The sequence below is a fragment of the Musca vetustissima genome, unplaced genomic scaffold (genome assembly GCF_032173495.1).
Source record: "Musca vetustissima isolate MV318-11 ecotype Yass unplaced genomic scaffold, APGP_CSIRO_Mvet_v1 utg2303, whole genome shotgun sequence".
NCBI lineage: Eukaryota > Metazoa > Arthropoda > Insecta > Diptera > Muscidae > Musca > Musca vetustissima.
In genome coordinates this window covers 241,287-363,800 of record NW_026881770.1, presented here as the reverse complement: position 1 = coordinate 363,800, position 122,514 = coordinate 241,287, and the positions used below count along the sequence as shown (strand labels likewise).

Sequence of the window (122,514 nt, the reverse complement as noted above, 5' to 3'; positions counted from 1 at the left end):
TGAACTGCTACTCACCCTCTCTTCCTCAAACATCGACGTGACGCTCATTCAGGAACCTTACCTGTACAAAGGCAAGGTGACTGGACTGGGCGACACAACATACACGCTTTTGTCTACCTCCAATGGAGAGAAGGTGAGAACGTGTATTCTTGCTAAAAAAGGAGTTAAATTTAATGCTTCTTTCTAATTTCAGCAATGGAGATATGACGACAGCAAGACTAGACAGAGGTACCACGAAGCCACTGATAGTCTCTGCCGTCTATCTTCCCTATGAGGCTCCTGACCCACCCGGTACTGTGGTATGCCGCCTATTGGAGGAGATGGGCAGAGTTGGTGATATCATCATCGGATGTGACGCCAACGCACATCACTTCCATTGGGGAAGCAGCAACACAAATACAAGAGGTGAGTCCATTTTCGAGTTTATACTTAGCTATAATCTTAGAATTTGCAATAGAGGCAATACACCAACTTTTGTTAATAGGGTGAGAGGTGAAGTCATCGACATAACCCTCACAAATATGGACGACTCTGGGGTCGTAAACTGGGAGGTGTCTGAGAAATGTTCCTTTTCGGATCATAGACTCATATCCTTCCAGATTCCTACCTCGAGAGCTAAACATAAACCCTATGGGAATCCTCGGAAGACGAACTGGGACAAATTCAAAGCTAAAACAGCAGTCTCTTTTCGGGATCGTAATGATCTCAAAACGACTGAGGATGTTGAATTAGGTGTGAAAAATGTCACGGCCACTCTTCTAAAGAGCTATGAGGCTTCTTGTCCTCTAACATACCCTGGGAAGAAATCTCAGCCGGTATGGTGGTCACAAGACCTTGCAACCTTGCGGAAGGCTGCAAGGAATGCTTATAATAGAGCTAGTAAGACAAAGCTCAGTACAGATTGGGATGTTTATAAAAGACAATTCAATAGGTACAAAGGCGAAATCAAGAAAGCTAAACGTGAGTCTTGGGTCTGCTATAGTGAGTCTATCGAAGTAGTCAACGAAGCGGTCAGATTCCGCAGAGTACTATCTAAGGATCCAAAATCCATAGGAAGTATTAAGCGAAGTGATGGTACGTGGACAAACTCTGGTAGTGAGACTCTCGATCTTCTATCATCAACCCACTTTCCTGGTTGTAAGGACTATAGGGAAGATGCGCAGTGTGTGCATCAGCCTACAGTTCGGACGAGGGAAGAGGAGAAGATGATAGAAGACACTATAAGATACCCAAAACTGATATGGGCGATAAACAGTTTTCAACCCTATAAATCTCCTGGTCCAGATGGTATAATACCGGCCATGCTGCAACACGCAGATGAACGAGTAATATCATTTTTGCAGGACATTTTTAGGGCTTGTTTACTTCTGTCGTACATACCAAGTCTATGGAAAGAGGTTACCGTGACCTTTATCCCGAAAGCCGAGAAGCCGAGTCATACGTTACCTAAAGACTATAGACCGATTAGCCTTTCTTCCTTTCTATTTAAAACTTTAGAAAGGTTACTGACTCAGAAATTAGAAATACCATCGACCGTAATAAACTTAGTAAATCCCAGCATGCCTACATCAAAGGCAGATCAGTGGATACAGCTCTGCATGAGGTGTTTGGATGTATCGAGAAGAATATGGAGTCCTCTGGCTACACGTTGGCAGCATTCCTCGATATCGAAGGAGCTTTCAACAATGTGAAGCTAGAGGCAATCCATTCTGCTCTTGTAGACATAGGTATCCCCTCACTCCTTACGGAATGGATTGATAGAATGCTGGAAAGCAGAATTATCAACTCATCCTTATTAGAGAGTTCCGTGAGGAAATCTGTCAACAGAAGCACACCTCAGGGAGGAGTACTTTCCCCCCTTTTGTGGCTTCTGGTGATAAATGAGATACTTATGAAATTCAATCATCTCAGGATAAAGGTTGTAGCCTATGCCGATGATATATTCTTGTTGGTTGGGGGTAAGTTTATAACGACAATATCAGACATCCTGGAGGGTGCGCTTTCAACCCTGTCAAATTGGGCTTGCACCAAAGGTCTTGGTGTAAACCCCACTAAAACCGAATTGGTGCTCTTCACTAGGAAATACAAAATTCCTAGTTTCCGCCTGCCATCACTTGGTGGAGTGACTTTAACCCTTTCTGATGAAGCTAAATATCTCGGTACTGTCCTAGACCGCAAGTTACTGTGGAATAGGAATGTCGAGGAACGCTCCAAGAAGGGATTGCTGGCACTCTATTCATGCAAGAACTCCATAGGCAAGAGTTGGGGATTGAGACCCGGAATTATACACTGGCTGTATACGACGATCGTCTTACCCATACTTATTATGGATGTCTTGTCTGGTGGCAGGGGGTGAATAAAAAGAATCTGCTGGCAAAACTGAGCCTAGTACAGCGATCGGCTTCGATTCTGATCACCGGAGCACTAAGAAGCACACCACAGGCAGCCTTGAATGCAATCTTGAATCTCCAACCTTTGGATATTCTGATCAAATTCCAGGCGGCCAGGTGTGCCCTGAGACTCCGGGAAACAGATGCCTTGAAATCGCTGAACTATGGTCATGCCAGCATCCTAAACATAACGCCAGGTTATGGCCTTTTTAGGGGGGATAGTCATATCAGTGATTATATTCCCCCTCATAGGGATTTTAATGACATAAAAGTTGAATTTCCTAGCAGGGAATCCTGGACTAGTGGCTCCCTACCTCTACCAGGTTTGTCAATCTTCACAGACGGGTCCAAGATGGAGGAAGGCACTGGCGCAGGCGTCTACTGCAGGGAATTAGGTATACAGAACTCATATAAACTCAACAATGATTGTAGCGTCTTTCAAGCAGAGATTCTTGCAATCACGAAAGCGGCCGAGATAGTAAAAGCACTTAATACCGACATTACGGGACCGGTGACTATCTACGTAGATAGTCAGGCGGCCCTGAAAGCAGTGAAGTCGCATACTATAAACTTGAAAGCAGTTCATGATTGTAAGACCGCTCTGAATGATATACGACAGATAGTTGGGCTATGCTGGGTTCCAGGACATAATGATATTGAGGGGAATGAAATAGCCGACGAGCTTGCTCGAGGGGGCTCACAGTCGTCCAGTCTTCTGATTGAGAGATCTGTGAAACCCCCTATTAGCTATTTCATTGGCAGAATCCGCGCGTTCCATTGCGAGGTAGTCGGCAACAGATGGCTGAGGGAACCTGCTTGCAGAATCTCTAAATCTATCTGGCCAGAATTCTCTCGTAAAAGAACGTCTTCGCTGCTGGATCACAGCAAGAGGGAGATCAAAATCGTTGTGGGGATCATTACTGGTCACTGCAAAGTTAGATCTCTCACTTCTAAGTGGGACGCCAGTGGAGAGGATTACTGTCGTCTATGTGAGGACGAAGAAGAAGTGGAAACAATTGAGCACATCCTCTGCAAATGTCCATCGCTAATCAGCAGAAGACATAAACAGTTTGGATGCTATGAAATTGATAATCTAGTCTTCTTCTCCAAATTAGGGAGAACCAAATTCTAGGCTTTGTCAAAAAATTGACTTGGCTAAAATAATGTCTCTTCCGCTTCCCCTTTCTCACTATTTCTCTCTCTCTACTCTTCCACTATTTTTTCTTCTTCTCTTTATAGGTATACCTATACATAAAGGATGATCACAATGGACATAGTTTCCGAGTGGACGGCTGTTATAACAGCAGAACATCCCTAACCTAACCTAAAGCAGACTAATTCTGTAATACCATGATCCAATAAACTGGTCGTGTCAGAAGCAATCGTTATCGACAATTTTGGAGTAAAATCCCCCATATTGTCAAATATTTTGTTTACGTTTTCACACAATTTAGTTAAAATCGAAAGCATTTTGACAGCTCGGGTGAAATCATCTGGCCTTATCGGACGACCTTATTATTGGATCATGTGTCATACAACAACATGCGAGAAGTTAGTGACATCGCTAACTTTTAATAATCGAAATCACAGGGTGACACAGAACAGTAAAATTCCACATTTAGTAATATTGGTCTGTTCCCGTACTGCAAGAATCTACTACTTTTTACTACGATAACAAATTTTCCTTTATGATATCGAAAAAAATTGTAAAATCGAATAGATTCTTGCAATACGCAAACAGACCAATTTTATCAAATGTGCTGGCAAACAAATCTAGCCAAAAACATTAGTTACAGAACCTACAAATTTAACAAGGTTTGCAATTTTTTACTAGAAAGCCGTTCTCAGGAACTTGTAAAAATTTCCGCCAAAGTTAAGAGAACATAAAACAAAATGGCTTTCCCTTTGCAGACTCGTGGTCTGTTCCAGCATTTTTTTAATAGTAATCTAGTAAAAGAGGAAACATTTCAAAATTGCTCTCAGAGTACAAAATAATTTAAAAAGTTCGGGAACGCAAATCTAGTAAATATGCCAAAATTAGATGGCAATACTTCAAAATCAACATAACAGCCAATGATAAGTAGGCATTCCTGTTTACCATTTTTATTCGACCAAATTTCTCGAGTAAAAAGTTTACAAAGAGAACGCCATTTTGTTTTGTGCTCTCTTAAATTTGAGTCAATGTTTTACCAGTTTTGTGGGTTGAGGAACGGTTTTCGAGTAAAAAGTTGCAAAACATGTAAAATGAGTAGAATCTTTTAGGTTCTGGAACGGAACTTCGTTCTTGGTATTGGAAAGAATTCTTATCAAGGTGTATTTAATAAGGTTAAGTGACAATCATATGGTTTCAAACTTTTTTCTTTATTGTTTGTAAAGTAAATTGTCAAAACATTTTCAATATTACATTTCGATTTCAAAAATGGTCTTTAAATTTAGGCTTTTTTAGTACTAAAAATTCAAGAAAACTGCATTCATAGAGGGGAACGAAAAGGAAACTTAGGCTCAGTTATAACCCCGTTCACCGATTGGTTCACATATTTTATGTTATGTGTGGAAATCTGTCCAGAAATCCCTGCTACTCATAAAATCGAGGAGATTATGTTAGCCTATATTGGAATTTATGTCCTTCAATTTTCTTTAAGAAGGCAAGATTTGAAGCCACTCCATAGAAAAAATAGATTGTAATCCACAATATAAACAACATCACAAGGAGCCATGGGCTAATTGTGGGAAACTTAAAATTAATCGCGACCAGGTCTTAAACTCTATTTTTCACTGACCTAAAACCGCCAATAAACCAAGAATACACAAATTCATTAATTAGTCCTCAAGGAATAGTTCTTCTCAAATATAGATTAATAATTGTTTTTGTTTATTTTTGTCAAAAACTTATTGTCAGAATGACAATTTAATTTCTATAACAACAATGTTGTTTTTGTAAAATATTTGTTGTTGTATCTGATGCATACACCTTGATTCTTATCATATTTTCAAGCCCATATTTGGTCTGTTCCAGTACTTTTTTAGTAAAATCTAAAAAAGTAAAAGGGAAACATTTCAAAATTGTTCTCAGAGTACTAAATAATTTGAAAAGTTCGGGAACGCAAATCTAGTAAATATGCAAAAATTAGATGGCAATACTTCAAAATCAATATAACAGACAATCAGAAGTAGGCATTCCTGTTTACCATTTTTACTCGGCCAAATTTCTCGAGTAAACAGTTTACAAAGAGATCGCCATTTTGTTTTGTGCTCTCTTAAATTTGATTCAATGTTTTACCAGTTTTGTGGGTTCAGGAACGGGTTTCGAGTAAAAAGTTGCAAAACTTGTAAAATGAAAAATACTTGAATAAAATTGTAAAAATATGTCAAATAAACAAATCAACCTGTTGAATATGTTTATATGTAAATATGACACTATAAGACATTACACTAGCCTCTGTTAATTTCGTCATTTAATCCTACCTCTTGTTATTATACCACTTTCTTTTCGAAATCGAAATCAAAATCATACATTTCTTATTACCAATGTTGTGAAAATCGTCTTTACACAAATGAATTTTGGTAAAGCAAAGAAAATCTGGAAGCATAATTGTATGTTGGCTATGCCTAAATGTGGACCAATATAGTTCATTTTTAAATACGACCTTTCTGTTCTGTATCTTGATAACCTCCGAAGGTATAACAACATATGTACATACGGAAATGGCTCAATCGTCATAAAATGCCATACTTTTTAGAATAGATATTAAAAATTTCGTGTTCCAGCTCCCCATCTCAATTCCCTCCGTAAATAGCGTGATTACAACACACGGATGGAAGCATATCGCTAAAACGAATTAGAATTTTGCCCTGATGAAGAATATATACACATTTTAGGGTCGAAAATATATATTTCGATGAGTTAATATATATTTCGATGAGATTAATATACTACCGATATTATGGTGGAGGGCATAAAAACTGAAGTTTGTTGCCAATACATTTACATAATTAATGTTATGAATGGGGGTGCTTTTTATTCAAAAGATTTTAGACATATATTTGTTCTAAAACAGTTTGTTGCAATCGATTGTTGATGAGACTACTTATAAAATCTAGCTTGGGCCATAATATGAGCTATATATACATACCTAGTTCATGCGCTCCTTGGAATGAATTTTCCAATTGCACTAGTCTGTGCCGAGACTAGAGAACTATTCAGGTTAACTATATCGTTAGCTAAAATGCAAAAAGGCGTAACTAACAAAAGCATAATTGTGTAGGAGAAGCAGTACTTTTTTAGTAAAATCTAAAAAAGTAAAAGGGAAACATTTCAAAATTGTTCTCAGAGTACTAAATAATTTGAAAAGTTCGGGAACGCAAATCTAGTAAATATGCAAATTAGATGGCAATACTTCAAAATCAATATAACAGACAATCAGAAGTAGGCATTCCTGTTTACCATTTTTACTCGGCCAAATTTCTCGAGTAAACAGTTTACAAAGAGATCGCCATTTTGTTTTGTGCTCTCTTAAATTTGATTCAATGTTTTACCAGTTTTGTGGGTTCAGGAACGGGTTTCGAGTAAAAAGTTGCAAAACTTGTAAAATGAAAAATACTTGAATAAAATTGTAAAAATATGTCAAATAAACAAATCAACCTGTTGAATATGTTTATATGTAAATATGACACTATAAGACATTACACTAGCCTCTGTTAATTTCGTCATTTAATCCTACCTCTTGTTATTATACCACTTTCTTTTCGAAATCAAAATCATACATTTCTTATTACCAATGTTGTGAAAATCGTCTTTACACAAATGAATTTTGGTAAAGCAAAGAAAATCTGGAAGCATAATTGTATGTTGGCTATGCCTAAATGTGGACCAATATAGTTCATTTTTAAATACGACCTTTCTGTTCTGTATCTTGATAACCTCCGAAGGTATAACAACATATGTACATACGGAAATGGCTCAATCGTCATAAAATGCCATACTTTTTAAAATAGATATTAAAAATTTCGTGTTCCAGCTCCCCATCTCAATTCCCTAAATAAATAGCGTGATTACAACACACGGATGGAAGCATATCGCTAAAACGAATTAGAATTTTGCCCTGATGAAGAATATATACACATTTTAGGGTCGAAAATATATATTTCGATGAGATTAATATACTACCGATATTATGGTGGAGGGCATAAAAACTGAAGTTTGTTGCCAATACATTTACATAATTAATGTTATGAGTGGGGGTGCTTTTTATTCAAAAGATTTTAGACATATATTTGTTCTAAAACAGTTTGTTGCAATCGATTGTTGATGAGACTACTTATAAAATCTAGCTTGGGCCATAATATGAGCTATATATACATACCTAGTTCATGCGCTCCTTGGAATGAATTTTCCAATTGCACTAGTCTGTGCCGAGACTAGAGAACTATTCAGGTTAACTATATCGTTAGCTAAAATGCAAAAAGGCGTAACTAACAAAAGCATAATTGTGTAGGAGAAGCAAAAAACAGTTTTAAATGAAAACTATAAACATGTCATGTGAAATGAAAAAGTATGCCCGGCAGGGTGATATTGCATATGACGAATAATAGACTATAATTTTTTAACAAATTTAGTTATTTAGTTTAATGGCAGTCATAACAATTAAGTAAAAACGTGAATGTTTTGTTAGTTACGCCTTTTTGCATTTATCAAATAAACCCACTTGTAGTTATGTCTTTTTGTTTTTTGTCAATAGAAGCTCCTTTTTTGACCGCAGACGTGTAAAACTTTGTCAACACATGTAGTTTATTGGCATTCACAATATTCATTCAAAAAGTCAATTTTCAATTTTTTGTTAGTTACGCCTTTTTGCATTTTAGCTGACGATATGCAAGTTCCAGAACTTGCAAGAATGTACAATTTTTTTACTACGATAACAATTTAATAGTCAAAATTAGTCGATTCTTGCAGTACAGGAACATATCCTATTATTATTTATATTTTAGCTATGCGAAACATTTTAGACGATCACTTGTATAGTCTACATTTGCTAACTTTATTTATTGTTGCATAGTGTTAAAATGGTTTCATGGAATTTATCGATCATATCTTGATTATCTTTATATCCAACTATCTCCTTTGCGGATTCTTTATTCAACCATTTTAGCTCAGTATGTTCCTCCGAAAGAACAGGTTCTTTCGACACATCTTTCAGTTCTGCTAGCCAATAAATTACTGTTTTTGGCTTCCCTCTCACTTCATAATTTAAGGTAATTGGATTATCCTTGTAGATAATAAGGTCGTCCTCAGAATACCTAAAATCATTTAAATGTATTTTTCAATTAACAAACTCGTTTGTTAGACATACCCGGCTTCTTCTTTAGTTTCTCTGACAGCGGTAGTGTAGTCATCTTCGCCTGGATCTACATGTCCCTTTGGAGAACTCCAGTGGAAATCGCCATATGATGCTTTTAGTAGTAGGTATTCGATTTCATCACGTAATCTACGAAAGATTACGAATCCGGCAGCCCTTTTAGCCATTTTCTATTGTGCTGCTGTTTAATTCAATTACTCCGGTATTTACCTTATCACAGCCACAACTAGTGTTGACATTCAAAATAATCATGCCTCAACACTGACACAGCATGTGATTGAAAACATAAAATGTACTAATTTAAGATAACAATTGAAAACGTTCATATAATATGTTATTTTGTTAAAATGTTGAAAAAAATAAAGTTGATATGCTTATATAAAACATCGAAAAGTCATCAAAAGCTGTATTGGTTCTTCGGTTCCCATTCGTTGAAATTGAATGAAAAGTGTAGTTCACCCTCAATTAACCACTAACCATTAGACCACACTTTTTGATATTTCTGGATAGACCATATTGGTAAGAAATAAACCGCAATAAGCAATTCCCATCACTACTAAAAGTAAATTCCAAACAGCTGATTTTGTTTACATACATACAATGGTGCTCCTATAGTTATATTCACTGCAAACTGACAACATTAGTTGATAAGAAAGGGACCGGACGCTGGGTATTATGATAAGCCAAACCCAAAAGTCGGTGAAATAAATGATTAATATAATAAAAAAAAATCGAAAGCTCGAATTGAAATAAAAATATACATGATGTAGCTTTTCAGTAACAAAGTGAAAGAGAAAATACAAAGGAGTTATTCGATTATAATACATATAGCGTACAAGGAAAATGTTCCTCCACTTGAATGTCAGTAAATGGAGAAGGCTTTTAATTATTCTGATTATAATAGCCTTTCTGTTGGCGGCATGTCAAATCCTGCAGGGTGAAAATGGAAAGTCCCACTGGGAGTTAAACAAGTCTTCAACTGAAGTTCCATTGATTGTATGGTGGACACCATTAGTGGATGGTGGTTATGAATCAAGGCGGGTTTGTGACCTTAGTAATTTCTGCAGATTTACTACAAAGAGGGACAAGTTGGAAGATGCCAGTGTAAGTATATTTAATGTGAAACCTAAAATTGAGTGTATTTGAAAGAAGTTACATATACATACATGCCTTATGTCCTAGGCCATTTTATTCTACGGATCAAATGTCAAAATCGATGATTTTCCATTGCCTCGCCACCCCCATCATATATGGGCTTTAATCCATGAAGAGTCTCCACGAAATGTACCATTTATGCCATATAATGATTGGCTACAGCATTTTAACTTCACATCAACCTTCAGTCGAAATAGTAACATGCCATTGACCACGTATTATTTGACTGATGTGGAAAACTTGACTAGTCCCACATACACGATCCCTATAGGAGAAAAATCACGACATAAAGAAAACGCTTTAGTATTATTTATTCAATCAGATTGCGATACCATGTCTGGACGTGATGACTACGTGAAGGAATTAATGAATTACATTAAAGTCGACTCACTTGGAAACTGCCTCAAGAATCGGAATTTGCCGGAAAGGTATATAATGGATTGAACATTTTAACGTTGTAATATATGATGTAACAATTTCTAAAAGCTTACAGAAAATACAGGGAGACTATTTAAACAATTTGTATGCTCCAGAGTTATTAAAATTCATGGCTCGTTATAAATTTGTAATATCGTACGAAAATGGAGTTTGCGATGACTATATAACAGAAAAGTTTTGGAGACCTCTTATTGCTGGATCTATACCCATTTATTACGGATCACCTTCTATAAAGGTATTTAGTTTAACGTATATTACTTTTAGAGTATAAACAAAGCATATATACATTTCAGGATTGGTCTCCGAACGAAAATTCATTTATTGATGTGAGAGATTTCAAAAGTCCTGAATCGTTGGCTATATATCTCAAAGAATTAGATGCAAATGACAGAGCTTACAATTCGTATTTAAATCATAAATACAATATGCTGCAGCCTATTACAAACAAGCGTCTTCTACATGACCTAAAAACCCGCAAAACGGCAATGCATAACGGAGATTTGTTTCAAAGTTTTGAATGTGCTGTTTGTTCTTACGTTTACAATCTAAAGAATAAGAAGGAAAATCGAATGGCATCTGAAAGGCATTACCAATGTGCTCACGAACCAGTCTACCCGTCAATGTATGCGAAGGTATCAAACTATGATGATTGGTACTCCATTATGAATATTGGCAAATGTAAAGCACATATATTGGATACACTATTTAAGCGAAATAAAAATTTTACGAGCGCAGAATTTAGGAAAATATTAAATAAAAAAGTCTCGATTGGCGAATGTTAATAATGACCATCAGCGTAAATTCTACATTGTGTTCCCAAATTGATCTCCAACTACGCAAACATATCTTATTGCAATGTTGAATTCGAATCATGAATAAAACTTCATTAAAATATATACTGAATTTTATTTTGTACTAATATCCTTTGTTGATAATTTTTAAGTTGTATGTATAATAAAACTACATATAATAGTAATATTACTCTCATATTTTTGACTACGAAAAGGATCTTCTATTAGTCGAAATTGTTTTCGATTTTAAAATAGCGTCAAATGTACAATAAACAATATTAGATATAAAAAATATTACAATATGAAACATTGAGTTTTTAAATTTCGTTGATTCTTAACTAATTTTATATGTCTATAAGTAAATCAAATGTACGATTCTACATAAACTAAATATGGTGTTCCCGTCCTCTAAAAGTAGTAATGCTTTTCAAATGTATAAAGGGAAAATCGAAAACAATTTCTATTAGTTCAAGATTTTTGCAGGTTCATGAATAAAACGATAAATATTTATAATATTTTATATTTATTTTACATACATACATTTTTCTGTAAAATATGAAAAACATGATGTCATCTATTTTCATTTCCCAAATGTGGTCGCCTTAATAATAGGTATGTTCGATAACTCAAAATTATGACAAGTTGTACAAATAGCAACTGGATGTTGTTCGATATCTTAAAAGTTCAGTAAATGAGTGCAAGTTGAGTGAGATATTTTGGCAGTTGTGTACTAAGAATTTGAAAATTCTTATTGGTAAAATTTAAAAATTTCTAGGATAATATTTACTTGAAAATCTCCTTTAAACTCTTGAAATACTCCAAATGTTCTGTAAAAAGACGATACATATCGTCAGCTAAAATGCAAAAAGGCGTAACTAACAAAAAATTGAAAATTGACTTTTTGAATGAATATTGTGAATGCCAATAAACTACATCTGTTGACAAAGTTTTACACGTCTGCGGTCAAAAATGAAGCTTCTATTGACAAAAAAACAAAAAGACGTAACTACAAGTGGTTTTATTTGATAAATGCAAAAAGGCGTAACTAACAAAAAATTCACGTTTTTACTTAATTGTTATGACCGCCATTAAACTAAATAACTAAATTTGTTAAAAAATTATAGTCTATTATTCGTCATATGCAATATCACCCTGCCGGGCATACTTTTTCATTTCACATGACATGTTTATAGTTTTCATTCAAAACTGTTTTTTGCTTCTCCTACACAATTATGCTTTTGTTAGTTACGCCTTTTTGCATTTTAGCTAACGATATAAATTAATACTGAATTGAATATTGACAAAATATTAATATTTTCGTTTTTACGTCGAACATAATTTTGTATGTATGTATAGGTTTCAAAATATGATTTGACAAAAAACTTTATACTCACCTGTGCTTACTGGGCCTTATAGTACGTTTACATTTAACCGGATTTCGTTAACCCAGTGGGTTTCAATTGTCAATTCCTTTGCATATATGTCAAATAAATCTTCATAAAGTGGGTTAACCCGGTAAAAAGTTCTAATGTATATGCCGTTTTATATAGGCCTTGTTTATGTGGAATATGAATTTATAAAAATTATCTAAATGTTGGCTAAATAGTCCAGTATTTTTTAGCTGAAAAACACAGGGTGGTGTAAGTATTACATGACAGTGTCTTTTGTATAGCAAAACTAAATATGTTCATATCTTTTAAAGTTGTGTTGTTTAAGTATCATTAAAATTATATTCAGTAAATTCTCAGCGTAGATCTATCAAACTAGCTTTCGCTCCCTTTTACTGAGATTTTATAGTAAACAGACAACATCCAACAATAGGTGTCCAGTAACATTTACTCAGTAAATTCTAGTTCAGAGAGAAAACCGTTTTTACTCTCTTTTGCGATAATACTGAGAAAAGTAAACAGACAACATTTAGTAAGATTCAGTAAATAAACAGCTGATTCAAGAAAACATTTGTATTTGCGCCAAAATGAATAAACTAACAATGGACGGACTCAATTATTTGTATTGCATTTAATATTAAAAATAATCTGAACAATCAAAGAAAAATTGATTTGGTATGTTCCCAGGGAACATTTAAGCTTCCTGCATCAATACATTACCCTCTTTCTGGAACCGCCCTAAAAATACAAAGAATTAGTTCCTAATTTAATGGAACTTTGCATTACATACGAATTTTCTTCCATTTTCTGTAATTTTTATACAACATAATTTCAAATTGAACTTTGTAAATTAAAAATGTTTCTATTAACTTTTGTGTTTGGTCACAGCTGATCCAAAAATTGCTGAGTTACAATACACGAGTTGTCAAAAGACCTGACATTCCATTTTTCGTGTTTTTGGTAAAATGTTAAAAATATGTCAAATAAACAGAATGACTTGTTCATTTGTTTTCATTTATTCTGACATTAGCTCTGTCTGTTTACTCGATATTTGGTAACAATTGTTACCAAATGTTACTAAATGTTCTCTGTTTACCCAAAAATCCAGTAAAAGAGAGTCAAGTGAGAGAGCAAGTTTGACAGTTGAACAACAACAAACTTACTGGAGTTTACTGAAAGAATTTTATGCAGTAAGATTTTGCAAACTCAGCCAATTTCGGATCAAGTGTTTTATGACCAAACACAAAAATTATGCAAAACATTTTTTAATTTGCAAAATCCAATTTCAAGTTAAGTTCTATAAAAATTACAGAAAATGAAAGAAAATTTGTAAGTAATGCAAAGTTTCATTAAATTAGAAAGTAATTCCTTATATATATTTAGGCAAGTTCCAGATAGATGGCAATGTATTGATGCAGAAATCTTAAATATTCCCGGGAACATACCAAATCAAATAAAATGTTTTCTTGAATCAGCTGTTTATTTGCTAAATCTTACTAAATGTTGTCTGTTTACTTTTTTCACTATTATCGCAAAAGAGAGTAAAAACGGCTTACTCTCTGAACTAGAACTTACTGAATAAATGTTACTGGAAAAGTAACCAGACACACCTATTATTGTCCATAAGGTAGAGGTGTATTTTATCCTTCTGCAAAAGCCACCCTTCCTTGTATAATTGTACCATGGGTTAACCTATGTTCATCTTATATAATTATGCGATAGTGGTAAACAAATCTTAAACGTCATGCACATTGGAACTTTTTCTGGGTTAACCTTCTGTATGAGGATTCATTTGACATATATGCAATGGATTTTTCAATTTAAATTAACTGGGTTCACAACGTAAATATACTATTAGCAAAATATATGCATTTTATTCCCATATATATGCCACTAAAATGTTTTTTTTCGATCTTCTAAGAATCGAAATTATTTTCAATTTTTTCGTTATAAATTTGAAAATCTGATGAATTTTAATTCGAGAACAGAGCTTTTTATGTGAACATAATTTTACACAGCAAATATAACTTTCGTCACACTGTAAACATTGTGTTATGTATTTATAATGTAAACAAAATCATATGTTTTTACCATATGGTCTGCTACACATGTTTTTCATATTGTCATATTGTTTAGTTAATAGGCGAATAGCATGCAGTGAAGTTTATTATATAAAACTAAAATTTGAAAAAGTTAAATAAAATGTTTACCAAATGTCTGAAGACGGTGATAAAATGGAGACCATTGAGTCAGTACTATTTTCCTTTAAATGATACGAGCCGAACATATGCAGCATTTAGCGCAAAGGACTTGCTCTATGAGACATCCGATGAAGCCGGAACACTTCTAACGAAATTTGCAAAGCATGTTGCAATAGAAAGACACAATATAAGTGAACTTGTCCCAAACAAAGTTCGTTACGCGGACTTTTTTCCAGTTAGCGACCTGAAGTACTTCCACAGGGAACTGGCAAATACTCCAGCAGATCAATTGGCGTCCGTAATTGTGTACGCATCATCATATCGCTCAAATGCTGATCCCTCAAAATTTGCTCTTGTGTTAAACGAGCTTGACCGATATGCCGTGGAGAAATTATACGACATGAATGTGGATACAATACTGAGGACATTATACTCGTTTCTGTTTTTAATTCCGAACTGGATGACTAGATTGGATTTCTATTCCGAAGCCATGAAGAAGTTATATGATTTGTTATTGCAGGATGGTTGTAAATTTAAAGAATTGTTTGTTCAAGTTAGCTTCTACTTTGGCCTGTCGAAAAAGAATTCAAAAAATAACCTACAGAAGCAGTGGAAAACATTTCTCGATCTACACTTGGACACATTTTTAGATGACTTTAGTGCTCTGGATTTGGCTTTGGTAGCTAGCGCTGCGTATAAAACGTCGACGAAAATAGAAAGTGAAAAGTTTAACCAACGTCTTCTCAAAGAGATTCTAGGTACTTGTACTGTAGAGGGTGGCAATGATGCTCTCTTAATTACTTTAATAAAATCCCTGCGTTTTCAAAGGATAAACTCAAGCAAGGTGTGCGAACATCTTTCCCAGTTCTGTACAAATTCTCAAAAACTAAGCCAGTTTCAAACTCGTGGTCAAATACATATTTTTGCTCTGTTAGCCGACAACCTTTGGGACAACCAGAATTGTTTGCAAGCCTTAGTTATGGAGTTCATAGCTAAATTGCAAGAAATACGTAATGATGATTACGTTAACCGTATAAGAGGAAAAGATATAGCTACTTTTCTTTGGTGTTGCTTCCAGTTAAAATGCCACATGAGTCCGGATCAACTTCACATAATTGAAGATGTGCTTCTGCAGAAGGTGTATAATAATGAATTCAAATATTTCCCGGATCAACTCGTTGAATCATGTCTATCATTATGGAGTTTAGGATTAAAATCTAAAGAGCTTTTGCACAATGCGATTAAAATTAAGGCCGAGTCGTCACCCAAACGACAACAACCTAAAGTAGACAGTCGTCTTACCGTTTTGTTATCGGCAGCGCAAATTGAAGAACCCTCGTGGTGTACACATTTAACCCAAGGTTTTAGATCATTTAACCTTGAAGCGCGAGTTCCAGATTATCTATTAAATTCCAATATTCCATACAGAAAAATAATTTCCCAATTGATGGAAGGAAGCTCAGTGGCGTCTGCCACAATTGTTTGTCCCATTAATGGTATTAATATTCCTGGCATACTAGTTAAGATTTCTTCGCCTTCAAAAGATGCTTATGTATTTGTCGAAATTACGTCCAAATCTCAGATGCTACGATTTAGTCAGCAACCTGTTGGGATACTAAGACTTAAAGTTCAACTTCTTCAGGCTATGGGATATAATGTTAAAGTCGTAAGTATCTCTGTATTTTAATTTTCCTTGTTATTATTTTTGATAAATATATATCTCTATTTTAGTTGTCCACTGAAGATTTGGCGGGACCATTGAATTTTGCTGAAGTTTTACAAATAGAAAATCACGAAGAACCTAACAAAAATAGTATTAAGGCATAATCGTTAATAAACAAGTAGTATTGTACCTGATATAACATGTGTCGAATATTAAATCATATACCAACTTTCAGCTTTTTATCTAAAATTCACATTCGTATTATAAATCAAGATTTAGTAATAGAAATATTTTCATTCTCTATAGTGTTATTATTTAAGCAGTGAGCAAAGCAGGATCGAAAGAACCGATCTTAAATCCTGTTTAAAAACTACACTCGTATTGCTGTTAAGTGGTAGGAAATCCTCGTTGAGCAGATTACAATGAGATATGCGGCATCTAACTTTTTTCGTGTTCCAAAATGTGGAATACTACGATTATCGTTGTACTCCGGTACAATAACACAAAATACTCTCTTAATGTTTGTGTATCGCAACACAAGCGCTAAAATATTTTAGTGTTTGTGTTCCTAGAAATGTACATATTTATATGAATTCTACCAAAATACGTCGAATTTTACCAAAATACCACAAAGAACACAAGTGTTTAGGAATTATCTTGGATAACAAGTTAAATTTTGGATCCCATATTGACAGCATACATCTTATATCTACCTTTGCATGTTAGGGCGAAAATTGTCTGTTCACTGATGATGCCACATGTGTTATATGTATTGGAAGTTATATCTGGAACTTCGGAATATAGTTTTCATAAGTTACGGCACATTATAAATATTAAATGAATTTTAAACTATCAGGTTTTTAATAATGAATTTAATACAGTAAATAGACCCAGGAGGCTTTTTTATTAGGAATAAAATAAATAAATGAAATGAAAATATTAAATTTTGAATGAGAATATAAAATATTTGACAAGTTTTTCAATGACTAAGATAAGGCTTATTCCAAGGTTTATTCATAAGGTTAACCGAATTCATGCCGTAGTCTTCTCTTGTTGCCAACTTTTTAATCGCGAAATACAAAGCATAACAGGATAAAAATTCCAAAAACGAATATTTTGTTTCGAACACAAATATTTTTTATTTATTCTTCAAACAATAAATTTGACAGTCAATGAAGACTTTGAATTCGCCTCCTTGTTAACCTTATGAATAAACCTTTGTTTATTCCAAGGCCTGTATAACAGCCTTACCTAAAATTCAACTATCTCGTTCGACGTTTTTCACCACAAAAGCTGTGTTCCCAAACCTGCAATATAGTACTATATTGTACTAGTTTTGCAATTTTTGCTAGAAAAGCGTTTCCTTACATCAAAAAGTAGGAAAAAATGAAGTTAAATTTAAGAGAGTTAAAACCAAAATGGCGTTCTCTTCTCCTATTTTCTGCAAGACCAATTTGGCCTAGCACGAAAAAGTAAATGTAGTAAGTTATGAATTTGACATTTGATTGCCAGAGATATACAGTCCGAAATAAAGCATATGAAAGTTAGCGCTTCAACAAAAAGGACACAAAAAAACAAATAAGAAATTTAAAAATGGACACACAGATTTTTTATTCTCTTTTGAAGGGTAGCGAAGATGAATGGCTGGCAGAAGATTCAGATGAAGATACTATAGAATGAAGACTTGGGTTGGGTTGGTTAATCGTACTTACCAATGTGGTCGAAAATATCTTGGGATTAAGTCAAGTTTTGGGGGGCTCCACTTGGATCGCTTTTACATTTTTACAGAAAGTAGTCCTCGGTGAACTGATTACAGAGATATATATTTTATAGTGAGAAATGCATACTTCCCGCGATATGGGCCTTGAAAGTTCGGAGAGTATGTTGTTTTAATCAGCCGTATTATTTTAAAGGTTATGGTTTGTGCTATGTAACTAGATGAAGAATATATTACATAACCATGTATGCGCCTGTCCATATGTGAAAGTCTTATTCTTAAGTTCTCTTAAAAAGTACCCGATATAACCTTTTAATGATACCCATATTGCCTTGGTGGCAATAGAAAAAGTGTTGTATTAAAGAAAATATGTTCCGAAATATCAAGGCCAATATCTCGGGAAGTATGCACAAGAAGGGCTACTTACGGTAATCATTCCAAAATGATCCGAGTGGAGCCCCTGAACTTGACTTGTTCCATATCTTGTTGTTCAAGTTTGCTAAAACATTCCAATCAAAATATCTACCAATTTCAATAGCATTAACATTATGAGAGCGTCCAGCCATGTAAGCCTTTCCGGATATTCGATAATGTTTTCCTCTAAATTATACAAATAAAAAATAAACAATAAATATTTATATTATCAAAATCACGCAATGGACGCCGTTTAATTTTTTTTTGTGCATTAGGTTTCTGTCCTTAACAAATTAAATTTTTGATTTTGGCGTTTCTTTGTGTTTTAACTATTTTTCGTTCCTTTACTCTTTGCGCAAATCTTGTATGTGAGAGTAATTTTTGATAGAGAGTAAGAACGGGAACGAACCTAAATGTAGAACACATGTATTTAGTCCCAATTTAGATTAGGCGAATTTACTTGTGGCAAGATATTGACTGTAGGAGAGAGGGGCAAGGGGAATAGAAATGGAAAAAAATTGCTCGTACCGACAATTTTCTGGCAATTCGTTTTGTGTATTTCGTATTTCTTGACATTTTATATTTATTTAAATGTGAAAAAAATTATTGACATCAAATGAAAAAAGAAATATTTTTGAAACCGAATTGCCTTGTATAGACGCATGAAACAAGTTCAAAAGGGAACGATAATAATTGCCGCAAGTAAACTCGCCTAATATAAATCAGGACTTATATGAATGTTACCGAAATACGTCGAACGTACAAAATTTCAAGTTGTACAATTTCAACTTTGACAGAGCGTATTTTTCATTTTTTTCTTTTGTTGAAAACAAAAACAAAACATTCTGGAAATTTGAAATTTCGAATGGAAACTAAAAATATGTGTATTAATTTAATAAATTTTCAATTTTTTTTGCGGTTTGTATTATTTGCTTGAAGATATGGACTCGACGTATTTGGGTAATACGGCCGTACACAACATTTTACCATAGTGGGGAAGTTGAATATTTTTGTACGCCCCGTCGGATTTTAGGTAACGTTGTAAGGTCGGCCAGTAAGCACAGGTGAGTATAAAGTTTGATTCCAAATCATATTTTGAAACCTATACATACACAAGGCCTATATAAGGTCAATTTTTTTTGCGGAGGCGAAAACTAATTGTTTCGCCTTTAAATAAAAATCACGGCAAAAAATTGACGTTAAACTTAAGTTTTCTCTATGAATTCGCTTACTGGCCGACCTTATATAGGCCTTGGTTTATTTCATTAAATTATTTTGTGGGGAAGTTTGGACAGTGTTTAAAACAAAAAGATAATTTTTCAGCTTTTGAAAATAGGATTTTTTTTATTTAAAAAAATATGTTTCTGTAAGAGTGTCATAAAAGTTTTAAATTAAAGAGTAATTTTCAAAGCATCTATAAACGCTAAATACAAAACAAGAAAATATATATAAAACGTGGACAATGTTGGCGGTGGTGTGAGTTTTCTATTTAATATATGTATAATATTCATTAATACATTTGTGTAGTGATCTAACATTTTGACTATCAGCCTTATTCTGGATATTCGATGGGAGATATCTCGCATGTACAAAAATTTTCGCTTTCACATTCTCGCCTTATTCTGAATGAATAGGGAGACGCAAAAAATGCGAGATGCGGATTCGAGTTTTCGAAAATGGTGGTTGAAAAAAAGATTCGTGTTGCAATATTATAATTTAAGTTGTAATGTATGTTGCCATATTGTAATTTAAGTTGCAATGTATGTTGTCCCATTGTAATTTAATTGTGTAATATTTTTCAAAATTTTATTTATTGATTATTCTATTAAAAATTGTTACTTGTTATTGTTGTTGTTGTTTAAACTTTATAACAACACAAATGTGAAATATCAAGAATTAGCTGTATAAATGCTTTGTAATTAAAAGAAAATTAATTGAAGTTTGAAAATATGGCAACCTACAATATGACATGTGAAACAGCTGTTCATTGTTTTGATGCATTTTGGTACAACAACTACATACAATAGATTACAAATAAAAGAACATTTTTTTATGATGGCAAAAACACAGGCACATAATTGTGTGCCTTTTTATTTAATTTCGATATTTTATCTCTCCAAATTCTTAAAGTGGCCTGTTATGCTCCTACTCCTTTATTTCTTCCTTCAAATAATGCTAAGTGTGGTTTTATATTTGTCGGGATCGGGATCGGTTTTGAGAGTTTCTCTCTCTTGAGAGAGTAATTAGAGTTGCGCTATTTTTAATTTTGTAACAAGCGTACTTTTTGTTCACAAAATGTACGAATTGACGTAAACGTGAATACATTTACGCTTAAATTATAACATATAAAAGAAAGTCTCAATAAAAATACTTACTTACTTACTTATAACATATATTATTTATGCAAATAACTGGTATAAATATTGGCCAATATTTCTCGATAATTATCATTTGAAGTAGAATTTTAGGTACCTTTTCGTACATTTTTGTTCCTACCTTTGGTAATGTTTTCCAACACAATTCACAATTTACCACTGAGAGAGAGAGAAACTCTCAACACCGATCCCGATCCCGACAAATATAAAACCACACCAACGATAATTTTGAAAAAAATATTTTTTGTAGTTTTTTTGTGTTGTTTCATAATCTTTATCTAAGTTTTCCACTGTTAAGCGGCTCATTAGGCAAATTTGGTTTTTCTATATTTTTTTTCTTGACAGACAGATCCTCACCCAAAATGTCTGTTTTTCGACTCCAAAATGCATCAAACTCGACTTAAATATTCATTATTACCTTTAGACATTCCTTGGCAATATTTGGTTCAGCATGCATCATTATCAATAGGATTTCCAAAGGCATTTTATTTGCTGTTTTCCAGATAAATATTTGCTAACTATCATTTATAATATTCTAAATCGTCATAGAATAAGTATTGTGTTAATATTTTTCATAAAAATATTTATTACTTATGTTTTTGTAGTCAACTCACTTTAAATTTATTAGCGAAAAATTTCGCACAAAATTTCATCTCATTCTCCTACTCCCTGTAATCCAGAATACCTAATTTTTCCCCAAAGCGGATTTTTTCGCTTTCGAACTTCATTCAGAATAAGGCGAAAGCGAGAATGCGAAAAAATTCACACAAAAATAAGACGAAGGGGAAGACCGAGTAAATTCACGTGGAATTGACATCCAGAATAAGGCTGTATAACTAACAAATTGTGTTTGTCCGATCTTTTGATACCACCCAGCATTTTGATGATTGGGAGAAATCATCTAAAGGAGTCTTCTATGACCTCTTTTGTTGATCAAAAACAGATTAATGTCCTGCCCAAAATTAAAATCGACTTGAATTGATATATAATAACAATTAAAAACTGTTTTGTTAAATGTACAAGAACAAAATACACCAAAATCAGACAGATCAGCAAACTTTAAAAAGTTGACAATGACAAAATACACAGAAATCATAAGCAGATCACCAAACTTTTGAAATGTGACGGCTGTGAGTGTTGTTTGGAAATAATGTGTCTAACGGGACAGTTTTTGTTATTGTTCATGCAAATGAATTTGGTCAGTATAAGTTCAATCATTATAATCATTTTTATGTACGATTGAATATTTTATTAATAAATAGATTTTAGATGCACATATTAATTAATTAAATACTAATCAACTGTGAAGAAAAAATTACAAAATAAACGGGCTCGCGTACGACTAATACTACAACTGAAAAAATACGTGAAAACGACCCACGTACGTTAAAAAACTCAACGAAATTAGTTTAAAATACATCTTACAGAATAATATTTATGACATCAAAAAATCGTATTTTCTAAGGTTGACTTTTTGCCTTAAAAGCTGTCCAAATTACCTATAGCACATGGCATGTAATTATAAATTTAACCACTTGTTTTAGAGCCACACAAAAAGACACTAATGTTTGTATCCACGAAATATCTTTAATTGTGAAAATTATAAAAAGTCAACATAAGATAATTACAATACAATAAAAGTGCCAAACTGATTTTATCGTTCTAACGTCCATCTAGCAAATACAACCTTGCTTTTGCACCAAGAAAATAGGTTCGTTCGTACTCAATAATTTGTACGAATTTGTACAAATTATTACAAAATGTTGTTCGTTTACCCAAATATCCAGTAAAAGAGAGTGAATTGAGAGAGCAGATTTGACAGTTGTGTTACTGAGTATTTGCAAATCCTTACAAGGAAAATTTACTCAGTAAGAATTTTCTTGTACCATCAGCCGATATTTAATCAGCTGTTTTGTTATGTTTTGTAAACAAACAAAAAATTGTTCTCAAGAAAATTGATTGTTTTGTGAATTTTATTTTGATTTTGTATCATTAAATAGTTAAAACTTACCGGTCACAACCCTTTTAAATGTTTGTGGGGAACAAACAACATCAATTTTCCGCGTGTCATCCATTTTTCTAATAAAAATGCTGTTTACTTTTTGCAGTTTTCTCTCTTGAGAAGGAAAAATTCGTATTTACTCTCTGCAAATTCTTACTGAGTAAATATTACTGGGAAAGTAAACGAACGAATCTAATATTGACTTCTCCTTAAAGTATGCTACAAAATACGTTACAATTCAAAAATATGGCAGCTGATGTAAAATTGAGGTCGATGTGCAGTGTTTCCAACCATGTGAAATATTATATGGAAAAATTTGACAGATAATCGAGACAAAATCTAAGGTTTTTTTTTGATACATCACCTTATTATTGCATCATGATTTCGCTGAAGGAAATGTAGGGTGTCGTAAATCCATACAATTTAATCTGCACCATTGAAAAAGGCTATTTAAATCATTTTGGAGTAAATTAGCTTGTTTCTCAAAGCTATGGGTAACGAATAACTTCACATCATCTGCATACATTAACAATTTAGAATGTTATCATCAAACAAACAAATCGTTTATAAACACGTTAATCGATTTTGAGAGACATTCTACAAACAAAACTAGCTGTGATCTATTTTGTTATTAAGATGATATCAATTTGACTAAGTTTATACTGAAACCCATTTTATCTAATTTACATAATAAGGTTAACCCTATCAAAATCTAAAATCTGTATAAATGGTATCAGTTTAATTTCGCTGAACAAATCCCTTTATTACAATTGAAGTAAACTCTATAAGATTTGTTATAGTTAAATGACCGCTACCAAAGCCATGTTGATATGGACTTAAAATGGATTGAATTTTGTGTGAAGTAATTAATTTTTCAACAAATTTTGGGATATCACTTAATTTTGCAATTCCCCTGTAGTTTGTGACGCTTGATAGTCTACCAGACTTGTCTAACGGTACTATAAAAGATTTCTTCCATGTAGTAGGAAGATAACCAACATTTAAGGAATAATTAAATAGCAACGTAAGAGGCGTTGCCAAAGTCTTAGAACAATATTTGAGAATTATGCTAGATATACCATCTGGATCTGGAAGATTAATTGGTTTTAGAGTATGTAAATTTTAAGATAAAATCCTGACTTTGTAAAAAAGGCGTATATATTTTATCTATTTTGTATAGCTCATAATGATATGAACTTATATTTGGACAAACTGTATATGAATAAGTAGAGGCGAAAAAATTTGCAAAACATTCTGCTATTTCAGACTTTTTACAAACTCCTTGTTGTTACATTTCAAAATTGTGGGTTTTGAGGAGACTTTTCTTTTTAAGTTAACAAACTCATAAAATGAATTCGGATTAGTTTAAAAATTATTTTTGATCTTGTTGAGGTAATTATTATACAACCTACGGGACTCTATGGTATATTTGGACCTAGCAACAGAATAATTAGCGTAGTCTATAGATGAGCCTGACTTCTTATATTTTCGAAAAAAGTTTATTTTTTTAAATTTGTTATGCTTGATAACTCACGCGAAATCCATGGATATCTGTCTGAATTTCTAATTCTTACAGTTGGAACAAATTCTGAAATAAACTTATTTCACAATTTTATTAATATTGAGAATGAAAAAAAAAAATAAATTACTTTTTTAATTCTATTTGAAATAAAATTATTCATATGTATAGAAAAATATGCACCCATTTTTAGTCAAACTGTGAACTGATTTTAATTTAGTAATTTAGTTTTTTTTTATATGCTGAATTCTTTTGTTTAATAAAATATTTTTCTTTGAAACATGCTTTTGATTTAAACAATTACGTTAAGAGAATATATTCATATAAGAAAGATATCTCATATGCGTATGTACGTTTATAAGAAACAACATTCTTATATCCAATAATTCCATATAAGAAAAAATCGCATATAAGAACGAAATCTCCTACTTTTTTGAGTTTCTTATATCCGATATCAACTGTAAATTCAAAATGCTATATACAGACGCTTTCTTAATTGTGGAATTATGGCTCATGGTTATATATAATGTTGGATGATAATTATCTTCCGGAGTACATATAGCAGGAATTCGAATTAATTAAAAAAATTGTGTAAAATTTACAAACACTAGATCAAGGATTCTATCATTACAATCATGGTATAATAATAGAAGGTAACAGCAAGTGTTGTTGTACAACAAACGATACAACAACCACATGCAAATTTGTTTTTGTAAGTTATACTAGTGTCAACGTCATTTGACAGAAAAATGTAAAGAAACAAATAAATTATATTTATTTTGAAAATTAAATATTTTCGAATCCTCAAAATAAAAATTGAAAAACATGAATGAAAATGTATCAAATTTATATTTCTATCGCTTCCACATCTTTTCTATAATTGAGCCATTGCCATATATATGTGTAACACATATGAAAATGCTGGGAATAGCGATTTATTCCTTGAAGAAAGATTTGCTTCCTCAAACTTTCCCAGCAGGCAGATTGAGTAAATTGAATACAAGAGCACATTTAATAAAGAACAATTTCAAATTGTATGCGTTCCCAATTTTCCTGTTGGGTGATTTTTAAAAACATAATTTGTCAAATTCATATTGACACTAGTATTACGTTGGAATCAAATCAGCTGGGATTTGCTGTTACCTTTTATAATTGTACCATGCATTACAATTTAAAATATTATTTTTTGAATGAGATTAATTTCACAAAATCGATTAACAATAGGTTTGTCCGATAGCTTACTGAGTAAAAATTACTCAGTAATTTAAGTTGAGAGAGTTTGTTCTCTCATGTGAAAATATTGAAGAAAGTTATCGAAGAACATTCAGTAAAATCCAGTAAGAATTGAAATGTATGTGTTACGATTAGAAGTTTTAAGGAATTGCATGCAAAATAACAATTTTTAATAAATGCGTTTATATATTTCAATCTATTTGTAACAATTTGTACAAATTGTTACAAATTATTGCGATATCAACAAACCTAATATCAAATGTATATTGGTTTACATTTGCTTCAGATGTCAACGACGTTAAACATTCTGAATCTGGCAATGAGAGCCATTTTACAGATGGCATATTAAAATCACCAAGAACTAAAATTCTATCGGAATCATTCATAATAGTTCCGTTCCAGAACCTAAAAGAATCTACTCATTTTACATGTTTTCCAACTTTTTACTCGGATACCGTTCCTCAACCCATAAAACTGGTAAAACATTGACTCAAATTTAAGAGAGCACAAAACAAAATAGCGTTCTCTTTCAAAACTTTTTACTCGAGAAATTTGGTCAAGTAAAAATGGTAAACAGGAATGCCTACTTCTGATTGGCTGTTATGTTGATTTTGAAGTATTGCCATCTAATTTTGGCATATTTACTAGATTTGCGTTCCCGAACTTTTCAAATTATTTTGTACTCTGAGAGCAATTTTGAAATGTTTCCCTTTAACTATATTTACTATTAAAAAAGTACTGGAACAGATCAAATATTAGTAATTGAGTTTAGTGCTGCTAAATGCTGATTATAATTATCAAGATGTGATGAGGGAGGTATATATGAGCATGTAACGAATAATTTAAATTTTCCCAATTCAATTGATATGCAGATAAATTCTATGTCAGAAAAACAATTTAATTCAATAAAATTAGTGGAAAATTTGGTATCAACTGCAATAAGGACGCCGCCACCTTTTTCACCAGTACAATCTTTTCTAAATATTTGATATTTTGAACACATGATTTCACTATTTAATACAGACGTTTTAAAACGCAATAATGCTAATATTAAAAACCAATGTTATCAGTAAATAAACCAGTTAATTTAGTGTTTAACCCCCTTACATTCTGATAGCAAAAGGTAAATAGGTTATTTAGTTTTCTGATACTGGTTTAGATCTCTGTGGTAAATTAGCTAAATGAGCTGATCTTTCTAGAAATTCGTTAACAAACCCTCTAGCAGGCCATACGGACAGACCATTGTAATAATTTTCTAATTCAAATATTTGTAAAAAAATATAAAATTAAAAAGTAGCTGGAATTCGTAATCCTACACTACACTAATTAGCACAGATGAATCTAATGAAAATACCCGAAGCAGAATAGGTTTTTGTTTGTTTCCGTACAGATTAGTGGGTGTTAAAATAGTAGCTAAGATGATGTTTAACAGCCATCAATTGCTACATTGATTAACTGCGATCCATATCGAGCTAGCTTGTCAGTTACTTCATTTCTTTTAATGTCTCTGTGACCTGGAACACAAAAAGTCTAACAAAATATTGTACATCACGCGAGTTTACAATCTGGACGACTCTAGAGTTTATAGCCCATGACCTGATTGCTGGCAAGATTATCGATAGAAAGACTACATATCTGGCTCTGGTATGAACTAGGATTATTGACTTCGCTCGAAAATTAGAAAAATTGCGGATCTAGAAAATTTTTTTTTTTTTTGGAAAATTTCGCATTTCCGATAAATCCCCGTTTAGATTTATCCCAGTTAATACTTTTGCTATGTAGGCCCCAATTAACGTGTCAAAATTTAGAACCGATTAGATTAAGTTTTTCCCGTTAATAATATGTGCCATTTGACTATCGACACATAGTCACCGGTACAGAGTCACCAGCATACAGTTTGTTGGTTATCGTGACTGACTAAAATCTCTCCCTGAAAAACGCTACAGTTTTCATTTAGTTTGTATATGTTCTTCATTGAACGTTTTTCAAAGAATCGTAAAGCCAGTGTACGATATGCGGTGACAGTCCTCTTCCTATTGAACGCTTTGTACGCTCCTCTACGTTCCTTTTCAACGATAAAAAATGGTCTAGGATGGCGTTTTCGGTTATATCTAGAAAAGCTTGTCGAATTCAAATTGCGGTCCCTTCGATCCTTCATTGGCATTGGAAGGTCATGCATTAGTGTTGCAAACTATTTCAGAACAGTTACCGTCGGTTGGAGTTCATTCTGACTTGAGTTCACAATTTCTTAATTTTCGATTGGCAATTCTCGTTCCGTTGATCTGTTATTGAGAACAACTCGTTATCCCCAAATTTTGTTAGGTGGTTGTCTTCTGATTTTGTGCGGAGCTTTACATGCTCAAAACTCTGCTATTGATGTAACTGAAGTAGACAGTAGGAGGGTATCCTCCACCAGTGCTGCCAAGCACTGTTTGGACTCGTCTAGCACCAAAAAAATTGATCTAGCACTTTTTTAGCATTTTTTAATTTCTTAGGGAAATTTTGGTTTCAATCCAAAAAAAATCCCGTTTTTCGATTCCATATTGACGCATTGAATTTTCGCTATGTTTCACGCGATGAATTTGATTTTCAATGCTATCCAGCATGTGCCGGGCATTCCAAATTTCTTAAAAAATGGTCGGGTACTCAATGTGGTGACTATGATATTGTCTGTTGTAAGATTGTTTATTTGAGAAAATGAAAAACCAAATTAAGTTGTACATTTTATAAGAGCGATGTAAAAATAATGAACATGAATTATGTTGGAACTTTCTGAAAACAAGTTTTTTATTCAGCGGGAATCCCGAATGCCAAGTTATAACCACTTTAGATTATCAAACCCCATTATATTGGGATTGTGCCAGAATAAGGACCAATATAGAAAAATTCCGGCAAACATATTTTTTATATTAAAGCCGCTGTTGGGATTGGGATTATAAACCCTTAAAAGTTCGCAAATGGGACGAACATTTAAAATTGTCTTCATATTTGTACGCAATGTGAAATTATTTATATTTAGTAGGAAGATTTCAAACCCCATCAAAACAAAAAATTGAAAAAGTTTAGTCAATTCGCTTGCGTGTCCGACGTCCCCAAAATGTTGAATCATGGGAAGGATACCGCTCTCTGGGGGCTACCCCTAAATATGGACCCATATTAAGAATTTTTGATAAGGAGATTTTTTACTCAACAAAATTTAAACAATCAAATCAAAACCAATGCAATTGATGAGGGCTACCCTTAAAACTTGACCAATATTGATAAGTTCTAGTAAGTAGAACACAATATACAGCAATTTAAGTTGAAAAATGTGTCTAAAAGCTTAAAAAATGTATTGGGGTATGGTGTACCCAAAAAGGACCGATATATTCCATTTCCAATATCAAATCTCATAGGAGTAGTACCAACGTATGTGCAAAATTCCAAAGCTCTGTCTTCAATATTGCGACCTCAATCGGACGGACATGGCTAAATCGACAACGAATAGCCTTTCAGAATAAATGCAGTTTCTGATTAATATTTAATTATTAAATATTAACAATATTGTTGTAGAAATTTTTAGCAATTTTTAGCATTTTTTTCAACAAAATCTAGCATTTTTCCGGTCCACTCCATCTGGTACCTCCCACAGAGGGGCTAGGCCTAAATGCGGTTTATAGTTCATATATAGTTCATTATCGAACCTTACGTTCTAGTTTTTTATCTCGAAATCCTCCGCAGGTGAAATGATTGCAACAGAGTCTTATAGTACGTTTACATTGAACCGGATTTCGTTAACCCACTGGGTTTCAATTGTCAATTCCTTTGCATATGTGTCAAATAAATCCTCATAAAGTAGGTTAACCCGGTAAACAGTTCTAATGTATATGCCGTTTTAGAACCAAACCCAAAACGCGGAACAAATTAGATAACTATTTTAATATATAATATAATAATATTTCAGCACCCTATCCCAATTCCTTCAGAAGATAGCGTGATTACAACAGACGGACGGACATGGCTAGATCGTCTTAGAATTTTACCCTAATCAGGAATATATACTTTATAGGGTCAAAAAGGAATATTTCGATGAGTTACAAACGGAATGACAAAATTAATATACCCTCCATACTATATTGTTGAGATTATGGGAACTAGAGCAGACTCCCAAAAAAGGGTAGATATATTGTAACGTTAAACTGGCGACGATATGTCTGTGCCCAACAATATGCGTGCTGTCTGTCCGAATGACAGGTTGATACTCATTGATGCTTAAGGGGACCCCCCCATTCTCGGTGTCAAAAATTTTTTTGATTTAATTCGAATCTACTCTAATTCTAGAATGTCTCTACAAAATTTCAAGTGAAAATCTCAAGAACTCTTAAAGATATAGCCGATTTATTGTGTTAGCCTCAAGTGACGGCTAAAGGGCTTCTCAAACTTTGAACGCGTTTTTCTCAAAACGAATGGCGGGCACGATAACTCAAAAACTAATAATCCAATCGGTTTCAAATTTTGACACGTTTCTCTGGGAGTGTGTAGCTCTCGTATGAACTAGGATAAAGCTAATCGGTGAAGATCTTCCTTATTTTTTAACTTAGTTTGTGGTAAAAAATAGGCGATTTTCCATAAAATTTTTTTCAAAGTTCCGCCATTTTGTTAATAATCCTAGTTCATACGAGAGCCAGACATGTCCTCTTTCTAAAACAGTTGGAATTTTCGGATTCCGATGTTCCAGTGAGGAGTTATCATGCCCGCCATCGAAAATATGGACTTTTCTTTGAACCCAAAAAACAACAACAAAACAACAACAACAAATTTTGGTAAATTATTTTTCTTCCTTTTTAAATCTTCAAATACATATGTGCCAAGTTACAAACCTTAACAAGCATTGGTATTCATTTACCAGCCCATTTAAAATCTTAAAAATAAAAAAATCGAGAATTGGGGGGGGGGGGGGGGTGTTCCCTTAAAGGAGGCGGCAAAACAGGTGACAAATAATTATTCCTTAAAACAACAAAACCGATAACCCAAGGATGCAATAGACCGTAGCGCATACATTTCAACGAATAATTGAAGACCAAAACAGAATCCAATTAAAATTATTTTTTTATACATATCTAAATTAAACATCCTTTCGTGTTATTTGCCACACTATCCCGTCATAAACCTTGAAAACAGGGATTACAACAAGATTTAGTTATTTCATCCTCAGCCTTCGTCTTTAATTCGGATGCGGGGGTAGTTTATATCAGTGTTGAATCCTTAGATAGAAAAATGTTTGCCCATTAAAATCAATATCACTGCTCTCTTGGAGCTTTGTGGAGCAGTTTAGCTTCAGATTTTTTGTAAACTATAGTTCGGGAAAGATATATATTAAATTTAATAAAAGTTATTGTGTGACATATTCCACAATAGTTCTTGGTTGGTTAAAGAAAATCCCGTCTACTTGGACAACGTTTGTTGCTAACAGTGTTTGTCGAATCCAGGAAAACATTGGCAATAATAATTTGTATCATGTGAAAACTGAGGATAATTCCGCTGGTTTAGGTAGCCGAGATATATCTCCGGCAGAATTGTCTGCCTCCCGCCTATGGAACAGTCGTTTTGACGCAAGGTCATGTTTTGATTGGTGTTCCTTTGCTTTTCAGAGGAAGGGCTTTTGAACGCTGATGACGGTACGGAGACTGTAGAAATTAGTTCTATTTTGTTCTAGAAATTTTTAACACTTTTTTAATTTTTTTAGCATTCTCTAGCCTTTTTTCAACAAAATCTAGCAACAAAGTTTTGGCAACACTGCCCTCCACCATAGATATACTGACATGTACTTGAAATGAATAATATAGGGAAAATACCAAACAGCGGACTCATACCTACATTTCTACAAACCGATTATGTAAACCATGATATATCGGGGAATATCGGTCCACTCCATCTGGTACCTCCCACAGAGGGGCTAGGCCTAAATGCGGTTTATAGTTCATATATAGTTCATTATCGAACATGGTTCTATATTTTCTTGAAAAATAAAAAAATTAAAATATTTTCAAGTTAATTTGTAAATAAATTTATACATTACTGCATTGAGAAAAGAAATCTTTCAGAGTTTTATGAAGAAATATTATTATAAATATATTTATAACCCCATACTGTGAAAAACGTGACATTCCATAAATTTTTCGCGATATTTTCCTTTTATAATAAAATTGTACAAATATATCAAACTCGCCTATGCCGACTATGTCGTTAGCGGGTCTTTCCAAATAAATTTTATTTTATAGTTAAAATAAATAAACATACAATAGAACATAATATAGATGTGTATGCATTTCTAAGTATGCACCATGGTATGCACTAACACACTTAAAAATTATTTAATAATAGGTTCGTTCGTTTACTCAATAATTTGTACGAATTTGTACAAATTATTACAAAATGTTGTTCGTTTACCCAAAACTCCAGTAAAAGAGAGTGAATTGAGAGAGCAGATTTGACAGTTGTGTTACTGAGTATTTGCAAATTCTTACAAGGAAAATTTACTCAGTAAGAATTTTCTTGTACCATCAGCTGATATTTAATCAGCTGTTTTGCTGTATTTTGTAAACAAACAACAAAATTGTCTTCAACCAAATTTATTGTTTTGTGAATTTTATATTGATTTTGTATTATTAAACATTAAAATTGATGAAGAAAACGCAAGTATTGGTAAACAACATACATTTTCCGCTTGTTATCCATTTTTCTAATAAAAATGCTGTTTTTTAGTTTGCGCCAATACAAATTGGCAAAATTGTTTTAATCAGCTGTGTCGAAACAATCTTTTTACTGGATGTTGTTCGTTTACTTTTTGCAGTTTTCTCTCTTGAGAAGGAAAAATTCGTATTTACTCTCTGCAAATTCTTACTGAGTAAATATTACTGGGAAAGTAAACGAACGAACCTAATATCGATACTTTTGGTTTCAGTATAAATCAGAAAACGTCGAATAATGATAGGCCAGGTCCCATACATTATTTTTTTTTTTAAAGAAAAGAAAAAATAAATAAATCAGAATTCAGTTTACTGAAAGAATTTTATGCAGTAAGATTTTGCAAACTCAGCATTTTTGATCAGCTGTTTTATGACCAAACACAAAAATTCTTAAAAACATTTTTTTTTTAATTTGCAAAGTTCAATTTGAAGTTAAGTTGCATAAAAATTACAGAAAATGGAAGAAAATTCCTAAGTAATGCAAAGTTTCATTAAATTAGAAACTAATTCCTTATCAGGGATGGTCCGTATGACGAACTTTTATGTTTTCGAAAATGTATGTCATTTACGTCAAAAAGGTGTAAACGTCGAAAACGTCATATACCTGTATAAAATGTAGAAAACGTCATTTATTCGAATATTATTACCATATACCGTTATTTTCAAAAATACATATTATTTTTACATATATCTGTCTGTTCCTTACTAGAACTAATACAAAATTCTAAACTTTTTGGAGAAATTTTTTTGAAATTTTAAGTGGATTTCAGTAAAGCATACGTAATTTCCAAATTCATTAATGGAAATAGGTATTTTGTCAAAAACCTAATGGTTTCGGGTGGGTTTACGACGTTTCTGACGTATGTAATATACGTCGAAAATGTATGTCATTTACGTCACTGTTTCTGACGGACCATCTCTGTTCCTTATATATTTTTAACAGCAAGTTCCAGATAGAGGGCAATGTATTGATGCAGGGGCTTAAGTTGAGTTTAGGGGCTCATCTCCGATTTTTCTGAAATTTACCACAGGTAGATCTCGTCTCCCTGATCACGAAAATATATGACATTCATGGGGGAAACCCATATTTCCCGAGATATGGACCTCTGAAGTTCCGGAATTCATATGCTCATAACTTGGACATTTGTAGGCCGACAATGGTAATATTGACGGATATTTAGAGAAACATGTTTATTTAAAAGAAAATTTCGATCGCATTTTCTATCTGTCCATAGGAGAAAGTCTTAAATCCCCGGCCGAAGGCCGGCTATATAAGAAAAACTTTGATATAAAGGAAATTTTAATCGCGTAGCCAATTTTTCACCTGTCCATAGCAGAAAGTCTTCAATCCCCGGCCGAAGGCCGGCTATTTAGAAAAAAAAAAAATAGTTTAAAAACATTGTTGATGCGTTAGCCGAATTTTCCGCCTGTCCATAGGAGAAAGTCTTAAATCCCCGGCCGAAGGCCGGCTATATAAGAAAAACGTTGATATAAAGGAAATTTTAATCGCGTAGCCAATTTTTCCACCTGTCCATAGCAGAAAGTCTTAAATCCCCGGCCGAAGGCCGGCTTTTTGGAAAAAAATAGTTTAAAAACATTGTTGATGCGTTAGCCGAATTTTCCGCCTGTCCATAGGAGAAAGTCTTAATTACCCGGCCGAAGGCCGGCTATATAAGAAAAACGTTGATATAAAGGAAATTTTAATCGCGTAGCCAATTTTTCCACTTGTCCATAGCAGAAAGTCTTAAATCCCCGGCCGAAGGCCGGCTATTTGGAAAAAAATTAGTTTAAAAACATTGTTGATGCGTTAGCCGCATTTTCCGCCTGTCCATAGGAGAAAGTCTTAAATCCCCGGCCGAAGGCCGGCTATATAAGAAAAAAGAAAAAATAGCCGAAGGCCGGCTATTTAGAAAAAAAATAGTTTAAAAAACATTGTTGATGCGTTAGCCGAATTTTCCGCCCGTCCATAGGAGAAAGTCTTAAATCCCCGGCCGAAGGCCGGCTATTTTGGATAATTTTTAATTAAGACGAATTTAAGTGGAAATATAATGTGTACGCTTTACAATCATACCAATATTACCTTCACCGATTCATAAATAACGAAGTTATGAGCATAGGAATTTCGGAACTTTAGAGGTCCATATCTCGGGAATTATGGACTTCCCCCATGAAAGTTATATATTTTCGTGATCAGGGAGACGAGATCTACCTATGACAAAAATTTCAGAAAAATCGGAGATGAGCCCCTAAACTCAACTTGTTCCCAGCTGTTTATTTGCTAAATCTTACTAAATGTTTGTTTACTTTTCTCAGTACTATCGCAAAAGAGAGTAAAAACGGCTTACTCTCTGTACTAGAACTTACTGAATAAATGTTACTGGAAAAGTAACCAGACACACCTAGTTACAGATAAATACTAAAATTCTACATTTTCCGATGTAAACTATACGTATTATATTTAATTTGTTATAGCTGTTATACGTACAATATATCAGAACACTAACTCTACCCGTTTCGTAAGAAGTAATGTCAAACGAAACTGCGAAAACATTGTTTTTCATACAAAAGCCTTGTACCAAATTCTATCTCCACCCGTACCGCCGTATACAATGTGTTGTACTTTTAAGCCTGTACCTTAATTCACCTTCTCACCTTTATAGGCTTTGTTGAACGTCCGTATTACCCAAATACGCAAGGACCTTATTTGATTCAGTGTCAATTGAAAACGGCGAAAATAGATGACAACATTTTCTTAATTAACCGAAAAACAAAATTTTCAATGACTGGAATTCTATTTTCAAAAAACAAAAATTCGAAAATACGCATTGTCAATCATGGTATAATAATATAAGGTAACAGCAAGTGTCGTTGTACAACAAACGATACAACAACCACATGGAAATTTGTTTTTGTAAATTATACTAATGTCAACGTCATTTGACAGAAAAAAGTAAACAAACAAAGAAATTACATTTATTTTGAAAATAAAATATTTTCGAATCCTCAAAATAAAATTTGAAAAACATGAATGAAAATCAATCAAATTTATATTTCTATCGCTTCCACATCTTTCGTATAATTGAGCCATTGCCACTTATATGTGTAACACATATGAAAATGCAGGGAATTGCGAGTTATTCAATGAAGAAAGATTAGCTTCCTCAAACTTTCCCAGCAGGTAGATTGAATAAATTTAATACGGGAGCACATTTAATAATGAACAATTTCAAATTATATGCGTTCCCAATTTTCCTGTTGGGTGATTTTTAAAAACGTAATTTGTAAAATTCATATTGACACTAGTATTATGTTGGAATCAAATCAGCTGGGATTTGCAGTTACCTTTTATAATTGAACCATGATTGTCAATGTTGATTTTTTTCAACTTTATATATTTGTACGCAATGCGCATTTGGGTAACATTCATTGAAATTCATGTACTTAACTTTTGAGGTGATTAAAATCGTACGCATTCGCATGAATTTAGGTACGACCCTTAGAAATTATTTTTGGAAAATATTTATGATAAATGTTTATAGTCATAGTTCCAGATAAGTATTTAATAACAGATTCCTATCTTTATCTGTTGTACCGTACCCGATATTTAGTACTTGTTGGCAACTTCAGTACACACATATAACGCAATTATATATAGACATTTTTATATTAGGCAATACCGACTTCTATCCTATTAACTTGTTGATGGCGCTGGGAGTAATTATACTTTTATTTTAGAAGCCACATACACGAATTCCAAACTCTACCACTTCTGTAGGCATATTCTGTAACTTTTTAACAACAATGTAATTACTTTCAGACGGACGCGATAAAAAAACATAATTTTCATTTCCATTAAATTTGAATATATTTTAATTTATTTGACATCCCAGTTGTTCAAAAAATATCAATTATCTTCTATTACATAGTTATATAGCTAGTTACTTAGTGATCTAGTTACTTTATATCCAAAAATGGAACATAAAATATACAATTGACTTCATTTGTTTATTGAAAAATCTAATTCTGTAGTTACTGGTAATGTAAAAAGTAGTGAATCGACAAACAAGACAAAAAAGGAATTGTCATTTTCTTCAGTTTTTTTTTTATAATTTTCAGAATTCTGAAAGCAAATTTTTGAAAAAATATGTTTATAAACAACATGTCGTATAAGACATATACATATATCCACGATATACAAGATGAAGATGTCACTTCAGAAGCATCTAACAGATTGAGAAATCAACTTTAATTGAATAGGTAAATATTCTCCAAAATGACCCATATCTTTATTTAGATGCTTCAATATTTCGTAGAGAACGGATGTTAAAACGGTCAAGAGACAAATGAAATGCAAATGTCAATATGACGGCGTAAAAATTCTGATAAAATGAAACATAAACTATGTGCAATATAAATTTTAAAATAAATAAAAAATACACATTCCGTATAACATTTATATATTTAATTTTCCAAACTGTTGTAATAGCCAATTTGCTACATATTTGTAACTAGGAATAATACTTAACAATGGTATCTACCCAAATGACTGGTTACTTGTAATGCAGGCAGGGGGCAATTAACTTCCCCAATGACATACACATGTTAAATTCACCAGTCTAGGGTATGATGTGGTAACTAGTGGTAGTTACAGGTAATTAGTAAAATAACTAGTTCATAACCAGTTACTCGAACTACTGGGATAATATTCAAAACAATACACACACCAAGGCCTATATAAGGTAGTTCAGTAAGCGAATTCATAGAAAAAAAAACCTTAGTTTAACGTAATTTTTTTTGCCGAGGCGAAATCTAATTGTTTCGCCATTAAATAAAAAAAACACAACACAATTTATAATTGTTAAGATAATTTAAGTGAAAATCTTCTTTCAACTCTTGAAATAGCCCAAATGTGCTTCACAAAGACAATATAAATTAAAATTGAATTGAATGTTGACAAAATATTAACAGTTTTGACGTCTAACATAATTATGTAATTATGTTGACAAAGTCATCGATCAAATTTTGAATTTGTTTAAAAATTTTTCCAAAATACACAAATTGGTTAACAAATGTGGTGAAAAAGCAATTATTTATTAAAATAAAATCAGTGATGTGTATAAATTTTATTGTGCGCGTTCAAAAAGAGCAAAATAAATCGTGATTTTTTCAAAGATGTTTTTGCCACAACAATAACTTTTGTCAGAAAATGTAGATACAGGGTTGTGTATTTCCTGAAATTTGTCTTCTGGTTGAACTGATATTTGGGCCATGACATACACAAAATATGTATTTTGATTTGATGGAACAAGCCACTTTGAAAAAAAAAATTAATCAGTTGGTAGCTGTGCCCCTACCTTGTAATGATTATACCATGGTCGTATCTAAATTCATGCGTATGCGAACGATTTTATTCATCTCAAAAGTTAAAGACATGCATTTCAATTAATGTTACCCAAATTCGCATTGCGTATAAAAATATAAAGTTGAAATATTTCAACATTGACACTGCGTATTTTGGATTTTTTGAAAATAGAAGTCCAGTCATTGAAAAATTTGTTTTTATATAAATGTAAACTAATTAAGAAAATGTTTTCATCCATGTTCGTCGTTTTCATTTTACGCACAAGTAAATAAGGTCTTTGCGTATTTGGGTAATACGGACGTTCAACAAACTCTATAAAGGTGGGAAGGTGGGTATTTCAGTACGCAACGCACTGGAAACAGGTCTGAAAGCTGAATGTTATCAAAAGCAACTTTATGAAAAAATTGGAAACATATAATTGCATGAGATTACCTTGAATAATTATGCCATTAAAGATTTGTAATATTAGCTTAAATATGTCGATTTGAGGTATTTGGGTAATATAGCCGTACGTAACATTTTGTCATCGTGGGGAAGTTGAGTATTTTAGCACCCCTGTCGGATAACCTTGTAATGTTAATACACACGCGTATTTTGATAACATTTATTCAATACAGCCGAAATGGCTGTAATTTGCTATTTTGGGTTCTTATTGTATATCGATGTGTTGCAAAAGAATGACATCCTCCCAATCTATGTTAGATATTTTTAATGTCCTCTAATGGTGGAGAATATAAAAGTTATTACATTTTCTTTTTTGTTTTTATATTCATTTTTTTTTTCTTTCGAACGTTCCCACGCCACTCACACCCGCCCCTGCCGACCGAGGGGGCCACCTCCCCATAACGTGGAGAGAACGTACACCCCATAGTCCGGACTATGGAGGGTTAGTAGTGAAGGAAAATTACTGGCTACAGAATTAACATCAGCCAGTCTTATATTAGTTGTTAACCATAAACAAAAACACCATAGTTTTGACAAAACATGCAAACAGAAATATTACATACACAAGGCAACTATACCTCAATTATAGACGAATAATAGAATTTTTTAATACATGAATGGGGTCAGAAAATGATACTCTGTTATATAAATTATTATAAATTTCACATAAAGCGCGAAGTGGATTAGTTAGTTCATAATTATGTCTAACTAGGGATAAGTTAAGAGGTAAATAATTACGTGTTCTACGGGAGGGAATATTAAATTTTATTTCCCCAGTTAAAAAGTTTGAGTCAATTTGTCCACGTAACAATTTTATTATAAATATTGCTCTAAGCATTAATCGCCTTCTTTCAAGAGTTGGAAGATCAATCAGTTTCAGACGGTTAACGTACGGTGGAAGTGCTTCAAGAGGATTCCAAGGTAGACCCCTAAGAGCAAATAAAAGAAACTGGGTTTGAACCGATTCTATTTTATTAGAATAATTTTTATAAAATGGGCTCCAAAGTACACAGCCGTATTCCAATGTGGGTCGAACAAGGCTGATGAATAGACGTTTAGTTATATACGGATCATCAAATTCCTTAGACCATCGCTTTATAAAACCAAGCAACGATTTAGCTTTATTAACAGATGACTCAATATGTAAATGAAAACGCAATTTGGTATCTAAAATAATACCAAGATCTGTAAACGAGTCTACAGAGTCAAGTTTATGAGAACCTATAAAGTAATCAATAGATATGGGACTAGTCCTAGAAAGAGTTAATTTTTTGCACTTCTTAAGATTTAGCGTCATACCATTAGAACTACACCAGTTTACTAATGAGTGTAGGTCATGTTGCAAATTTAATGAGGAGTTAAGTGTATTTAGACTACAAAACAGTTTTACATCATCTGCAAACATTAAAATATTAGAAAATCGGATTACAGATGGAAGATCATTTAAGTAAAGGACAAAGAGTAATGGACCCAAGTGGCTACCCTGAGGAACACCAGATGAAACACTGATGTCATCTGAGAGAAGTGAATTGAAATGTACTTTTTGAGTACGATCTTGTAAATAAGAGGAAATCCAGTTAAGAAGGATTGTCGGGAAACCCATAATATCAAGCTTATAAATTAATAAACTGTGTACAACAGTATCGAACGCTTTACTGAAATCTGTATAGATTATATCAGTTTGGAGTTTATTGATAAACCCATTGTGAACGTGACACATAAGCTCCATTAGGTTAGTCAATGTAGACCTCCCTCTTAAAAAGCCATGTTGGAAAGGAGATACTATAGATGAGACAAAGTGGGAAATTCTTCGAGAAACCAAGAGTTCAAATAACTTTGGAATCGCACTCAATTTGGCGATGCCTCTATAATTTTCAATAGTGCACCGACTACCAGTTTTGTGTAAAGGGATTATATAACTAGATCTCCAGTAAAGAGGAAAATAACCAAGGGATAAGGAATAGTTAAATAAATCTGTTAGAGGTAAGTACAATTCATATGCACAAGACTTTAATATAGATGATGGGACACCATCTGTACCAGCAGAATTAGAGGTTTTTAGAGATTTCAGGGCATTTAATACCTCATCTTCCGAAAGTAAAAAATGTGGAAAATGGTTTATCTTCTCCATATTGTAGTTATAATTAAAATTAAACGAAATGTTTGAATAATTGTTCTGGAAAAATTTGGCAAACATATTTGCAATATCAGAGTTATTAGATGATCCCATACTACCAAGTTTCATAAAGCTGGGAAATGACCGAATATTACGTTTAGTATTTACGAATTTAAAAAAATCTTTTGGATTAGTTTGTAATCTACTTTTCATTTTTACTAGATATTCTGAATAACACTTCTTATTTTCAGTATTATACTTATACCTAGCCAACGAATAATTTCTGTAATTTGCTGGAGAATTATATTTTTTGAATTTTTTAAACAATCTACTCTTTACATTACGCAGGCGCCTTAGATAAGAAGATGGCCACGATGGTTCACTATCAGGATTGACTTCTATGAAGGGAATGGATAATGATAACGCTTCATTTAAAGTTATGTAGAAAGAAGAAATGCGTGAAATCCCAATTTGTGTTGGATAAAATGGAATGTAGAATATCAAAAGTTGGCTTTCTTAAAATTTAGTTTAAGCTTTTTTTGTTTAAATTAATGTATGTGGTGAAAAATGTCGTTGAATTCAGGTAGTACTGTCAGACATTCCTAAATACAGGTAACAGTGTGTTACTGTATAACGTTTTTGGAAACATTTTCATTGGTTCCATTTGTCACAAGAATTTAAATTTTTTCTTTTTCATATTTTTACGAAATGATTACAACGCCGAAAATGTTCACACTTATTTTGGTGGTATCTATATGTATATTCGAAGGTAAAGTACAAATTCCCTGATTATAATTCAATATCAATATTAATATATAAACCATTGGATTGAAGCTGTTGGTCTGAAATGCTATTCTTGCAACACTCGTGACGATAAAAATTGTGATAACCTTTCACGTTTTGCCTATACTCCGTATGTAGTAGAATGCAACGCGCTGTGTGCCATTGTCAAGGGTCAATGGAACTATACAAGTCGAGAAAGTAAGAAACATTTTTGTATATCAGTATTAAAACTATTGAAGTACGAGTACAACTTTTTTAGAACGGCAATTTTTACTCTGGCGCGGATGCGGTGAAATCGCACCACAGTGTACCCAAGCTCAAGCTCTGTGTTGTCAATGCAATTTTGATCGTTGTAATTCATATAACTATTGCGTTCGAAAATATTGAAATACAATTGGGAATTTTCAAATTAATTAAATAAATGTCCATATTACTGAAAAATCGGATTGTAGTCAATATATTTGAAATGTCAAGGAAAATTTAGGATTTTATAAAACACCTCTAAACATTTGAAAATATCAATTATCCTTTTAGACCCTCTAATGTGGACAGTCCACATTAGAGGGCCCCATATGACAGCATTTGATGTAGTATTAGTAATTTTGTGCCACTTTGAGAATGTATGTGTGAGAATTTCATGCAGTATGAAAGTCAAAATAGTTTTGATTTTCAATCCGAGGCATTACATCATTTTTAAAAGTAGGCAGGAACAAGTATATATTCAAGACATGAAATTGGACTAAATTAGGTATGTGATCTGTGTCTATACTCGTATATGAATCGACTTAACTCTACGATCAATAAAATATATCCCCCACCATAGTATGGAGGGTATATTAACTTTTTTCCGTTTATAACTCATCGAAATAATCATTTCCGACCCCATATAGTGTATATATAATGGATCAGCGTAAAATTCGATGACGATGTCTGTCTGTTGTAATCACTCTAGCCTCTAACCAAATACAGATAGATCACCAACATTTTGCAAACAGTTGTCTTTTGTCTGCAGACAGGCCAAAATCGAAGATGATCTATATCGGTCCACGTTTAGGCACCCCCCAAGTTTCGATATTTTGGGGTTCTTGAGCGCGATATTCAAGCAAATTCGCAGATTTATGGTATAGTGCGTTCTTATTGGGCGTTCTCTGGACGCGCTTTTCAAACAAATTCGCTGAAATTTGGTACAATGGGTTCTTATTGCCACATTAATCTACACACACATGTCCTCGGTAATCTATGCCAAATTTCATTTCATTAGGGCAGATTTAAAGTTGTTTTTGTGCAAATATTTAAATCAATTAAATCAAACTATTCATTATGCTACAACACACAGCGCTGTTCAAAATTGAGTCTCAATTGGACAACAGTTCATTATTTGGTGCACAATTAACATGAAGTCAGTCGAAAATACATATGGGATCAATATTTGCATCTGAACTAATTTTTACAATATAATATGGGAGCCGATCCGATTTTCACCAATTGATCCTGTGCCAAATTGCATCTCATTCGGATAATAAATGCCACCTGCACTTTGTTTGCAATTTAACATGGACAGACAGACGAACGGAAAGATGGAGATGTATAAATTGACTGCGAAAGTGATTCTATGCATTTTCTCAAAAGGAACCATGCATGACAATTTCGCTGACGAAACGTTGACGAAATTTATGGAATTTTCATTCATGACTAAACGCATGATATATCGTCGAAAATGTAGTTCTTCTCGAAATATGAAAGCAAAACAAAAATAGTTTGAATCGAGATATATTGACAGTAACAAATAGAAAATTCTTTATGAAAATATATATGTATGTATGTACATATGTATATAATTTTTTTCTGAAAATATATAAAAAAAAATTAGGATAAAGAAGACGTGTAACTGAATATAAAATTTTAGGCTTAACTCTATTTTAGTAAAAACTATTAGATTTTTCTGAAAAATATATCCGGTTCTATAATATGGGTATCATTCTAAAGAAAAAAAAACCTTTCCATTGAGTGGTAATATGATGGGGTTATCTAAAACCATTTTAGAGATATAGTCAGAAAACGGTTTTGGTCCCCGATTTTTTTTGAAAAATTCCCTAAAAGTCGAACTTGGGTCCATTATAGTCCCTCTCCAACCCATTTTGGAGATATAGTCAAAAAACTGCGTTTTGGTCCCCGATTTTTTTGAAAAACTCCCTAAAAGTCGAACTTGGGTCCATTATAGTCCCATCCCAGACTGATAGACCACGATTTGCCCCTTCCAAAATGGTGCGATATGTGGCTGCATCTGTTGTGGATCGAAAGATATAAGCCTTAGAACCCTATAAAAACAAGGAACATCTTTCTACATGACAGAATCTCCTTTTAAATCTCCAAAATGGTTTGATATAACCCATGATACCAATCAATGGAAAGGAATTTTTATAACCTTTAAAATGATACACATATTATAGAACCGGATATAACCGGGTACCCGTACCCGAACCCGAACTTCCGGGTCAAATAACCGGCTAACCGGGTACGTCCCCATAATTAGGGTAAAAATACCTAACTCTGGAAATTCAGAAAAATCTGATCGTTTTTACTAAACTAGAGTTGTTCCAAATTATTTATATCAAGGTGTATTTAATAAGGTGTATGCATCAGATACAACAACAAAAATTTTACAAAAACAACATTGTTGTCAAAGAAATTAAATTGTCATGCTGACAATAAGTTTTTGACAAAAATAAACAAAAACAATTATTAATTTATTTTTGTCAAGAACTATTCTTTGAGGAATAAATAATGAATTTGTGTATTCTTGGGTTATTGGCGATTTTAGGTCAGTGAAAAATAAAGTTTAAGACCTGGTCGCGATTAATTTTAAGTTTCCCACAATTAGTCCATGGCTCCTTGTGATGTTTATATTGTGGATTAAAATCTATTTTTTTTTTCTATGGAGTGGCTTCAAATCTTGCCTTCTTAAAGAAAATTGAAGGACATAAATCCCCGGCCAAAGACTAAATCATGGAAATTGTGTTGGCCGTATAAAATCTTTCCATAGGCGTAATTTACCTCCGCCGAGAATTGTGAGAAGCTCCAAGGGGCCGATTCCAATTTGGGCTAACATAATCTCCTCGATTTTATGAGTAGCTGGGATTTCTGGACAGATTTCCACACAACATAAAATATGTAGACCAATCGGCGAACGGGGTTATAACTGAGCCTTAGTTTCCTTTCCGTCCCCCTCTATGAATATAGCTTTCTTGAATTTTTATTATTAAAACTCCTAAATTTAAAGATCATTTTTGAAATCTAAATGTAATATTGAAAATGGTTTGGACAATTTACTTTACAAACAATAAAGAAAAAAGTTTGAAACCATATGATTGTCACTTACACCTTATTAAATACACCTTGGTTTTACTCTTAGATATTTTCGTTGACGAAATTTTCACACAAGTGTCGCAGTATTCATGCAAGACAACTTGTCGTTGACGACTACTTCGGTGACTAGACTCTCTACTTTTCGTTAACAACAGATTCACTTCTTGTCGTATTTGTTTCTGTCAATATTTCATAGTACACTCGATTCAGACTATTTTTGTTTTGTTTTCATATTTCATATTTCGAGAAGAACGAAATTTTCAATGACATATCATGTGTTTAGTCACGTATGACAATTCAATAAATTTCGTCAACGTTTCGTCAACGAAATTGTCATGCAAGAGAATATTTTCTACTGGGTCGTGTCAAGTTCGATATGACATTTGTTATTTATGTTAAACGAAAATACAACACGAGTTTATGAAATGTTTAACATTTGTTTTTGCTATAGTCCCTAAATCTGCAGACGATGGAAAAATATAGTATCAGCGTTTAATTTTTTTTTTAACCGTGTTTTCAAATATGAATTGGCATGAGAATTCCAATTATATTATTTTAAAAGAGTATTAATCGCGCGTTATCAATTATATATTATCAAATAAAACAAGTGAATAAGCGTTAAGTTCGGCCGGGCCGAACTTTGGATACCCTCCACCATAGATATACTGACAGGTACTAGAAATGAAAATATGGGAACATACCAAAAAGTGGACCTATACCGACATTTCTATGTAAACTATAATACAAATTTCAGAAATTTTTAATGGATAATTATACCCCAGCCTTATGGCTAATGAGGGTGTATACACTTTACACCGTGAAAATGTGCCTCATCGAAATATTGGTTCTAGACCCCATGTTTCTTTGGACCAAATCCGTTTCAGAAAATTTACATTTCATTCAAACTTTGCCAATCTTATTATTTCTTCCAATCTTAGTTCAAATTCGAAGATGGGGAATATCGGTCCACTCCTTCTGGTACCTCCCACACAGGGGCTAGGTTTAAATACGGGTTATAGTTCATATATTATAGAACCTTACGTTCTAGTTTTTTATCTCGATATCCTACATAGGTGATATAGTTACAACATAGTCTTAGAACCAAACCCAAAACGCGGAACAAATTGCATAACTATTTTAATATAAAAAAGGGGTTATATGGGGACTACCCCAAAAAGGGGGTGCATATTAAAACATTTTTGTAGAGAAACTTGTTACCATATTCGACTACAAAATACCAAATTTCAGCGAATTCGGTTGAAAAACGTGCTCAAGAACCTCAAAATAGCGAAAGTTGGGGGTACCCTTATATGGGGGCTACCAGAAAAATTGGACCTATATTTATAATTTTTGGTGGAGATATTTGGCACCTAATAGGAACTAAATGTACCAAATTTCAGCGAAATCGGTTGAAAAACGCACTCAAGAACCCCAAAATACCGACATTTCGGGGGTACCCTTATATGGGGGCTACCAGAAAAAATGGACCTATATTTATAATTTTTAGTGGAGTGATTTAATACCCAATAAGAATTCAAAGTACTAAATTACAGCCAATTCGGTTGAAAACTACGATCAAAACCCCCAAAATACTGAAAATTAGAGGGTACCGTTATATGGGGGCTACCAGAAAAATTGGACCTATATATATAAATTTGGTGGAGATATTTGGCACCTAATAGGAACCAAATGTACCAAATTTCAGCGAAATCGGTTGAAAAACGCACTCAAGAACCCCAAAATACCGACATTTGGGGGTACCCTTATATGGGGGCTACCAGAAAAAATGGACCTATATTTATAATTTTTAGTGGAGTGATTTGGTACCCAATAAGAACTCAAAGTACTAAATTACAGCCAATTCGGTTGAAAACTACGATCAAAACCCCCAAAATACTGAAAATTAGAGGGTAGCGTTATATGGGGGCTACCAGAAAAAATGGATCTATATGTATAATTTTTTGTTGAGAAATTGGGTACCCAATAGCAACTCAATATACCAAATTTCAGCGAATTCGGTTGAAAGACGCGCTCAAGAACCCCAAAATACCGAAAATTGGGGGGTACCCTTATATGGGAGCTATGCCTAAACGTGGACCGATATATCCCATCTTCGAACTTGACCTGCCTGCAGACAAAAGACGACTCTGTGCAAAATTTTGGCGATCTATCTCAACTCGTTTAGACGCTAGAGTGATTACAACAGACGGACAGACGGACGGACAGACGGACATGTTTAGATCGTCTTAGAATTTTACGCTGATCAAGTATATATATACTTTATAGGGTCGGAAATGATTATTTCGATGCGTTACAAACGGAAAAACAAAACTAATATACCCTCCATACTATGGTGGAGGGTATAAAAATAATAATAATAATAAAAACGCAAAAGAAGTTCGTTGCGATATGGTTTACAATTTACTTCAATTTCCTAATGGGAACATGTGAAGCAGTAAACGCTTTGCAATGAAAAATTCCTATTTTGAACACTATTTTTAACGTTTTTGTATGAGTTACCTCTACATATGGCAATAACTCAATTGGAGAAAAGATCTGGAAGCTATTGAATTATAAATTTACGAATGAAAAGTTCGTGTTTTTCAATTTTATTCTGAAAATTGCTTAGCATAATTACAGAAAGTAGTCTCATTTGAGAAATTGATAATGGCAACCCTTTTTAATTTGGAATTCATATCGACGCCCCCGAACCATAGTGTGCTAAGTCGGCTTAGCATATTTTAAAGTTCTTTACGTTTTTAAATACTACGGTCCTTAATTTATATTCTCTGAAATTTTGGTAATCATCGGCCAATCCAAACCAAAGTTATAAGCAAAAATGTACTTAGCATAGCCCGTAAGATATATGAAACTTCCATACTTTGAGAGCTTCTACTGAAAAACTCACTTTTCAGACTTAGCATACTATGGTTCAATTTCAAATAAAATGAAAAATAAATAAATACATTTTTATGTGTGTCGATTGGCATATTTTCAATAAATAAAAAAAATATATATTTTCTAAAGCTGAACATTGTTCTAAAGATTTAACCATGGTTGTTATATCTTATATTCATAAGTTTTAATGGCAAGAAACTTCAAAATATTTATAAATATAAATTATTTAGCAATTTTTGCCACTGGACACATGATATGCGTACATTTCGAAGGAAGATAATTCCATTTAAATTTTGAAAACAGAATACTGTCAAAGTCCCAATTTAGATTAGGCGAGTTTACTTGCGGCAAGTCTTTGTTTGTAGGAGAGAGTGGCAACGGGAATAGAAATGGAAAAAAATGCTCGTACCGACAATTTTCTGGCAATTCGTTTTGTGTATTTCTTTTTTTACATTTTATATTTATTTAAATGTGAAATAAGGTATTGGAAGAAAATATATTTTTGAATAGACGCATGAAGCAAGTTCAAAAGAGAACGATAAAAATTGCCGCAAGTAAACTTGTCTAATCTAAATCAGGAGAAAGGCAAGTTTACATAACATATGACTGCATGAGACAACCTTAGTTCCGTTCCAGAACCTAAAAGAATCTACCAATTTTACAACTTTTGCAACTTTTTACTCAAAAACCATTCCTGAAAATGGTGAAAATTGAAAAAAAAAACTTTTTGAAAATAAATAGAATTTATTGATATTTCTTATTTTTGTTTACATTACAATATACAATAACAATGTTCTATGTGGTTTTTTCTTACCTTGTATAATTGTACCATGTGCAAGGCCTATATAAGGTCGGCTAATAAGCAAATTCATAGAGACAACAGCTGCTTCTATTAAGTTAACGTCAAGTTAAAATAATGTTTTGATACCAACATAGTTCCCACTACCAACATATTTTCCATGTAAATGTTCCGATAAAAGTCCTGACATTTTCTCCTCCGACTTTTTTCCTATTCCTGATGTTTTCCCATATTTAATTCACAGTTAGTAAATATGCATTTTTTTGGATTACATATTTCCTTATGATAAACGACATATGTACACTGCGTATCGTAATTATGGATGCACCTTTTATTCAATTGGTATGTTAGTTGACAAATAAAATGGATCCATTAAGTTATTGACCACAAACACGTATTATTCAACAAAAATAATTCATTTACTCGTTGGGTTTCGCTTAATTTTGCACTTTCATACTCGCTTTGACATTAAAAACATGTGAGCCAAATTATGGCAGCCTATGTCAAGTGGCTCGGCAGTTAATGAGTTTATACCCAATTTTCGGTTAATACTCGGGTATTTACCCAAGTATTTTTATTATTATTTACCTATTGTATTACCGTTTCAATATAGTACCCTCTTTTAGGGAAGCATAAATTTATACAATCTTTCCAGTACACAATTATATTTGTTTCTTTTATTGAAGTTTTCATTTAAAGTTTAGTAAAAAATATTCCAGTTTTGTTAATTATTATGAAGTTACTCTTAGAAATTACGTATAATTTTAATATACACGGGTACAGAATGTACCAACGGTACACTTTTTCAGGTCGAAGAACTTATGCCAAAGAGCCAAAGGAATAATAACATTACATCGTCATACTTAAGTCGATGGCAGGAAAAAGGAAATTTCAATTGTTTTTTTTTAATAATATATAATATTTCTATTACATTATATGTTAATTATATATGTATATACAATGTTGATTTTGAAAAATTTTCCATCTATTTGTACACATTCCCCGTTATGAAATCAAAAAAATAATTTTAAAATAATAAATTGTTTTTTAAATAATAAATTGTGCAACACGCACCCACAACTTATATGATCAACTTAATTCTATTTTACATATACCAAAAAAAAAAGAAATATTTTCACATAAATTTATAAAAAAACGTAATCAACAGCAACATACGTTATGGACAAATTGGGAGGCAGTACATACAAATATATACATTCTAAAACTTGGATAGTATGCAAATATTATTTTAAGGAATTTATTTTACTTCTTAGTATTACATACGCAGCTATCCTATATACCATAATGATTAAAATCAAAGCAATGACATCATTCCAAAACTGACCATCCTCCATGGTTATGTCGGATAAGAACTTCTTGGGATATCTACATTAAGAATGATATTATAGTATACACATAAAATGCGAGGAGTCATAGCTTACTTATAGTGACAATATCGGGCTTCGTTGCAATTCAAACATTCTCGATTGTTACCATATATAGCACCTACATAACCTTCCAGCCCGTAACGCAGCTGTGATACGTAGGTACCCCATTTTAAATAGAATGGAAGATCTTGTAAGGGTATACCGAAACCAGAAAACATCATCATCGGAACAGTAACGACTGGAGCTACAAATGTCCCATTGACTACATTAAACCAGGCACCAATCATAAGACCCAGACTTTGGCCAGCTAATACGACCAATACACTAATGGCAAGGAACATCATGTAGCGATTCCATTCCATGGGCTGTCCACTTGAAAAATATATTATATTCGTAAAGAGAAGAGTGCCAAAAATCTTGAAATGTAAATGTAGGAATATTAAGAAACGAAATTTACAAGTGTCTATAAAACATACCGAAATGGGAAGATCTAAAAGTGTTATCGACATATAATAGGCTTTCAAAGAATACCATTGATTAAAATGCTCCTTTATAACTGTTGGCATTTCCATTGGAACTAAAATTGTAAAATCAATGTTCAAAATAAGAAACAATTAATTAGTGTACGATTCATTATCCCGTACTGCAAGAATCTACAAAATTTAACTCCCGTAAAGTACGGTTATATGTATATTTGTAAAATGTTCGTTATAATCTAATAAAAAACCAGTAAGGAAAGTAGTAAAGCCGGACTGGGCCGACTATATGATACCCTTCACCACTATGTATATATTGAAAAGATGCATCCTAACAGAAGGGCCATTAAGATGAAATTGGGTGAACTAAAATATGTGACTTAGATCAATCCATAAACAAACAGTTCATTGTTACAATGTGACAAAATTATGTAAATCGATTTAAAGCAAATATTAATCGTACACCCGTTGAATGGTTGGAACACGAAGTCGGTTCGAAATATATATGGGCTACATCTGTACTTCCACACGCAACTACGTCATTCTATTCTAAAAAAAGCATGAAGAGTATGGTGCAACATTTAGATAAAATCAGATGAAAATAGATATGAAAGCTATATCCAAATATGAACGGATTTCAACGATACTTGTCACAGTTTAGTACATTATGCCAAATTTCGTGCAAATCGAATGCTTTTCAGGGACTTTGGTGCACCATTTACCTAAAATCGGGCGAAACTATATATGGGATCTATATCTAAATCTGAACCAATTTTCACGAAACTTAGCACACGTCATTCTAGACTTAATTTAGTACACTATACCAAATTTCGTGTAAATCGAAAGACATATAGGGAATTTGGTGCACCATTTACATTAAATCGGACGAAAATATATATGGGAGCTATATCTAAATCTGGACCGATTTTCACGAAATTTGGCACACATCATTATAGACTTAATTTATCGAAAAATATAAAGGGACTTTGGTGTACCATTTACATTAAATCGGACGAAAATATATAAGGGAGCAATATCTAAATCTGAACCGATTTTTCCCAATTTCAATAGGGTTCGTCCATGGGCCGAATAACGGCCTATGCCAAATTTCAACCAATTCGGACCATAAATGCGACCTGTACTTTGTTTGCAATTTAACATGGACAGACAGACGGACGGACATGCATAAATCGACTCAGAAAGTGATTCTGTGCATATTCTCAAAAGGAACCATGGGTCTATCTCGATTCCTTTTGCCTGTTACAAACATATGCACAAAGACATAATACCCTGTACCACAGTGTGGTGAAGGGTATAAAAATTAACACTGAAAGTTGGGACCAACAGATTTGTAAAGACAGAGAAGTTTATCGTTAGTTTTATACTAAGCAAAATTGACATTTGATAGGAAAAAAATGTATCGTTATAGATTTAATTGGTAAATCGAGTTGAATTTTCTTCGATTTACATTTCAAAATAAAAACCACTCAAACCATCGATTTGTTCGAAATCATATGCTAAATCGAGATAATTTGTGTTTGTATAATAATTGTTTGTTTTTTACCAAAAAATTCATCAGGGTTTAGGAAAAATGCGTTAAAATTCAAAATACAGTGAAGTACGGTTATACCGAACTAGTAGGGGTCAAGTAAATTAGTTCGATATAGACGAAGTTCGTTATATCCAGGTTGTCTTACTAATGTTTAGCAGAAAAAAATATATTAAGTTCAAAAATATGTAATTTTTGTGTTCTTTTTGTCAATACTCCACTTTTCCTTTGACGAGCTATAAATTAATTTTTGAGCAGGTTCGTCACCGTGAAGTATAGTATGACAAATGTGGAATCAGATTTTGAAAATCAATTAAAATGGATCCAAAATAGAGCATTAAATGTAAGGAAACCCTAAATATTTCATATCTTTGCAGTATTTGAAATCAAAATAGCATAACATCGTATTTTTTATGTGTTGTAATTATTGAATGTCCACGTTACGCACTTCCAACACACAACATACATGCGTAGAGTAATTGCGATGTGTTCGCCTACAGTAACCTACACACAAGAGATGTAAATAGTCGTAGTATTAAGTTTTCGTGTTTAGTGTGTAAGTTTGTAAATAGTCACTCTCAATAAAGCCGCCAGCCAGAGCACAACGCGTCTTTCCTTTCATCCACTAGTAGCAGATCAAGAATAATATTTTCAACAGGTTATGGGCCCAGGCATAGCCAACATACAGACATAGCTGAGACCCAGAGTCGCTTAGAGGAAATAGTAAATCGTGTGTATCCAGGATGACTCTGAAGAAGGATCACTGATGTAAATAGAAATGCTGAGTGAATAAGCTACCGGGAGGCCGCTGGTGAAGAAATCGTGTTTTCGTGTGTCGAAAACCAACGAGATTTTGTTACAAGTGTGTCAGTAACAACCGGCCCCGAAAAAGTGAATCCTTGGAAACCTAGTGGATTGCGTGAGTCCAATGGTTAGCTGTGTGTCGGAAACCAAGCAGCTCGTTACAGTGTGTTAGTAACGATGGAGCTTGGACTACACAATACAATATAGAAAGGAAGACAGTGGAAAGTGTCCGATCTGTGTGATCGAAGAGTGCTCAAAAGAAAAAGAGAATTGAGAGTCATTCCAGTTTGTATAACCGAGTGTCGGGTATGTTATGTCGTGTGTCGACAACATACGCATCTGGAATCATGCATGTGTTGCATTTGAATTGTCAGAGGACCATTTTGGCTGGTTAAGAATCTGCGAAAGAAATCAATGCTGGTCCACCAATGTGTTTGGGAGGAGATTTCTGTGGATGATGTAGCAGATTGGAAGAACTCGAGCAAAGAGTGAATGGCAACAACAACAAAAGGGTGCGATTGCCGAGGCGCACAATAAAATTCAGCAACAACAACAACGCAGGTAGTGACAAAAACAGTTCGCGCACAAGAAGTGGCAGCAGAGACTACAGGCAGCGAAAAAGGTTGAGCAGAGAAATCCCCACGAGCATGCGTACACCGTTATAGTGCGAATGACAACAACAACGCAAGCAAGAGCGTTCTGTGTTTGGATAGCGGTGCGTATTTTATGATGCGTAAATTGTTTACGAGAAGTCTCTGGCGGAATGGAAGGGGTAGGCTCAAATAGCGTGTTGATTGTGTACCTGCAAGTCAATGTAATGACGGTTGACAATGAAGCGGTAAAGAGGTCGTAAAGAAAAATGTGCGCAGATTGACGACGAGCAATTGGAGTTTGCAGACCGCAAGAGGGGAGTTGTATTTGTAATCAGAATGTGTTTCTGCAGAGAACAAAACAACCCGAAGTGCCAACACCGTTACGGTCGATATGATGGGGAGAGCCCACAACGGACGGTTTCGAATGTGTTTCGATGAGATGAAGGCACAGTTAGGTCAACCATTGTCCAGCCTATGGAAGGGGGACAATATGCAGGAGGAGTTGTATAGCTGATTATACTTATGAATAATACTGTGTGTATTTTTTGTAATATGTTTACAAATGTTTAATTTGAATAAATAAAGATTTTTGAGGGTTTGATATTAGGGCATGTATGTATGTGTGTTGAGGAGGAGTGTTGTAATTATTGAATGTCCACGTTACGCACTTCCAACACACAACATACATGCGTAGAGAAATTGCGATGTGTTCGCCTACAGTAACCTACACACAAGAGATGTAAATAGTCGTAGTATTAAGTTTTCGTGTTTAGTGTGTAAGTTTGTAAATAGTCACTCTCAATAAAGCCGCCAGCCAGAGCACAACACGTCTTTCCTTTCATCCACTAGTAGCAGATCAAGAATAATCACCCCTATTCCGTATGTCGTCGTCGACACGAAACGACGTCGAAGAGAGTCGTCTTTTGCAAATTGGTATTCCCTATGTCGTTGTCGACATTTATCGATAACTATTGAAACATTTTTGGTATTCCGTAACAATGTGTGACGACGACGATGTCGAAATTTCTTCGTCATAGCTTTTGTTGACGACTGAAGCGTTTGAACATTTTTTTTTAGAAATTAAAAAAAAAACATGACCGGACAAGAACAGGATACATCATTCTAGAATCTATTCAATACTTAATGCAAAATAAAGTGTAAATAAAGAAAAATATATGGGATCTATATATAAATCTGAACCGATTTTGACCAATATCAACAGGAATCGTCTATTCGCCAAATAAAATTTCATCCCAATTGGATGCACTTTTCCAAATTTCATCCCATTCGGATCATAATGGTGGCATGTAACTTGTTTAAAATAATACATGGATGGAGGGACATGCATAAATCGACTGAAAAATAATTCTATGTACATATATAATAAAAAGAAACTATGGGTTTATCTCGTTTCTGTTTGGTCGTTGCAAACACATTTACCCTGTGCCACAGTGCGGTGAAGGATACAAACACATTTTTGCCCAAAAATATGCAACATTTTTTGTTTTTATTGATATTATCGATAAATAGTCGACATCGTCGCATGAGTGTTACGGAATACCAAATCAGTGTCGAAGTGATGTCGATGTCGATGCGAAGTGATGTCGAAAGAGAAACGTCGTCGACAACGACGACGACATACGGAATAGGGGTGAATATTTTCAACATTATGTATTATGGATTTTAAAATATGGCATACCTCAAAAAATTGTAATTATAGCATATTTAATTGAAAATGGTATTCAAAATCCCCGTTTATATGGGGCCTACCCCGAAACCTAAGACAATATTCATAGTTTTTGGTATGAAGATTGCAAACCCAATTTAAATTCAAAATACTAAATTACAGTCAATTTGGTTGAAAACCGCGAACAATATAAAAAAACAGCATTAAGGGGATACCGTTTTATTAGGGCTACCCCAAATAGTGGACCAAAATTATTCATTTTTGGTACGATATGCTCTACGCAATGCGAACTTATAATACCAAATTACAGCCAATTTGGTTGAAGGACTCAAATAGAGATAGTCAATAGAGACAAACAGTCCTGATTATAGAATCCACAATGAGTTGTATAATATATTCCTGATTGCCGAATAATCCGGATTAGATTATCCACATTTTTCTGCAATGCTATCACCAGAATGTTGGATAATAATACCAACTGAAAGCAACATATCAACTATACCCAAGACAGAAAATTTAAAATTCTTGCAAAGCTTTTACCGTACAAAGTGTAAGAGGTCTGGAATTGTCAAGTGGCCCATGAATTGTTACATTTGTATAAAAAAAATTCAAAAATACAATCGAATATTGTAAAATTAATTCAACATTCATGTGAAAACATCTTGTCTAGTACTAAAATCGTTACTAGGACGATTCTCCTATTTTCTGAACTTTTGAGACATTTAAAGGTTTACCTACACGTGAGCACTGTTAACATCATCGTTACCATGGAATTATGAATAAGCATGCTAAATAACAGCTTATAGTTGTCCATCACTCGCGAACCTTCTTTTCCAGAATTAGCGTACAGTGCACCCAACATTATGGCAACAATCACATTCACAAAAATTCGAAGATGCGTTAGAGTAGTATTGCGCTTTGAGCTAATGTAACCTCGTCGCAGTAGTGCCGCCAATTGGTTTAGAAAGCCGGTGTACTCCATGCCACTTTTCTGCATTTTCGATGGTAATAATCTATTGTTGTGCACAATGTCACTGCAACTAATAGTATTTGTAGACTGATTGAACCAATCTATGCTGCTGCCATTTTCTGCAGCTGACTTTAATACATCCAATTTATCCAGACCGTATTCTCCACATGCCAATTCTATAACTATATACAACATATGTTTGATTTTATTTCATGGTTCAAGTCCACAAATCGTACTCACTAAAATCAGCAGGGTTATGATACCTTGGACAGGTTAGATAATTAGCATGAAGAAAGTGAACCATCATCTCCGTACCACCTTGGTAAATACAGTTGCCGCCAGCTAATACATAGACGTGATCAAATATCTGGAAGAGTTTAGCAGATGGTTGATGAATAGTACATACTATGGTACGGCCATGCCTTGTAAGGTTTTTGCATAATTCTAAAACTTTGGTACACACACTGCTGTCTAGACCCCTAGAAATATATGAAAATGTTAAAGAAGCTAATTTTGTAAATAACAATACAAATTAATTAATAAGTTGTATATTTGATAATTGTATCACATAGAGTTTTTAGAGATGGTGAAAGGGAAAAGAAAGTGTCAAAAAACTGGACAATTATGTTTATTCGTCTGTTCAATACAAAAACATAATTATCGGGAAGTTAAAAAAAATCGATTTCGTTCTGTTTATAATCATGAAGGCAAACAGCATGATATACAAAACGAATGATTTGTAGGTGTGGTTTTCTTTTGTTTCGTTTGAAAAATACGATACGAAACGATTGCAAACGTTTCATATCATTTCTTTTCATACTGTGCTAAAAATATAAGACACATTCAGCATTTTGAAAGTCGGGAGGTAACCTAAATAAGGATGAACATATTAGAATTACTGCTATAAATGTGACGAATATTTTTAATAACCTTCAGTCGATTTCATAGGATGTAGCAAGTCAGAATATTTTACATATTCTTATTCCAAGTTTGTATCAAATCTTGCATAGTGTCAAAGAATGAAATATTTTACGTCAAATTTCACTAGGAGTCTCAAACCAAACTATATATTTAGCAAGAAATTATTTGTTGACTTCAGTAAGTATTTTGTCAAACACAATTCTAAGTCGAATTTCACTATTAGTCCTGATTTATATTAGGCGAGTTTACTTGCGGCAATTTTTATCGTTCTCTTTTGAACTTGCTTCATGCGTCTATACAAGCCAATTCGGTTGCAAACATATATTTTCTGAATTGAATTATTTTTTCTGAAATGACACTACAAACAAAATACATAAAACGAATTGCCAGAAAATTGTCGGTACGAGCAATTTTTTCCATTTCTATTCCCTCGTTCGACGTTTTTCACCACAAAAGTAGAAGACATGTATATATGAAAATAAAAACAAAACATTCAGAAAATATGAAATTTCGAATGTGAACATAAAATATTTGGATTAATTTAATACATTTTCAACTTTGTTTTGCGGATTGTATTATTTGCCTGATTATATGGATTCGACGTATTTGGATAATACGGCCGCACACAACATTTTACAAAAGTGGGGAAGTTGAATTTTTCTGTACGCCCCGTCGAATTATAGGTAACGTTCTTAGTTGCAAAAGAAAAAAAATTAAATACAATATGTATTTGTAACCCAGTGAGGGGAGCAGTATAGTCGGACGTGGCCGACCATATGAGACCCTACACAACTACCACTGAGCTCTAAGTTTCTGCCAGGGCAATATTTCGCGATAATTGTACTGTCTTGAGCGATTAGATTTCAATAGCTCCTCTGCGTTATCTTTTCTGAATCATGTTTTCCTGGGCTGAAAATGCACTCCAAAAGGTTCAAATTTTGTTATTTTACCCAAAAATGTTTTGATTTATTTGTTTCGATTGGCTGCCTTGAAAATTAACTGTCAATATGCTAATTTTTAAGGCAATGCTGTAGAAAAAAAAATTTATTGTTGTCAAATTTCTTTACGTTTAGAAATAAAGGCAAAATTCAACATTTCTTCAAATTTGGAATCATTTGTAATGTTAATCCTAAAAAATATTGTAAACAAATGTCAATATTTTCTTCCTACACACAGACAAACAATAATTGTGCCATCTAAATTAAGTTTTTAATGCAAATTAAGCAGAAAAAATAAGGTTTTCAAATGGAACATTTGTAATGTTCGACTCATAATTGTGCCATCTAAAGTCAGCAGAAAAAATAAGGTTTTCGGTAAAATTCATCCCCGAAATCTTATTTGACCATCATAGTAAAATATAAATGTCGTATGCAACAAAATTTCTATTTTGTTCAAATTTCGCACTTCTTCATACTTTCAACGCCGATACACGTGTCTTCTATTTTTAGCCCACCTATATATATATTTTTTTGGAATTTCCCGATAATTACACTGTGCTACAAAACAGCAAAAAAGGGGTTCTAATCTGTTTAGTTGGAGTCCCTGGAACACGAAAATACCTTTGGTTTTTCTGGGTCACTTCGAAAATTAGTTTTATAATGGTAAATGTAGAGAAAAACGTGGTCTCATAGATTTTCAATTTGAAATGCGAATAATATATTTACTTTATAACGGATTTATGTTGAGGATTGGCTGAGTTACAGTGGTTGAAACGAGAAAAATACGCATAAAAAATTGTGATATAAAGCAGTAATTAAATTAAATAAGCTTTCGAAAATGAGAAAAATCAATCAAATCAAAATAAATCCGTTAGAAATGAAAGGAGTTATTCGAGTTTCAAATTGAAAATCTATGAAACCATGTTTTTCTCTACATTTAACGTTATAAAATTAATTGTCTAAGTGACCCAGAAAAACCAAAGTTATTTTCGTGGTCCAGGGACTACCACAGAATTGGTACATTAGAACCCCTGAATAATTTTCGTGACGCACAGTGATATCAAAAAAAATGTAATTTGTTGCACAATGTTCTGAGAATAGAAATTTCATTTTATTATCATTCTATCCATCACCACTCATTTTGTATATTGTATATATTGTTTTGTAAATGTGAAAACGGGTTTTCTTATTTTTTCAACAATAATAGAAAAAAAATCCACAATACTTTTTTATATTGTTATGGCTAGCTCAGTAGATGGAACCTCTAAGTTCTTATTTAAATCAAGGGCGGTGTGAAAAGTATAACAAAAAGTATAAAAATGAGAAATGCGATGATGAATTCCAATTCGAATTTATAATGCAAAATTTTTATTATTCAGAAAGATTTTACAAATTATGGCTATACCATGGTACAATTTTACAAGGTAACTGCAATATTCAGATGATTTGATTCAAACGTAATACTCGTGTCAATTTGAATATAATAAATTATGTTTTATAAAGTGGCCCGGCTACACATTGATATCGAAATTATTTATTATCAATTTCGCATTTAATTTTAATCGAGGCAGCTGATTGTAAGTTTATATGTAAAATATAATAGAAGATAGAAATAAATACAAATTTCAAATGAAAAAACAATACAAAATTTTGTTGAAAAAATGTTATAAAATAGTTAAAGAAGCAATACAGTCGAACGGGCAGACTGTGTTGCTTCTTTATTGTATATATTGTTTGATTTTGATTGATCAAAGCGGAAGGTGTTCGATTTATTATAAAAATACCAATTACAGTGACTTCCGTTGACATTTTTCCAAACTGTAGACAAATATGTACCATTTTAGTAGAAGTTATATCTGTGAAAGCGTTTAGGCTCTGTAATGTTTTCAACTGGTTTTAGAAAACGATTTCGAGGTTTTGCATACGTTAAGTCTTCTATTTTATAGCGAAACAAAAGTTAATTCTGAGAGGCAATAAAATCCACCGAAAAATATGTTCAGCATTGGTCCATCTCTTGGTATCTGCAATTATATATATAGATATCTAAAATTTTATTTTAGTAGTTTTTTGCATTCTAAAATATATTTTTAATTTATAACTTTAGGTCTTAAACAAAATTATACTATTTAAAAAAACTTGAACAATTTTGAAATACTTCAAAAATGAATTGTTCTGATTGGTGGAATGAAATTCGCTTCATATTTGAAATGTTACGGCGAATAAATTATAATTCGCCCTGTTAACTATTTTCGCATATCATGTTCCCAATTAGCCGATGCGGCTACCTTATATATCTTGTTTATTTATATTTTCGTCATATAAAAGTGACACTAATGTTACAAACTATAACAATTTTCTATGTGGTTGTTGCTGAATTGCATTTCTTGAAGTTTTGCAGTAACCTTGTGTACATGGACTATACCAAGGTTTTTGACACATAAATTTAAGACTTTTCAAAAGTTGTATGAACTGGCTGACTTAACCGCAAGTTTGAGTAAGAGATCTGTTAACATGATGAAATAGTGAATGTATTACTAAATTGTATTTATTTTGGACTGTTATTCCTTAATAATGTAAATAAATGCAACAACTTACGTAGTCGGTTCGTCTAAAAACATAACTGTTGGGTTGTTGACAAGTTCCATAGCAATTGAAAGCCTCTTTTTTTGGCCACCCGATAAAGATTTGGTTCGCGTTTGGCCATGTTCATATAATCCCAACAACATTAGTATATCCTTGATCTGGAAGAATATAATTATTAAAAAAAAAAACAGTAAGAAAAGTAGTAAAATCGGACTGGGCCGACTATATGGTACCCTTCACCACTTTGGGTATATTATACAAATGTATCCTAAAATACGTCTCCTTTTCGAAGGAACCTTGACATAAAATAAAATGAAAAAAAATAAAATAAAGTTGATCTTAAATACTTAAATATGTATTCGTTATCTATATCTAAAACGACTAACATCAATCCCTACACTTGTCAGTCTGCAACCTATGCACATTGTATCAATCGGCCTAGCTATGGACTTTACTGAAAATCGGACGAATATATATATATATATATAGGAGGTGTATGTAAATCTGAACCGATTTTTACGAAATTTGCGCACATCATACGGGACTTTGGTACACCATTAACCTAAAATCAGGCGAAACTATATATGGGAGTTATATCTAAATCAGAACCGAATTTAACGAAACTTAGCACACATCATTCTAGAGTTAGTTCAGTACGCTTTGCCAAAATTCGTGCAAATTGAACGGTTTTCAGGGACTTACCTAAAATGGAGGTAAAAGGTACCTAAAAAGCTATATCTAAATCGGAACCAATTTCACGAAACTAAGGACACGTCTTTCTACACTTAATTCAGTATGCTATGCCAAAATTCGGCAAATTGAATGATTTTGGGGGAATTTGCTGCACCATTTACCTAAAATCGAGCTAAACTATATATGGGAGCTATATCTAAATCGGAACCGATTTTCACGAAACTTAGCACACATCGGAACCAATTTCACGAAACTAAGGACACGTCATTCTACACTTAATTCAGTACGCTTTGCCAAAATTCGTGCAAATTGAATGAATTTCAGGGAATTTGCTGCACCATTTACTTAAAATCGGGCAAAACTATATATGGGAGCTATATCTAAATCGGAACCGATTTTCTCCAAATAAGTGAACTGTGCCAAATTTCATCCAAATCGGATTATAAATGCGACCTGTACTTTGTTTACAATTTAACATCAACAGACGGATGGACGGACATGCATAAATCGACTCAGAAAATGATTCTATGCAAATTCTCAAAAGGAACCATGGGTCTATCTCGATTCCTTTTGCCTATTACAAACATATGCACAAAGACATCATTATATCATCAGCATTATCTTTTATATCAGGCATATATAAAAATCTATATCGATCAATTTGCCCGAACATTATTATTCGATGGAATTGAGTCCAGAATGACGCTTGCCAACCATAGAACAATTAATATAGTCACCATATGTACTTTCTTTCGATTTCATGTAAAACGTGTAATCAAAATGACATTTTGCACACAATGTGATGGAGTTTACCATCCTTTATAACTACTCGAAGCTTTTTATTTATAAACTTTTTACTAGATAACATTGGACGAGTAATATTGATTTCCCAGAATTCTAACTGCTATTGAGTTGGTTTTGAATTTTCATCAATTGTAATGAGTTCAGTTCTAATGATCAAATCGCAAATAACCAAAAGGTCATAAAATATTTAATACTTACTCTGGTTTTCTTCATATCCGTGGACACATTTGAACCCAGTTTAAGATCTGCAGCTATTCGCATATTTTCATTAACCGTTAATAGTGCTTGCAGGCAATTGTCCTGTGTTATGTAACACGACATTCGTCGAAATTCAGCTAAGAATATGCATTTTTTATTTATAAATTACAATCTATTCAATATTTTCGACAACTTACACAAATCGAGAGGCCTTTTATTGAGCGAAATAGAACCTTCTACTCCTGTTGTTTTATAGCCAGATAAGACATCCAATAAGGTAGATTTTCCAGCTCCAGAAGGTCCCATAATTGCAATCAATTGACCTCCCGAGAATTGTCCACTTATATTATGTAGAATCTCTTTACATTCTTTGAATTACAAATAAATTATAAATTGTATTTGTTATAATTTATCAAAGAGAATTCCGTTAGCGAACCTCTTCGTAGCCCTGATTTCACTGCCAGTGAAATATTTCTAAATTCTATATCTACTGGCTCCCTTGTGGGTAAGTTTGAAAAATGTGATGAATCCGTATCAGTTTCGGTGTCCATAATAATTGATGATGAATTGGCAATCGGATGTTCCATTATTATTGCGGCGTCCGGGTTATTTGATTGTCCTTTAATAACCAGTTCTGCATCTGGTGAAGGTTATAATTTCGTACAAAGTCTTGTCTAAAAAATACAAATATCATCTTTCAAGAAATATGACTCTGAAAACCTAGTAAATTCTTAATAAATATGTAGAGGTCCCAAACATATTCTATATGGATTTGACGCAAAAGCATTATTCTGAAACAACCATAACCTGGTACTCATGAATGAATGCATAGGCAATAAAAAGTTCTGGCCAATTATGTCAAATTGAGTTTTTTAATTGAATTCTTCAATATTTGTTTTCGAATAATTTGAGTTTTCCATTCGGAATATTTGTATATAAAGGAAACAGTGGTGTTAAACGATTTTGATTGGATAAAGTATTGTAAAATGCTTAGCTCAAATTGTTGTCCCCTAGGAAAGTCTGTTTATGTCATCCAAACAAATATTTGTAATAAAATATGAAATAATTTACAGTCAATTAGTAAAACGTGGAATAATTTACAGTCAATTAGTAAAACGTGGTTTACATTTATTAAAATAATAACAAAAGGTAATTTTATAATGAATCTAGAAATCGGAATAAGTTATTATAATTGAACTTAATTTACCTGTGTGTCGACGATTTTTCTGAACCTAAACATTATTTGTTTACTGTCATCATAAATTTCCCTTTGACACTTTCATGATAATCATCTTTTGAAACGGGTTCACTCTTTTGTACATTGTGCAAAGTTTACATGTATTTATAAAGATTAGGTCAACAAAAAGTCTTTCAACGGCTGCATAAAACCAAAAAGGTTTAGGTGTATGTGAGAAAAAATCATCGCTTCAACAAAAATCAGCCCTGACTACCTTGGGTGTGATCAGTAATTATTAGTTGGAAAAGTACACAGACAAATTTTTATTTTTGTTCTTGCATTTGAAAACTATTGAATATAAAAACAAACAACATATGAAAACAGTTGCAAGTTTTCTTTGAATGTGAGAGAGTGCTGCCGCAAGATAATTGACTGATAATTGATCATTTGTATGATACATCATGGTAAATTCAGCAAGATTAAGAAAATAAACCCTGATTGGTCCTTTAATCATGATCAAATGTTATAAGTAAATCCGCTTTTACGTCGGGTGATAACTTAAAAAAGGGGGTTGAAAATTTCTCCTTATCAAGACTTTTGTAAATATTCAGATTAGGATTTCTCGGTCAGAAAATCCTACAAAATGTATGTCATAAAGTTTCAATATACTACTAAATGTTAAACTAAAAAAAATTTAAAAATCTTATAAAAATCCTATTTTAGGGTTATAATCATACTTATTTTTAGAAGAATTTTATCAATAACAAAAATATTCTCCAACAAATATTAGTATACGTCATTTTTTTTTTCAAAAACAAAAAAATGATTTAAAACCCTCCATCGCACTATAGGCAATTTGCCCTATTTTTGAGGCAAAAATTAATAACAGCGGTATTTTAAATGATTTATATGTGAAAGAAAGAGAAAATTCAGTTTTTAACGATTAGATTTTTAAAGGAATAATTATTACAATGTCGTATGTTTTTTCAGAATTCATTACTAACGATTAATTCAGTACCCTTAAAAATTAGTGAGAAAACGAGGCTTTCTACATAGTAAACACAGGATATACTGAACAAAATTTGTTTCATATGTGACTTTTTTATTTATAATCAATGCTGAAAAAAGTAAATTATTGATGGTTTATATTCTAAGGGGAACTCAAGTCCGCCATTTCCTCTTCTCCACTTTCTAGATTTTTTTCTCATAATCTTTCCTTTGACAACCTATTTGCGGTTTACTAGCCACGCTATTTATTTTGTAATTAAAATTCGAATGTATTCGTTTTTTTCGCGGAAGAGTTCTATCTTCCTATGACATTTGGTCCATACAAAGGTATAAACTCTTTAACTGCCGAACCACTTGACATAGGCGGCCAATATCAAATGTATGTTTAATATATAGTGTGTTTTCAAAACAATATAATTACACTGTGCGACACGAAAATTTTTCAGGGGTTCTAATGTACCAATTCTGTTTAGTTGGAGTCCCTGGACCACGAATATACCTTTGGTTTTTTTTGGGTCACTTCGAAAATTAGTTTTATAACAGTAAATGTAGGAAAAAACGTGGTTCCATAGATTTTCTCTTTGAAACGCGTATAACTTCTTTTCTTTCTAACGGATTTATATTATTCTTTTTTTCAATCGAAGAGTAGAATTTTTTCTTTCAAACAAGATATATATTTGGTAAATCGTTTGAGGATTGGCTGAGTTACTGTGGTTGAAATGTGAAAAAATACGTATAAAATGACAAAATTTATTTTTCTTCGGACTGTACGAAGAAATTATGATATCAAGCCGTATAAGTTTTATTATATTATAGGGAAGACAATTAAAGAAGCTTTCGAAAATGAGAAAAATCAAAAAAATCGGTTAAAAAATAGACGACTTATACACATTTTTGTATTAATTTTATGCATATTCTCTAAAGGAACTATGGGTACCCTATGTCCAAGTATTTACTCACGTCTTTAAAGTATCGTAAAACTATCCATTCTAAATCGATTTGATAACAGAAACAGGGTGTAAGATGTTGTATTACCGATTCAATATAATAAATACCCAAATAAATACCCGCAAATGGGTAATTACCCGGTATTTACCCACCCCTTGGGTATTTACCCGGTAAATGCCATCTCTATGTATGGTGTCAAAAAAATAAAAAAATATATATATATAAAAATCTTAGTTTGGTATTTAACCAACGTCAAATATTTTATTAAAAGTATTATTTTGATTTGTACTAAAAATGAGTATATTAACCTAGCAAAATAGGATAAAATACATTAAAAGTGGTGCAAATCTTAGCCAAAATCTACACTTTGAAAAAAAATAAAAAATTAAGGCGTGGTTTAAAACGTTTAAAACCGCTAAATACAAAGCATAAACATAAAAATTAAACATGGAGAGTATTGGCGGTGGTGTGTGCTGTTTATTTAATATATAATATTTGATAATACATTTCTGTAGCGATTCAAAATTTACATAGTTGACTAATAAAAATAATAAAATAAATCTGTTTGTTTTTTACACATAAATCTTTTTAGATAGACTTTTACTAAAATATTTAAATTTGTCTGATCTTTTGTCAACTGAAATATATTAATGAAAGCCTTCTAAATTGATTCCAATCGGTCTTAAATTGGGATTTTTAGCGTTTTTCAAGATATATCAGTTTTTTGTAGGGAACTTCAGAATAAAAAACAACAATTTTTCCATATTTGGTTTGATGAAAGAAATAAAACCAAAGAAACATATCGTTAGCTAAAATGCAAAAAAGGCGTAACTAACAAAAGCATCATTGTGTAGGAGAAGTAAAAAACTGTTTTGAATGAAAACTATAAACATGTCATGTGAAATGAAAAAGTATGCCCGGCAGGGTGATATTGCATATGACGAATAATAGACTATAATTTTTTAACAAATTTAGTTATTTAGTTATTAGCAGTCATAACAATTAAGTAAAAACGTGAATTAAAAGTGGAAATTAGGTTATTTTGCATGCATTTGTCATGATGGACCAAATGTCATAGGAAGATAGAACTCTTCCGCGAAAAAAACGAATACATTCGAATTTTAATTACAAAATAAATAGCGTGGCTAGTAAACCGCAAATAGGTTGTCAAAGGAAAGATTATGAGAAAAAAATCTAGAAAGTGGAGAAGAGGAAATGGCGGACTTGAGTTCCCCTTAGAATATAAACCATCAATAATTTACTTTTTTCAGCATTGATTATAAATAAAAAAGTCACATATGAAACAAATTTTGTTCAGTATATCCTGTGTTTACTATGTAGAAAGCCTCGTTTTCTCACTAATTTTTAAGGGTACTGAATTAATCGTTGGTAATGAATTCTGAAAAAACATACGACATTGTAATAATTATTCCTTTAAAAATCTAATCGTTAAAAACTGAATTTTCTCTTTCTTTTACATATAAATCATTTAAAATACCGCTGTTATTAATTTTTGCCTCAAAAATAGGGCAAATTGCCTATAGTGCGATGGAGGGTTTTAAATCATTTTTTTTTTTCAAAAACAAAAAAATGATTTAAAACCCTCCATCGCACTATAGGCAATTTGCCCTATTTTTGAGGCAAAAATTAATAACAGCGGTATTTTAAATGATTTATATGTAAAAGAAAGAGAAAATTCAGTTTTTAACGATTAGATTTTTAAAGGAATAATTATTACAATGTCGTATGTTTTTTCAGAATTCATTACTAACGATTAATTCAGTACCCTTAAAAATTAGTGAGAAAACGAGGCTTTCTACATAGTAAACACAGGATATACTGAACAAAATTTGTTTCATATGTGACTTTTTTATTTATAATCAATGCTGAAAAAAGTAAATTATTGATGGTTTATATTCTAAGGGGAACTCAAGTCCGCCATTTCCTCTTCTCCACTTTCTAGATTTTTTTCTCATAATCTTTCCTTTGACAACCTATTTGCGGTTTACTAGCCACGCTATTTATTTTGTAATTAAAATTCGAATGTATTCGTTTTTTTCGCGGAAGAGTTCTATCTTCCTATGACATTTGGTCCATCATGACAAATGCATGCAAAATAACCTAATTTCCACTTTTAATTCACGTTTTTACTTAATTGTTATGACTGCTAATAACTAAATAACTAAATTTGTTAAAAAATTATAGTCTATTATTCGTCATATGCAATATCACCCTGCCGGGCATACTTTTTCATTTCACATGACATGTTTATAGTTTTCATTCAAAACAGTTTTTTACTTCTCCTACACAATGATGCTTTTGTTAGTTACGCCTTTTTTGCATTTTAGCTAACGATATGTTTCTTTGGTTTTATTTCTTTCATCAAACCAAATATGGAAAAATTGTTGTTTTTTATTCTGAAGTTCCCTACAAAAAACTGATATATCTTGAAAAACGCTAAAAATCCCAATTTAAGACCGATTGGAATCAATTTAGAAGGCTTTCATTAATATATTTCAGTTGACAAAAGATCAGACAAATTTAAATATTTTAGTAAAAGTCTATCTAAAAAGATTTATGTGTAAAAAACAAACAGATTTATTTTATTATTTTTATTAGTCAACTATGTAAATTTTGAATCGCTACAGAAATGTATTATCAAATATTATATATTAAATAAACAGCACACACCACCGCCAATACTCTCCATGTTTAATTTTTATGTTTATGCTTTGTATTTAGCGGTTTTAAACGTTTTAAAGCACGCCTTAATTTTTTATTTTTTTTCAAAGTGTAGATTTTGGCTAAGATTTGCACCACTTTTAATGTATTTTATCCTATTTTGCTAGGTTAATATACTCATTTTTAGTACAAATCAAAATAATACTTTTAATAAAATATTTGACGTTGGTTAAATAACAAACTAAGATTTTTATATATATATTTTTTTATTTTTTTGACACCATACATAGAGATGGCATTTACCGGGTAAATACCCAAGGGGTGGGTAAATACCGGGTAATTACCCATTTGCGGGTATTTATTTGGGTATTTACTATATTGAATCGGTAATACAACATCTTACATCCGGGTTTCTGTTATCAAATCGATTTAGAATGGATAGTTTTACGATACTTTAAAGACGTGGGTAAATACTTGGGCATAGGGTACCCATAGTTCCTTTAGAGAATATGCATAAAATTAATACAAAAATGTGTATAAGTCGTCTATTTTTTAACCGATTTTTTTGATTTTTCTCATTTTCGAAAGCTTCTTTAATTGTCTTCCCTATAATATAATAAAACTTATACGGCTTGATATCATAATTTCTTCGTACAGTCCGAAGAAAAATAAATTTTGTCATTTTATACGTATTTTTTCACATTTCAACCACAGTAACTCAGCCAATCCTCAAACGATTTACCAAATATATATCTTGTTTGAAAGAAAAAATTCTACTCTTCGATTGAAAAAAAGAATAATATAAATCCGTTAGAAAGAAAAGAAGTTATACGCGTTTCAAAGAGAAAATCTATGGAACCACGTTTTTTCCTACATTTACTGTTATAAAACTAATTTTCGAAGTGACCCACGAAGTGACGTGGTCCAGGGACTCCAACTAAACAGAATTGGTACATTAGAACCCCTGAAAAATTTTCGTGTCGCACAGTGTAATTATATTGTTTTGAAAACACACTATATATTAAACATACATTTGATATTGGCCGCCTATGTCAAGTGGTTCGGCAGTTAAAGAGTTTATACCTTTGTATGGGGGCTACCAGTAAACGTGGACCTACATACATAAATTTTTGCATGGACATTTGGTACCCATGAAGAACACTCTGTGCCAAATTACAACCAATTTGGTTGTAAAATGTGTCTAATAGACAAAAAATACCTTAAATCGGGAGACATGGTAATATGGGGGCTATATTAAAACTTGGACCCAGGGACCCCATTTCGGATTTCTATATTTGTTTTGACATTAAAAACATGTATGCAAAATTTTGGCCGCCTATGTCAAGTAGTTCGGCAGTTAATGAGTTTATACCCATTTTCGGGTGTTTACCCACGTCTTTAAAGTATCGTAAAACTATCCATTCTAAATCGATTTGATAACAGAAACCCGGAAATAGGGTGTAAGATGTTCAATATAGTAAATATCCAAATAAATACCCACAAATGGGTATTTACCCAATTTACCGGGTAAATACCCAATTTACCGGGTATTTACCCTTTGGGTATTTACCCTTTGGGTATTTACCCACTGCCCATCTCTAACCATACATTATTTTATGTTTGCATTCATACAATTAGTTGTACATGTTTTATTCAGCTAAAGAAAATATTTAAATTTGCTTAATGACATTGGAATAAACACGCTTATTCATAGTTATGATTGAAATTAATACTTGTATACTTGCTTTGTATAATGCATTAATAAATTACTGCGAACTGAATCAACCCTAACACTATGTGCCTGTGTTTCATATGATGTAATTGAGCCGTATATTTTGAAAATGGGTTAAGTCCATTTTAGATTATGATACATATATTAGTTTCTAGAAAAGTTTACCATATGTTTAGGATCACAATGCCACAAACAAAATTAATACCACTTAACAATATTTTGGAAACAAATCTAACACAAACCCTTAAAAATCGAAATATAAGAAAACATTGTCTTAAACCACATTCGGGATAACCGACTTAATTTATAAAGTAGTTTGAAAGTGTTTTCAATAAAGATAAACATTTTTAACTAATAAACCAATCGAATACCATTAATATTTCAGTACATAGTAATTACAAGGTATTTTCGAAAAAAAAAACAGTAAGGAATGTAGTAAAGTCGGACTATGTATATGGGAGCTAAATCTAAATCTGAACCGATTTTCACGAAACTTAGCACACAGCATTCTGGATCTAATCCAGTACCCTATGCCAAATTTCGTGCAAATCGAAAGATATATAGGGGCTTTGGTGCACCATTAACATAAAATCGGACAAAAGGATTTCAAGAAATCTAAATATTTTAAAAGGGTAAGAGGGAAATATATTTAGTCTCCATCATAATTCGTTGGAATTTCCTGATAATTTTCGAAAAAAAAGCATTTTGTTCCACTGTGTTATATATATATATTTAAAGTCTTTTATGTAATGTTGTGTGTCGTTTTACCAAATATTTATATTAATATTAAATTTTGCACAAACATTGCTACGGCTGCAAGAATTTTGGGTTCTAATCCCGGGATATATTAGTGTCCGATCGATGTGGCTCTAACTTTGCTTTAATGAGAACGATGGACCACCCAGACAATTTTCCATATAGGTTCATGATTTCACTTAACCCACATTATTCCATAGAATTTACAGTTATTTCTCAGGAACATAATGCAACAAAATAATAGCACCCAACGTTTGTTTCATTAAATTATTATTTATAAAATACTTTGATGTATTAATTCTCTTTACTTGCTTTATTTTAATAGACATTTTCTTATTTTAAAAACAATTCCAAAGGACGGATAAATATAAACGCAAAAACCAGTTTTTATTTATTCATCTTAAATATGGATAACAAAATTACACAGACTTCCCATGAAATATTTTGTATAGGAAATTATTATCTTATGTAAATTCGACGTAATGTTATAGGAACTAAACTGAACTGGAAATGTGATATGGTTTAATTCCCACTTTTAACTTTAACTTTTAACTTTCTTTAAACACCAATAATTATATTGTTTTGAAAACACACTGTATATTAAACATACATTCGATATTGCACCTAGTTTATTCCACTAATTTAATAACATTAAAATGTATGCGTTTATTCAACGAATTGAAAATTCACGTTTGTCCTTCGAAGGAAATGAATCAAATTGGAAACTGTTAATACCGTAGGTATTATTGTTTATTGTTGTCGTAACCGAATCAACTTGAACGCTCGGAGTCTGCTTTTAATATGATGTTATTAATTTATTATAGAAGTGTTTTACAGATAACGAGAAACTTTTTCATCTAAATACAATACATATTGAATTACTTTAGCATTTCAGTATTTTTAATTAGTACTAATTAACAAAGGTTCTTCGTAAAAAACAGGTTTAGAACGAAAAAGCATTTAATCTGATAAAACTAACAAATCTTACATATCGTAATTCATTTCGATTGGAGTAAGATATTAATAATATTACAATTGGGATTTATGTTTGGGCAAGAAATACGTATTATACCTTAAACTATACGTTCTACGATCAATACTTTTTGTTGGAAATAAATTCAAATTCTAAAATATTATTTAAAAATTTCTTTGAACTTTTTGTTCCTGAACTGTTTGAACTGTTTGTTATTTTGTCCGAAACTTATTAATACAAATCAATGTTTTATACATAGCTCTCTTACAAAGCCCTACCTCGATTTTCGATGTTTTGAAGGTTTTTCAATAAGGGCGCCTTATTGACAAATTGAATGCACACCACATTGCAGAGGGTGTAAAATGTTCTGTTCGTCTGAAATTAATGACATTTTTACTCGTTTATAATTTAGGAGTTAATTGGATTATAATTTAGGAATTAATTGATCTGACTTTGCAAACTTTACATAACAATGAACTTGCTAGTTTATTTATACGGCAGCGTTAAGTTCAGTCACGTCGAATATAGATATACCGACAATTTTGTGTAATGAAGGTTCCAACACTACGTGGAACTATATTACAGCAAATGAGATTGGAGAGTAGAAAATTTTCCTTAAATCGTAGACCGATATTCGTAACGCATGTGTCTAAAATTCTCAATTACTGCAATTTAAAGGGCAAAGTTGAAATGTCAGACTGGCCGTTTACCACTTTGGGTATATACAAGAGATGCTCTTGAGATTCATATTGTAACCACCTACAGTGTACATATATCTAATATACAAAATTCTCTATCCCAAATTGCATTTGTTTATGTTCGATACTTTGTTTACCGCAATGTATATGTTCGATATGCTTTTCACCCCTTACACAGCATACCAATTATTCACAATAATTGGCCACTCAATTGGGCTAAGGGGGGAATCATCTCTGCAATTCTTCTAGGAGTCACAATCGTCTGACTCGGACTGTAGGATATAGTAATAGTAATCTCCTTCCTACGCTCTCTCCTAGAAGTCCCATTCGCTAAATTCGGATGCAGAGGGGACTTTCCAGTGCTGCTGTCGTCGATGTCGATGTAGAAAGGAGTTAAACGACATTTACATTAGAACTTTTTACCAGGATAACCTACTTCATGAGGATTTATTTGACATGTATACAATGAAATTGAAAATTTAAACCCACTGGGTTAACGAAATCCGGTACAACGTAAACGTACTTATAGGCTCCTATTGCTATCGATCTCAAAACATTCGAATAGGAAAACTTTCGTTCAATAGGAACGTCAATAAATCTTAAAACTGAATGTTTTACTTCTTTCCATTTGCAACGCGTCGTTTTGGTGAGTTTTTTTTATATAAATGAATTATGTAATGTATTTTAAGATCATATTATTAGTTGAAGTAATGGTGTCATTTCAGCAGTGTTCGCAACAAAACGGTATACTATCGTAGTGTACCGTACCAGGAACACAAACACTAAAAAAATTTAGCGTTAGTGTTCCGCTACACAAACATTAAAAAATATTTCATATATAAAAATCGTAGTGTAACGCGGTCGGAGCACTAAAAATCGTAGTGTACCGCGGTCGGAATACTAAAAAAATCGTAGTGTTCCACTTGCCGGAACACTAAAAATCTTAGTGTTCAACTTGCCGGAACACTAAAAATCGTAGTGTTCCACTGGCCGGAACACTAAAAATCGTAGTGTTCTATTTGGCGGAACACTAAAAATCGTAGTGATCCTCTTGACGGAAAACTTAAAATCGTAGTGTTCCATTTGTCGGAAAACAAAAAGATGTATTTATCTTTTATTTATTTAATATGAATGAATAGTATGTGTTAATAACGCGTAGACGTTATACGACTAGTTACTTCTATGGAGGATTGTCGACAAGTAAACGCTGTGGTTCATGCAATCACAGAGGATTGCGGTGATAGCTGAGGATCGGCTGTCGTTCAGTGCTGCCAGTTAAATTTTATGAAAAATCGTCAATTTTTCAGAAAAAATCGGCATAATCGGCATTTGTATTTTTAAAAATCGGAAAAAAATGGGCAGCATATAATTTATAAATAAATTCATATTTTTTGGTTTATAACAAATCAATATTGTTTATTACATTAAAAAAAGATAACAAATTCAATTCTGTATAAAAAATAACATAAAAGATTCATTTTTCTACAAAAATTTAGATTTTTCTAAAATATATTAATTATGGTATGGTGTGGTATTAAGGTCATAAAAATAACTTTAAAACTAGTACATATTTGTATTACACATTTTTAGTAATTCATTATCAATTTTGATATTAAAACAATTTGAATTATTTAGTTTGAGGTAATCTTTAGAATAAAGAATCCCTTCCAATGAATCATTCTCAAGTGAGCTTCTAATTTTAGTTTTGTTAAGGTTTACCTGACTAAAAATTCGTTCCACATTTGCTGTGGAGTGTGGAAGAACCATAATTCTTTGTACAAATTTAGACAAAACTGGAAAAGCTAAATTGGAGTCCCCACGTTTAATTTCGGAAATTAAAAAAAAACTTTTTAAATTATATTCTGCATTTTCAAAAATTTCTTCAAAATTCAGAAAGTTTAACTTCCTAAACTCGGAGTCTAAAGATTGCCTCTCAGTTTCAAAAATAAAATCGGGGAATTCTTTTAAAATATCTAGAAAAGAATTATTGCCCTTCTTCATTACTCTTCCAGGATCAATAAGTTTTAAGCATTTAAATGAATTTAAATTAAAATCAAAACGTTTTAATATATCTGACAAAAAATGCAGATATCTAAGCCATTGAAACGGCTGCGGCGAGTTATAATGATAGTTATAATGATTTAAAGCTGCCAATTTTATATGTTTGTATGGTAACGCCGTATTAAATTAAAAAGTTAGGCAATTTGTGTCGATTGTTGAAATATCGGCAATTCTGAGGCAAAAATCGGAAAATCGGCATTTTCCATTTTTAGAGTGAAAAATCGTCAAAATGCCGATAAATCGGCAAATATGGCAGCCCTGCTGTCGTTTACTACTACATTTACATATTCCAATGGGAGAAAAGGCAAGCAAGGAGAGCCAAACAGCAACAACCACCGCTCGGTGGCATCTGCGGTCTCCGCTGAGGGAAAAATCATGTTCGTTATGTAAATTAATGAAAATGTTATCCAAAGCTGAATAATTTTGTCACAAAAACTGGTCAAAATACCTACCTTTTGAAATTCCAAATAAAGTTATATTCATTTTTATGGTTTTACTAGCGGGCCCGGCAAACGTTGTCTTGCCATAGCAATATTGTTAATGAATAATTTTCGGTATTTTAGATTTGTTTTTCAATTTCTATTCATTCTTGCATAAACAATTTTTTGGCTAAGAAATATGCATGAAAATTATTGGTGTAGATAAACTTTTTATATTTTCCCCATCGATACATCGGAAGCTATAGCACACATTTCAATATAAATCTCTGCAATACAAAATATAAAGTTTCAGAGTATCTACCATTTGGTGTTCATAACCGAGCCTTGATATTTTATTTTTGTTCTTGAGTTATAAGCGGTGCAATTGTCAAACCGACAAACGTTGTTTACCCTTCTAAAATTTCCATGGATATAATTTTTGTTTTTGTAATTATTGCATTCATGGAAGTTTAAATAACGTCATATAATTAAGACATCAAGAGCTGGAATTATCATTTAGGATTCGAATTTAATTAGATTCATTACCAATATGTTTATACGACTTCCACATAACAGTAGCCCAGTGATATGTATGCTTTTTATACCTTCCGTCATAAGGTAAAGAGTATATTAAATTTGTCATTCCCTGTGCAACACCGGAGACCCCAAAAAGTATATGTATATATAATTGATCAAATTAAAAGTCTATGTCGAAATCACGATAGTGATCGCAATATTTAAGATAGAGATATGATTGGATGTTTGGCAATGTAAAAGAGATATATAGGGGGATGTTGGACACGGTTTTCAACCGAATTTTCTGTAATTTGGTATTTTGGGTTTTTTATTAATATTGACTCAAGTTTCGAGGTATTTTTGGCGATTACGGCCCACTTTTTATGATAGCTCCCATATAACGGTACTCCTCATTATTCCGTATTTTTGGGTGTTTGGCTAATTCGGTTATAATTTAGTATTCTGAATTTTCATATGGTAGCAAATCTTTCTACCAAAAACTATGAATATTGGTTAAATGTTTAAGATATCCCCCTATAACGGTACCACCATTAGTGTTTTGGTGTTTATGCACGTTTTTAACCAATTATCTGTAATATAATACATTGGGCAACAAATCTCCTTACCAAAAGTTATCGATATCGATCTACTTCTTTAGGATAGCCTCCAGAATCCCCGAAAGACTACTGGTATAAAAGTTTGGCCCGGTCGAACTTAACGACGTTTTTACTTGTTATTAGATTCAGAATGCCTTCTAATTTTCCATCCTTGCATTTGTCCCAAAATTTACGTGCATTCTATGCGATATATGTACATAAAATGATCGCGTGTGCATTCATACTTTTCAATTATATTTTTGTATTCTCACATAAAATATTTTCAATACAATGTTAATCCAATTAAAAAAAATAAAATATTTTGAAAATGTTCAATAATTGACAAATGAAGCCTCAAAGGAATGATACGCTGCACATTTTCGCCCAAAATATGTCCAAGAAGAATTACGAAGAGATGAAATCATAAAGGTTCAATATAAAATGTGTGGAAATGCTAATATCTTTCAAAATATATTTTGCAACATTTTCGCGGATTTTTCTTAAAATGTTCTTTCATTAAAACATTTCCACTTCAATTGCAGACTACTAACAGAAACTTTAAATTAAATCGGCCCAGGCGATTCTTTAAAATAATTTTTGCAAAGGAAGGAAGGTTTTTATGAAAATTTTCTTTCATAAAAACCTTCCCACTGTAATTACCGACATCTGAAAGAAACTTTGAGTCAAATCGACCCAGCCGTTCTCAATTGATGAGTTGGTATACATTTTTTTGGCTCCATTTATATATATATATATATATATATATAGATTATTTGATCTCATTTTACATCAAAAAACAAAACAGACGTGAATGGTACACTACCAGTACAGTTCAAGTAAGTGGAACGCTACGATTTGTATTGTACCGACCAGTGGAACACTACGATTTTTAGTGTTCCGAACAATGGAACACAAAGATTTTTAATGTACCGCAGTCGGTACACTACGATTTGTAGTGTACCACTGCCGGTACACTACGATTTTTTAGTGTGCCGCAGCTGGTACGCTAAGATTTTCGTTGTGCCCCGGAACAGTAGCGCTAAAAATATTTTTAATGTTTTTGTACCGGTACAGTACGTTATTTTAGTGTACCTATCCACCTTGGTACGGTACAGAACACTATGGAACGGTACGATAATGTTTATTTTCGAACGCTGCATTTCAGTAATCGCACAAAACGTTCCCATTTGTCATCTCCATATATAACACAATTTAAAAATATAATTTCTGGAACATATATAAATGTTTACAATTAAACAAATGTCAGTGTTATTTATAATTATAATCAAAATTTTGAACTTTGAATACCTTCCACCTTGAGGTACATATTCAAAATACATAATTTTAGAACGTAGATTGGAAATTTAGCTTGGACCTTGAACATACCGAAAAATCAGTTTCATTCTGAGAAGAAAGTGGGTTCTCCGGTGAATACTTTGAAGTGCTACAAAAAAAAAAAAAAATAATAATAATAATCCCTCCCTCTTATGGTTTAAAGCTGTTGAATAGGTTGTTCGTCAAAAGATGGACCTACAGATTTATGTTATCATTCTAGGCCATGTTGGTATGCTCTGCCAAATGTTACTTTGTTACTGGGCAAACTTTGGATATTTAAATAAAATCGAACGAGAGTTATACCATAGACAGACGACAGCCTTAATTTGCATTAAAAAGTTCTTAATTTGAATTAAAATTTACCCCTGACAGACGAGAGTTTCTGCATTTATGAACCAGTTTTTTGTTTCAAAACTATTGTTTGTCTGTGTGTAGGAAGAAAATATTGACATTTGTTTACAATATTTTTTAGGATTACATCTTTTTGAAATTGATACATGGCAGGAAGGAAAACTAACAGCTATAATGATGATAAAACAGCTCCAAATTTGAAGAAATGTAGAATTTTGCCTTTATTTTATTTTCGTAAACGTAAACAAATTTGACAACAATCAATTTATTTTCTACAGCATTGCCATATTGAAATTGCTTAATTCAGTATAAATTCAGTTTGATTTTGTGCATTAACAACATATAAAAATGAGGATAATGTACAAGTTAATTTGAATTAAGGCTGTTAATGCAAATTAAGGTTGTCGTCTGTCTAGGCTATTATATACCCATTTTGATATGCTTTTTTCAATTTTGCAATTTGGGTGAACCATTAAGGAATCGAACAAAAATGGGAGCTATATCTAAATCTAAACCGATTTTCTCCAATTTCAGTAGAGTTCGTCCTTTGGCCAAATAAGTGAGCATGTTACAAACATATGGACAAAACATAACCATAAACAACTTAAACAAACACTGAACCACGGTGTAGTTAATCATTTTTGATAGGAAGATGTTTTACCATTAAAATTATTAAATTAAAATAAATTTAAAGAAAATGGCCAAACCGTTATATGGGGCCAACCAAAAAATTGGGCCAAAATTAATAATTTTAAACGTAAACTGATTATCATTTTTCGTAAAGAGATTTTGTTTGTAATAATAACTTAAATTATTTCCGTTGAAAAACTTGCTCAAAACGTCAAAATACCGAAAATTGTGGGTACCGTTATATGGGGGCTAAAGGTAGTACGATGATGGAGATCATTATCGAACTTGACCTGTCTGCAGACAAAAGACAACTCCGTTAGAGGCTAGGGTGATTGGTATGATAACAGATATAAGGAATTAGACAACTTTTCATAGAATATATATTTTTATAGGGCCAGAATATCCATATATCCTACAAAATTATCTTTAAGAAATTTTTGTGGGAGTTAGAGAGATTTAAAACTCAAATATTAATATTTGCGATAGAACCTTTAGTTGTTAGGGAATACATACATACTGTTCATGCAAAAAAAAAATGGCATATACATTAGAACTTTTTACCGGGTTAACCTACTTTATGAGGATTTATTTGACATATATGCAAGTGAATTGACAATTTAAACCCACTGGTTTAACGAAATCCGGTTAAATGTAAACGTACTATAAAATTTAAAATACTCAATTTTTTATGATTTTTTTTTAGTTTTTACGTGAAGTATGAGCTGACTTTACAATTCTACAGGAGAGAAATGTGGTAAATTCGACATAGCGCCTTTACTCATCACTACAAAAAAACCTCAACAAATGAGATAATTGTAGATTTTTTATTAAATCGATGTATTTTTACTTATTGAGAATGTCTGTATAAAAATCTCAATGTCTAGAAAAAGTGGACTCATTGCCTTTTGACTTAGGAGGAAATAGAAATTATAATTTTTGGCAATCAAAGGTACAGTAGGAAAAAATTTTTCAACATATGAGTGCATGACACTACCTTCCTTACATGGTATAATAACAGAAGGCAACAGCATGTGTTGTTGTACAACAAACGATACAACAACCAAACGGAAATTTGCTGTTGTAAGTTATACTAGTGTCAACGTCATTTCACAGCAACATGTAAACAAACAAATTGTATTTATTTTGAAAATGTAATATTTTCAAATCTACAAAATAAAATGGAAAAATATGAATGAAAATCTATCAAATTTATATTTCTATCGCTTCCACATCATTCCTATAATTGAGCCATTGCCACTTATATGTGTAACACATATGCAAATGCGGGGAATTGCGAGTTATTCCATAAAGAAAGATTTGCTTCCTCAAACTTTCCCAGCAGGCAGATAGAGTGAATTGAATACGGAAGGACATTTAATAAAGAACAATTTCGAATTGTATGCGTTCCCAATTTTCCTGTTGGGTGATTTTTAAAAACATAATTAGTCATATTGTTATTGACACTAGTATTACGTTGGAATCAAATCAGCTGGGTTTTGCTGTTACCTTTTATAATTATACCATGGTTTTTTATTTTCAAAATACAAAAAAAAAATGAATGTATACTGAATTTATTGAAATCTTATACATACATATAGGGTTTTAGTGACATAAACGGGTAAACTTGAGAATAGATCATTAAAACGTTAAAATATCGATTTCTCGTCTTTGAGGACCCAACCTAAAATCTTATGAGTAACATTTTTGTAGAATATTGCGAGGATGAAAAATCGCAACTTGTAATAATTGTAGTGCGGTTCATTAAATGAAGGACGAAAAGGACAAACAAGGAATCGAGTTAGAAGGACTCCTCATTCGATTTTATTGAAGAAATGTAATCTCAAAGAATACATATAGTCAGTGATGCTAATGTGGTATACTCATTTGTTTTTAGATTGCCAAATTTTTATTTTGTGTGTTGTCTTTACATGAATTAATTTGAAAATAATATTATACTTACAATTTAAGAGATATTTGAAATTCCATTAAATCTGGTTTTTTAATATGTGCTGTCTAACAAAATGTCTCATTTAAGGGGACCCCACCCATTCTCTGCTTCAAAAAAACTAATTTTTTATTTGGATTTAATTCGAACCTACACTAATTCAAGAACGTCCCCATAAATTTTCAAGTGAAAATCTCTACAATTTTTGAAGATATAGCCGATTTATGGCATTAGCATAAAGTGACACCAAGAGGGCTTCCCAAACTTTAACCGCGTTTTTCTCCAAATAGCGCTTTTTCGAATGGCGGGCACGATAACTAAAAAACTAATAACCCAATCAAATTTTGGGACGTTTCTCTGTGAGTGTATAGCTATCGTATGAACTAGGATAAAGCCAATCGTTGAAGATCTTCCTTATTTTTTAACTTAGTTTGTGGTCAAAAATAGGCGATTTTCAAAAAAAAAAAAAAAAAATCAAAGTTCCGCCATTTTGTGAATTGTTGTGCATATGCCAATAATCCTAGTTGATACGAGAGCCAGACATGTACTCTTTTTAACACCGTTGGAATTTTCGGACTCCGATGTTCCCGCCATCAAAAATAAGGACTTTTCTTTGATCACAAAACAAAAAAACAACAACAATTTTTTTTTTTTTTGTAAATTATTTATTTTTTTTTTTTGTTGTCATTTTTAAATCTTCAAATATGGGAAATTACAAAAATCTTTTAAATTCCTTGAAGGTGAGGTTTGCAATGTTATAACTCGTTAATATGAACATATTGCATATAATTTAAATTCATTTCAATAAAATGAAGTGTTCTTGTCAAAATCTTAAAATATTGCTAATAAATAATAAGTTGCGTGGAAGCTGTGATTGTGGTAATGTAAAAAAATGATTGAAAATGTGTTGAAGCCAACGAGTTTTTTGTGTTCCTTCCTGATTTGTGGATTTTCGGTGTGTTTTGAATTTTCTTATAATTAGGGCGCGCATCCAGATAATGGACTAAACTAATTATAGGATTGTGGAACTCGTGATTTTGCTTCGTTTAGTGTATATCTCATGAATGTGCTCACCGTAGATTCTTTGCAATTGCGTTCCAAAGACGAAAATTTGGTGCGTAAATTTTTATGAAAAACATATTTTTTGAGTCTAAAATTAAGAAAGTCCATTCAAATTCCGTGGAAACCCGCGTGATTTTAGTTTTTTTAAGTGCCGGATCTAATGAGCCCATCCATGTTCAGTTCCGCCCAATAAAACGACGGATATATGTACCTTGAATGCGGGAAAAACTGCAAAAACTTATTTTGACAAATTCGCGTATATAATCGCGAATTCCTTCGAATTGATTTCACATACATTCATTCTTGTGTTATCATATTCGCGAATCTGTGTGAAAATAGGTCAAAAATATATCGATACGCGAATAACATGCGTATTTTATCAAAAATCGATTGTGGAGGCACATCCGCGGTTCTTAACCGATCCTTTTAAAATACTTTTCCTTTTGGGTATTTTCATAGGAGATTACTGAAATCGGATGCGCATAAAAATCGTATGCACGTTGCGCCATTTTCAGGGTTTTTGCTTAGTAAAGTGCATCGAGCGGCACACTTTGGCCGTTTAATGAAACCTCGAAAAATGCATAATTGTTGCAAGAGATTGATTCGGTTTATATGAAAACCGCATGCGCATCCACCGATTTCAACTAATACGCGAATTGCATGCTTTTCAATATTGATCATTTTTATGAATTGTAAGTGCAATATATTTAGTCACTTTTAACGACGAAACTCTTATTAGATGAATTTACCGATATTTAACAATCATCTAAAAGAATTTGCAGAAGAAAGCGTCGTATATTTTAGAAGATTGTGGCAAAACCGTATCCTCTTAACCATACTAAAAAATTGAAAATTCATAAAACGTTTTTGTGTTAATTCAAAAATAATTTATTTTATTTTTCGATATCTTCATTCTTCTATTTGTTTTTCGCGACTATTATACCGTATTTCAATGTTCTTTGACTAGTATGCAAAGAAAACAATAGTGTTTAAACATTTGCGAAGAAATTCGCGAATTACAACGAATAGGAATTGATTAAATTTATATTTGAAATACAAGATTTAAAACCGCTATAACTTTTGTGCGCAGCATCCGAATTTGTGAACGAATCAGCATATTTTTCTCAACCTATGTACCAAAAACCATAAATGTGCTCGCAAAAAGTGTTTTCAAATTTTTTAATGGAATTTTAAAAGAATTTTGTAATTTCCCATATATATGTGCGAAGTTACAAACCTTAACAAGCATTGGTATTCATTTACCAGCTCATTTAAAATTTTAAAAATAAAAAATCGAGAAAGGGGGAGGTTGCCTTAATTTATTGTTTTTAATGAATGTCAATTATCTTGTGATTTATTTCTCTTAACATTTTTAACAGATACGTTGAGTGGAGATTTCATTTTTAATTATATAATACCGTCAATACATAGCAATATCTAATTTTTGTATAGAGAAGTTGTTAAAACTTGTTTTTCATCCCTTGCTATTCATGGTAATATTAGCAGAGGACTAATCTACCAAGGAGTAATGAGATTTCGTCTTGTGCTGGCTTTTTTCACACTGACTCAAAGTATACCCTCAGCCTTATGGCTAATGAGGGTATACACACTTTGCTACTGCAAAAATGTGCCTCATTGAAATATTGGCCCCATGATTCTTTGGATTCTTCTTTCATTTGTTGAACTCATTATATTTACCAAGCCTAGATGAAGTCCTAATAGGAGTCCTATTGGTCAACTCTTTCTGGTACCTCCCACACGAATGGTAAACATTTTCAATATTTATAAATTCATTATCAGGCGAATGGAATGTCCGTTTTCAACCAAAATTTATACACCCTATTATTTTTACGAAGTCTTGTAAATGGAACCCATTGTTCCACTCCTTCTGCACCTCCCCTACAAATGGTCAACATTTTCAATATTTATAAATTAAATATCAGGTGAATGGAATTTCCGATTTGAACCAAATTTAGCACTACCTATTATCTTTACCAAGCCTAGATAAATTCCGATGATGGGATGATGCTTCACTTTTACAAGTTTATATAATATTTACCCTTTTTGGGGGAGGTACCAGAGGAAAGGGCAGAAGGTGGGCCCGTTCGGACTTGTTCTAGGCTGGGTAAAGATAATAGGTTGTGCAATCGAAATGGCTTTAACCCTCTAACCGTCCAATTTTCTGGAAATCAATAATTGTTATCAAATGACAAGTTATCACTCCTTATTTGGGAGCAAGAGTATACATTATCTCGTAACGGATATTTACTGTTGACAAGTTGGTAAAGCTTTAAACTCTTTGAGTAGTTACTAGAAGGAGTGGACCGATAGGCTGCGTCTTTGGATATGATACAGATTTAGTACAAATATACATTTTAATATGTAAATTCATTATAATATATTTATTATTCATTATAAATATGTAAATTGTTGCTAGGAATGGACAGCACAACCATTGAATCTATAAGATGATCAATTTGATCATTGGGTATGTTATTCCTCGCATTCTGAACTTTGGGAAAATGTTATCTCTGTTTGTGAATCTCTTTTGGTTTTGCTGTCTATGATACTACAAAGATGTTTCTATATGGTGAAGATCTGATGTTTGTACTAGCCGTTATAAAATCCTGATTTTTGACTCCCACAACCAGCCTTTGACATATTTCGGTATATTTTCTTCACCGGTTCAGTTCGTTTTCACACACATTTTTATACACAATCTGATCCATTACTTCATAAATATCGTAAATAGATCGACACTACCTATTATATTTACCAAGCCTAGATCAATTCCGATGATGGGACCCATTGCTTCACTGAAATGTCCCGATGAAAACCCGATTTGATCGGGTTCAAATAAAATTTACAAGTTTATATAATATTGACCCTTTTTGGGAGAGGTACCAGAGGAAAGGGCAGAAGGGGGGACCCCTTAGGACTTGATCTAGGCTGGGTAAAGATAATAGGTTGTGCAATGTTCAAATCAGACATTTCAGTGAAGCAATGGGTCCCATCTTCGGAATTGATTGATAATAAAAATTCGGAGTAATTCCGACGACCTCCGCAAAACATACATGTATCTGTCTGTAACCAGCTGACACCTTTTTACTTGTTAATTTTCAATTTATTTGTAGTCATATCTAATGTAAAGGAAATAACATTAGTTTTCCCAACTCAACAAAATGTCAGAAACTTGCAGTCACCTTGTAAAACCATGGATCAAGGTTTAAAAAAATAGATGGTAAAGATGATGACATTTTCGCTGAGCATTGATTAATATCAAAAATATGGCCACTTTTAAATCCAAGGAACACATTAGATTCTTCGTATATTTGAATAAATTTTATTTTCCTAACAATAGTTATACATTTAAAACAATGTCTTAAGCTTGCCACAACATTTCTTCCGCGGTGTTATTGCAACACACACATGCACATTTTATTTTATTATTTTAAATTGTAATATTTTAACATTGGATAAACATTTAATGCTCTTTCTATACAATGTTTTACCGATGAATTGTTGATCGACAATAGCTTAGACGAGAATTAAGTCATTTGTCAAGCTAGTTGTATTGCATGTTAATAATTGACTTCATTACAGTCAACATTGATCGAACAAGATCACTGCCATCATAACCACACTTTTCTATCTTAACATAAAATGTTTCCATTCAACTCGATTAATATTATAAATACTACCACGGTATGCTTCAGTTCAGAGTGCGAGGGTTTCACTGTTAAATTATTTAAAAAAAATTAAGTTATTTTCAAAGTTGTCTGTAAACAATTTTGGCTGTAAAAAGTGTATAATTGTAACGATAAACTGAATTTGCAATACATAATGCAATTTGATTGAACAGTTTGTTCCCCATTAGTCAGTCTCACACATACACGAAGGGGTTCATCGTCCTTTTTGTATGGAAATATAATGCACTAAAATATGTTCTAAAACATAGAAAATAAAAAAAACTGAGTCCAAGGCGCAACGCAAGAAACAATAATTTAAAAAAAAATTTTGCTTCGTACTCTAAAAATAATATAACCAATTTTCTGAGTTTTCGTTCTGAACGGTTTTAGTTTGTGATAACTGTTTGCCTAAATCTAAGTTTACCGTAACTTGAGTACCGCTTTTAAAGCCCGAGTAAGCCCGATTTGTTCTACGCAATGTTGTACACTGGCATTGTTGATTACCTAGACAATTAGGCCCGAGTTGAGGCATTTGTCAAATTAGTAGTCTCTGCACAAAACGAAATAATTACAACCTGCAAGTCGTTTTTGAGCGAAAAGGGCAACTTCTAATAACAATGTATTGCCGGATAGTAATTGAAGTGCTTACAATCAACGAATCATGTTATATTAAGTTTGTAACAATGATAGTAATAGATTGATAGCATCATAGATTTTACAAGCGTTAAATAATTAAAAACAAAACGTAGTTGTAAGTATTTTCAAAATTGTCTGTATTTAGTCAGTTTTAATTCCGTTAAGGTAAAATATTTCAAAAAAATGGAACCGTTCGTGTACAAAAAGAAATTATTGTAATGGCGTTTTTACACGATATGTATTTTACATATGTGCTGTCACTTATTTCATCCATATGTAATTCCTTATGTGTGTCAAAATTAGCAGCGTACACAAAACTTTTATTTTTTGTGTTCAAATCGGCATATGTATTTTACATATGACATAACCTATAAACAAAAAACACTTTTATTTTTTCTTGAATTAACATATTTTTTTTTATAAAACACCTACAAACGAAATAATAATTTGTAATTGTTGCCTTTTCATCCTTTTCTTTTACTTGCAATTGAAACATTTTCTTCCAATATGTGTCACATTCAAACAGCTGATTTCCTTATGTTTCACATACGAAAATAGAGCGCGGCTTTAATTGGATATTCTTAGGATATTTCCAATCGAAATGGCTTTAACCCTTTAACCGTCCAATTTTCTGGCAATCAATAATAGTTATCAAATGACAAGATATCACTCCTTATTTGGGAGCAAGAGTATATATTATCTCGTAACGGATATTTACCGTTGACAAGTTGGAAAAGCTTTAAACTCTTTGAGTAGTTACTAGAAGGAGTGGACCGATAGGCTGCGTCTTTGGATATGATCTAGATTTAGTACAAATATACATTTTAATATGTAAATTCATTATAATATATTTATTATTCATTATAAATATGTAAATTTTTGCTAGTAATGGACAGCACAACCATTGAATTTATAAGATGATCAATTTGATCATTGAGTATGTTATTCCTCGCATCCTGAACCTTTGGGAAGATGTTATGTCTGTTTGTTAATCTCTTTTGATTTTGCTATCTATGATACTACAAAGATGTTTCTATAGGGTGAAGATCTGATGTTTGTACTAGCCGTTATAAAATCTTAATTTTTGACTCCCACAACCAGTCTTTGACATATTTCGGTATATTTTCTTCATCGAACTGAACCATATCGTTTTCCCACACATTTTTATACACAAACTGATCCAATACTTCATAAATATCGTCAATAGATTGAACTCCATAAAAAGAAAAACAGTAAAATACCATTGTTGACGCTCCTTCAAGCTTCCCAGTAACCTTCCAATACTGAGGCTTGAGTCTTTCTGTACAGATGCTTTAGCTTTGTCAAGCAAAAATTGAGACAATTTACTTATCCTTTAATTAAACTGTGCTACAAAATAACGAAAAAAATGTTCAGGGGTTCTAATGTACCAATTCTGTTTAGTTGGAGTCTCTGAACCACGAAAATACCTTTGGTTTTCTTGGGTCACTTCGAAAATTATAGAGATAAACGTGGTTTCATGGATTTTCAATTTGAAACTCGAATAACTTATTTACTTTATAACGGATTTATATTATTCTTTTTTTCTTTCGAAGAGTACAATTTTTCCTTTCAAACAAGATATATATTTGGTAAATCGGTTGAGGATTGGTTGAGTTACAGCGGTTGAAATGTGAAAAAATACGCATAAAATGACAAAATTTATTTTTCTTCAGACTGTACGATGAAATTATGATTTCAAGCCATATACGTTTTATTATATTACGGAGAAGAAAATTAAACTAGCTTTCGAAAATGATAAAAATCAAAAAAATCGGTTAAAAAATGTATGACTTATACACATTTTTGTATTGATTCTATGCATATTCTCTAAAGGAAATAATAATAATATAAATCCGTTAAAAATAACTAGCGGGCCCGGCAAACGTTGTCTTGCCATAGAAATATTGTTAATGAATAATTTTCGGTATTTTAGATTTGTTTTTCAATTTCTATTCATACTTGCATAAACAATTTTTTGGCTAAGAAATATGCATGAAAATTATTGGTGTAGATAAACTTTTTATATTTTCCCTATCGATACATCGGAAGCTATAGCACACATTTCAATATAAATCTCTGCAATACAAAATATAAAGTTTCAGAGTATCTACCATTTGGTGTTCATAACCGAGCCTTGATATTTTATTTTTGTTCTTGAGTTATAAGCGGTGCAATTGTCAAACCGACAAACGTTGTTTACCCTTCTAAAATTTCCATGGATATAATTTTTGTTTTTGTAATTATTGCATTCATGGAAGTTTAAATAACGTCATATAATTAAGACATCCAGAGCTGGAATTATCATTTAGGATTCGGATTTAATTAGATTCATTACCAATATGTTTATACGACTTCCACATAACAGTAGCCTAGTGATATGTATGCTTTTTATACCTTTCGCCATAAGGTAAAGAGTATATTAAATTTGTCATTCCCTGTGCAACACCGGAGACCCCAATAAGTATATGTATATATAATTGATCAAATTAAAAGTCTATGTCGAAATCACGATAGTGATCGCAATATTTAAGATAGAGATATGATTGGATGTTTGGCAATGAAAAAGAGATATGTAGGGGGATGTTGGACACGGTTTTCAACCGAATTTTCTGTAATTTGGAATTTTGGGTTTTTTATTAATATTGATTCAAGTTTCAAGGTATTTTTGGCGATTACGGACCACTTTATATGATAGCTCCCATATAACGGTACTCCTCATTATTCCGTATTTTTGGGTGTTTGGCTAATTCGGTTATAATTTAGTATTTTGAATTTTCATATGGTAGGAAATCTTTCTTATCGATATAGATCTACTTCTTTAGGATAGCCTCCAGAATCCCCGAAAGACTACTGGTATAAAAGTTTGGCCCGGTCGAACTTAACGACGTTTTTAATTGTTATTAGATTCAGAATGCCTTCTAATTTTCCATCCTTGCATTTGTCTCAAAATTTACGTGCATTCTATGTGATATATGTACATACAATGATCGCGTGTGCATTCATACTTTTCAATTATACTTTTGTATTTTCACATAAAATATTTTCAATACAATGTCAATCCAATCAAAAAAAAATAAAATATTTTGAAAATGTTCAATAATTGACAAATGAAGCCTCAAAGGAATGATACGCTGCACATTTTCGCCCAAAATATGTCCAAGAAGAACTACGAAGAGATGAAACCACAAAGGTTCGATATAAAATGTGTGGAAATGCTAATATCTTTCAAAATATATTTTGCAACATTTTCGCGGATTTTTCTCAAAATGTTCTTTCATTAAAACATTTCCACTTCAATTGCAGAATACTAACAGAAACTTTAATTAAAATCGGCCCAGCCGTTTCTTTAAAATAATTTTTGAAAGATTTTCGCGGATTTTTGTAAACATTTTCTTTCATAAAAACCTTCCCACTGTAATTACCGACATCTGAAAGAAACTTTGAGTCAAATCGACCCAGCCGTTCTCAATTGATGAGTTAGTATACATTTTTTGGCTCCATTTTTATATATATAGATAATATAAATCCGTTATAAAGTAAATAAGTTATTCAAGTTTCAAATTGAAAATCCATGAAACCATGTTTTTCTTTATATTTACCGTTATAAAATTAATTTTCGAAGTAACCCAGAAAAACCAAAGGTATTTTCGTGGTCCAGGGACTTCAACTAAACAGAATCGGTACATTAGAACCCTTGAAAATTTTTCGTGCCGCACAGTGTTATTATTTATTTCATGATGAATGTCGCATTAATGCTTTTGTTTTGATTTAGTGAATAATCCCGACTTAAAACTTAAAAAAAACAACACGATATCTTTATTTTTGAAAAAAAAGAATATATATATATATATATATATATATGGGAAATTACAAAGATCTTTTAAATTCCTTGAAACTGAGGTTTGCAAGCTTATAACTCGCGAAGTATGAATATATTGCATATAATTTAAAATCATTTCTATAAAAATGAAGTTTTCTTGTCAAAATCTGAAAATATTGGTAATAAATAATAAGTTGGATGGAAGCTGTGATGGTGGTAATGGGAAAATGTGTTGAAGCCAACGAGTTTTTTGTGCTCCTTCCTGATTTGTGGCTAAACTACACAACGCATGCACATGTGATCAGTGACTAAGTTGAAGAATACCCCATGTGCAATATGGATCTAATGTATGATTTTTCGATATAATCATTGAATCCACCCAAAACGGATGCTGAAATTTTGAAGCCGGATTTTCGGTGTTTTTTGAATTTTTCTTATAATCAGGACGCGCAACCAGATGATGGACTAAGCTGATTATAGGATTGTAGAACTCGTGATTTTGCTTCGTTTAGTGTATACCTCATGAATCTTCTCATCGTAGCTTATTTGCAATTGAATTCCAGAGACAAAAATTTGGTGCGTAAATTTTTATAAAAAACCTATATTTTGAATCTAAATTTAAGAATGTCCACTCAAATGTCGTTGAACCCCACGTGATTTTAGTTTTTTTACGAGCCGAATCTAATGAGCCAAGTCATGTTCAATCCCGCCCAATAAAACGGCGGATATCGGTACCTTGAATGTAGGAAAACTGCAAAAATTTATTTGGATTAATTCGCGTATATAATCGCGTTTTTCTTCGAATTAATTTTACCAACATTCATCCTTGTATTATCATATTCGCGAATCTGTGTGAAAATAGGTCAAAATACATCGATACGCGAATAATATGCCTATTTTATCCAGAATTGATTGTTCTTTAACCAATTGGTTCTTAACCAATTCTTTTAAAATAGATGTACTTTTGTGTATTTTCATTGGAGATTACTGAAATCTGATGCGCATACAAATCTTATGCACGTTCCGTCATTTTGTGCCATTTTTAGGGTTTTTGCATAGAAACATCGAAAAATTCATAATTATTGGAAGAGATTCATTCGGTGTATACGAAAAACTGATTTCCACGAATACGCGAATTGCGTGATTTTTAATATTGATCATTTTTATGTACTGTAAGTGCAATATATTTAGTCTTTTTAACGTCGAAACTCTTATTAGATGAATCTACCGATATTTAACAATCATCTAAAAGAATTTTCAGAAGAAAGCGTAGTATATTTTAAAAGATTGAGGCAAAACCGTATTCCCTTAACCATACTAAAAAAACCGAAATTTCAAATAAACGTTTTGTCTTAATTAAAAAATTAATTTATTTTATTTTCAGATATCTTCATGCTTCTATTTGTTTTTAGCAGCTATTATACCGTATTTCCATGTGATTTGACAAGTATGCAAACAAAACTAATGTGTTTATCCATTTGTGAAGAAAATCGCGAATTACAAGAAATAGGAATTCATTTAATTTATATTTGAAATACAGGATTTTAAACCTCTATAACTTTTGTGCGCAGCATCCGAATTTGTGAATGCGAACATATTTCGAATCTGCATATTTTTCTTAACCTATGTACCTAAAATCAAAAATGTGCTCACAAAAAATTTTCAAATTTTTCTAATAGAATTTTAAAAGAATTTTGTTATTTCCCATATATACGCTTCCAATTAATACTTGTGGCCAATAACACAGTGACACATTTTTCAACTTTAAAATCTTGAACCAATCGAGACCCCCAAAATCTTGAAGCTTGTGATGGTGGAAGAAAATCCCTAGCTGGGTTTTGCATTATTAGCTAAGGTTTTCTTTTAAATTAATTTTTAAAATATTCGACTGGAGGTGGATTTTAACACAATTTTCGAATAATACGTACTTATTATTGAGTCTATATCTCGTGAACTATTCGAAATATTGCTTTTTTCTCTTAAGCAATATTCTTCCTCTTAATTAGATCTAAAATTTTTTTCTTAAGATAAAATCAATAAAACATCACCATCATACTGAAAATAGCACAACTGCAAAAAAAATAAAATTTCGACATACTTTTTCCATGTTTTTTTCACACTTATTTCAGAAACTGCTACTGACTCGACCAAACAATATATGACAAGAAGATAGCCAATAGCAAATCAAACAACTCTTCTTAAAACCCCGATTTCATTGGTTGACTAATTCACATAGTTATAGCCTCACAAATTCATCAAAATGAACCAAAGAAATTCACTCCCAATTGTATGTTTATAGAATGCTATGCTTTTTCAATAAATAAGTACAAAATTACAGTAAAAATTAAAATGTTTGGGCCCTTTAGTTTTTTCGAAGACATGTCGCAGCGATATATGCACAGGGTAAACACAGGAACTGGAGGTGCGACCTTAAAGTTGTCAATATTTTGGATGGCCAAAGTATTATTGCTTTTTGTGCCGTTGGGACACACGAGCAAAAGTCGATCATTACTCGCACACTTGGGAAAAACGTATGTCAGGAGTAAAAGATGCCACATTAGACATGACAGCAGAGCCACTAATAAAAACCGGTAAGGAAGTAGTAAAGTCGGACGGGGCCGACTATATGATACCCTTCACCTCTTTGGGTATATTCAACAGATGAACCCTAACAGACGTCGCATTTTTGAAGGACCAGTAAAATTAAATTGGATCCATAAACAAGTCGTTCTGCAACCGATACTAAATTTTTCATTTGGTCGGATATAGAAGCTATATCTAAATCTGAACCGAATTCAGGAAAATTAACACACATCATTCTAGACCTAATCCATTGTGCTGTGCCAAATTTCGTGCAAATCGAAAGATAAATACAGACTCTGGTGCACCATTTACCTTAAATAGGACGAAAATATATATGGGAGCTATATCCAAATCTAAAACGATTTTCACCAAACTTAGCACACATCACATCGTGCAAATCGAAAGTTATTTAGGGACGTTGGAGCACCATTTACCTTAAATCTGACGAATATATAAATGGGAGCTATATCTATATCTGAACCGATTTTCACGAAATTGAGCACACATCATTCTGAACGTAATTCAGTTCCCTATGCCAAATTTCATGCAAATCGAATATGTATAGGGACTTTGGTGCCCCGTTTACCTTAAATCGAACGAAAATATATATGGTAGCTATGTCTAAATCGGAACCGTGTTTTTCCAATTTCAATAGGGTTCGTCCTTGCGCCAAATAGACTAGCTGTGCCAAATTTCATCCAATTCGGATGATAAATGCGACCTGTACTTTGTTTACAATTTAACATGGACAGACAGGCAGACGGACGGACATGCATAAATCGACTTAGAAAGTGATTCTATGCATATTCTAAAAAGGAACCATGTGTCTATCTCGTTTCCTTTTGCCTGTTACAAACATATGCACAAAGACATAATACCCTGTACCACAGTGTGGTGAGGGGTATAAATATAAGTGACATATTGTTGCCACCGCTGCATATTACCCTGTGCATATATGGCAGCGACATGTCTTCGAAAAAAGCCAAAGGGCTCAAACATTTTAATTTTTACTTTAATTTTGTACCTATTTATTGAAAAAGCATAGCAATTTTTATTTCTATAAACATACAATTGGGAGTGATTTTTTTTGGTTCATTTTGATGAATTTGTGAGGCTATAACTATGTGAAGGAGTCAACCAATGAAATCGGGTTTTTAAGAAGAGTGGTTTGATTTGCTATTGGCTATCTTCTTGTCATATATTGTTTGGTCGTGTCAGTAGCAGTTTCTTAAATAAGTGTGAAAAAACATGGAAAAAGTATGTCGAAATTTTAATTTTTTTGCAGCTGTGCTATTTTCTGTATGATGGTGATGTTTTATTGATTTTATCTCAAGAACAAATTTTTAGTTCTAATTAAGAGGAAGAATATTGCTTAAGAGAAAAAAGCTATATTTCGAATAGTTCACGAAATATAGACTCAATAATAAGTACCTATTATTCGAAAATTGTTAAAATCCACCTCCAGTCGAATATTTTAAAAATTAATTTAAAAGAAAACCTTAGCTAATAATGCAAAACCCAGCTAGGGATTTTCTTCCACCATCACAAGCTTCAAGATTTTGGGGGTCTCGATTGGTTCAAGATTTTAGTGCTGCACAGTGTAATGCGTACATGAATTTATGGGACAGTCCAAAAAATGTAAATCAATTTGCACCACATTTTTAAAGAACAACAAAAAATTACAATAACACTGCTAAAGAACACTTTTTACAAAAAAATGCTAAGCAAGATTCCATACCCAAAGAAAACCCTAAATATTAAATAATGATGAAATAATAGACTATAAAGAAAAAAATCTGTGTCACTAATCAGATTCTATAAATTTAATAATTTTAAGGTATTTTTCGGAAAAATAGGGCTTACTATCTTCATATTTTACTTTTATTTTTCCGAAACAATGAACTACATTTTCTAAATAAATTCTGAACACGTAAAAATCCTATTTCTAAAGTAGCTGCACATTGATCACTCATCTCGTATGAAGATAATACCGTTAAATTTCAAATATATGTTCAGTGATGGTGAATTTATTATTTTGAACAGCACTATTTATTCTCGTCATGTTCGTATGTATATCTGTTGAAATCACATGTTTTGATATAGCCAAATGTGTCTGTAATAGATGGTGAAACACAACTGATGGATCCATGTTTTAATACAGCTATCATATAAAGATCTCTACCCATTACGGTAGGTCCAAGTGACAGAAAATTTAAAAGTATTTTAAAACATAAAAATCTCAGCCTGGCCGAACCTAATGAAGTTTTTACATGTTTTATCTTCTATTTCTGATTTTCATTTTACAAAGACATTTCAATTTTCATCTTCATTTAATTAGTGATAGCATTTTTAGCATTCGGTATGAAATATCATGAATGTACTTTTCTCCAATAAAGTTTCTTAATTTATTCTTGTTGTTGGAATGTATATTATGTACACACATGTACTCACTTGTCTATATAAACTTAAGTTTACCAAAAATTAAAACAATATCTCGATTTAAATAATTACAAATAGTAGCTAGTAACAAATTGCACGGAAATACACAATCATTATTTTATAAGTTATCTTAAACTGGCCAAGCATAGTTAAGCCACCATCACTCATACATCTAATACAGCTTGAAGTTGAAAATGATGGCGCACACTGACATCCAATACGTTAGTCTATTTTACGGATTTGATCTTAGCTTTCAATATAATGTATGCGGCTATTCTAAAGATCAAAATAATGATACCGAGGGCGATAATATCGTTCCAGAATTGATCGCCGGTCATAGTAATTTCATCCAGGAATTTTCTAGGGTAACTGTGCAATTGAAAAATAAAAAAAAGAAAATTATATACAAATTATACATCCATGTGTATAAGTTTTCTTGTTCACTAACCGATAATGACAATATGCTGCCTCTTCACATTCCAAAGTACCACGATCGTTGCCATATATGGCGCTTACGAAACCCTCCAGTCCGTATCGTAAGTACGATATATGACTTCCCCATTTCAAGTATGAAGGCAAATCACGCAACGTTACACCGAAACCAGCGAACATCATCATGGGAATAGTCAAAACTGGAGCCAAAAATGTTCCGTTCACAACATCAAACCACGCACCGATCATTAGTCCGAAACTTTGACCGACGAATACTGTTAGAACACTAATGGCAAAGAACATCCAGAAACGACTCCATTCCATGGGTTGATAACTCCACAAGTAAATGATGATAGTAAACAAAAGACTGCCAACGATCTAGAAATTAAATTATATTATGATTGTTTTTAATTACGAAAAAAAAATACAAATTCAGAAATAGCTTACCGATATGGGAAGATCAAGAAGCGTTATTGATGTATAATATGCCTTCAATGAATACCATCGATTAAAGTGTTCCTTTAGCAAAATGGACATTTCAATGGGGACTGAAATTTGTAAATATTCATTAGTTACATTTTAATGTGCTTAAATTAGAAAGACCTGATTTTTTTTAACAAATAGAAACGTAAACATATTTAAATAAAAAATAGATTCGATTTTCCGACCTAATTTTCAACTATACAATTGGTCTGTTCCGATACTGCAAGGATCAATTTTTTTACTACGATATATTTACTAAAAATACCAAAATAACTGAAATGTCAAGGTATTGGACATGATTTATAATTCTTATTAAGCATATACATATATATATACATATACATAACTCATACAGACTTGTTAGTTTCCTTCTTAATTACTCGATGTACGAAGACTTTTCGAACTAACCTCCGTGTCGACCCAAATGTTCTATATAACTTAACAAGTTGCACATTATTGAAAACTAATACAGTCCTAATTTTATTAAATTATTCTAAATAATAATAACTCCCCGATTTCCCCTTGCATTTTATAAACTCGCTGGATCTTAGCAAGGTTTTAATTTCCATGGTAAATATATTTGATTTTATACTTACATGTTAGAACCGTTAACATCATCGTTGTCATTGAATGGTGAATCAAAATAGCGAAAAGTAAATTATAATTGTCTATCACACGAGAGCCTTCCTTGCCGGAATTAGCATACACAGCGCCTAAAATGATGGCCACGAACACATTAACACCAATTCGAAGATGCGTCAGAGTTGTATCACGCTTAGCCTTGATGTAACCTCGGTGCATCAAAACCGACAACTGATTCATATAACTCGTGTCTTCTAGGGAACGTTTATTTGTCTTCTTGGCAACTGGATATTTTCTCATTAATTCTGTTGACTTTAATATCTTTTCGGGATGATCAAACCAGGTTAAACAGTTTCCATTTTCTGAAGCTGATTTCAGTGTATCTACTTTATCCTGACCATATTCACCGCATGCCAATTCAATTACTGTTTAACAAATGTTTTTTTTAATATTAAATTAAATTAATATTAATGCAAAGCCAATACTTACTGTAATCCGCAGGATTGTGATACATAGGGCAGGGTAAGTCGACGGCCTGCAAAAAGGGCACCAATTTTTCTGTGCTTCCTTGGTAAACACAGTTACCAGCAGCTAGAACATAGACTTGGTCAAATATTTGGAAAAGTTTAGCGGTAGGTTGATGAATAGTGCAAATAATTGTACGTCCTTGTTGGGCAAGCATTTTGCATAGTTCTAAAACTTTGGTACAGGAGCTGCTGTCGAGACCACTGTAAATAAACCGATATTTATTAGTCGTGATTTTGAATGTGTCTTTCTCAAATTTGTAATATGTATACACTTCTAGTTTCAAATTGGACATATGCCATTATATCATATTACTATTTAGTGTATAATTAAAACAAAATCTCATACATACACTGGTGGCCAAAACTAAAGCAACTGAAATTGAAAACTCAATAATTGACCTGTGACTTTTTTAAAAATAAAGTTATAGGCAAAGCTTTTGAGAAATGAGAAGGTAAAAGAAAACAAAATATATAAACTCAAAAAAAAAGAAATATTTTATGGAAAACTAAATTGACCCAATTTTCGCATGCTGAAAACTAAAACAACTTTTTAATTGTTCCTTATAAATAGTAGTGGACAGCATAACCATTATGCTTCATTACGGCAGCACACCTATGAGACATTCAATCAATAAAATGCTGAATTTGATCATTGGGTGTAATATTCCTTGCATCCTGAACCTTTCGGAAGAGGCTATGTCTGTTTGTTTTTATAGGGATTGTGTTGGCCATTATAAAACCCTAAAACTATTATAGACTATGTCTGTTTGTTTTTATAGGGTAAAGGTCTGATGATTGTGTTGGCCATTATAAAACCCTAAAACTATTATAGACTCTTCCCTATTATAAACTGCTTCCCAGTACCCTGGCAATAAAGTGGCCTTTCATTTTTCGACGAACTGATTTTCTTTCGTAGCCTTCCTCCATTCTTAACTTTCATTACTGATATAGTTGCGTAAAATAAATCTATTTCTCCTAAATCATTTTCTGTGATAAATTACTTTCACAATCACTGGTAATTAGATGTATCGGAGTCCAGTATTTGTTTCTAACCATTTATATATATATATATATATATGCATTTTTAACATTTTAGAGCTCATCTGTTTGCACTGTAGTTTTGCTTAAATTTTGTCCAAGCAAAAATTGAGACAATTTCCCTATCCATAATATGGCATTTATTAACCATCCAATTTTAGTTGCCTTAGTTTTGGCCTCCAGTGTATATATCAATGCGGGCACTTTTAATACATAAAAACTATGCAGGAACGCGAACCTTAAACTTTCAAAATATTTATCATAGAAATTTATCGTTATATATTTTACATTATATTATATATTATTACTATTAGATATGAAATTTCTAAATTTCCCCGATAATCATGTTTCATAAATTGGTTTAAATTTTTATAAATTTAATGAAAATTTCAATAGTTTTACGTTTCTATTAAATATAAATTTATTCATGGCAAAAAGGTATATATAGGTACAGTTGTGTGTGACCGCTTTACTGAAGGCTTATTGCTAAAATACTACACTGATAAGGAAAACTTTCACTGCTCATAATTTTAACTTTAGTTTTGAATCATTTTACGATTTAATAAAAAACCTCATAAAAATTTATCTTCACAATACGGATTATAAAGTCAAATAGAGACAAACAATCCGGATTATCGATATTTTACTGTACTTCAAATTTCAAAGAACTTTTTATGCATTTATACCAAAATCTCAGGTATTCAAAATTTCAAAGATATATCATGAAGATTCCGTGCAATTTCGTGATATTTTAAATATCAAATTAAAATATTTTGAGTTATTACAATCAAAATGCCAACATTAATATCCCGTGTATAGCGTAAGTCACTAAAAATAAATGTAATACTTACGTTGTAGGTTCATCTAAAAACATCACAGTTGGGTTATTTATGAGTTCCATAGCAATAGAGAGTCGCTTTTTTTGACCACCGGATAAACGTTTGGTCATAGTCTGGTCGTGATCATATAGCCCAAGCATTAACAAAATATCTTCAATCTACAAAAAAATACATTTCTCAGAAATTAATTAAACTTAGTTTGATGGGTGTAAACACAACTAGACTAAGTTATTCTATGTTTGACATGTACCAGGTGTCGAAATTATTAGTATTTTAACTCTAGAAAATAATAATAGAAATTAACTTAAACAAGATTCAATAAATTTATATGAACTATAAAGAATAATGTCAAAAGTTGCTTAGAAAATAACAATTAAAAATTTATCAGTCGGTTTTACTGACAGATATATACCCTCAGCCTATGGTATAGACCCCTATCGTAGGATTTAATGTAGATTTGGAATAATATTACAATTTGCAAAGTTTGGAACAAATCAGACATTCCACTATCTGGATTTAAGTTTTTTGTGCCCATTTGGCAGACATTCCATCGTTGTTGTATTAACAAATTTTCAAAATTTTGTACCAGAAGGAGTGGACCGATGGGATTCGATCTAGGCTAGGTAAAATATTACGATGTGTAAATTGATGAAATTGAATATTAAGTTCACTCATTTTTGCCGTAGCAAAGAGTATATATCCTCATTAACGATAATGTAAAGACCGAATTTATAGTATATGTAATTATAAAAAATTTAACTATTTATTTAAGATTATTTTATAACGGTATAAAAAATTGAAAAGTAAACTCTCAATAAAATGTGGTGTTCTGTATTAAATCGGTTTTCCTATTGAACACATATAAAAATTGCATACTTACTCTTGATTCCTTCTCCTCATATGATACATTGGGGCCTAATTTCAGATCGGCTGCTATGTGCATATTTTCATTAACAGTTAACAATGGTTGAAGGCGATCATCCTGGGTAATATAGCACGACATTCTTCTAAATGCAGCTAAAAATATATGCACATAGTTAAATATTTCAACAAGAATGTTCATGACTTTACTACTTACTCAAGTCTCGTCGTCTTCCATTGAGCAAAATTGAGCCATCTACGCCAGTTGTTTTAAATCCTGACAGTGCATCGAGCAATGTTGATTTACCAGCGCCTGAAGGACCCATAATAGCAATCAATTGACTGCCAGGGAATTTTCCGCTTACATTGTGTAAAATTTCCTTATTTCCTGAAATAAAAATAAAATATATGTTTATTACAGTTATTCCTTTTTTGCAGCCTCGTATCCCTGTATCATATTTTGACGAGTTTTCACATATGATTGGATAAAATCTTAACATAAATCATGATATTGTATACCTCGAAATGTCTTTAATTGTGAGAATCATAAAAATTTACGTTTTCTTTGTAAATCGTATATCAAACTTTTTGGATTGACCCTAAGTAAAATTGTAAAACAAACTGGTTTTTGCATACAAATATTATTTTTTCCATAAATACACAGAGAAATCCAAATTGAGCCACCTCACAATTAATCAGTTTGTGAAACGAAAATAAACAACTTCCTCAAATACACAATATCATTTTTTTTCTTTTTATTTCTTTAACCCTCAATTTATGGAGTAAGCCAATTTGACTCATTTCAAATTTGATAACTAAGTATTAACCTTAAATCATAGAACGATTTACTGTGTACATATTGAATGCAACTATCCTAAGTAGGATATGAACAAAATTTGACGTCGCCACGGTACTTTCTTTTTGAAAAATAACAGACTGTTTATGTATTTCCAAAGGAAAGTTTCTTTCGCGAAAGAAATGGTTCCAAATAGAAAAATTCTCATTTGATTCGAACGATCTCCACTAAAAATTATCAAAATGGGTCCACTTTTTGTGTAAACCCCCATATAACGGTATACTATTTTGGACAACTTTTTCGATCGAATTGAATGTAATTTGATATGTTGGGTCCTAATTGGCTGTAAAATCTTCCTGCCAAGTAATATCAATACTGGTCAATTTTTTTATATCAAAATGGTTAACACATTTGTTTCTCATAGAGCATCACTACCATATAATGATACCATTAGGTATTTCTTACCAGAGGTATTAAATTTTTCAATTTTTTGGTATGGCCATATATAACTTTGCCCTCTAAATAGCAGCATTTTGAGGATATTCCACCTTACCATGCTTTATGAATATCGGTCCCAATTTGGGAGTTTTGAGATTTCAGAAAAAATCCCCATTACAAGTTGCTGAAATATATAATTCGTGTGCATAGTGATTAATGACATTCGTTTAGAAACATTTTATATGTCCACTTTTTGGTATATACCCATCCATTACAGTATAAAACGCTACAGTATAATATAGTTCCATGCCGGGTGAGAAACTTCATTACAAATACATGTCAATACAATATGGTGTCAATACGTTAGAAATAAAAGAAGTTATTCAGTTTCAAATTGAAAATCCATGAAACCACGTTTTTCTCTATATTTACCGTTATAAAATTAATTTTCAAAGTGACCCAGAAAAACCAAAGGTATTTTCGTGGTACAGGGACTCCAACTACACAGAATTGGTACATTAGAACCCCTGAATTTTTTTTTTGTTATTTTGTACCACAGTGTTATTGAACATGGAAGGTAGATATTTAAGGTGTCCAGTTTAGGTAATAGTCCATACTAGGAAATAAATCAACTACACCTAAGTCTGTTTTTACACGGCCTTTTTGTACACGGTTTTGATATAACACGGTTTAAAAATTGAATATTTTTAATTTTTTTACATGATTTAATTCCATTTAGCACGATTTGTAATTTTATGTACTTAACTTTTTTTGTCAAACTTAATTTTTGCGAAGTATGTTCATATCACAAAAAAGTATTTATGAAAGAAAAAAGTCTGAAATCATCGATAGTATCAATAGTTTGCGAACACTAGCTTAAAGATTTAAGTGAATTCCCCTTTAGCGCGTACAAATAATTTTTACTGGTCAAAGCAAATGTGAATAGCACTAATTTAGGGGAATTCCCTTTTTACACGGGGGTTTTTTTACATGGCTTCTTCTGGAACCAATCTACCGTGTAAAAACAGACTTAGGTGTATATGTATTTTTCGGGTTATCAATAAGCTGAGTTCCTCCTCGAAATAATCAGTTTGGCATTTCCGTTGATTTGAATATTTTTGAAGCATTACACCATTTTTATATATAAATCGATTTGAGCATTTCATACAAATAACATTTAACAATAGAACTATTTTTTGTGCACAGATTTAATACAACTATCCTAAATAGGATATGACCAAAATTCGACGTCGTTACATTCTTGCATTCGGGCGATGCAGTACCTTCTTTCTGAAAAATAAAAGTCAAATATCAAGAAAAGCTAATGTAATATCGACGAAAAATCACTTTAAATGAAATATAAACTCTAAGACTCTGAAATATTTCCAATTTGCAGTCTAATATCATTGTTTTTCGTCATTCAATTATTTTTCTATGGAAACTATTTTTTTTTTTGTGACTGTTAGTGTATATGATTTGAAATAGAAATGTACTCAGAACCAACATCAAAATCACGTGTTTAGCTCTCTCTCTCTCTCATATTCGAAAACATCAAACACTTTTGAATAATTTGTCGCATTTAACCACAATCATACCCTTTGTACTATAAACAATTGATTTTATTAATATTATAATTTGGCAAGTATTTGAATTCATTGATAAGAAATGTTATGAAAACCTATTGCGGCGCAAAATATGTTCACACAAAAGAATAATATTTTAAAACAAATTTTAGTATCAAAAGGTTAATCGTAATTTTCCGTCGATTCGGAAACGTACGTCGGTGCTTGCCCTCCAATTACACATTTATAATTATATTTAGTTTTGGCCAACTGATTATGTCCAATTGTTTATTAGTCTTATCAGTTATCAAATAATGAATTGAAATTCAATGTTAAATTCAGTAACATTTTATTATTTCGGTTTTTTGTTCGCAAAACGTTTATCGTTGAACACAACGGCTGACTCACAAAAGATTGATTCTGTCGAATTTTGAAAATGATAAGATATGGCTTATAATTAGTTAAAACATTATTAATATGGAGTCGATACACACTTCTACATATTTTTTTTTTAAATGAAAATTTCCATTTCAAGTGTTGGATAATGAGTTTTATAAATATTATCACGATAATAGCTCTTTCATATTTTATATACACGTAAATGTGTGTAGTTTATGGCGCTATCAATGTAAAAATGGTCAGTAATAACATAAATAAAATTCACAAACGTTGAAAGATAATAATTTGAAGATAATGACCACATTTTTATAGACCACACATAAAATGTTGTGGTAAAAATAATTCTTAGGGATTTATATGTTTTCTTACCTTTTCTGAATCCCAAGTTAACGGTCAATGAAAGGTTGTTGAATTGCATATCAACCGGCTCTCGCGATGGTAAATTCGAAAAACGGCCCATATCCTTTTCCTCCAGTGTGTTGCCGTTAAGCGTTGGTGGATGTGTGTCGACAGGGGAATTTGCCGGGGTTTTACTCTCACGTCTGCTACCGTTGCCATTTGCTGCCTTCAATGGCATAGTGGTAGAATTATAGACTGGTTGCATTTCACTAACAATTTCTATACCGAGGCCGACGCTGGCACCCGATGTGGGGCCAGTATTGGCAAAGAATTGTTCCCTTGCCGAAATCATGTGTACAAACTTATGCAACTATCAGGATAAAGAGTTGCAACAGCTGACGAATATTTTCGAAAAATGTTTGTCTAAAAATAAAATAAAACAAATTATTTCGCTTCAAAGAAAGAGTGCAGTTAAAAGAGAAATTATATTAACAATTATTGCGTGCATATAACAAAGAGATATATCTTGGTCGTATTATTTTAATAAGTTTGTAAACGTACAATCGAGAACATTTTAGCTTTTAATGTTATGATTTGTAATCAATTTGTGCTGTCGTTGCTCAGATTGGTTGTTGTTGGTCCTTGAGAACCTTCATATGGTCCAGATTTATAATTGCAGAGTTCAGTAAATTTTTGTTAAATGATTTGCAACTTCAATGGATTGGATATTCACTAATTAACAAATAAACACTTTCACAAGGAACACATGTTTTATTTCATTAACAAAACCTCATCCATATTTTAAAATTTTCTATTGTAAAACGGCATTTACATTGGAACTTTTTGCGGGGTTAACCTACTTTATGAGGATTTATTTGACAAATAGGCAATGGAATTGACAATTGAAACCTACTGGGTTAACTAAATCCGGTACAATGTAAACGTACTATAATATATTTGTAGTTATCCAATTCGGGATTAAAACCATACATTTTTACTATTAATTGCATCTATCACAACATTTATTTTTAAAACATAAGAAATGGGAACAAACAAAAACTAGAATCTCATAATATTATATGATCTGCACTTTACAACTATCACTATCTACGAAAAATTTACAATGTCTTCCACAACAGAATTTTCAATTGTTAAATGTTGAACCTCGTCGATCTCGCGAAAATAGAAATCAGTTATTGGTTTAAAATGCATTTGTTATCGCTAATTAAAGTGTTAACAAATTTATAGTATTACATATATTGTTGCTAGTTAATGAAATGCTGAGAATAATCGAAAAATTATTACCCAATGCTTTTTTTTTCACTATTGGTTCAATGGACGGTACTTTTATACTCGACGTTGACAATATTAATGTATTTCCTTTCACTGTGTAAAAATATTTCTCATTTTTTTATAAATCAATGAATAACTACAATAAATGAAGGCAGATAATTTATATATTTTTACATGGTATAATAATAAAAGGTAACAGCAAGTGTTGTTGTACAACAAACGATACAACAACCGCATGGAAATTTGTTGTTGTAAGTTATAGTAGTGTCAACGTCATTTGACAGAAAAATGTAAACAAAACAAAAAAATATCAATAAATTATATTTATTTTGAAAATGAAATATTTTCGAATCCTCAAAATAAAATTTGAAAAGCAAAAAATTTATGTTTCTATTGCTTCCACATCTTTCCTAAAATTGAGCCATTGTCACTTATATGTGTAACACATATGAAAATGCAGGGAATTGCGAGTTATTCCTCGAAGAAAGATTTGCTTCCTCAAACTTTCCCAGCATGCAGATTGAATAAATTGAATACGGGAGCACATTTAATAAAGAATAATTTCAAATTGTATGCGTTCCCAATATTCCTGTTGGGCGATTTTTAAAAACATAATTTGTCAAATTCATATTGACACTAGTATTACGTTGGAATCAAATTTTAAACATTGTTTTTAATTTAAATTTTTAAACATTGTTTTCATACAAATCTTAACTCTTATAGCGAACTACGGATATAGCGAACTTTTTTATAACGAACTATTTAGTCGGTCCCAACACTAAAACAGATTTAAAATATTTTTGGTCGGTTATAACGAACTTTTCACAAATATACGTAATACTAAGCGCTGACAATTCTCACAAAAGTTAATTTTTAGGCTAACGCTGGGAACCTTAACAAAAAATGTCAGCTGTAATATCAGGTTCATCAATGAAAAAGAGAAGCGGCTTAATAATTGTCAAAAAGGACACAAAATCTACCAGTTTTTAATAGAATATGTATTTTCTGCCAAGCCTTTTTTTGCCTTTACTTGGATATAAGGAATTTCTTCTATAACGAACTAGTTTGCTTGGCCCTTACTAGTTCGCTATATCCGTACTCGACTGTATAAATAGTGGAAGCTCTATAGCGATTTCGACAGATGGACAATAATACGTGGGTATTTCAGGGAAAAAGTAAATCAAATTCGGAGAATTTTTTCTTTATTGATATTTAGATACGTGAAATTACGGCAAAAAGTACAAAGAAATACAAAATTTGTCTTTTTTTGGTCTTAGCATAAATACTAATTTAACGGCTACAGAAGCAGATACTGCTGAATAAAAACTGATACACCCATAGTTCCTTTAGAGAATATGCATAGAATCAATACAAAAATGTGTATAAGTCATAAATTTTTTAACCGATTTTTTGATTTTTCTCATTTTTGAAACCTTATTTCATTTTCTTCCTCGTAATATAATAACACTTATACGGCTTGATATCATAATTTCATCGTACAGTCCGAAGAAAAATAAATGTTGTCTTTTCATGCGTATTTTTTCACATTTCAACCACTGTAACTCAGCCAATCCCCAACCGATTTACCAAATATATATCTTGTTTGAAAGGAAAAATTCTACTCTTCGAAAGAAAAAAGAATAATATAAATTCCTTAGAAATACAATTTTCGAAGTAACCCAGAAAACCAAAGGTATTTTCGTGAACTCCAACTAAACAGAATTGGTACATTAGAAACCCTGAATAATTTTCGTGTTGCACAGTGTAATGCTTGATATCTCTTATTCATGTAAATAATATAGTTTTCCAATTATTAGGAATGAATAGAGCAATGTATATTATTAAAGGAGTATTGTAAAAAATGTAATTGTTTTTAATTTATTTAACATTTAAATTTTGATTTTGCCTCTGAAAGTCGTGTAAGTGACCGCGGAAGTGCCCATATTCACGTCCAACTGAAAACTAATATTGTCATTTTAAGAAATAGTGGTTGTAATTCATACAAATATACCCTGGCAACTGAATTCTATAGCCAAACCAATAGTTATGTTTAAATGGTTTCCATTTGTGAAAAATGTATTTCATAACTTTTATTATTACGAATTGACGAAGTGATGTATTCAATTATATACATCTTGTTAAACTTTTTAATTGCAAAAAAAGATATTGACATTTTAATAAACGTGGAATTATTATAATACCATGTGTATGTAATACAATGAAACTTTTTTAATTGTTAAACTCTGAATATTCGTACCTTTGAAACCTCGTAGTTAATAGAAACAGGTTATTGTACCTATATTATTTAAAAGTATAAAAACAATTACATATAATAAATGTTGAAAAGTATTTTGAAAACGTTTTAGTTGAACGAGTAATAACCATGATGTACGTCATAAATGGACAAAAGTCACTTGCGTCGAAAGAAAATATAAATTACTGGAGATTTCAAAAAAATATAACATTTGTGAAATCGTATTAAACGAATTATAAATGTAATTGAGAAAATATCAACTACAACTCAGAAGTTCCATTAGTTATTAAAATTTTTCATTTAACAAATTGTCATAGCACTAAATATAGTTTAATTGATCGAGTTTCTAAAGGTTTGAAAAATTATATAATTTTATGCTTCCCATGTTCATTTCATATGACTGCATGTTTGACGTTTTGTAACCATTGTATTAACTGTTCTTATATATATATAGACTGAGTTAAAATATTCTACTCACTACTCTTGATTCAAATAATTATATTTCAGCTTGCTATATACTGAAGGAGACACATTTTTTTTTTTTTTGCAAATCAATAAACAAATACAAAGAATTTGTTGCATAAAAACTGTCAAAACTTGTATAAATGCGACAAAAATATAAACATTCTGCTCTTTGTACATATTAATAAGTTTTTCTCGCCAAGGTGTTCGCAATGCAAATTAGATTTGTAAAAAGGATTAATTTCCATTTGCGAACATTTTATTTGTATATTACATTTTATATTATTTATTTGACAGCCGAAAACCTACAAATTCTCACACGCACCATACCACCCACAAAATGGAAATATTGCTGAGATTTGACTAGGAAGATGTCCATCTTCAAAATAATAATATACTACTTTTCATTTATTCTGAAGTTTGAAAGATCAGTATGTTGCGTAGGTAATTAAAATAAATTTAAATTTAGCAACATTTTCATAAGCCATTATCTCTCAACAAAACATGGATTGTTAATAATACGTTCGATACTCCTACATTGCTTATAATATTGAGAATTTGTTTTTATTAATTTACGTCAACGATTGTAATAAATGAAATGCGGTTACAAAAACAATATCAGCAAATTTACAAATACTGCAAAAAGACGTTTGCAATAATTTCAAAAATGAAGCAATTATTCATTATTCCGCTATAATTGATAAACAAAGAATGAACAGATTGTGGAAGTCCATCTCAATCCATTGATTGTTCATTGGCATTATTTATTGTTTTTGTTTTTATTTATATTTTGTACCTTGATCTTTTACACCCTACATATGTATATATGTACATAATAACATGTCCAGCTGTTAAAAAAACGAATGAAGATACGAATACTTAACCTAAAACCGTTACACAGTTATAATTTTGATTATTTATATTTATTTACTATAGATTCACTTCAGGTACCTAACATCGAGTAATTTACATCTTGTTGGCATTAGAAAACATTAATTTGCTTTATTACCACCCTGCGATTGCTATTACTTACTATTTCGTTGTTTCTTTATATAAAATTGAAATATTTCTAAAGGGAAACATTGAGCACATAACCACATATGAAATGCATAATATTATACATATGTACATCCTTTATGGACATACTATTTGTATACCCTTCACCACACTGTGGTACAAGATATGTATTATTTCATTGTGCATATATTTTCTTTTGATAATATGCATAGAATTACATTCTGAGTCGATTTATACATGTTCATCCGTCTGTCTGTCCATGTTAAATTGTTAACAAAGTACAGGTGACATTTACGATCCGAATTGGATGAAATTTGGCACAACTCATTTCTTTGGTCCCCATTTACATATAGCTACCTTATATAGTTTCGTCCAATTTTAAGTAAATGCTGCACCAAATACCCAAATTAAAACCGATTAACACAAAATTTTGCACAACGCACTGAAGTTAGTGCAGCCTAGCGTGATTTATATATGGTTTCCTCTGACACAAAGTTAGGTCGATTGCCAAACAAATTTTCATAACGCACTGAAGTTAGTATTGCGTAACGTGTGACAAATTTCGTTGAATCGGTTCAGATTTGGATATAACTCCCATAAATAGTTTCATCCGATTTTAAGTAAATGATGAACCAATGACCCAAAATATGACCGATAGACACGAAATGTACGGAAGTTAGTATAACCTAACCTATGGCAAGTTTCTTTGAAATCGGTTCAGATTTGAATATATCATCCATATGTATTTTCGTCCGATTTTAAGTAAATGCATAAAATGACGTAATTACGTTTTGTAGAAATTCTGACATAGTCCATATACAGTGGTGGTCACATAATTAAAATATATACTGTGGTAAGAATGTTTTGATCAGCCCTCGATTCATTTATTTTCAAATATGTTTAAAAAACTACTTAAAGTTCATAAATTAAGTAAATTAAGAACCGATAAAAATAAATTAAGAACCGATAAAAATAAATAAAGAACCGATAAAAACAATAATGTACCCTAAATTTCTAGAATTAGTAAATACCAATAAATAACTCATAAAATAAATAGAAATTTGAATTAAAAACTCAAAAGCGGAATTATCCTAATAGAAATATTCGATTTCGAAAGGCTTTAATGAAGAAGGCCGGAATATTTTCGCAGTATGTAAGGATATATCGATTAATATCGGCATTTATTATATCAAATCGATTGCTCGAGTAGTGCACAATATATTTTATCAAAAAATATATATCAATGACAGCAAAATTGACAAAGATAAACGCCTATGTTGACCAGTAAATGTAAATTAAGAACATATAAATGTTTTTATACGTTCTTAATTTACCAAATTTAATGGTCAACGGGTGTTCGATTAATATTTGCTTTAAATTGATTTACATAATTTTGTCCCATTGTAAAAAACTACTCTATATCTCTCTAAATGAATAATTTAGTATAGATTGCAAAATGGCGTGTTTATTGATTGATCTAAGTCGTTTCATATTGCGATAAAGATCCTATATTTTAGTTCATCCAATTTCACGTATGAACTAAAATATATGTTGAATATTTCCAAAGTGGTGAAGGGTATCATATAATCGGTCCCGTCCGACTTTACTGCTTTCCTTACTGGTTTTTAATTAAATTTAATACAGAAGTATTTGCGACTACGTCTTATAATTTAAGTTTTTAGCTGTATGCGATTGTAAGTAATGTGTATTTACTATTTGTAAATAATGTGTATTGAATTCCAATTGTATTTACTGATGGGGAAAATTATGCCACTCATAAACAAATCCCTTATACCATCTATTTGTGTTCATTCCGAAACAAATACCTGCTAATGCGAGATGCAAATGTTCGAAGAGCAAAAACTACATAAATAAGTATATTTTAATATGAGCTCATCTAGCTAATAGTTTTATTACATTGTCATAGAGTTTCATAAAAGATATTGTAATCCATGCCAAGACTTCGTATTGATAATTGGGAATTCAAACTCAGCTTTCAATTTTTCTTGCATTTTAGAAATCAGGCAAAAAATTGGGTCAACTGTTACATGAAAAGAGAGCAATGAACTGGAGTGATACATATGCATGTAAATCTATATACACACAAAGAGCGGAATAAATGAATGAATAAATAAAATGCCCTCTTTGCAGTTTGGTCGTTTTAAAACAATCGTTGGCTCTAACAAGTGTCAAGATTTACATTTAAAAAATAAATTATTTCGTTTCACTATCGCACGAGCACATAAAATCTATTTTATTGTTTTTTTTCTTTACATATGTATGTATTAATGTACATATATATTTAATAATGTTATTGAGATTTCAAGTATTACAAACAGTATTTTACAGCAACAACATGTAATATTTCATTATTCTGATTTAAAAACAAACAGCTGACTGGCAGATAGAATGTAGAACTGTTGCCGTTACTGCTTAGTTGTTTTTTTTTTTCACATAATTTGTTAACATTTTTTAAGATATTGAATTCTGCAGGGAATACTATTCACAATACAATGCCACACACGTTTTAAATCATGAAATAACATCTGATGGAACGAATACAAATCAAAACCGGTTTGAAATGCACTTCCACTTGGACCAGTCATTGTCAAAACATAACAAACATTGTACCGTGTTTATATTTAATATGAGACACACACAAACACACAAAACGAAACACTGTCTTCAATGAATGACCAGAATTGTCGCTTTGTTTGCCCAAATTTTATTTGTCAGTCTCACGTAGAGAGTGGCTTAAACTGAGAGTTTCAAACTCAACACAAAAATCTCATCCACCAATCTTGTGGTTACTACCGTCGACTTCAATCACTCACTTTGTTTCGATTGCAGAAGACTACGGCTATAGTGGGCACATATATTTAAGCGTTGTGTTTTCCGATATCGCGTTAACAATTTTCGTTTGTTTGTCGATCGACTTTTCTATGTTGCGAAAAGGTTCGCCCGTTTGTCCGATAGGGTTTGTTTTCGTTTTGATTGGCAAGAGGAACGGAAGAAAGCAACCTTACCGGTCGAGAGTAACAAGCACTTTGCTATTTCTTTTGACAAAAGAAAACATGGAAGTGTTGTTCTACGTCGCCGCTTCACTTCACAGCACACCCGATCGCAACAGTCGTCGGCTAATATATTACAATGTGAATGTGTGTGGATTGGCGGTAGTAGTAGAGTCATCAAGTAGTCATCGGCCATTGAATTGTGACGATAATTTCAAGTGGGCAAACAGTCTGTCATTTACACTAATTGAGCTGGGAAAATAGAAGAAGAAAACATTGTAAATATAGGTTGGAATTAAATTAATTAATTGAATACAAATGGTTGTAGGATAAAAATGTAAATGTTTGAGTGGTACATTAGATCACAGAACTTATGAAAATGTTTCTTACAATTCTGACGATCTCTCTGAATTTTTTTTAAGATTCGGTATTCACAAATTATTACAAAAAAACTAAAGTTTTTTTTCAGAAAAGATTTTGTTTGCTAATTTTTGTCACCAAAGCTGACAAAGGTATTTGAAAACATTTCATATAAGAAAATATGTAAGATTATTGGCCAATTCATTACCATTGAACATGGTTCATTTCATCAGCGCGATAACTCCCTAGAATATATGATTTATATGTATGTAAACATATGCACCTATTTTTGTCAAACTGTGAACTGATTTTAAATTATTTTATTTATTATTATTTATTTTATGAAATATTTATATATATATATATATATATGTAGTATTAATATATATGTAATCTTCCATGATTTTATGGACGTCGGTCAATTTCAGTACTGAATTTAATAAATATATTTAATTCGTTCAATAAACAAAACGTGTATAACAAAAAAAAAATATTAATTGAAAAATATTAACACAAATGTTATCATTTTAAGTTTTGTTTTTATGTAAATATTACGATTTATTGTTGAATACGGACAATATGGGTATTAAGTACCCTCATTTAGATCAAATCGGCCGAAAATATATATGATCTATACCTAATTTGAAACGATTTTAACATTTGTTCTAGGCTCAATGGGATACGCTATGGAAAATTTATTTGCAATCGTATTCTCGGACGAGCAGATTTTCACCGATTTCAATAGGGTTTGTCCTTGGCCCATGTAAATCAGTACCAAAATTCATCGGATTATAATACTTTATACGATATACGATTATATCAACACACCTTCGTATTATTAATTTCTTACGATTCTAATTAACCCTTTGTGGCCCAATGTTGCCCACAGGCAACAAAATGTTTTAGAGCTTATATTTCATATGTAGCTAGTAGATATATATTCTTTGTATTTCATACGTCAAGACCTGATTATCGACGACACATATCAAAAGAAAAATCAAAAAAATTCAAATTTTTGGTAAAGTTATGAGCTTTTCAATGTAGAGAAGAGGGCAAAATTGTGTACAGTACTAATTTGTGTATAAAGTCCAATTTATTTAAATAGCTTCGCATTCGAAATGTACAAATTCTGCCATCAGAATTATTTTTGATTCTTGTAAAAATGAATATAGAGAATAATTTAAAATGATTTTTTCGTCGGTTTTTCATTTGGCTTTCTTGATATTGGCCTTTCATTTTTCAGAAAGAATGTATTGTATCTACCGAATACAAGGATGTATGATCTCAAATTTTGTCCATATCCTATCTAGGATAGATGCATTAAATCTGTGAACAGAAAATTGTTCTATGATTACGGAAAAAAATTCGGGCCTCAAGGGGTTAAGAACTCAAAAATTGGAAATTCACATGAATGAACAAATTCAAAATATATTTTTGAGATCGAATTATGATGATAACATTAATTCGATGTTTTTTTAATATAGAAACATTATTGAATGCGTATATTTGTAATGATTTTCTGGGTCAAAACAGAAAGGCGTAAATAAATGTGTGTTTCATGGTATATATTTTTATTATAAAGTTGTGTGAAACACTAAATCATATAAGTAACCTCCATGCAAACTGTTGCAAGCATTGATTCTGTTGAGGTAACTTTTGACCATTTGTTAACACATATTGGGTTTTAAATCCTCTACAGTTGAAGGTTTATCACGGTCTTTCGCGTAGTCCCATAAAAAAGTCTAATGGTGTCACGACGAGAAATTACACAATCTCTTGCAATAAATCCAAAATACAGGCGAATATTCTTCAATAGAAGGCAAAAAAAAAATTTGTTATCTTATGACCACAACACTAAAAACAGTAGTTATATCGTCGTTTTCGAAGAAGTGAAGTCCAAACACACCTTCGGAGAGTGCAGAGTACGCCTAATAGTGACTCTTTCTGGATATAATGGCCGGTTTTTAATTACATTCGTCGCTGAAGGACATTTTGTTCGAAAAATTGCAGTCCACCGCCTGTTATTCAAGTATCAATAGACCTGTCAGACTTTTAACTGAAAAAAAATTGGTTCAACATTAGTTGTTAAATGTGTTTTTAAGTAAAATATATTTATTGGTAACATTTATACCATTATATAATCGAATTCTTCAATTTGTAATTCAAACCTAAATAAAATAATATTAATAAAAGAATAAAAGTCACAATTTCCTTGCCGTTAATGTGAATCAATAATTCTGCCCACATATATTTCACACCTTATAAAATACGTATACTGTACTTATTCATAGAACAGCGGCTGTTCGTATTTGGTAGATTTTTTTATTGGTATAGACGGTTTACATGTGTTATTTCATCGATATCAACTATTGCAAAAACAACTTGTACAGCAACAATAACAGAGGTAAATTCCTATTTAAGAAAACATAATAGTAACATTAATGTATGTTAAAATCAATCGATTTTCAACTCAAATATAAAGTGTGAGTAATATAGGAAAGTCAATTTTAGAATAGAGCGAAACGTTTTGTAATTAAACATTTTAAGGTTTTGCGTTGAAACAACCAAAAAATATTATTTTTCTTGATTGCAAAGTTTCAACATTTGGGATGTTAAATTAAATATTTTTACATTAACATTATAATAAAAATGTGTAGCGCCACTGAAATCACTTATAACCCTAATATTTACATTGCTACAGTCACATTACATTTACGTTTGTCTAATTCTATTTCTGTATGGATTTTTTAATATATATATATATATATTTAATATATATATATATATATATATATATAATTGTTTCAAAGTTTAATCGTAACATTGCATTCATTGTTACATTTAATAACGACTATTTCGGTTTTCTTGATTTCGTTCCTTAGTATGAAGCAATTACACATACCTACCTAGTAATAAAAATTAATAATAACAACAACAGTTCAAAACTTCGCCGCTTCTAACGACCCCAGCAACTGTTTAATGGGAGTCTAGAGTCCAAACGTATCGAATTTATAATTCATAATAACAATAAATTCCATATCACATCATTAACACTTTTTTGTGTGAGTTTTATTTTTTATTTCAATGTTGATAAGGCTTCACATGGGTGACAACTGTCCGATGGTAGGCAAACTCTTAAATAGAGTATAGTAATTGAATGGAAGCCTTGGGAAAATATAAATATAGCATTTTTATTAATTAGGATCTATTATTCACAGTGTAATGGATTACAAAATTATGATATATTATTTTAAAATCTCCATTAATTTGTTTAACAACAAACTTGGGTAAAACTTGTACCTGATTCGGGGAGAAGCAGTACTGTTCGAATAATAATAATATACCGATGCTCAACGATTGCTTTTAATACACTCATGTTTGATTTCTAAATTGAAATAACCTTTTCATGCATTTTTTAGCATCAACTTTTCAATAAGATTTTAACATTATAAAAAATAATTACTTTATTACTTACACATAGGTAAACATCAATGAAATCAAGTTTCTGCAAATTTAACGTTTAGTTTAGTTCGACGCAACCGAATTCTTTTATGACTGGATTTATTCAAATTTGAACATTTCCTATTGGGCGAATGGCGTAGAGTAACTTGGCTTACCAAATAGAATGCCAAAAAAATGCTAATATAAAAAATATTTCTAAAGTAGACCAATGGGTCCCATTTTCGGACTTAATCTAGACTTTGAAAGGATAATGGGTTGTGCAAAGTTTGGTTCACATCGGACCTTCTATTCGCCTGATAGTGGATTTACAAATGTTGAATATTAATATAATAATTGACCAATTGTGGGGGATCTAGGCTTGGTAAAGATAAGAGGTTGTACAAAGTTTCATTAACATCGGATAGTCCGTTTGCATGCTATTATTAAATTATTTTTTAGCACAATTTTGACCAATTTGTGGGGGAGGTACCAGAAGGAGTGGACCGACATTCCCCATCTTCGAACTTAGACTAAGTTTGGACGAAATATTAAGATGTGCAAAGTTTGAATGAAATCGGTTGCTGCCTTCAAGAGTTATCGTGCGCACCAGCCAGCCAGAAAAACAGACGGACAACGCACGGACGGACGGACGGACATGCCTAAATCGACTCCTAGTTTTCTGAAACGGATTTGGTCCAAAGAGGTTCTAAAACCAATATTTCGATGAGACACATTTTCACCGTATCAAAGTGTATATCGTCATCATAAATGCAAACGGACGTAACTACACTCTTACAAATGTTACAGGAGAAGCAAAAAACGTTATAAAATCTATAAAAATGGAGCATGGCTGGAAATTCTTTCATAGTTTAATAGCACTATAGAGCCGAATTTATTTTTTGAAAATTTTTTTTTGGTTTTTAAAGGTTTTATGTCCTTTTGACTTCCTATTTTCTGAAACAAAAACAACACAATTGTAGTACAACAAAGTGACTAATAATTTTCCGATTGAGCCTACAGATTTCGATATAGCTCCCATACACAGTTTCGACCGATTTATGTAAATGTTGCAATAAAGACATTAAATATTTCTCTGATAGTGATAGGATACTTTTCCAGACAGTGAGAAACAAAAATGATTAATTGTATCTGATTCGTTAAAAAAACGAAGAAAAGCCTTAAAATGCCGAATTTTGATGTACCGCTATATGGAGGCTACTGTAAAAAAATTGGCTGATATATCTAATTTTTAATATTAAACATCCCAGAAGTAACATTAATATAAATTCAGAATTTCTATCTTCAATATGGCGAGCTTTAGTTTTTTACAGGAGTAGTTACGTCCGTTTGAATTTCTTTAATAAGACCGCTGTTTTTGACGTTGGATGTCTAAAATTTTGTGTGAACATGTAGTTTGATTAGACGAACAATAATCAAACAAAAAGTCAATTTCGAATATTTCTGTAGTTAATGTAGTTCTGTAGTGACGATATACCCTCATTAGCCTTTAGGCTAAATGAAATAATATTTCATTTCTTAGCAGTATTAAAGTTCAAAAATGCATGAAATCGTTCTTTATATTTTACGGGTATGAAACTATGGCATGGCTTAATTAAATTTAAAATATAGCCAATTTATTTCCCTATGAGATGTAGCTCATCGAAGTTTCAATGGAAAGGAAATCCAGATAGATACTACTCATTCCGTTGGTTAAGATGTTCATGTGGCTTACAAATAAAGGTTAATTTGAAAATAAAATTTTCAAGATGCAGATGGAGATTGGAGATGTATCCATTAAAATATTATCTGAAATTACTAGATTCCGAAAATCACGAAAGCTTATTTTGTGGGTTAAATACGAACATTTTAATAATTATAATATGCTATCCGGTTCTTTAGAAAAAAGAAATGTCTACAAAAATATAAACCTGATAGCAACATATATAGATATGATGCTATTTCTTTATTATTTTATATTTGCCTTTGGTTCCCTCATCCCCAGACCTTAAGCTCACAGTGTTTTTTGAGTTTTCTGACATTCATGATATTTGAAATTATGTACACGTGGAAAAAATCAGTGATTATTTCTTCAAAGAAACTCAGTAGCAGAACTCCGCCTTAAACTACATCAGGTGTGTTGGGAAGCAATATTGAAACTGATCTAGTGTGTTGATATACTCAATTCGCCGAAAGTACTTCATTTCTGTAACGATCTCTGATCGACCAACAATCGGAAGAAATTGTGTCGTATCAATTACATTTTGTATAATATATATAAGGTAACACCATGTGTTGTGGTACAACAATGGGAGCAACAACTAGTGGAGACTGGGGCACCTTCGGCATCGGGGCACATTCGGCAATCTCGTTTTCAATATGAAGCTCCCACCGTACATCACTGGCTTCTATACGTAGGTATCGAATATGAAAATAAATAACTGTCGCAAAGTTTGAAATCTCTACCTAATAAAATTTTTTAGATGCACGGATTTTTGTGTTTTTTTCCATTTCTTTTCGTAAGTATTTCGTGCATAAACTTTCAATATTTTAAAGCAGTATATTCTTATAAAAATAATTAAAAATATTATGGTTTTAGAAGATTAATAGAAATAAATGAAAAAAATCTATAAAAAGTACCTTCGGTAGGGGCACATTCTGCGAATTTGACTTGTTTTACAAAACTGTAAAAATGATTAACTAATATTAATTGAATTATTGAATAAGTACTGAGATATAGAGCTCTAAACAAAAAGTGGGGCACCAATCTCCCCTACATAGAAATATATATATATATATATATATATATATATAAAAGAGTTGCGTTTTAAGTGACTGACTGATCATCAACGCCCAGACGGTTAATACTAGAAACTTGATATTTGGCATGTAGGTCGGGTTTGGTGCATAGGCGTGTGATAAGGCGGGTTTTTGGAAATTCGTACTAAAAGAATAAAAACTGTATTATGCGGGAACGGTTAGATGTAGAACTTTGAAATTTTATATGTAGCTTTGGCTAGGATAAGCGAAGTGGTATGTGTGAAAAAATGTTGGAATTTAGAACTAAGATATTCTAAAAGTTACTAAAAAGTGTATTACACGGGAACGGTTAGATTTAGAACTCTGAAATTTGATATGTAGCTTTGGCTAGGATAAGCGAAATGGTATGTGTGAACAAATTTTGGTATTTAGTACTAAGAAATTCTAAATAGTACTTAATATTATATTTGACTATAATTCTGAATTCCACTTCTATTCCTACACCTAATATTAAGTTTATTACCATTTAGTGCCCTTCATACACACAAGCACTAATTTCTGAAAACTCTTTCTTTTCTCCATTATACAGATTTAAAAGTGATCAGAATTTCCATTTAGCATTTCAGAAAATACCTATAGGTTCGACATTTAGTTCCATTCAACACTTTTCGAACACATAAGTACACATTCTCAAGACTACCTCCATATATCAATCGTATTTCTGATTTCATTAAAATTCGTAATATTAATACCAAATTGTTCAAAATTTAGTGCATTTAGTACTATTACTATTCGTACACATAAATTCGAATTTCCAATGCTGTCTCCATAGCTCAATCCTAAACTTCAACAGTAATATAAATTCCAAATTTAAGGATTTCAGTCCATCCATACACCCAAATCCAAATATAGTCTTAATTCCTCCAAAGTGTAGATTGTACCAAATGTAGTACTTTTCTCATAAGTACAAATTACAAAAAAAACTACCTCAATTCTGCTTTCAATTGGTAATCTAATCGTAAGTCTTCTCGTTTGTATAACCTTTAATCCGGGGTCAATGACCCTTAAAACGGATTAAGTCTTAATCCGGGGTCAATGACTCTTAATCCGTGCTCAGTGGCCTTTAATCCGGGGTCAATAACCCTTAATCCGTGGTCAATGACCTTCAATAAGGATCAACTCTTAATCCGGGTTCAATGACCCTTAATCCGGGGTCAATAACATTTAATCCGTGGTCAATGGCCCTTAAACCGGATGAAGACTTAATCCGGCGTCAATGACCCTTAATCCGGGGTCAATGACATTTAATCCGGATTAAGCCTTAATACGGTGTCAATGACATTATATCCGGATTAAGGTTAGACAAACGAGAAAAGCTAGAATTCTGAAATTTGAAATATGGTTGGTTCAGTAAAAGAAAGTTAGAACGATGTAGATGCTCCATTTTAGAAATTCGTACTTATGTGTATGAAAAGTACTAAATGATACCATTTGCATTTAGTTGAGCGTATAGAGATGAAATACTTAAAAATAGGAATTAGGATTACTATTGGAGTACGGTATTGGGGTAGGTTTAAAAAATCGTACTTTTGTGTAGAAAAGTACTAAATTTGGTACAAGTTGGATTATGGTGAACAGATAGAGCTGGAGTCTTCAATTTGTGAATTAAAATGACTGTTGGAGTGTAGGATGAAGGTAGTTTAGGAAATTCGTACTTATGGATACGAAAAGTTCTAAATTTTACAAAATTGAGTACACTTTGGATTTTGGGTAAACGGATAGGGCGGAAAACCTGAAATTTGGAATTGAGATTACTGTTGAGGATTGAGCTACAGGGACAGCTTTGGGAATTTGTATTTATGTGAACGATTTTTGTTTGTGTGGTACAATTTGTGTTTGGGTCAACAGGGAGACCTGGAATTCTTAAATTTAGACTTACGATTACCATTTGAAAGCAGAATTGAGGTAGTTTTTTTTAATTCGTACTAATGAGAACAAAAAGTACAATTTGGTTTGGGGTAACGGAGAGAGCTGGAAACCTAAAGTTTGGTATTAACTGGTACTAAATTTTGTGAAATTAGAAATACGATTGATATATGGAGGTAGTTTTGAAAATGTATTCTTATGTGTACGAAAAGTGTTGAATGGAACTAAATGTGAAAGATGTAGGTATTTGCTAAAATGTTAAATTGAAATTCTGATCACTTTTGAATCTGTATAATGGAAAAAAGAAAAAGATTTCAGAAATTAGTGCTTATTTGTATGAAGGGTACTAAATGGTAATAAACTTGATATTAGTTGTAGGAATAGAAGTGGAATTCGGAATAATAGTACGAAAATGTATACAGTATTCACGATTTCCATATAAAATATTATGTATTTGTGTTTTATTCCCTTTCCGCATACGAAGTTGCGGACACTACTTCTGAGCATGGATAATATTTCGCGATATTTGTGCCCTCTGGACCGACTAGAGGTCCACAAATATTTCTAATATTCAGTACAGCCCTTCCTTCTAACTACTTGTCCAGATTCCCTTCACCGTGGATTATGTTGTTATGTTCGGCTTTCAGTTGTGGCCTATAGATCGACTCAAAAAAAGTTTTCGGTCCACTTCATCCCACTAGTGTGGTAATGTGTTACTAAATAATATATAAATACGTAAGCACCTGAAGCACACGACAATATAATTGTATAAATTTAAAGGTCAACCACTCCTCTTGGATGTACTATCAACTTCTCGGGCCAATATCATTCTGGGGTAAATATATAAGCTATAGAATACAAATTTTGTAATTTTTCACACAAAATCCAGTGTATGCTTATTCTTTGGCTCAACCACCTTCTCCATGTTAAAAATCGCGATGTTCGGGTCATAATTGCGGTCTCTGGAGCAACCAGAAAAACCGACAAAAATTAAGTATTTGGTCCATTTCATCACCTAAATATTAACCGATCTTTACCAAAAACAATAGGGATCTTCATTGGCCAGAAACCATTCTACATGCAAAACTTCGTGAAGATTGGTCCATAACTGTGGCCTGTATCGTGTTTACAAATTATAATGGACAGACGGGCGTTACAGCCTCTTGGGGCTGCACAAAGGATAATACACTGACGACATAGTTGTGTAGGGTATAAATACAAAAAACTTTGCGACAGTTATTTATTTTGATATTCGATATCTATGGATCGAACCTAGTGATGTACTGTGAGAGTTTCATATCGAAAAAACAGGGTGAGGCAACCCAGGTTTTTTTTCGATTTATGACTAAAGCCATTTATGTCATGACCTTTGTGGTAAAGTTAAAGTAGATGACTAGAAAATGGGAAGTACCTGCCTTATGTATCGTTTCTCGAACATTTATCTGCATCTACTTTTAAATAATGCTGACATTTTGAAGCTCGATTTTGAGTGCTTATTGAATTTTTCTTCAACTTTCAATGTGCAATCAGGAATTTCCAAACATAAATAGTGATATTGTTGTACTCGCGAATCTGAGTAATTTGATATATATTTTGGGTATGTAATATGCACAATCTCACAGTAATATATATCCATAGTTCGAATTTTTGTGCGATCAAATTTTTACAAAAGCTAATTTTCCGGTGAAATGTTTATATCTGTCATTTGATTCATATATGTCAATTCACTAAAGAAATCGTTGGTTTCTAACAGTGGTATTGCCATTTCCTTTTAAAGGACGTCAAAGTAAGTAAGTAATTATAAGTATACCAGTAAAATTACATATTATTACGCAATTGCAACGATATGATTATGCATATGTATATGTATGTGGGTATTTCAGTAATATGAGAAACAACGAGGCTAAAATATAATCCAATTTTCAGTTCTTTGTATATACAAATATACATATGTATTCCAAAATATAGAATTGCAATTTAATATTCCTTCATTGAGATGTCACATTAGGGGAGTTATGAAACAACATACCTTGTTATGAATAATAATTGAAATAGTTTGTAAGAGAAAAATAGAATAAGTCGGAAAAAGAAAGATGGAACCCAACTTAATATTTTATATTGCACATTCATATACTAAGTCCAAAAATAGTTTTCTAACCATTGACTATCATTCTCTAATACATACAGTATCGGCCAAAATCAAAGCACCCCTTCAGTACATTTTTTATACAGCAAACTTATATAATTCGATTTAGGTTTTTAAATTCAGAAAATTAAAGCACTCCCTAATTTAGTGTACAATTAAAACTATTAACATTAACATTTCGATGCGGATCCTTTATTCTGGAGGACGCTCCCACATCTCTTAAGCCCAGAGAAAATTAAATTTAAATTATTTCAAGCTATATTGCTTCCCAGGCTATTTTTTCAAGTTTCTCGGTTGGTTTTTAGTTAATAATCTCAAATTACCATTTTACTCCGACAAATTTCTGGAGTAAAAAGTTTAAAAAGTGAACGCCATTTAGTTTTGTTTTAAATATGGTTAAAATCATAACAATAAGGACATTTTTAAATTGAGCCTACAGACCCTTGAACTATGGGCCAGAGATCCCATTTTTGGCCATAATTAGAGCAGTGGGTTTATGAAATAATAAATATCACATATAAGGGTTTCAAGGCGCTGATTACGATTCTCCAAAAAAACGCAACAATTTAATAGAGTGGATCGAAAACGGTGCTCGATTTTTTATATTTGAATTAATCAAAATATTTTTGAACACATTTTGTAGAGCTATTTTCAATAATGAAAAAAGTGAAATCAGATTTTGAAAATCAAATAAAATGAATCCAAAATGGAGAATCAAATATATAAGAAAAAACTAAATACAGTCGAATTCGGTTAATCCGCCTAAAATATTTAAACTAATATTTCGGGTGAATTTTCAAAACCCGGTTAATTGAAAATCTGTATAAGAGCAAGAATTTTTGGTTGCAAAAACACAAATTTATATGAAACGAGCACCATTTAAGAGAAAATATAATTTTTGTAAGGACGACGAAATCCATTACAATTATGTTGCACACATTTCCAACCATCCAAGCAAATGTCTTCGAAAAAAGAAATTCTTACGCAATTCATTTTATAATATGATTTATAAATATCACGATTTTTTTCAGATATTAATTGAAAACTTCGTTTAAACGCAACGAGTTTCGCTTATCCGAAGTTCTTTTAATTGAAAATCCTGCTTAAGAGAAAAAACATTTTCTGAAATTAGGCATTTTCGCTTAACCGAATTCGACTATATTCAATTTTCATTTAATAAATAACAATGGCATGAACTCGTATTCTTTTGTAGTATGGAAAACGTGCTCAAAATCCCCAAACAACCAAATATTGAGGGGTCCATTTATGTGGGGCATACTCTGAAACCTATGTCAATATTGATAGTTTTTGGTACGAACATTTCACACCTAAAATACTAAATTACAGCCAAATTTTGAAAACGCGGACAAAAAAAGGCAACATTATGGGGGAACCGTTGAATGGGGGCTACCCCAAATAGTAGAGCAAAATTGATCATTTTTGCTAAGAATATATGTACACAATACGAACCTAAAATGCCAAATTACAGCAAATTTGGTTGACGGTGAGGCTAATATCTTTAAATTTCATCATCAGCATGTTATGGTAGTATAAGTCAATCTTAATTTTTAATTCAATTTTTAAAGGTAATTTTCAACGGCTATTTTTATATCATCAACAACTCTTAAGTTTATGAACGGTCGCAGACGTTCGCAAAATTATGGACAGAGAGCATATCAAAGCGTTGATTGGTGCGATAACCAATAAAATATCCTCTGGCACTGGTTGGTGC

General features: G+C 32.0%; 5 protein-coding genes across 5 annotated transcripts; 2 read left to right on the top strand and 3 right to left on the bottom strand.

Annotated features, from left to right (window-relative positions):
* Window positions 1-8,428: 8,428 nt before the first annotated feature.
* LOC133327757 (bis(5'-nucleosyl)-tetraphosphatase [asymmetrical]) lies at window positions 8,429-8,913 on the bottom strand. The gene is made up of 2 exons (XM_061536298.1): window positions 8,741-8,913; window positions 8,429-8,687 (listed from the first exon to the last, which is right to left on the bottom strand). The coding sequence occupies exons 1-2, from the start codon at window positions 8,911-8,913 to the stop codon at window positions 8,429-8,431; spliced, it is 432 nt and encodes a 143-aa protein (XP_061392282.1).
* Window positions 8,914-9,589: 676 nt separating this feature from the next.
* LOC133327756 (alpha-(1,3)-fucosyltransferase B) lies at window positions 9,590-11,121 on the top strand. Its single transcript, XM_061536297.1, has 4 exons — window positions 9,590-9,850; window positions 9,929-10,329; window positions 10,388-10,574; window positions 10,633-11,121. The coding sequence occupies exons 1-4, from the start codon at window positions 9,590-9,592 to the stop codon at window positions 11,119-11,121; spliced, it is 1,338 nt and encodes a 445-aa protein (XP_061392281.1).
* Window positions 11,122-14,720: 3,599 nt separating this feature from the next.
* LOC133327755 (uncharacterized) lies at window positions 14,721-16,546 on the top strand. Its single transcript, XM_061536296.1, has 3 exons — window positions 14,721-16,105; window positions 16,148-16,385; window positions 16,451-16,546. The coding sequence occupies exons 1-3, from the start codon at window positions 14,721-14,723 to the stop codon at window positions 16,544-16,546; spliced, it is 1,719 nt and encodes a 572-aa protein (XP_061392280.1).
* A 32,836-nt stretch (window positions 16,547-49,382) lies between these two features.
* LOC133327754 (ATP-binding cassette sub-family G member 1-like) lies at window positions 49,383-62,329 on the bottom strand. The gene is made up of 9 exons (XM_061536295.1): window positions 62,179-62,329; window positions 61,940-62,110; window positions 61,743-61,879; window positions 60,060-60,205; window positions 55,846-56,084; window positions 55,374-55,787; window positions 50,003-50,103; window positions 49,581-49,942; window positions 49,383-49,524 (listed from the first exon to the last, which is right to left on the bottom strand). The coding sequence occupies exons 1-9, from the start codon at window positions 62,327-62,329 to the stop codon at window positions 49,383-49,385; spliced, it is 1,863 nt and encodes a 620-aa protein (XP_061392279.1).
* Window positions 62,330-94,046: 31,717 nt separating this feature from the next.
* Window positions 94,047-102,470, bottom strand: LOC133327753 (ATP-binding cassette sub-family G member 4-like). Its single transcript, XM_061536294.1, has 9 exons — window positions 102,146-102,470; window positions 98,799-98,969; window positions 98,601-98,737; window positions 97,733-97,878; window positions 95,806-96,044; window positions 95,331-95,741; window positions 94,699-94,799; window positions 94,268-94,629; window positions 94,047-94,188 (listed from the first exon to the last, which is right to left on the bottom strand). Exons 1-9 carry the CDS (start codon window positions 102,465-102,467, stop codon window positions 94,047-94,049), a joined length of 2,031 nt encoding a protein of 676 aa, XP_061392278.1. The 5' UTR covers window positions 102,468-102,470.
* Window positions 102,471-122,514: the final 20,044 nt, after the last annotated feature.

Excerpts from the sequence above, each read along its gene's own strand:
- LOC133327757 (XM_061536298.1), bottom strand. The coding sequence starts at position 8,913 with ATGGCTAAAAGGGCTGCCGGATTCGTAATCTTTCGTAGATTACGTGAT. Across the intron at positions 8,688-8,740 it reads GAAACTAAAGAAGAAGCCGG|GTATTCTGAGGACGACCTTA; the intron begins GTATGTCTAACA and ends AAATGATTTTAG.
- LOC133327756 (XM_061536297.1), top strand. The coding sequence starts at position 9,590 with ATGTTCCTCCACTTGAATGTCAGTAAATGGAGAAGGCTTTTAATTATT. Across the intron at positions 9,851-9,928 it reads ACAAGTTGGAAGATGCCAGT|GCCATTTTATTCTACGGATC; the intron begins GTAAGTATATTT and ends CTTATGTCCTAG. Across the intron at positions 10,330-10,387 it reads AATCGGAATTTGCCGGAAAG|CTTACAGAAAATACAGGGAG; the intron begins GTATATAATGGA and ends AATTTCTAAAAG.
- LOC133327755 (XM_061536296.1), top strand. The coding sequence starts at position 14,721 with ATGTTTACCAAATGTCTGAAGACGGTGATAAAATGGAGACCATTGAGT. Across the intron at positions 16,106-16,147 it reads AGATCATTTAACCTTGAAGC|AAAAATAATTTCCCAATTGA; the intron begins GCGAGTTCCAGA and ends TATTCCATACAG. Across the intron at positions 16,386-16,450 it reads TGGGATATAATGTTAAAGTC|TTGTCCACTGAAGATTTGGC; the intron begins GTAAGTATCTCT and ends TCTCTATTTTAG.
- LOC133327754 (XM_061536295.1), bottom strand. The coding sequence starts at position 62,329 with ATGGAACATCCGATTGCCAATTCATCATCAATTATTATGGACACCGAA. Across the intron at positions 56,085-60,059 it reads TTTTTAGACGAACCGACTAC|GGGTCTAGACAGCAGTGTGT; the intron begins GTAAGTTGTTGC and ends ATATATTTCTAG. Across the intron at positions 49,525-49,580 it reads GCCCGATATTGTCACTATAA|ATATCCCAAGAAGTTCTTAT; the intron begins GTAAGCTATGAC and ends TTCTTAATGTAG.
- LOC133327753 (XM_061536294.1), bottom strand. The coding sequence starts at position 102,467 with ATGATTTCGGCAAGGGAACAATTCTTTGCCAATACTGGCCCCACATCG. Across the intron at positions 98,738-98,798 it reads TGGAAGACGACGAGACTTGA|CTGCATTTAGAAGAATGTCG; the intron begins GTAAGTAGTAAA and ends ATATATTTTTAG. Across the intron at positions 94,189-94,267 it reads GCAGCATATTGTCATTATCG|TTACCCTAGAAAATTCCTGG; the intron begins GTTAGTGAACAA and ends TCAATTGCACAG.